Source organism: Brassica napus, chromosome C3 (genome assembly GCF_020379485.1).
Source record: "Brassica napus cultivar Da-Ae chromosome C3, Da-Ae, whole genome shotgun sequence".
NCBI lineage: Eukaryota > Viridiplantae > Streptophyta > Magnoliopsida > Brassicales > Brassicaceae > Brassica > Brassica napus.
In genome coordinates this window covers 14,726,258-14,846,598 of record NC_063446.1, presented here as the reverse complement: position 1 = coordinate 14,846,598, position 120,341 = coordinate 14,726,258, and the positions used below count along the sequence as shown (strand labels likewise).

The 120,341-nt window shown below is 36.7% G+C and overlaps 16 protein-coding genes and 1 pseudogene across 28 annotated transcripts; 9 read left to right on the top strand and 8 right to left on the bottom strand.

The window, feature by feature from the left end:
• The first annotated feature begins 11,595 nt into the window (after window positions 1-11,595).
• Window positions 11,596-14,148, top strand: LOC106352800 (annotated as a pseudogene).
• LOC106352801 (S-formylglutathione hydrolase) lies at window positions 14,075-15,977 on the bottom strand. The gene is made up of 7 exons (XM_013792432.3): window positions 15,744-15,977; window positions 15,410-15,527; window positions 15,278-15,325; window positions 14,933-15,129; window positions 14,672-14,770; window positions 14,519-14,584; window positions 14,075-14,406 (listed from the first exon to the last, which is right to left on the bottom strand). The coding sequence occupies exons 1-7, from the start codon at window positions 15,888-15,890 to the stop codon at window positions 14,227-14,229; spliced, it is 855 nt and encodes a 284-aa protein (XP_013647886.1). The 5' UTR covers window positions 15,891-15,977; the 3' UTR covers window positions 14,075-14,226.
• Window positions 15,978-17,903: 1,926 nt separating this feature from the next.
• On the top strand, window positions 17,904-18,593 carry LOC106355512. Its single transcript, XM_048749408.1, has one exon. The coding sequence runs from the start codon at window positions 17,904-17,906 to the stop codon at window positions 18,591-18,593; it is 690 nt and encodes a 229-aa protein (XP_048605365.1).
• Window positions 18,594-27,871: 9,278 nt separating this feature from the next.
• On the top strand, window positions 27,872-30,928 carry LOC106352802 (glycerol-3-phosphate dehydrogenase [NAD(+)] GPDHC1, cytosolic-like). Of its 7 annotated transcripts, none has more exons than XM_048749310.1 (7): window positions 27,878-28,148; window positions 28,325-28,429; window positions 28,548-29,212; window positions 29,731-29,952; window positions 30,031-30,278; window positions 30,373-30,512; window positions 30,599-30,928. In XM_048749310.1, exons 3-7 carry the CDS (start codon window positions 28,558-28,560, stop codon window positions 30,720-30,722), a joined length of 1,389 nt encoding a protein of 462 aa, XP_048605267.1. In that variant the 5' UTR covers window positions 27,878-28,148; window positions 28,325-28,429; window positions 28,548-28,557; the 3' UTR covers window positions 30,723-30,928.
• A 183-nt stretch (window positions 30,929-31,111) lies between these two features.
• LOC106352803 (transcription initiation factor IIB-1) lies at window positions 31,112-33,389 on the bottom strand. Its single transcript, XM_013792437.3, has 7 exons — window positions 32,907-33,389; window positions 32,378-32,402; window positions 32,111-32,240; window positions 31,883-32,013; window positions 31,710-31,798; window positions 31,549-31,625; window positions 31,112-31,450 (listed from the first exon to the last, which is right to left on the bottom strand). The coding sequence occupies exons 1-7, from the start codon at window positions 33,257-33,259 to the stop codon at window positions 31,317-31,319; spliced, it is 939 nt and encodes a 312-aa protein (XP_013647891.1). The 5' UTR covers window positions 33,260-33,389; the 3' UTR covers window positions 31,112-31,316.
• Window positions 33,390-41,041: 7,652 nt separating this feature from the next.
• LOC106356708 (protein MIZU-KUSSEI 1) lies at window positions 41,042-42,819 on the top strand. Its single transcript, XM_013796438.3, has one exon. It carries the CDS (start codon window positions 41,681-41,683, stop codon window positions 42,545-42,547), a length of 867 nt encoding a protein of 288 aa, XP_013651892.1. The 5' UTR covers window positions 41,042-41,680; the 3' UTR covers window positions 42,548-42,819.
• Window positions 42,820-45,313: 2,494 nt separating this feature from the next.
• Window positions 45,314-48,170, bottom strand: LOC106352804 (NADPH-dependent thioredoxin reductase 3). The gene is made up of 10 exons (XM_013792438.3): window positions 47,910-48,170; window positions 47,627-47,834; window positions 47,442-47,547; window positions 46,900-47,165; window positions 46,381-46,660; window positions 46,169-46,276; window positions 45,991-46,077; window positions 45,789-45,893; window positions 45,581-45,711; window positions 45,314-45,510 (listed from the first exon to the last, which is right to left on the bottom strand). The coding sequence occupies exons 1-10, from the start codon at window positions 48,091-48,093 to the stop codon at window positions 45,450-45,452; spliced, it is 1,536 nt and encodes a 511-aa protein (XP_013647892.1). The 5' UTR covers window positions 48,094-48,170; the 3' UTR covers window positions 45,314-45,449.
• Window positions 48,171-55,888: 7,718 nt separating this feature from the next.
• LOC106352806 (heat stress transcription factor B-3-like) lies at window positions 55,889-59,124 on the top strand. The gene is made up of 2 exons (XM_013792441.3): window positions 55,889-56,968; window positions 58,552-59,124. Exons 1-2 carry the CDS (start codon window positions 56,672-56,674, stop codon window positions 58,933-58,935), a joined length of 681 nt encoding a protein of 226 aa, XP_013647895.2. The 5' UTR covers window positions 55,889-56,671; the 3' UTR covers window positions 58,936-59,124.
• On the bottom strand, window positions 59,031-71,346 carry LOC106352805 (ABC transporter A family member 1). Of its 3 annotated transcripts, XM_048752659.1 has the most exons (41): window positions 71,230-71,346; window positions 71,024-71,163; window positions 70,777-70,856; window positions 70,526-70,694; window positions 70,360-70,442; window positions 69,695-69,911; window positions 69,399-69,607; window positions 69,256-69,316; window positions 69,051-69,137; window positions 68,598-68,830; window positions 68,363-68,477; window positions 68,188-68,277; window positions 67,734-67,924; window positions 67,536-67,648; window positions 66,967-67,073; window positions 66,719-66,781; window positions 66,373-66,459; window positions 66,018-66,116; window positions 65,754-65,938; window positions 65,289-65,343; window positions 65,081-65,200; window positions 64,141-64,842; window positions 63,603-63,781; window positions 63,218-63,428; window positions 62,930-63,013; window positions 62,783-62,824; window positions 62,597-62,693; window positions 62,377-62,504; window positions 62,165-62,269; window positions 61,935-62,081; window positions 61,481-61,744; window positions 61,272-61,407; window positions 61,070-61,149; window positions 60,872-60,979; window positions 60,575-60,725; window positions 60,308-60,444; window positions 60,148-60,222; window positions 59,760-60,063; window positions 59,544-59,677; window positions 59,403-59,464; window positions 59,031-59,315 (listed from the first exon to the last, which is right to left on the bottom strand). In XM_048752659.1, the coding sequence occupies exons 2-41, from the start codon at window positions 71,108-71,110 to the stop codon at window positions 59,234-59,236; spliced, it is 5,679 nt and encodes a 1,892-aa protein (XP_048608616.1). In that variant the 5' UTR covers window positions 71,111-71,163; window positions 71,230-71,346; the 3' UTR covers window positions 59,031-59,233. The 3 variants fall into 3 exon arrangements, with proteins under 3 accessions (XP_048608616.1, XP_048608617.1, XP_048608618.1); XM_048752660.1 differs by having other exon boundaries at window positions 59,031-59,337; window positions 71,024-71,316; XM_048752661.1 differs by having other exon boundaries at window positions 65,129-65,200; window positions 71,024-71,314.
• A 7,996-nt stretch (window positions 71,347-79,342) lies between these two features.
• LOC106355513 (AP2-like ethylene-responsive transcription factor At2g41710) lies at window positions 79,343-82,211 on the bottom strand. 3 transcript variants are annotated; one of them, XM_048752658.1, is made up of 9 exons: window positions 81,844-82,211; window positions 81,474-81,556; window positions 81,341-81,349; window positions 81,172-81,260; window positions 80,913-80,986; window positions 80,772-80,837; window positions 80,403-80,464; window positions 79,695-80,338; window positions 79,343-79,569 (listed from the first exon to the last, which is right to left on the bottom strand). In XM_048752658.1, the coding sequence occupies exons 1-9, from the start codon at window positions 82,059-82,061 to the stop codon at window positions 79,513-79,515; spliced, it is 1,302 nt and encodes a 433-aa protein (XP_048608615.1). In that variant the 5' UTR covers window positions 82,062-82,211; the 3' UTR covers window positions 79,343-79,512. The 3 variants fall into 3 exon arrangements, with proteins under 3 accessions (XP_048608615.1, XP_013650902.2, XP_048608614.1); XM_013795448.3 differs by having other exon boundaries at window positions 80,772-80,822; XM_048752657.1 differs by having other exon boundaries at window positions 80,772-80,986.
• Window positions 82,212-83,395: 1,184 nt separating this feature from the next.
• LOC106352808 (villin-2) lies at window positions 83,396-89,851 on the bottom strand. 2 transcript variants are annotated; one of them, XM_013792442.3, is made up of 24 exons: window positions 89,605-89,851; window positions 88,991-89,114; window positions 88,794-88,893; window positions 88,637-88,705; window positions 88,315-88,551; window positions 88,054-88,231; window positions 87,852-87,984; window positions 87,606-87,765; window positions 87,384-87,534; window positions 87,186-87,289; window positions 86,935-87,093; window positions 86,733-86,801; window positions 86,588-86,656; window positions 86,368-86,505; window positions 86,111-86,239; window positions 85,873-86,020; window positions 85,751-85,761; window positions 85,540-85,680; window positions 85,342-85,467; window positions 84,910-84,972; window positions 84,702-84,797; window positions 84,182-84,443; window positions 83,909-84,108; window positions 83,396-83,815 (listed from the first exon to the last, which is right to left on the bottom strand). In XM_013792442.3, exons 2-24 carry the CDS (start codon window positions 89,044-89,046, stop codon window positions 83,702-83,704), a joined length of 2,913 nt encoding a protein of 970 aa, XP_013647896.2. In that variant the 5' UTR covers window positions 89,047-89,114; window positions 89,605-89,851; the 3' UTR covers window positions 83,396-83,701. The 2 variants fall into 2 exon arrangements, with proteins under 2 accessions (XP_013647896.2, XP_048608613.1); XM_048752656.1 differs by having other exon boundaries at window positions 86,733-86,807; window positions 86,941-87,093.
• Window positions 89,852-91,444: 1,593 nt separating this feature from the next.
• Window positions 91,445-93,403, top strand: LOC106352810 (protein N-terminal glutamine amidohydrolase). The gene is made up of 6 exons (XM_013792444.3): window positions 91,445-92,079; window positions 92,256-92,361; window positions 92,476-92,553; window positions 92,637-92,767; window positions 92,904-93,028; window positions 93,098-93,403. Exons 1-6 carry the CDS (start codon window positions 92,009-92,011, stop codon window positions 93,253-93,255), a joined length of 669 nt encoding a protein of 222 aa, XP_013647898.1. The 5' UTR covers window positions 91,445-92,008; the 3' UTR covers window positions 93,256-93,403.
• On the bottom strand, window positions 93,305-96,226 carry BNAC03G23500D (probable glycosyltransferase STELLO1). The gene is made up of 3 exons (XM_013792443.2): window positions 94,247-96,226; window positions 94,051-94,177; window positions 93,305-93,988 (listed from the first exon to the last, which is right to left on the bottom strand). The coding sequence occupies exons 1-3, from the start codon at window positions 95,941-95,943 to the stop codon at window positions 93,512-93,514; spliced, it is 2,301 nt and encodes a 766-aa protein (XP_013647897.1). The 5' UTR covers window positions 95,944-96,226; the 3' UTR covers window positions 93,305-93,511.
• A 1,603-nt stretch (window positions 96,227-97,829) lies between these two features.
• LOC106355514 lies at window positions 97,830-99,853 on the top strand. Its single transcript, XM_013795449.3, has 5 exons — window positions 97,830-98,522; window positions 98,605-98,767; window positions 98,901-99,232; window positions 99,360-99,426; window positions 99,515-99,853. Exons 1-5 carry the CDS (start codon window positions 98,434-98,436, stop codon window positions 99,521-99,523), a joined length of 660 nt encoding a protein of 219 aa, XP_013650903.1. The 5' UTR covers window positions 97,830-98,433; the 3' UTR covers window positions 99,524-99,853.
• A 1,631-nt stretch (window positions 99,854-101,484) lies between these two features.
• LOC106388267 (40S ribosomal protein S2-2) lies at window positions 101,485-102,905 on the bottom strand. The gene is made up of 2 exons (XM_013828297.3): window positions 102,158-102,905; window positions 101,485-101,861 (listed from the first exon to the last, which is right to left on the bottom strand). Exons 1-2 carry the CDS (start codon window positions 102,839-102,841, stop codon window positions 101,697-101,699), a joined length of 849 nt encoding a protein of 282 aa, XP_013683751.1. The 5' UTR covers window positions 102,842-102,905; the 3' UTR covers window positions 101,485-101,696.
• A 1,654-nt stretch (window positions 102,906-104,559) lies between these two features.
• LOC106388264 (zinc finger CCCH domain-containing protein 30) lies at window positions 104,560-107,308 on the top strand. 2 transcript variants are annotated; one of them, XM_013828294.3, is made up of 2 exons: window positions 104,560-104,828; window positions 105,216-107,308. In XM_013828294.3, exon 2 carries the CDS (start codon window positions 105,311-105,313, stop codon window positions 107,093-107,095), a length of 1,785 nt encoding a protein of 594 aa, XP_013683748.2. In that variant the 5' UTR covers window positions 104,560-104,828; window positions 105,216-105,310; the 3' UTR covers window positions 107,096-107,308. The 2 variants fall into 2 exon arrangements, with proteins under 2 accessions (XP_013683748.2, XP_013683749.2); XM_013828295.3 differs by having other exon boundaries at window positions 105,213-107,308.
• Window positions 107,309-109,492: 2,184 nt separating this feature from the next.
• On the top strand, window positions 109,493-109,936 carry LOC106385707 (arabinogalactan protein 23). Its single transcript, XM_013825605.3, has one exon. It carries the CDS (start codon window positions 109,582-109,584, stop codon window positions 109,765-109,767), a length of 186 nt encoding a protein of 61 aa, XP_013681059.1. The 5' UTR covers window positions 109,493-109,581; the 3' UTR covers window positions 109,768-109,936.
• Window positions 109,937-120,341: the final 10,405 nt, after the last annotated feature.

The following is a 120,341-nucleotide window of genomic DNA, read 5'->3' as shown; positions in this document are numbered from 1 at the left end:
TTCGGGTCCATATCGGGTCCGGGTCGGGTTCGGGTATTTATGATTTGAAAAAGACATGACATACCCAATTCCATCAAATTTAGTTGATATTTGTCATATATATCTAAAATTTTACAAAATAACTTAAATGAAACTATTAATAATTAAAATAAAACATTTTTAAACTCTAAATTTTACATTTTAAAGCTTCATATTACTTAAAAAATATTACAAAATAATAACAAATATTCTTAACAAAAGATATTTCAACTAAATCATAAAATAATATATATAAAATAGAACACAAAAACATCATAGTTTTAGATATACATGTTTTTAAGTTGGGTACAAATCGGTTTTTATCGGGTCGGATCTATTCGGGTCTGTTCTTTTCGGGTCTGGTCTTTTCGGGTCTGGGTCTATTCGGATCGGTTATTTTCGGTTCCGGGTCTATTCGGGTAAAAAAAAATTAGACCCAAAAGGTACTTGTAAAATCCGGATCCGGGTCGGGTATTTTTTGTTCCGTTCCAGTTCGGGTTTTCGGGTCCAGGTTAAAATGCCCAGGCCTATGATTTAGGAAGGAATTATGCCAAATTTACATTGAAATTTTACCTCTTCGGATCCAAATACAGTTTCCAACGGGAGAAAAAAAAAACATAATATGATGAAGAATGGGGTTTATTTTAATCATGCTTTTGACAAGCCAGCCATCTTTCTCTTCCATGCATATCTAGTTAGAAAAGAAACATATGGAACACTATTCTACAACTAAATATTTTATGGGCACTTAGATTTTAAACAAAGTTAAGAGATTTTAAGCGAATTACTTTTATTAAAAACATTGACTTTTTATTTATAAATAAGAACTTAACCATATGTTTTTTTTTTTTTTTTTTTTGATAACTCTGGTATCTGGGCAGCCACAGTCCCAACTATCCCCCCGTAGGGGGTCCAGCGCCCCAGCGGAAGGGATGTTAAATCCGCTGTGGCCGGGGTTCGAAGTCGTGATGGCGGGCACCTCAGCCGAGGTTCCTTTACCACCAGACCACGAGGCCCGGTTATATGTTATGTGTATATATATATGAGATAACGATTAACATTTGCACTTATGAATTTCTTGATAGGTTAACTGTTTAATATTTTAGTATGTGATGAATGAAGATGTAACATACAAGAAATAATCATGTATATATAAAACTCGAAAAAGAAAGAGAAAATCACATTAAAACTCTTCAAAATAGTATTCACTAACATTTTAAACCTTAAGAAGTTTTTGACGACCACTTTAAATTCTAAATTTGACATTTGTATCACAAAAAACTTTCAACTTGACTTACTTGTTCATCAAGTTAAAATATGACCAATTTTTTTTTATTTTTTTTTGTCATCAACCAAAATTATTCATTTATAGGAAAAAGTGATGATGTGCCAATTTATTAATAAATAAGAAGAATATATAATAATTAAAACTAAATAAAATAAGAAAAGTTAAATACAAAATAAAACTAAAATTTCGATTTTTTTTTTCAAAAAGTCAAATAAATTAATTCATAATTTTTTGAAAAAAAGGTCTATCATGTTCAAATAATTTTAAAGTTTCTAAAACTAAAATAAATTATATATAACTTTTATAAGTTGTATAAAATTAAAGAAAACTAAAATTTTAATTTTTTTTTTAAAAATCAAGTAAATTATTAAACTTATAATACACATAAATAAAAATTCAAACCTTAAGAAATTTAAAATTTTCAAAAACTTATAAACTTTGAATTTTTAAAATTGATATTTTCTTAAGGTTTGAATGTACTTATTGATAAGTTTAAAAGTTTTACTTGATTTTGTTTAAACGACATTTTAATTTTCTTAAATTTTAACCAATTTTAAAATTATTTTAATATTCTTTTAGTTTTATAAAAACTAAAATTTAATTATTTGAATATGTAAAAACATTTTAAAAATTACGATTATTTATAAAAATATTTATTTCTCTATTTTTTATTTATTTTTCTGATATTATTTATTTTTATGTATTTATTTATTTATTAAAAACTGGTACATCATCATTTTTTACCGTAAATGAATAGTCTTGTTCACATAGTGAAGTTGAAGTTTTTGTGATACAAATGTCAAGTTGAAAGTTTAAAGTGCTAACCGAAATCTTTGAAAGTTTAAAGTGCTGTGAATGCTAATTTAAAAAAAATGCATTTTCCGAAAAAGAGAAAAGTAGATTAAAAAATAGCTAACTGACTGTATAACAAAAGCTTATGAAATATCTACTTGATATTTAGGCTGTTTAGAAAGTTAATTTGTGCAGACATGCAATAGTATTCCTTAATTTCTATTCTATTTCTCAAGAAAAAATATTGTAATTCTCTGCTTATGTAATATCATTTCATTTTTGTGTGCTTGTGATTCCCGGCCCTTCCATTAGTTTTTTGTTTGATTTTTACTTTTCCACTTTTCTAATTCTTTTTAACTTGACAAAACTAATTTGTTTCCGTTCCACTCATTTAGTATATAATACATAATAGACTAGAATAAAATAGTATTTTATTTTGAAAATCAAAAATATATATCACTAAAAAATTAATTATACCCCAAACCCAAAAACTTATAGACAAAAAAAAACAATAGAATATATTTTTATTTTTATGTTTCATATAAAAAAATTAATGGTATATAAATATATTTTAATTAAATTATGGTTTATAAAAGGAATACTTACGTCTTAACAAGTGATTATTAATTTTGAAGATTTTAAATCTGTTTTAAAAATATTAAAATATGGTATATGTGAAACATATTTTTCACAAAATCGTGATTTTTGTATCTTTTTTTTTCTTATAAATTGGATGTAAGTAAAATGAAAGGGAGTAAACTAGAATTAAAAGTAAAAAGAAGAATGTATATATTTTTTTTTATATGTCAAAGGCAACCTTGTAATTAGTATATATTATACACAAAATGTTCTAACCTATTTTTATGATTGCTTGTTTAATTTTGGTAAGTTTCTTGGCTATTCAACTTAATTCCCCATAAAGAAAAAGTTCTAATTAAGTAAAATAATTTTGAGTAGATAGTTGATATTTTTAAGTCTTAACTAGTAATTATTTAAGATTATTTTGGTATATTATTATTTTTATAAATGGTTACCCTATTTTATATATAACTGTATAGTGATATTTGAAGCTTATCCCCCTTGTGTTTAGACATGATTGTTAAACTAGCTACATGAATTTTAAGTATAGGTTGTACCATGAGATTCTAGTTGATTAATTACGCGTGGAGTTATTTCATGATATTGCAATAGATATTTTTTTTGCAAAAAAAAATAAAATAAATTAAGAAACAATACATTTGATTATGTTTTTTTCTTATATAAGCTTTTAATACAAAGCACCAACAAATAGCCCGTAACTCCGTATATAAAATTCTTTGATACATCTTTTATTTCATGTGGATGTACGCTTATACGAAGATATGTATTTTCATATAAACATAATACAATAGCTAGCTAATCATCCTCCACAAGAAAAGAGAAAAAGGTGATTAGATGTATAATATGGTGCTTTGGACATAAACCACAAAATTTATTATTAATATATGAAAGCTTTTTTTTTGTTCACTGAATTGGTCTTCTTTTGGTTTCCTGATCCTCCAACAAAACAATCGAATGATATAGCTTGTTTGCCTTGAATATATTATTAAGAAGACAAGAACATGAGTGCTACGTTTATATAACAATTTAAATAAATGATCGTTAACAAATCTTAATGAATAGTTCTCGCTCTAAGGAAAAGGTTATGTGCAATATAGTTGTTGTTGATTACTCCTATGGGGGGCTAAATACAATGCCTAAATAGCACCCAAAAAACTAATCATACCTATCACTTATGTGTTAATACACACCTAAGTCGCAAATCGTGGATCATGATAATATATTTATATACCATTAATTTTACTGGGAATAAATAATAATAATAATAATAATAATAATAATAATAATAATAATAATAATAATAATAATAGTTATTAGTGTTTTCTTAGTGCAATTATAATAATTTTCTTTGTAAAATCGTTATAATATGTTATATGATCAATAGAAATAGCTTTGTATCTACATGTAACATAAAATACAGCGATAACACATACCCCAAAAAAGGTTAGAGCTTAGATTCTTAACTTAAATGTGATTTCAAACTTATTAGTTGTGAACAAAACTTATTTGTTGTGAGCCTAAGAGAACGATTGTTTGCTAGCATTTACGTTTGCAGTTTAGTGTATACTAGTATATTGCCTCCGTGCTCCACACGGGCAGTTTCAGCTGGCATTTAAATTTATCCCTAACTGTTTAAATTTATTATGTTTTAATTTTTATAAAACCTAAACATTGGATAAAACGAACACCTAAAATTAGAACGGACACCTGAAATTAGAACTTCTGCATTAAAACAAAACGTTTAGAAGCAATTTTTGTGTTGGTGTTTTTTCTATAGTTTATGTGTTAGTTTTTAAATGTAGCACTTCTAATTTTTTTACTAAGTGTTAGTTTTAGTGCTATTGTTCGTGTTTAAATGCAGCACTTCCGGTGTTTAAATGCATCAATTTCTAATATGTCATAAGAAAACATATTTGTTAAATAGTTAAACCATAACAAACAGATTTATAAATACCCAGTTTGTATTTATTAGATTCATGTATACTTGAAATACTTACTGTTACCTTTGAATATTTCCATGTTAAAGAGCTAAACTTTGAAACATGAGTATACTTGAGTATATCTTCAACCTGAATCATGCAAAAAGAGCTTTGAAATTGTCAAAATGAGAATAAAAATGAATCTGAATAAATTTAAGTTCAGAAAAAATTATTGTATGCATTTCTTTCTTTCATTCAAAACAGAAAATAAGTTGAAGAAGAAGAAACAATAGGAGATTCTTTTTTCTGGTTGACGATCTGATTGTTGCTCATCCACATTCTTTTGTTCCAAGTTATATAAAAAAGCTTAAACCGATTGAGATAGTGGAATGAGAAAATCTAGGAATGTAAGGTTTTGCTTAATTTCTTTTATTTTTGATTTTTTTTGCAAAATATAGAAATATGTGTCAGATTTTTATTGGTTTTTATTGGTTTAGTGACTTGTGATTTAGTATATAAAAGATATATTTATCATAAATTTGTTTCAAAAAAAAAAATTATTAATAGAAGCCAAATCTTAAAGAAAGTGAAGCAAGTTTCATCTTGTTCCTTATTCTTTTTCCACTCGTTTGTAAATAGGGAAATTGCCTGACCACCATAAAAATTATAATTCAATCCATTGCCAAAACCCTATTCTTTCACTGTATCTCGTGTCTTTTATGTAATGTTATCATATTAGCCTCTATTATTACCGGCAAAACCTGTAAAAAATAAAAATAAACAAATAAATATTATATTCTAAAAATAACTCGTGTCCATTGAAGAATCACACACCCTTTCATAATAACTTTTCTTTTTCTTTTTTGTTTCTTAATCTCCATTTTAGATCTCTGCTTTTTTTTGATACGACGAACATATAAACCTACGTCACATAGCTTCAATCACTTATACATGTACAACCAGCACAACCATCATCATCATCATTTGTCGCCACCGTATCTACTTACATCCTCGCCGTCATATGTTTTCTTCTCACCTCTTTCCATTGTTTCTTATTCTCTATCACCTACTATACCAACACAAAAAAAACTTACTCCTCATCTATTATCACACACTTCTCCTCCGCCATCGTAAGTTAGTAAAAGTTAATTGGAATAAATGATTTTTTTTTATTTAATACTATTATGTACATATAAAATATAAATGAAATTCAATATATATTATGTTTATTATTATTCCGTATGTAAAATTAGCACCACAACCAGTTGTTTCATCGCTGCCACCATCTTCTCTCCATCACCATCTCCATCCATGTGTCCTCACTTCCTCTCACGGTCTCTTCTTCTCCTCCATTTTCCATGGTGGTTTATTCTCCTCCATCATCAACTCGAGCACTAGTTCTTCTACAAACCAGATCATCTCATTTGCCTCCTATTCTTCTCTTTAATTACTTCATCAACTCCACATCCGGTCATTTCGTTGCAATATACTATTTGTATTGTACTATTCTATTTGGTGAAAGTAGAATATAAATATGGGTGTACAATAAATAAATATTTGTTATATTTTGTTGTTGTATCATTTTTATAAAACGATTGGTTTATACATATTAATCAAAACTAAGTATTTACGAATAATAATATATTATGGTTATATTATTGAAAGTCAAATATGGGTAACAGGTGTTGAACACGGTAAACTAGTAAAAACTATATAGTGGACTAGTGGAGATTATTCTATTTATAAGAGTTTATATTATTTATCTATCAATTCGGTATTCCATATTATTTTTTATACGACGTGCGATGTTATTAATTTACGTATACAAATGAAATGGACCTAGAGAGTCCATACTATATATCTTATAAAGGAAGTATGCGGTAAATAACTGTGTGACGTTGGCATCTTTGGTGATTTGATAGGAAACAGTGAATCTTTAATTATGTCCATATATGCAATTGTCAACTTCATCTGTTGCCTCTCTTTCAATGTTTCCATTGTCTTCTCTTCCATAAATTTGATTATTTGACAAATCTATTCTTACCAATTTTGAGTTTAATTCTTTTCTATAATTTATATTTATATAGTATAGTTTAACATTACTAAATATTATGCATTATTTTCAAATTTTGATATTTGGATTTGAGATTTAATATTTGGGTTTAAGATTTAGTGATTGTGATTTAGAGTTTAGTATTTAGAGAGTGGGGTGAAGTTATAAGGTCTAAAGTTTAGTATTTAAGGTTGAGTTGAATTTAGTATGTAGAAAGTTTGGGTGGAGTCTATAAATTGAATAGCAACTTACTCAATTTGTAGTGGCAGATCATTTTTATTTCGTATACAAAATTCAATACTATTCTAATTTTATTAAATAGAATATAACAATGTTTTTCATATTACAAAATAAAATAAGAATTTCAAACTCAATTTGATCTTCTTCTTAGTCACCCACAGACTTGTAGATTATATATTGTCTTTTATTATTCTATTTATAATAAATATGTTTTTGGTAAATAAATGTATAATGTGTCTTCATTACAAGATTTGATAGTAAATAGTAGTTACTAACTTATGTCTATAGCAAAAAGCATCGACGTCATCGGTCATCCACTCTATCTTTTTATGACCGGGTACTTGCTACTAGTAAGGGTATAATCGGACAAAATGTGAGCTGAATGTTAGTTTGTTAATAATGTCAAAATCAATGTCATATGATAATTCAATTTCAAAATTTGGTTAGATAGCAAATAAACCCTTGTAAATAAACTCTCAGTTTTTTAATAAAGTATACATTACAAATAAAATAAAATACATTTAGACCAATCGATGCATAGAAAAGCAAAACACAATCTTATAAATATGTCCTAGGGTTAATGCAAGGTTTAACCAGGGCCGGCTCAACAAGACGAAGGGTCCTTGGGCCAAAAAATATTCTTAGACCCTATAATTAATTAATTTTAATAATGTTGTCAAGTTATCATTAGAAGAATATATAATTTTAAAACAATTTAATTAAAGTTATTAGGTTTTAAAAAAATTTAACCATGTCGTTTAAATATTTTTCTAAATTCAACATCATAAATATAACAAAAAAAATTGGACCCTTGTTATGAGAGAAAAATGGATATTTGAACCCTTTTTGTTATCAAATATTCTAACATTGCAGGTGGTGCACTGTTTGCCCTCTCCATTAAGCCGGCTTGGGTTTGGCCGATGAGACTCATTCCTGAGAGCAAATCTTTGATATTAAAATCAAACTATTATAAGGTTTTTTTCTCTTTAGTGAACTATGGCAAACATTTGAATGTATATTCTATACAACTTGAGAAAGAAAGTTTAAATGAAAAGTTATACAGTGAATGTCAGGAACATTTTGAGCTAAACTTTAGTAGGCTAAAACACATTCATTAATAGACAAACTGATTTGTTTTCTTCCCCTAAATAGACACATAATTTGTTTACTTACCCTAAATAGTAAATAGATAACTTTATACAAGTAAAAAGCATATATTAATTGAAGATTTGCTTGGAGGATCTCTTTGCATTAATTAACCCCCAAAACAATTTGATATCAGAAATAAAAGGAGCTAATATGGTCTAGAAACTACATACGAGTATATAGGCGATTGGTAAGTAAATTTCGAACTTAAAAATGAAAACTGGAGGAGAAAGAAGACATAGTTTTCTGAAACAAAAGAATGAAAATAACCCATCACTGCAGAAAAAGGTATCTCTATAATAATTGAAGACAAGAGAAACCTAATGTCAACGAACTAGCCAATGAGCCCAACTCCACAATCACCACCTCAACATTCTATCTTGGGACCATTTCTCTCTTTTTCTAGTATCAACAAGTTGAAACTGAAATATCTATTTATCTATTATAATGTAATGCTTATGGATCTTAGACGGTAATTTGGCATATTTCGACTTTATATCCAATTTATGCCATAATGTTTTTTAGAATGGCAAAAAAAAAACGAGATGGAAATTGAGATTCATGTATCACATAGAGTAATGATTAAATACGTTTGTGGAGTCTAACCTTATTTTTTTGCGGCAATGGTGGTGGTTTAATATCATATTGGGCGCATCATGATGCCATTTAAACAGTCTTAATGCCCCAACTATCTTTTTATTGCAATCTTCACGGCGATTTACCTGTGGAATTATTATAAATGATACTTTTGAGTGGAAAGTGACACTACGTTGAGACCTGCAAAAACTCGACAAGGCCTAAATAAACAACTAAAAAGAATTCACCCACAGAACAATAAACCTTTACAAAGAAAAAAACAACAGCTTAGTGCCACTAAGTTGATTAAATGTTCAATAATGTTGCTGTACGGAAATGGACTCACTTGGGGTCTACTGAATTGCATGCTGTTCTTTGATAATGCATTGATCCTCTAGAACAAGAAATAGGAGAATATAGCACTCATATATAAATAAAAACAGCTTGATGTATTCATGATACTGACCGGTTAAGCTTAGCATGAAGAGAGGCTTGTGCCACTAGACTACGACGCTCTGATATGCATACGTCTAAACATAGAAAAATGAGTTTCTTACATGTGCAGTAAAAAAAGTTTCTGTTGGAGGCGGGCGCGGATGCAGAAAAATATTTTGTAGGGGAAAAATTATTTTTATTTAAAGTACTAAGGGTAAATTGCTATAAACATAGGGGCATAATTGAAATTATTCTATGTTTTATATAGAATTTTGAAAAAAATATTAGAAGCAGTTTCTCCCATCTTAAATAACCAGTGGCTCCGCAGAACCACTGGTTGAAGTTGAGTTTGCTCTCTTGAAGCGTACAATAGTAATGTAGGCGCGATGCTGACACGAGCAAGACCACTTGCGCAAAGGCATATCTGATAATCCACAAACAGAGCCGGTCCTACAAATTTAAGAGCTACAAGCAAAAACCAAAAAATGTGGCATGTAATGCAGGAGAAGGGATTAGAACCCACCATAAGGTGTTGAGAAAATATGCATGTAGACCACTAGACCAACACGGAGTTTTAAAAACTGTGGCCGATATTTTACTTATTACAAAGGCGGCCGCAAGCACATGTTTCCTCTGCTTTCGGCCAGGGCCGCCTCTGCCTACAAAGTATGAATGATACAGTCTGCAAGCATTAAATATCTTCGGGACGGGGCCTGGAGCATCCGCTTCACATCGAATATATATGATCTCATCGAAATCAGAAATAAATATATGACGCCATCAACAAGGAAGGCAAATTTTCTTCTCGGTCGTATTTGGAGTGTCATTTCATCTATAAAAGGAAGCCTCCTCATTCAACGATGTGAGAATCCATCTTTTCTCCCAAAGCACTTAGAGAGATTCTATAAATATAAATACTCGAATTCAAAATTCTCCTACTAGTCTTTATATTTCGAGTCTGATTCGTTAGCGAGCTCGCTACATTGTTAACCTTCTTTCATTTATGTAATCAAACCGATTTACTTCTGATAAATGAGATTTCTTACATACTTTATTTCTAATTAACTCATTAAACACTTAGAAGAATTCATCTTCAGCTGTTTCTTTTGTATAATTGTCCACTACATAGACCATTGTATTGTGAGCTACGTAAAAAAACAAAGATGAATTAGCCAATGCCCCCAGGACAGTGTAATCATGAATATATAAAAGAATATAATAAATCAAATAGAATGTAACACTGCACCATGAAGAAAAAAAAGAGATTCAAAAAGAAGTAATAATGCTTAGACCACTGCTTTTAATTGCACACAAGTCACATAAGACAGATACACGACGAAGGGTAGTTATTCACTGCAAATCTATTGACATAATTGGCTACTGTAAACTTTTTGTCTCATAGACTCGTTTAGTCATTATATCCTACGACTATATTTGTTTGATGCCACTTGATATTACTATAAAGAAAGTTAAAAAGATGAACCTATCAGTGTACAACACTCCTGTTCAAATGAGCAAACAAAATCAATTGATAAATTTATTCGCGGTGCCTCCTTTGTTCAAACTGTCACTCGACTACCAGCATTACAGTATTGTTCAGCCTTTGCCTCCGACTGTGTATGCAAGGCCATCTTTCAATCACACAACAAAAAGAACATGACGTATACGATTTGAAGACACAACATATGCCCACAAAGTCAACACTATACATATCTTTGTTGCAAGTACCACACTAGTATTGGTTTTTCAACTTATCTCTCTATAAACCATCTTTGTCCAAAAAAAAAAAAAAAAAAAAAAAAAAAAAAAAAAAAATCTCTATAAACCAGCCTTTTAATATGATAACTTTGAGTAAAGAGCACATATCACAACTAAGATTTAATTACTCTTGAAGAAATATCATGACAAGGCCTTACTTGGTATGTGAGGACCACCATTAACAACAGAAGACTAGAATCTTTTATATGCCCACTTCAATATGTCATGCTGAAACTTATGGCAAGCGAAGGTACACATGAAATGCACCATGGAAACATTGATATGCAACAAGATTATTATTTTCTACTAATAATCTGGAACAAAAAAATTCTTGGTCACATAATGTGTTTCAAACAGCTCTGCTGCATCCATCCTGAAAGGAATGGTAGCCAATGTTGATGTTTGGTCCTAAGGGGTAACTTAGTTCCAAACTTAATAGTCAAACACAAAAACTGCAAGAGCTGACAAGATAAACTGATGCAAAAATGGTCCAATATGCATGATCCAATGAGGTCACTAGAGTGAGTGTAGAGGGAGGTGGGCAAGATTCTCATCCCACAAACTGAGCTCAAGTACCATGAGAGACCCAAGTAGGGGCCCTACTGTACATGCTCTGACGCTAAGTGTAGCCAAGAGACAAAGTAAAATAACAAGAAGAAAAAACTATGCAGTAAAACAAAATATATTTTAGTAACTTTCATATGTAAAGTATGCAACACAAAATAAAACGTCATAAAGATGCCTTAATTAAGAGAAAGAGACAAAAAGTAATGGCATTACAGCTATATAGTGAACATGTACAAGTATATGACTGTACCGCCCAAAACTTTCCTTTAAATTCTCTTCTCTACTCTCTCTTTTTTTCTTGAGAGTTCTCTAAACCTCAAGTTTACCTCTACTTCCTCCATATCATCCTCCCTATCAGTCTTTTCAGTTATTCTCAAGAAAGTAAAAATGGGATTGACCTCATCCTTAAGAAGAAATAACAAGAGTTTCCTCAGAATCTTCATGATCTTGGTTCTAAGCTGTATACCAGGTAGAACCAATCTTTGTTCCAATCATTCTGTTACCACCCCAATAGATTTACCTCCAGATATTCGTTCCTCATTAGACTCACTAGATTTGGAGGGGTACATAAGCTTCAATGATGTCCACAACGCGTCCAAGGACTTTGGCAACAGATACCAGTTACCACCTCTGGCAATTCTCCATCCAAGGTCAGTTTCTGATATCTCAACAATGGTGAGGCGTATAGTACATCTTGGCTCCACCTCAAATCTTACAGTAGCAGCCAGAGGCCATGGTCACTCCCTTCAAGGACAAGCTTTAGCTCATCAAGGTGTTGTCATCAACATGGAGTCACTTAGAAGTCCTGATATCAAGATTCACAAGGGGAAACAGCCGTATGTTGATGTCTCAGGTGGTGAATCATGGATCAACATTCTAAGGGAGACACTAAAATACGGTCTTTCACCAAAGTCATGGACTGACTACCTTCATCTCACTGTTGGAGGTACTCTATCTAACGCTGGAATCAGTGGTCAAGCCTTCAAGTATGGACCCCAAATTAACAACGTCTGCCAGCTAGAAATCGTCACAGGTATTCCATTCATGGTTAATATCTTATGCACCTGTAAAGTATATGCATATCTTCAAAAATACTTTACTCAAATAGTTTTTGAAACTACTCAATGAGGGCATTAATGTGCAAAACATGCAATGCACACAAGAGCAGTAGATAAAAAATATTATTCCACATATTGAATCAGGGAAAGGAGAAGTCATGACATGTTCTGAGAAGCAAAACTCTGAACTTTTCTACAGTGTTCTTGGAGGGCTTGGACAGTTTGGCATAATCACCAGGGCAAGGATAGCTCTTGGACCAGCACCACATATGGTAAAAGTTTCATCTTGAGCATGGTTAATAGGATATGATATAAAGCACCAGTTTCTTGACACATGGGTATGGGTTTTTAATAGGTGAAGTGGATCAGGGTACTCTATTCAGACTTCTCTGCCTTTTCAAGAGACCAAGAACATTTAATTACCAAGAAGAATGGTTTTGACTATGTTGAAGGGTTTGTGACAGTGAATCGAACTGACCTACTCGATAACTGGAGGTCATCATTTAGTCCCAATGATTCCATAGGAGCAAGCCAGTTCAAGTCAGAAGGAAAAACTCTTTATTGTCTAGAAATTGTGAAATACTTCAACACAGAAGAAGTTAACTCTGTGCCTCAGGTGAGATGTGAAAGCAATACGGAGACAATCAATATACTCTCTAGATATGCTAACATCGCAGGAACGGTTTCCCCTGCAGGAAACTGAGAAGTTACTTTCAGAGTTGAGTTATATTCCATCTACTTTGTTCTCATCTGAAGTGCCCTACATTGAGTTTCTGGACCGTGTGCATATAGCTGAGATAAAACTGAGAGCAAAGGGGTTATGGGAGGTTCCACATCCCTGGCTGAATCTCCTGATTCCCAAGAGCAGCATTTTTGAATTTGCCACAGAAGTTTTCAACAACATTCTCACAAGCAACAACAACGGTCCTATCCTTATCTATCCAGTGAATCAATCTAAGTAAGTGAGCATATTCTTCCAATGATTCTGGAAAATAAATAAATTTACCAACACTTTTCTTGTGTGTTGCAGATGGAATAAGCATACATCTTTGATAACTCCAGATGAAGATATCTTCTACCTCGTGGCCTTTCTACCCTCTGCAGTGCCAAATCCTAACTCAGGGACAAGTAACTTGAGTACCTTTTGAGACAAAACCAAAGAGTGCTTAACTTCTGCTCAGCAACAAACATCAACGTGAAGCAGTACTTGCCCCATTACGAGACACAAAGAGAGTGGAGATCACACTTTGGAAACAGATGGGAAACGTTTGCAAAGAGGAAACATACGTATGACCCTCTGGCAATTCTAGCACCTGGTCACAGAATTTTCCAAAAGGCAACACAGTTATCTCCCATCCAACTTTTCTAAGCCAAAGAGGCTATCATGCAGAGGCCACCAACCTGTAAATCACAAACGTAAAAGTTTCCAGTGTTCATTCTAAACGGCTCAGCTAGACAGCAAGAGAGTGATAAATTCTTATTTTTTGTTTCTTTCTTTTGTAAAGCAATCAGCTAGGTATGATGCTCTAGTAACTAAGTAGGGTTATACATATCTATCTCTGTTTTGTGCCATTGTAAATGAGGAAGGCTATGTATGATGTTCGACTCTTATAATGGTCCAATATCATGGAACTGAAGATCTTTTTATTATAGAAGACAAACACACCTCACAAAACAGTTATTGAACACAAAACATAACAAGTCCACTTCCTTTTATTGATATTAATATGTGGACAAAGCCAATGCTGGATGATGATATCGAGCAACTGGAGTGAGCTACAGCTTAAGAGCTTGAGAATGGTGAGTGATGTGGTCTTCGATGAAGGTTGCAATAAAGTAGTAGGAGTGGTCGTATCCTGGGTGCAGACGCAGTAAGAGCGGCGCATTCACTTTCTTGCAAGCCTCTTCAAACTTGTTTGGCAATAACTGATCAGGGAAGAACTGGTCGTTTTCTCCCTGCATTTAACAAAACAGTGTTTTAGGACACATGGAGATGAATACACTACTCATGCGTGTTCATAAGCAGCAAGTGAAGACATAGAAGACCATGCTGTGATAGGGTATATACCTGATCAATAAGAATTGTGGCAGACAGATTGTTGAACTTTGAAATAAGACAAGTGGCATCGTATTCCTGAGATTCAGAGAAACGCAGAGAATGAAATCAATATAGTTTGGCGGCTATATGCATACAGAATCAAATCTAGTAAGGTTATATTACCTCCCAAGCAGCCTTGTTGTCACCTAGATAATTGGTGAATGCTTTCTGTCCCCACTGGCAGTTTATGGGATTGGCAATTGGTGCAAATGCTGACACAGACTGAAAAATGCCACACATACGCACATACACTTTTTAGTAAATGATCAACGAGTAAAAAAATCTTATGCTGAAACATATTATCCACACACCCATTCCAAATTTCCAAGTTCAAAGCATTGCATTCAACATTGGAGTGCCACAAGCAATACAGAAAAATAATACCTTATACTTATCGAGGTTCTTCAGGTAAATAGTAAGAGCTCCATGCCCACCCATGGAGTGTCCAGAGATAGATGCCCTTGTTGTGTCAAGCTGAGTAAAGTTACCACTCAGGAGTTTCGGCAACTCTTTGACAATATAGTCATACATACGCCAGTTCTTCCACTTCTCCTGAGTAGCATTGAGGTAAAATCCAGCTCCTAAACAGGTAAGGAAAGAAAAAAACTTCATTGCAAAACCTGAATACTAACTATCAAAATCCAACCAATAAGTTCAAAGCTACAACATAGTCAGAACAAAAACTGTGTCGGAATGTAAACTAGAGGCATGTAACGTTGCACAGCATACCTACACCGAAGTCGTAGCTGTCTGCTTCCCCTTCAATATTTAATCCTCCTACAAATATCAAAACCATCAGGGAAGATAGGTTATAATAAAAATCATGTACAAAACGCAAAGACATTATAGACAGTGGCTAACTTGGAGAAGTATCTGGGACAACAAGAGCAATGCCGCGAGTGGAAGCAGCACGTTGAGCTCCTGACTTGATGATGAAGTTCTCGTCAGTGCAGGTGAGGCCAGAGAGCCAGTAAAGCACCTGCCAATAAAAAAAAATGACTTTGGCATCACAGCGTGTTCAAACCAATGCAAAACTTAAAGTCTGCTTCTTTGATCGAAACACAGAGAACACAGACCATCGAGATGGATGCTGAAGATAAACCTTGTCTACTTTTACAAAAAAAGATCAGAGCTTTACAGAGGAAGATTGATCTAAATAACTAAAACTGAGATCAAAGTAGTGAAGATAGCATACAGGGGATCTACGGGAAGATGAAGCAGAAGGAGGGAAGTAGATGGAGAAAGTCATGGAACAGCCAAGTGTCTCACTGTAGTGTTTGTATCTTTTGTTGAAGCCATCGAACATCTTCGTGCTTCCGATCTCGCTTAGCCCAGACTCCATTTTCTCTCTCACTAACTCACTCTCTCACAAATGCAGCGGAGAAAAACGATCGAAGGAGGAGGAGAGAAGTCTATCGCTTTCTACGGTGGATGAGAGCCCATTACGGTTTTAGGCCTATTAAGAGAGGGTCTTCAAAGGCCCACTCGATTAATTAAGTCTATATGGTTTTAGTTGAGAGGCCTCTTTAAAGGTTTTGATTTGATTAATAGAAAAAAGCTGTAACACGGAGACGATAGTCGGACATTAACCCCCGACTTCGAATTACCAAAAAATCGAAGATTAAGTAAAGTATACGCAGAGACTAATTTAATTATTATTTTATTTTGTTATAGTATTTAAATTAAATATATTAGAATGTAATAGTTTTTCGTATGTTATCATTGAAATTTATATTTATTGGTCGAACAAAATTAATTGTTAACATATGTTGATACCATACAATTGAAAAACAAATTAATCTAGATTAGGATTTTAATTTTTATATATGTATATGTGTATATATATTAACCTCTGCTAACTCTACCAAAAATCTGTTGTTTCTGTTATGAACAATATGGATTGCTAGTAACCAAATGGCCAAACCGTGGCCCATGGAGAGAGAGAGAGTCGGCGGTCCAAAGGGAGAGAGAGTGGCCGACTTTAGTCTTAGAATGTTTCCATTTATCTCTTCATGTTTATCTTTAAGAAGTTTTCCTTTTTCCTTTAGGATAATGATTTGTACACTTTCCTTTTATCTATTCCTTGTAACCCCTATATAAGGGACCACTTTGATTGAGTAATAAGACAGAGAAAAACACACACGATTTTACCTTTGTTCACAACACATTATCAGCACGATAGCCTCTGAACCCTGAGACCAAAATCGAAACCTAAAAGCCTAAACCGGCGACTAAAAACTTAAACCCTAATCCTAATCTTGTTCATCTAAGAACTCAGGAGATCAATCTTGAAACCTAAAGCTTCTCAGATCATGTTCCAGATCAGAAGAACCGCCATCCAGCTCGCGATCGAACCCGAAGTCCGCGACCGACCCGAGACGATCCGATCCCCGAACAGCTCGCAGCCTAGACGCCTCCAGCCCGCGATCGACCTCATCCGCGACCCGATAGGAGGCAGCAAGCGTCCGATCATCTCAGCTCGAAGTTTCATCCATTCTCAGGTGGTCCGGTTCTAAATCCCCTACGAAACAAAGGTATAAACATAATCTGAGAACCTAGAACAATAAGAACCCTAATTCCATCATTATGGAAACAATGTCTTGATGAAACCCTAAAAGAAACCATAAGATTAAAATCGACAAGTCTTAAAACTAGAAACATAAATCGATTCCAATTAGAACCTGATTGTATGTTGATTGATTAAATCTGAAACATGGCAAACCCTAATCAAGGAATCGAAAACCCTAAAAGAAGCTAGTGTCCGATTTTAAGATTGATCTTGATTGTTTGATTTCTTATTTGATTTGAGGTTTAGGAATGATTAGATTGCTTGAATTAAATACAAATACTTAAGGCCTTGAAACCTTAAACATAAGTTGATAGAATTTAAAGATTGAAAACCCTAGGGATCATAAGAATGTTTAAATCGTTTTGCATGAATCCGAACATGATATTGCATTTACAATGGGTTAAAACAAGATCGGCCAGCATATAGATCACACGAGCTTAGGTTGATTGCATTAGTAAACCTATAGGGCCGTGTGGCTCATGATTGATAGCACCATGGTCGATTAGTATTGTTTGAACATCATAAATGCATAAGACGTGTTGTGGCCGAGCTTGCTTATATCCTGCGGCCACGTGATCACATTGTGAATCTAAAATCTTATATGATAATGTGAATCAGATGTCGAAAATAGCAAACAGAGACTACGCAGCCCTTAATCTCTCCGGAGACAATTACTTGCAGTGGGCGCTAGATACAAGGATTAGTCTAAAGTCCAAGGGACTCGGTGATACTATCATCGAGGACAACAATGAGAATGAAAAGAATAGATACAGGGCCATAAGCTTTATGCGCCATCATCTCATTGAAGGTCTTAAAGATCAGTACATGACGATTGAGAATCCATTGGATCTTTGGAATGCTTTAAAGCACAGATATGATCACCAAAAGATGGTGTTGCTTCCAAAGGCAAGGCACGACTGGATGCATCTCAAATTCATGGACTATAAGTCGGTGGATGAGTATAATTCAGCCTTGTTCAAGATAGTTTCAATACTAAGGCTTTGTGGTGAAGAAGTCTCCGATGTGATGATGCTTGAAAAGACCTACACGACTTTTAATCAGTCGAATTCTGTGTTGCAACAGCAATATAGAACAAAAGGTTTTGCCACATATACTGATCTGATCTCATGTCTACTCTTGGACGAAGCAAACAATGAGCTTCTTATGAAGAATAGTGGAGCTAGACCGGCCGGGACAGCACCATTACCCGAAGCCCATGAGGTTGAAAAGAAAGATCCCAAAGAGACCTACTACACCCAAGACAACAGGAAACCATACGGCAATAGCCGTGGTGGGTACAGGGGGCGTAGGCGTGACAATCATAACGGTCGAGACAACTACTCAACCGGCCGAAAAGGAAACCACAATAACCGTGGTCGTGGTTCCAATTACGGTCGGGGCCGAGGGAGTTATGGCCGTGGACGAGGTGGCATATCCAAACCATCTTACACGTCCAAGTCATTATGTCACAGATGAGGGATGGACAACCATTGGGCCGAGAACTGCAGAACTCCGAAACACTTGTGCGAACTCTATCAAGAGAGCCTCAAGAACAAGAACCCAGAGGCAAACATGATCCAAGAAAACGGTCATGATGACAAAGGATATGGATATGATGCTGACAATGAATCCGACAGGGACAACAAAGATGACCAAATGGATTTTGAGACATCCGACTGTCTAAAGGACTAGTTTTTCGAATCACATTGTCTTATTGCTTTATGTCTTTGATTTGGTGTTTTTATTTTATGTAATGAAATTTATAATAATAAAAGTTTTAAAGATCTTATAAAGTCTCTAAATTTTATTTATAGAAATGAATGATGAGATGAGTATACTTGTGGTGGATAGTGGCACAAGTCATACAATCCTTAGAGACAAAAGGTACTTTATGAATCTCACAATGCAAAGTGCAAAGGTACAAACCATTGCGGGTGAGGCTAGCCTGATTAAAGGTCACGGCCAGGCCTATGTGATGATGCCCAAGGGCACTCACCTAGAGATCAAAACCGCCTTGTATTCCCCAAGCTCTAGAAGAAGCTTATTGAGTTTCAAGGATATAAGATTGAATGGTTTCCACCTTGAAACATGGGAAGAAGGAAACAAAGAAATCCTTAACATAACTTTGATCACCAAAGGCAATAAAAAGATCCTAGAGACTATGCCCGCAATGTCTACTGGTCTATAATATGCAAGGATCAGCATGGTCGAGGCAAACACCTCCGAGCTATTCACTTTATGGCATAACCGGCTTGGCCATCCCGGAACAGGAATGATGCGAAATTGATGATGAATTCACAAGGGCACACATTTAAAGGAGTGATCCCACGAAATCTCACATGTGTAGCATGTGCACAAGGGAAACTCATAACTAGGCCATCACCAGCCAAGGTTAATAAAGAAACCTTAAACTTTCTGGAAAGGATCCAAGGAGATATATGTGGACCAATACACCCACCTTGTGGGACGTTTAGATACTTCATGGTCCTCATTGATGCATCGACCAGATGGTCGCATGTATGTCTGCTATCCACTCGGAACCTAGCCTTTGCACGGCTGCTTGCTCAGATGATGAATTCACAAGGGCATCCCGGCTTGGCCATCCCGGAACAGGAATGATGCGAAAATTGATGATGAATTCACAAGGGCACACATTTAAAGGAGTGATCCCACGAAATCTCACATGTGTAGCATGTGCACAAGGGAAACTCATAACTAGGCCATCACCAGCCAAGGTTAATAAAGAAACCTTAAACTTTCTGGAAAGGATCCAAAGAGATATATGTGGACCAATACACCCACCTTGTGGGACGTTTAGATACTTCATGCTCCTCATTGATGCATCGACCAGATGGTCGCATGTATGTCTGCTATCCACTCGGAACCTAGCCTTTGCACGGCTGCTTGCTCAGATGATAAGGCTGAGAGCACATTTTCCAGATTTTCCTCTTAAGACTATACGTCTAGACAATGCTGGTGAATTCATGTCCCAGGCATTTAATGAATATTGTATGTCCATGGGGGTAAAAGTAGAACACTCCGTGGCACATGTCCATACACAGAACGGCTTGGCCGAATCCATCATTAAACGTATCCAGCTGATAGCCCGTCCATTACTTATGAAGTCTCAACTTCCGGTATCAGCATGGGGAAATGCAGTTTTACATGCAACGGAACTGATTCGCATCAGACCATCTAGTGAGCATAGATATTCACCACCCAATTACTTACGGGTCATGAGCCAGACGTGTCCCACATCAAAACATTTGGATGTGCCGTCTACGTTCCAATTGCTCCACCACAGAGAACTAAGATGGGACCGCAGGGGAGGATGGGAATATACGTAGGATATGAATCCCCAAGCATTATAAAGTATCTTGAGCCAACAACCGATGATTTGTTTAAGGCCAGATACGAAGACTCACAGTTTGATGAGTCCAAATATCCGCCCTTAGGGGGAGATAACAGCCGGTTGATAACAAAAGATTTAGAATGGTTTAGACCATCAACATCTTGGCAAGATCCTCGGACTAAAGATTGTGATTTAGAAGTCCAAAAGATAATACATCTTCAAGAGCTAGCCAATAGACTGCCAGATACATTTGCTGACCCAAATAGAGTGACAATATCACACATCCTGGCTTGTAATGCACCTATAAGATTAGACGTCCAAGATGGACAGTGTCAAGTGGCTACAGAGTCTAAGCAACGTTTAAAACGTGGTAGACCAATTGGTTCCAAAGACAAACAGCCTCGGAAATCCAAGAAAGGTGCTGGATCCGAGAGCATCAAGGAAACCGTCCAGGACATAGATGGATCGGTCGAGCCGACCATGACGGTTCAGCCGAGTGTACCGACCACACCCGATGATCCGGCCGTCCCTCAAAGTGAGGTCCGGGACGCTGGACTTCACGGGACACAAGAGCCGGACAACCAAGAGATCTCTATAGACCATGTAATGTCTGGAAAACAATGGAACAGAAAAGATATCAACGTTGATGATTTATTTGCATACAAGGTAGCACTTGAGATCATGGATAAAGATGAGGATCTAGAACCCACGTCCATACAAGAATGCATGCTAAGATCAGATTGGATCAAATGGAAACAAGCTATAAACGTGGAGTTAGAATCATTGAGAAAGAGATGCGTTTTTGGCCCTATAATCTTGACACCTAGAGATGTCAAACCAGTGGGATACAAATGGGTCTTTGTAAGGAAGAGAAATGAGAAAGGAGAAGTAGTGAGATACAAAGCACGGCTTGTAGCACAAGGATTCTCACAAAGACTAGAAATAGACTATGAGGAAACTTATTCCCCTGTGGTGGATGCGACTACACTAAGATATCTGATCAGTCTGGCCGTGAAAGAAAACATTGATTTACGCCTAATGGATGTAGTGACTGCATACCTGTACGGACCACTGGATAATGAAATACATATGAGAGTTCCAGAGGGTATTGAGCTCAAAGATAAGAAAGGTTCTCGAGAACAACATTGCATTAAGCTGAATAAAGCCTTTTATGGTTTAAAGCAATCAGGTCGAATGTGGTATAACCGATTATCCGAGTACCTAACCAAAGAGGGTTATAAGAATGATCCAATAAGTCCATGTATATTCATAAAGAAATTCGACAGCAAGGGCTATGTTATAATGTCTGTTTATGTGGACGACCTGAACATAATAGGAACCTCTGGAGAGATTTCCCAAACGGTCGAGTGTCTAAAGAAAGAATTCGAGATGAAAAACTTAGGGAAAACTAAGTTCTGTTTGGGATTACAGTTTGAGTATAAAGCAAATGGCATCCTTGTGCATCAAGAAACTTATACAGAAAAGATACGCAAGCAATTTAATATGGACCAGGCACACCCCTTGCCGTGTCCTATGGTCGTGAGGTCCTTAGACCTAGAAAAGGATCCATTCGGACCTAAGAAACCGGACAAGGAAGCACTCGGATCGGAAGTGCCTTACTTAAGTGCCATTGGGGCCTTAATGTACTTAGCTAGTCATACTAGACCGGACATAAGCTTTGCCGTGAGCTTACTATCTAGATTTGGTTCATGTCCGACTTTAAGGCATTGGAACGGAGTGAAACATCTGTTCAGGTATCTGCAAGGAACAAAGGATCTCAGTTTGTTCTACACCAACCGGCCAGAAGAGAACATGGTCGGATATGCAGATGCTGGGTACTTATCTGACCCACACCAGGCTAGATCTCAAACAGGATATGTGTTTACACATAGTGGAGCCGCAATATGCTGGCGTTCAACAAAGCAATCCTTAGTTGCTACATCATCTAATCACGCCGAGATCATAGCCATGTATGAGGCAAGCCGTGAGCTTGTTTGGTTGAGGAACATGACCGGCCATGTCTTAAGAGAGAGTGGTCTGGCCGTGGGACAAGAGAAGGAGGAGCCAATGATCATCTACGAGGACAATGCAGCGTGTATCGCTCAGCTCAAGGAAGGATACATCAAAGGAGACAGGACCAAGCACATCCTGCCCAAGTTTTTTTTCACCCACGACTTGCGGAAGGCAAAGGAGGTTCAAGTAGTTCAAGTCCGATCCAGCGACAACTCAGCCGACCTCTTCACCAAGTCTCTGCCAACCTCAACGTTCAGGAAGCTGGTTCATCAGATAGGTATGCGCCGGCTGAAGGATCTTCAGTGATGCCTTCATCAGGGGGAGTGTCATGTGTTGTACTCTTTTTCCTGTCTACGGTTTCCATTTTTTCCCACCTTGGGTTTTTGGTTTTCCTAGAGAGGTTTTAACGAGGCAACATCGTGCATGATACGAGCCCATATGGTTATAGCATCCAAGGGTGAGTGTTATGAACAATATGGATTGCTAGTAACCAAATGGCCAAACCGTGGCCCATGGAGAGAGAGAGAGTCGGCGGCCCAAAGGGAGAGAGAGTGGCCGACTTTAGTCTTAGGATGTTTCCATTTATCTCTTCATGTTTATCTTTAAGAAGTTTTCCTTTTTCCTTTAGGATAATGATTTGTACACTTTCCTTTTATCTATTCCTTGTAACCCCTATATAAGGGAACACTTTGATTGAGTAATAAGACAGAGAAAAACACACACGATTTTACCTTTGTTCACAACAGTTTCCCAATTGCTAAGTCACATGTTCTAACGCCGGGGATTGATGCTCTGACTGCAATTTAATCTTTTTTCACATTGTTAGTATTGATTTACAAAAGTCCTACCTCTGTTATAGAGAAAAAGAGAGGCAAAATCTTACTCTATATATAGAGTTCACATGCTAAAAAATGTAAGGCATTTGAGCTTCGAAATTTCTCCAAAGCCCAATATATATTTTCACAGTTTATAATTTAGGCTTACATAATCGGATCATTAGTTGAAAATTGGGCTGATTATTCGGTAAATGGACTAATTAGTTGTTTAACGGGGTGACTAATTGGTTAAATGGGTTGAGTAATTGGTGTCCGGTTTTGTTGGGTGATTATACCAAAATCGCTGCGGAAGATGTCCAAGCAGCGCCTACTCGGGCAGCTAGGCAGTCACGGTTTTGAACTGGACATACATGTGTGTTTTGTGTGTCAGTAGTGTAGCTGGCCTTTTGTATGTGAAAGAGGATGTGCTGCCCAACTGTTCTCAGAACAATGATTTATTGATGTTTTTTTTTATTTTTCATTTGTAAAGAAACAATGAACTATGTTGTGCGAAATTGATTGATTATAAAGTATGTTCATTTTGTTAGGTGATCAAATCATTTATATATGACATATAACAAGATAATGTACGTGTTTTTGACGAAGGTCCCATTTATTTATTAGTACTAGGATCGGCCGGGCTACGCCGGGGTTTTTTGTTTGAATTTTAATTTTAATTATATATTTAGTATGTTTATTTTAATATATAAATATTATAATCTATTACACAAATATAAGTAGCTCGATAATTATAAAATAATTTTAAATTATTCATTGTTTTTTTTTCTTATGCAAATCCAAATTTTGTATTCAATTTTTTATTGGAAATTATATATAAAATGATGAGTAGAATGAAAAAAATTAATTAAATTTTAGTTATGGTGTTTAATTGGCTGAATTGTAGACATGTATCATTTATAACTTTTTTTTCCAATTTGTCTCTGAGTAATTTAATGGACCCTCTTCTTAAATCTACAATATATATTTTTGTGATTTTTTTCTTAAATCATATGTTTAAAATTTTTAATATTATCTTGATCAAAAAACTTACAACTACTTAAAAATTATAGACTAAATTCTTACAATAAAATTTTTTCATTTACAACGCACTTAATTAGACTCGTTATCTAAATATTATTTATCTTACTTTATAAGTTTTGTTGTAAAATATTGTTAAATGTACAACTAATTAAATATTATTTTTCTCAAGTTACTGCCTTATGCTTTTCAGTTGTTCCATTTGTTCAAAAGTCAAAAAGCAAATCATATTTCTAGACAAAAATATGTCTGGTGGGTACCAAACGCAGCTTGGCTCAAGACTTGTCTCGAGGTTAGACTCACTGCCGAGACAGTAACGGAGGAGTATTATGATATAGAAAGAAACAAATGAAAAGTTCCTAACTCATGCCTGGACTTAGGTTCTAGTGAAAACGCATGATATCAAATGTGTATAGCTCATTCACAAACAAATCCTAGGTGAGATATACTTTTACTTTGCTACTACTGAAGCAAAAAGTTCTTGTATGAAATTTGGTTGAAGATGTAAATAAGCGCATAAGGTACTTGTCTTTACTGCATAGAGTTAGAGGAATGTGTATAATATTTATTCTGAAGGCTATTTTAATTATCAACTTAGTAGTTCAGTTAAATTTTATATAATAGAATCATAGGGGAAGCTTTACGTATTTGGATTGGTAGTAAAAGTAAAACAAAGATGGTGGCAATCCCTTTATTATTTTGAATTATCAAGTTAACGCATTCTGAAATACCAAGTCAAAAATTAAAACTGCACTTGGGGGGTGTCCATACCATGTCATCATCAAGATCCTCTTCGTCATCAGAAACTTGAGGTGGACTTAAAAAGGTGAAGAAACTCTCACAGTCCTCAGTCTTAGTGATCGGCTTTGTGTTTTTGGATCCCTTATTTGGCTTCTTTTTAAGGATCCTCCGAGTCAAACACTTTCCAGGAAACCACTCAATCTCCGTCCTGGATAATACTTAAAAGATCAATAAGACTTCTAGAGAACCATAAAACAGTAAATGCATGATAAAATCAAAAGATCATATCCAATGGCCTTCTCGAGGATAGGCTCATCTTCATATCATGTGATATGTCTTGGTCAAGACTGTGTTCTTGAAGTAAGGGTTCTCATCAAAGAAAAACTCGAGCTTAAAAACCCTTTTGGTTCTTCAACGCTGTTCCACTTGATATCCTTAAGATACTTAAGAGCACCTTCATCTCAGGTATCTAGAATCATTGGGGAAAAAGTACATCAAGATAAAGAGAATCGAATTTTAATAAACAAAAACAATATAAGAGTATCCTAATAATGGACCTCTTCAGCAGTAATTTCATTGTTTTTAATGCAATAAGCCATAAATCAGGTACTTCTTTCGCTGCAGGAAACAAAAAAGAAAAACAGATGCTCGTATCAATTGAAACAATATTTCACGATCATCAGAAACTAAAAACATAATCAGGTTTTAGTGTGCGCAATAGATAGCATACCTTCAGCAGTTTTGTCTTCTCATTTTTCTGTTTTCACTTCTTCTGGTGCACCTTCAACTTCAACCACACCAGTGACAATCTCATATCGCTGTTTTATGTGAACAATGCGATAGGAAAGCAGAAAACCATTAGTGTCAGTTACTTATAATCATACGACAGAGAGAAGTCTTGTTAAACTTGTATTAGTCATCTTAGGAAAGCAGAAAAACATCAATATATCAGTTATAAGCATGTGGGAATACAAAAAGAAGTAAAGAACACTCAACACTATTAACATATAAGTAAGTAGCAACACATAGAAGTATTTTTAATCAAATTTTATTAGTTGAGGTTTCATGTGATGATAGAATCAAAGACCATTTGCATTACCTTGGTATAGAAAGGCTGATACAATTTCTGATATTTAGCTTCTAGTGCTGCTCTCTGACTCTCCTCGAAGAACTTTGCTTCGATTTCATCACGTTGGTTCTACAGTGCAAAACTGAATTAAGGAATCAGATATAACTCTGGACTCCCCCAAAATGTAATCAGAGCCAACGATTTCAAACCAAATGCAAAATGAGATTGTGTTAGAAAACAGAGAAAACAAAAAAACTTTAATGTTTTACTGCCCAAAAGAGATGAAGTAATGCACGTGAAAACAACTCCAATCTCTGGGATTATTCCACACTTCGTCTCCTCCAACAGTTTTCTCTTCCTTCCATCCAATCAAATTTTAACGGAAAAAATCGATCTACCGGTGGAGTTTAAGGAGATGGTGTCACCCGAAAACGCTAATTGGATATTCGACCTGATCGATACCGACTATGGAAGCTTCACCATCCAAGGTCCTGGTTTCTCTTGGCCCACTCACCAACCTCTTGGCGTTTCTTCTAACTCCAGGACTGCGTGTTGGACTGCGTGTGTACGCCGGAGATTCACCGGGAAGGATGTCTCCGATTTTTAAATCGGCGGTTTTGGCGAAGTATTACGGCGAGAAGAAAAGACCACAGAAAGTGAAAAAAGAAGAGAGAACACAGGCGAAGTGCAGCGTTTTGGAAGAGGGACAGGTGTCGCGACGTCAGACTTCGAATTAGTGATGTGGAAGCTGAGGTGGCTTCACCAGGAGGGAGTAAACCCTCTTTTATATATAAAGATTACCCCATAAAAGATAATGTATGTTCTCTCTTTTACAACATAAATTGTTCATTGTTAGATGATCAAATCATTTATATTTAATACTATCTCCGTTTCCGGAAGTAAAATTTTGTAGAATTTTTTCTTGTTCCAAAAAGATAGATTTTCTATATTATTAATGTATTTTTTTTTATTTTTAAGAAACATTAATTGAGAATATTTGAATTGATTAAATTTCATTGGTGGAAAGTTATTAGAAAGTGTATAATAAAGTAACAAATAAGTTAAATTATAAATATTTATTGAATTCTTAATAAACGTGAATACTATAGAAAATCTTATTTTCGGGAACAGAGGGAGTATATCGCAAGATAATGTATGTTCTCTCTTTTTGTAACATAAATGGTTTCATAAAACCAATAATTAAACAAAAAGTATTTTTTAGTATAAAATGCTTCAATAAGAAAATACAAAATTAATCAATTAAAAAAATTCTGATAAATACTTCCTCCATTTTCTAATAGATGATGTTTTGGAGATTTTTTTTATTTCAAGTTATATGGCATTTTCAATTTTCAAAAAACCTAATTATTGATTTTAATGCTACACGACTCTTTATATTATGGATTTTGTTTTTTTTATTGGTTGAATTTGGGTTTGGTGGATAATTAATTATGTTTTTGTTTACAAAATGTAAAAAATATCTAACTATTTTTAAAAAAATATGTGCATAATTCTAAACAACATCTAATATCAACGAAGGAAATATAAAATTTGTATAACAATATGAAAACAATTTATATTTTTAAACATAATAAGAATATTATAAAAAAAATGGTTGTAATAGTAAATGCTGTATTTCTTTTGTGCCATTAAAGATCGTGTCCGAAGTTAGGCACCTTCCCTTAAATGTACACCGATAACCAAAATTAAATAAAAAGAGTCTGTTCCTTTCCTCGACTGTACCCATCAATGCTTATGCCCATTCCTCTCCCTTGCTCTGTAGTATTAATTCTAACTCACTACTTTGCCTTTCTCATGAAAGTTTTATGATTTTCTGCCAGTAGATAAATCTTCTCATGCGTTTTTGTCTTTCCTTCTTGATTTGGATTTGTTATTTCTTTTATGGTTGCCGACACGAAAGGTTTGTTCTTCTTGACTTTGTGTTTTGTTTACCGAACTTTCTCATTGTGTTAGATGAACAACTCAAAGACGGAGCTAACAAGGTATTGTCTATTTCTATTTTATTTCATAATCTTTCATTCTCTCTTGATTTGCTTTGTTTCTCTGTATTTTTTTTTTTTGGTAAGATGTTATTCTCTGTAGTTTTCTCAGGTTGTAGCATTACTATTTATTGCATTAGTGTCTTGTTTTTGATCTCCCTTTTGTTACATGGCAGAAGAAAGCTAGAACACACAAAGACAAAACTCAGGTCCTGTTTGGTGAGAATAGCTGAGTTATTGAACCAAGAAAGTCTACTTATTCTTTTGGAGCAAGAAGCTGACTGGTAAAATGCCCATTTGATTTCTTTGTATTCTTGATTGAACTCAATATATAAAAGCTGAGATAGTCATTGATTGCTCTTTGGCATTGCCTTTTGTTTGGTGTTGAATATCTTGGTGTAGACTAAAAAAAATGGTGGGAAGCATCGAGGCCAAGAGCCTGTTATCAAAATGTTCTGCTCAACACAATGGTCTCAACTTGGAGGATAAGCTTGATGAGTTTCGTCGTCTTCTTGGAAAATCAGACAAAGATCCGTTAAGGATTGTAAGCGTTGGAGCTGGTGCTTGGGGAAGTGTCTTTGCAGCTCTTCTCCAAGAAAGCTACGGAGGTTTCAGGGAGAAGTTTCAGATCAGGATATGGAGAAGACCCGGTAGAGCTGTTAGTAGATCAACAGCTGAGCATTTGTTCGAAGTGATCAATTCTCGGGAAGATGTCCTGAGGAGACTGATAAGACGCTGCGCTTATCTGAAATACGTCGAGGCAAGACTCGGTGATAGGACGCTCTATGCAGATGAGATATTGAAAGACGGGTTTTGTCTTAACATGGTTGACACGCCGCTTTGCCCTCTCAAGGTTGTGACAAACCTGCAAGAAGCTGCGTGGGATGCTGATATTGTTGTTAATGGATTACCTTCGACTGAGACACGACAAGTGTTTGAAGAGATTAGCAAGTATTGGAAAGAGAGGATCACAGTTCCTATTATTATCTCTCTGTCTAAGGGTATTGAAACTGCTCTCGAGCCAGTTCCACATATCATTACTCCAACAAAGATGATCCATCAAGCAAGTAAGCTTCTTCTTCTTTCTACTATTGAGTCTATTAGGCATGGTGGTTAGGTATCCCGTTCAGGTTTGTTTTGTTGATTTGGATTTTCGGATTTTTGATTCGGATCGGGTTATAACCAGTGTGTGAAATCTCCCAAAATTATAAAAAAAATTGACCAAAAAATACTAGAATTATTTAAATTATTCAAAAAAGTTTAATTAAAAACTAATTAAGCTACCTAAACTAACTAAAAATTACTCAAAATAACAAATAAGACAAACTAAAAATCTTTAAAATATTCTAAAATTTCTAAAATTTCTGTTTGCTTTGTGTTGAACCCAAACCCAAAAGTAACTGTTCTTAAGTCTCATTCGGATATTTTTATACGGTTTTGGTTTTTTTGGTTCGGGTTAAAGTTTGGACTTCGGTTTAGGGTAAAAACGTCCAGGCATAGAGTCTATCGACATATCTAAGCTTAGTTGTCTGTAATTTTAACTCTTTCTTGGATTGGTTCTTGTCTTTGGTGTTTGTGGATATAGCTGGTGTGCCGATTGAGAATGTACTCTATCTTGGTGGACCAAACATTGCTGCTGAAATTTACAACAAGGAATATGCTAATGCTAGAATCTGTGGAGCTGAGAAATGGAGGAAACCACTAGCAAAGTTCTTAAGACAACCTCATTTCATTGTTTGGGACAATAGTGATCTTGTGACACATGAAGTAATGGGAGGTCTCAAGAATGTGTACGCCATTGGAGCTGGTAAGTGTCTGCATGTACACAAGGACTCGAGGGATTTTACCTTGGCTTTGATCCTTCTCCTCTTGTTCTTTTTTTCAGGAATGGTGGCAGCGCTTACTAACGAGAGCGCTACAAGCAAATCAGTGTACTTTGCTCATTGTACATCTGAGATGATATTCATAACTCATTTACTAGCAGAAGAACCTGAGAAACTTGCAGGACCTTTGCTAGCTGACACTTATGTGACCTTGTTGAAAGGGCGTAACGCCTGGTATGGTCAGATGCTTGCTAAAGGAGAAATAAATAGAGACATGGGTGATAGTATAAGCGGAAAGGGAATGATTCAGGTATCTCAATTCTAAGTGAGAGAACAAAGAAGTTTGAAATTTTTGGTGTCTATCAAGGCTTAATGTGAATGAATGTTTGGTTGTGTTTGAATAGGGTGTTTCTGCAGTGGGAGCGTTTTATCAACTGCTTAGTCAGTCCAGCCTAAGTATATTGCATTCTGAAGAGAAGAAACCTGTGGCTCCGGTTGAATCATGTCCTATTTTGAAAACACTCTACAAGATACTCATCACAAGGTAAGAACATTGAATCTCTCTTGGAACTTGCTTCGTTCATTCTGTAATGAACTATGTTTGCTCAATTTTGTGTCTGGATTTTGCAGAGAACAATCAACACAAGCGATTCTGCAAGCATTAAGGGATGAAACACTGAATGACCCAAGAGACAGGATTGAGATTGCACAGAGCCATGCATTCTACAGGCCTTCCCTTCTAGATCAGCCTTGATTAGTCTGTCATGGCTCATAATCCGAACTTCTAAGATCTTACTTGTGCAAACTGCAGATTCTGCTATGTTAAACATCATGTCTTAAAATTGATTGTTGTTCAGTTTCTTGAGTCGTCATAATCTTTGTACTGTATCTTTCTCTTTATGGCTTTTTTTTTACTAAGAAAATATCAACTTCAATATACCAATAAGCAATTCTACTTTAGACTATCCTGAAATGCATTCTAAAAGCCAAGCAAGCCCTGTGTAATTTATAAAAGCTAATGGTAGTTGCATCGGTTGTTCTGTAAAGTCTGATGTTAACTATACCAGGTAAGATCAGTTATGACTCCATTACCTGCTCCTAACAATCAGTTAGCTGCAGTTTTAACTGCTGGTGTAGATTGGATAAATAAATATTCTTTCTTACTATGAAAACTTTTAAAATCTGTTTTTCAAGTTGTTAACACATTACAATAATCTTAACAAAAGGACTCACAAGGGAAAAGAATTTTCAGAAAGAACCAAAGCCTCTCTACTCGAGAGAAACACTTGTTTTGTATCCTCCTCGATAGAGAGATATATATAAGACAGGTCTGTTGCAAAGAAGAAGTTTAAGGACTAGAGAGATTCTTAAGATCCTCCTCCTTAGCATACCAACTTGGGATTATCTTTGGAAGATGAGGATACAAGTCTTTGTATGAGTTCCTTATTGTCCCTTCTGCTACTCCTGTCGCTACTGCTATATCTGCACTCAACCCCAAAATATTATTCAGTCTTACGATTTCTTTATAACTCTTTGAGAGGCTTCTTGTCAAAAATAAACAAATAAACAAACAAACAAACCTTTAAGAGGCTTCTTGTCATCAGAAAGCTGGGTTATGATATAGATAACCACTGCTGCTATTGATATAGGACTCCTCCTGCAAGGCGCCAGATCAAGCATCTGTAAAGGTTCTGCTGTGTCTATCTATAGGCACTGAATCTTCGAATAAGATGAAATGTACCTTATATCAAATTCCTCAGATTTTTTAACAGCTTCCTCAGCAGCTCTAACCGCTTGATGAGACATTCCAAGGTTAGAGCAGAACCTTTTCTGCAATTCCCAGCGACATGACCGCAAATGTCAATACAAAGCCCAATACCAATATCAATTTTAAGGTACTTGTAAGGACTTTACCATGAAATCACCAGCGTGTATGGCGCCCAGCTCCACAGAGTGACCAGTCTCCAGCCCCAACGTCTTAACTATAAAGTCTTTTGCTCGTCCAATCTCCTTCTTTGTCGCCCCATTGGCAACAGAGCAGATTTCTATTCACAAGGTTGAGGAATTGGATTTGACTTATGATGGCAAAGCTTTTAATATCAAGAGGGGAACCAGACTCTCTCTCAAAAGAGAAATCTTTACCCTTAATAGTTCGTGGCTTGTCCTCTTGTCTGCATGAAATGTACAAGCAGGCTGCCAAAAGTGCATCCTGGTTCCTTCCTCTGGTTGACTTTTGATCCTCCAGCCTCTTAAATATCTCATTAGCCCGATCCTACATTTCATAAACAAACCGTTAAATGATAGGCTCCAATAGCACATACTAAACCAGCGACATTAGCTTTCTAGCAACATATCCGCATGCTATGAATTTAGCAAACCAGATTAACAGAAACAGACGAGGAACGTTACCTTGATAGTTCCAACAAGCCCCAACCTGTGAAAACAAAAATCAATCAACGAGTAAGTACTCTCACAATGAACACACACAGCAAGACATGAATCAGGGAACATAAACAAATACTCCACACAACACAGCAGCAACAAGCATCATCACAAAGGACAAAACTTTCAATGCACATAAAAAAAGAACCTCACCACGTGATCTCTCAAACGAGTAAATACTTGCAAAGAGGCGTCAACTAAGCAAGTAAGCACCCTCACACGTAATCACAATGAACACACAGAACAGGACATGAAGCTGCAACATAAACAAACACTCCACACAAACAACAATGCCAACCAAAAGAAACCTCCTTTAGTTACGTTACTTGACAATGTTCTCTCTGTAAATACTTGCAAAGAGGCATCAAGCGTATACTTAACTCTCAAAAATTTCAATTCAGATAATAAAGGAACCTCCTTTAGTTATGCTAATTGACAATCTAATCTGCCAACACTTGCAAAGATCCGATAAAATAAAAAAAAAAACGAGCACTACCTGTCAGACATGGTAGCAATGGTCTTAAACGCCTGGATCAACCCACGCTCAGCACTGCCGTTACGATTCTGCCACCTCCCGAGAGAATTCGACAAGAAATCCCCCGAGGAGCCGTTCGTCTTCGCGATGACCGTGGTGAGAGCACTATCCGCTAGAAGCGGGTTGGTGGGGCCACCTACACGGTTCGGATCGCTGTTGGAAGACTCGTTGGCGAAGGTACGCCACTCGGAGGTCTCATCAATCGAGTGAGACTCCAGAACCAAGCCGCACTCGGAGCAGAGCGTGTCTCCGGCGGAGTGATCCACCACCAGCTCCGTCTCCCTCTTGCAATCCGTGCAGTACGCGTCCGACATGGCTGCGAGGAAAACCCTAATTGGATCTTTGATCGGTTGCAGATTTGAGATGGTGCTTGCGTCGGGAGAGACAAAACGCGATCGGTGTGTGGGGGAGACAAGGTGAGGAACCGGTAGGTTTTGTTTTCAGTTCTTATAGACGGAGGAGAGACAGGGGAATATATTGAGGTGCACGTAAACGAGATGATCTGGATCGTTGATTTTCGCGGGACCCATTAATAATTAATCGGACGGTGAATTGACGTTTTTTTCTTTTTGGGCCTTTTTGGAGCTTGCTTGTCTGTTAGAGGAAAAAGAAATACTAAGTGACTTGTTAAGGGAAGTCATACCGGTCGCATGGGTTGGATTTTAGTTGGCATTTCTTACGAGCGTTTGGGTATAGGAACAAACATAAATACACTTGTCTACTGTTTGGATTTGAGATTAGAGCAATGTTTTTATAATCAGACCAGATACCGGTTCAGATGGTTAAAAACCGGATTTGCTAGTTTAAAAAAAATCAAATATATAATCAATTATATAGACCTAGAAGTAGTTCTATGTTCTATGTTCTCTTTTATTAATTAGAAAAATAAACATTAACCACAAATTTAACTATATATATAGAGTAAATAATTAGATATTATGTAAATTGATATAAACAAAATGATTGACCGTTCAAATTACCGTATTTATTTATTTATTTATTCTTACAACTTAGTCTCAAATTTTATGAATATTTCACGATAAAAATAATATATGAGAGCTAAATATATATTTTAACATTTAAAAAATAGAATTAAATAGAAAATCAATTAAATAGTGATAGAAAAAAATATTGATTGTGAGATATTAAATTTTAATAATAATTGAAAACACATTAATTATATGTTGATTATTTAGCTTCGGGTTTTGAAAACTAGATCACCAGTTTTACCAGATTTTTTCATATCCAGATTTTAGACTGAACTGGACTCGGTTTCTTCAACAAATCATGGTTAGACCGATTCGATCCGGTCCAGTTTTCAAAACACTAGATTAGAGGAATAATCACCACATTCTGCTCGATATACATTCAAGATAAATAAACCATACTATACTAATTAGGTAAAAAGATATTCCTGAAATAGCCACGCATTAGTACGTGAGACAAATTGACCACTTCGCTCCGAAGTCGACATGTCACCCCTTTTGATTTATGTCCATGTTATGCGACTTCATAACTTTTTTGTAGAAAAAATCTAATACTGATAATTTACCAAAAAAAAAAAAATCTAACACTCAGGAAAGATTTTACATTTATGACTACAATATTTTGTATTAAAGATATTACTTAATGAATTTAAAGGGATAAACTATATAGTAGAACCTCTATAAATTAATAATGTTAAAATTTTGAAATTTTATTAATTTATAGAGATATTAATTTACAAAAGTTTCTTTATTTAGATTTTTTATTTTAAAATATATTTATTCTAAGATAAAAAATATATTTGATTTTAATGTATAGACATTAATTGTTATTTTTTGAAATTTGACATTTATATTAATTTTATTGTATATAATATATAGAGAAAAGGACAAAAATAGCACTAAATCAAGTTTTTGTTCTCAAACTAGCACTCAAGGTCAAAAGTCACAAAAATAACACTTAATGTTTTATCAAAAGTCATAAACTTAGGGTTTATAGTTAAAGGGTGGGGTTTAGGATTTAGGGTTTAGGGTTTAGGGTTTAGAGTTTAGGATTTAGAGTTTAGGGTTTAGGGTTTAGGGTTTAGGGTTTAGGGTTTAGAGTTTAGGGTTTAGGGTTTAGGGTGTAGGGTTTAGAGTTTAGGGTTTAGGGTTTAGAGTTGAGAAATGAGGTTTTGGGGATAAGATTTCAAATTTTGAAAAATAAAAAAATTAAAATTTTCAAAGGATAAACTTAGAAAGGTGCTATTTTGGTCATTTTAGTTTTTGAGTGCTATTTTTGTGATATAAACTTAGAAATGTGCTATTTTGGAGATTTGCCCTAATATATATTGCATAGAAATTAAATGTGGTTTTAGATATAATATTACTAAATCTCATTAAAAATATATTAAGTGTTAAGAAAATATAAAGATAATTTCACTGTGAATATAAAACAAACAATATAATAATAAATTCTTACTTATATAAAATATGTATACATATAAAATATTAATTTATAATTTCAATGGGACCATATATTTACATAGATTTTTTTTAAAAAATTATTATCTTATTATTTTATCGATTTGTGTCTAATTTTGAACCGGTCCAAGTTGGAACCAGCGAAATTTATTAATTTATAGAGATTATTAATTTATAGAGGTTTTACTGTATATGATTTCTATCTTGTTTTTTTTTATACTTTTTGCTCGTAAACATTGTGTCTCAGATTCTGATTTTATTAGTTGTAAATATGTGCCGTGTGAGTTACATAAGATAACTTTGTAAAAAAATTGTTTCAATTTGTTGACTTATCATGAAAGTTTCTTAGGTTTGAGATTATCTTATCACGCAATGTGTTTCATGCAAATTTTACCCAACTAGACTATATATATGGTGTTATCTTATAAACGGTTATGTTATTTTAATTTGAAAGCTTTTAGTAAAAAAAAAAAAGAGAGTAACAAAACAATTGGTTACATATATTGTAAATCTCGAAGTAAGTGGCTTTGGGCATTTCTATTTCCATTTTAAAATTTATTACGGAAATAGAATAAAAAATGGAGTATGAACAAAAAATAAAAATTCACTCCATAAATGAAATAATCACTTTTTTTGTTTCTTTATTATTTCATTTCTCCTTCCATTTTACGGTAAATTATGGAATAGGGTTGGAGTTGCTCTTAGAAAAGTCAACCTACTATAAAAACAGTGCATAACATCATTCTTATAACATTTGATACGTATTTCTTGTCTATACAGCTATATACAACAATAATTCTCCGACAACATTCATGCCAAGAAAAATATTATAAATGGAGCAGAAGAAGAGAACAAATCAATCTATAGTCTGAGTTTTTCGAAAATCGTTGGAATTTGAAAGGGATGAGATTTCGCGCCTTGTATCCTTATAATTAATGCTCCCTCTCTTTCGATTTAATTGTCGTTGTAGGAAAAAAAATTTGTTTCAAAATAAGTGTCGTTTTAGAGTTTCAATGCAAAATTTATTAATAAGATTTTTCATTTTATTTTTCTATTGGTTAAAATATGGTTAGATATATAGGTAATTGTGTTTTTGTTTTGAAAATATACAAAATCATATGTTTTCTTAATTTGGGTGCATAAAGCTAAAACGACAATTAAAATGAAACGGAGGGATTATTCATTTTAATGGCTGTATTTGCTCAATTGTTCTTCATTCAAAAAAAAAAAATTATTTGCTCTAATAATCGGCAAAGAGACACAACTCATTCACTTTTGTAAAGTAGCTTATATTATGCGAATGTAATTGCTAAAGCAAATGGTCGGCGGCGTGCACATGCACACATGCGCAACAAGAATGTATATGAAGTTATGAACCATTATAGTTTCGCCGTTTTAGACACACGCGACCAAATGCTGTGCCGTTTCTGTTCGTCTGGATAACCTGTAAGCATCAGCATCGGGGTCCCTTAAGGCAGGGCCCTTAAGAAATTTGGGTCGAAAATAAATCCAAAAGAAAAGAAAATGAGTGGAACGGGCCTAAAATAAGGGATGATGGGCTCGTCCCGTGAGGCTACGTGTCGGGTCGGGATTGGGAGATGAAATCGTCGCGTTTGTCTGTGTCTTCGCGTCAATCTCATTCTGAAACACAAATGCGAAATACGAAATGAAGAAGGCGATAAGCTGATCTCCTCAGATCGATCTCTTTTTCACCTGAGTTTCTGTCGGCGTGTCTCCTCAATCGAAAGCCCAACTCACCACCACGAGAGATCGCAGCTTCCGTTGGCGTTTGATCCGCAGATCGAGATCCCGAGCTCCATCGACTTCCGTTCGATTCCGGTCTTGTATGAAGGGTCTCATCTTCCCCAAATCGTCTGAAACTCTACCCGAGCTCAATCCTTAGCCGTTACCGAGGTATTTTCTTTAACTCCCATCTGAAATTGAAAATTATAGGGTTTAGGAATAGTGCATGCTGAGTAGTGGTATAGATTCTATGTTGTTCGAGAACAATTGTACAGATTCTAGGGTTCGCAAATGTTTCCTACTTTCGTATAGATTTTTAAAAATTTAAATGGTTGGATTGTGTGATTATTTTCGATGTAGCTTGATTGATTGTTTTGTATAGATTGAACTATTGTAGTCGTTGTAACTCGTTTGATTGTTTCGTATTGTAGCTTGTTTGATTGTCTCGTTTAGATTGAACCGTTGAGTCCCTAAGCAAAAAATAATAATAAAGATTAGTTAAGGACCCTAAAATAAGTCCCACCTATAAAGATGCTCTTACGTAACTTAGATTCCGATTCCAAACGAAGAATCAGCCTATTATGGCGAACCAACAAAGATACTAGAATTGAAATACATTGGATACAAGATTATATATGCCGGAAGAAAGCTCTTAATTTATACTATGAATATAGCAAAGATGATCATATTCCTATAATTGAGAGCTCCGGATAGTCTGAACGATCAAACCCGGGTCAAAGTATATCTGGGCCATGTGCATAATTAAAATATGAGAAATACTCAAAAATAGCAATAAAAAAGTTTTTGTCACAAATATAGATTTTAAGGATCAAAATAGCCAAAATATTTCATTAAATAGATAAATATACATTTATACTCATAGGGTTAACTAATCCAAATCTTAGGGTTTAGAGTTAAGGGGTGGAGATTTAAGATTGAAGTTTAAAATTTTATAAAATAAAAAAATAAATATTAAAAATTTGAAAATAAAAATTTTAAAAATATTTTCAAAAAGTATTTTCGAATTACAAAAAGAATTTTTTTTAAAAAAAAATTCCAAAAAAAATAAAAAAAAAATTTATAAAAAGTTTAAATTTGAAAACATATAATCTAAAACTATAATTTTTTTAAAATATATATATATCTAGGGTATTAGTGTCATTTTACCTATTAAATAAAACATTTTGGTCATTTTCCTCCTTGTAGTCTATTTTTGTGACCAAAACTTCAAAATAGTCTATTTAGGAGAAATGCCCTTAAAATTTTATGACCTTTTCTTATAAAAATCAAAGTTTTAAGACTTTTTCTTATGAAAAATCAAAGTTTAAAGACTTTTTCTTATAAAAAAAAGGATTTTTTATAACATCTTTACTTTATTGATTTCAAATCAAGGTAACAGATTACATGGAACATAAATTATAATAAACATATTGTTAAAAATAAATTTTAATAGAAATAATAGTGAGAGTAAACGCCTTTAAAAATTTAGGAATTAGAATACAAAAACATGTTACTAAGATGGGATCATATTTCTTTATAAATGCAAATATAAATTAATATAGAATATGAAATGTATGTACCCAGATACTCAGTCATAATCCTGATGTCTGTGCAAATACGAAGGATGGCAGTATATTTCAACAAAAAAGGATGGCAGTATACGAAGAAAATTATCTTAAGGGAACGTGAAGCTTGACTTGAGAAGATTCATAGGAACGAGTTTTCAACAAAAGGATGGCAGTATATACAAAGAAAATTTATCTACAAGGGTGAAACGTGAAGCTTGACTTGAGAAGATTCATAGAAACGTTAACTCGTTCCTATGATTTCTCCAACAGAAAAAAGATTTAGAGATGAGGATTCTCGTTTGGTTGTTACATAAAAAGAATAGGAAGAAAGAGTAGCATTCTTATGTAACGTATTTGAGTGACATGCAAATTCTTGAATGTCTATGGTGTATTCAATATTCATCATATAGTTTGATCACGTCCAAGCAATAAGTCAAATATGAAATGCTATAAAGCTTATATAAGTTTATGAATTTAGCATGTACTACTTTGGTTTCATGTATGTTTTAAGAAGAGATCGATGAGGATTTGGCTTTCGATTGTGTCCATATTAATTTCAAAACCTTGCCAGTACATTCTCTACTTAGTTATAGTTTTCGGAAAAAGTACATGGGCCACAATTTTTAAGGTTTGGCCCTAATAAATAAGGCTGGTTCTGATTGTACGTAGAGATTAAAGGGCTTCTTTGGGTGACCGATCACAACATGTTGTATAGTCGGAGGAGATAGTTTCCTTGATAGAATTTGTTAAAACTTAAAACCAATGATATTAATACATAACATATGAGCACAATTAAGCAAGGATAGCCAAAATCCACGTTTTAGCTTCTATTTTCTCCCATTGCAAATGGATTAATAGGTTTAAGTGCTTGTAACTGAAGACTGAAGTAGAACCAAAAAAAAGATTGCAGGCTGCAACTTGCCTGCATGAAAGTGTTTCAAAAAAAAAAGAAGTAGAACAAAAAATGTGTCGAACCAGTGAACCAAAGAAACCATGTGTCTCATGATATGCCGTATGCGGTTTGTGATATTGGTAATTAGGTCACCAGTATATTACATCATGAACGAGGAGCCACATCTTATGTTTGGAACCGCCCAAATGTCGTAACTAATCTCCCAGTACAATTCTCTATTTTATATTATCGGATTCAACTATAATCACTTTTAGGTTTTAGCTTAAGATGATTATGGTCGTACATTTATTTGATTTTAATAACGAAAGCAAGGCTACGTGGCCATTTGCGGGAGCATTGTGACCTCACACAGTCACACTTGTACACACATGCAACATAAAGACAAAAATATACACTATATGTGTGTTTGCCACTAATTTGTCAGTATGCGTTTGATATGGATCGTTGCAAACTTACATTTCTAACAGTTACTCTAAAACGAATTCATCATGTTATTTTTCTTGTGGGTATGTAAACTTGCAAAAACGTACATTATTATTAGTAAGGCTTTCTGCCAAATAAACTCTTCAACCTTTTTTCAAACAATTTGACCTTTCAAATATAAAAAGAATTATTCTTGGATTCACCCATAGGATAGGATGAACCTCTAGGTTCACCAACCAATAGGATTGTGTTATTTCATATTTGATATCTTTTAAAAAAGTAAATAAAATATTGTCAAATTATATTATCTTTTTAAAACTAATAGGTAAAAAAAAATAAATAAAAAATAGTAGTAATTACAAAAAAAAAAAATTTAACGTCATCAGCAAAACATTAAACCTTAAATCCTAATCCCTAAACCCTAAATCCTAAACCCTAAACCTTTGGGTAAACCCTAAACTCTAGGATAAATCTTAAACTCTAAATCAAAATCATTAAACACTAAAACACTCAAAGGTTTAAGGTTTAGGGTTTAGAGTTTTAGAGTTTTAGGGTTTAGTGTTTTTATTTAGAGTTTACGATTTATCCAAAGGTTTAGGATTTATCCAAAGATTTAGAGTTTACCTAAGGGTTTAGGGTTTGCCCAAGGGTTTAGAGTTAGGATTTATGGTTTAGAGATTAGGGTTTAGTGTTTAGTGTTTTGTTGACGACGTTAAAAAGATTTTTTTTAATTCTTTTTTTTGTAACTAGTTTTTTTTTTACATTTTATTTTAAAAGTATAATATAACTTGACAATATTTTGTTTCTTTTTTTTAAAAGATATCGAATTTGAAATAATGAAATCCTATTGGTTGGTGAACCTAAAGGTTCACCCTAGGGGGTGAATCCAAGAATAACTCATATAAAAATTGCAGGTCAAATTCTCCAATTTTGAAGTCATATAGAATTTTTTTGTTACGGGTTGATATAACTGAATATAAATTTGTAAATTTGACTTGCATCTTATATATTTAGAAGATAAAATTGAAAAATCACTTTAAAAGTTTCTTTTGTAGATAACCGTTATTATAAAGCAAAGTACAAAGTCGTAGTCGTATTAATCATGAAAACCTGTACTCCTATATACATACCTTGGCGAGTTTAGCCTTTAAAGAACGTATACTATAGCAGTCCTGTACTATATCAATACAAAATATGCTAAGAGCGAACATTGGTTAAACCACATACACCAAACTGATTCAGTCACATACGAGTATCGATGAGTACTGTACCTAAAAACAAGCAATAGACTAATTGTGTAATACTGATATTGTTAAAACTAGCTCTATGTTTTCTGATATCCTCAACCCCAATAAAAAAAATGCAATATATAATTTTATTGAGGGGGCTTTCAAGTGATAGGGAATAAATAACATTATCACACATGTGCTCTTTACAAAATATAGATTTAAAATGTGTATAAATAGTTAAATACACACACTAATCGGCCACACCTCTTCCAACACTCATAATCACTTTGGTCGCCAGCTTTCTTCACATACACTCAAATAAAAAAACATCTCTTTCTCCAAACAAATAATAAGTATATCAACACCTCTCTTAATTTCTCAGTCGATCAATATCAAGACATACCATATAATAATGGTGCCGTACCAAGAGCTCGCTCTGCAGAGAAGCTTCAGCTGTTACACAAGAAATATCAATCCAGAGACCTCTCCGGCGCGTGGCTCTCATCCCCGTTCTCCTTCCTCCTTCGCTTTGATCCCAACCAACCCTGAGCATCATGAACTCTTCCTCGTACCAAGCCGGAGACTCTCCTCCTCGTCTTCTTCTTCCTCTAGCAGCATCGTGAAAGTCAACTTGAGGCTTTCTTACTTCTTACGTTATCTCATCAACCTCATTAACCTACCCGTTTGCAACTTCCTCTCGTTTCCTTCTTCCTCCAGCGTTTCTAACCAGATGATCTCATTCGTCACCGGTGGCTCCTCTTCCCTCGGGAAAAGAGTCACAGGGACGTTGTATGGACAGAGAAGAGGCCACGTCACGTTTTCAGTCCAGTACGGTCCGAGTTCCAACCCAGTGTTTCTCTTGGACCTAGCCATGTCAACGGCAACTCTAGTCAAAGAGATGTCGTCTGGACTCGTCAGGATCGCGTTGGAGTGCGAGAAACGTCACCGGTCGGGTACTAAGCTTTTCCACGAGCCTAAGTGGACCATGTATTGTAACGGGAGGAAGTTCGGTTACGCGGTGTCGCGTGGCGGCGCGTGTAAAGAGTCGGATTGGCGCGTGTTGAACACGGTATCTAGGGTTACGGTTGGAGCTGGAGTTATTCCGACGGCGAAGAGTATTGATTACGCGTCAGGTGGTGGAAAGGAGCTTGGGGAGTTGTTGTATATGAGAGGTAGATTTGAACGAGTCGTGGGGACTCGTGACTCGGAGGCGTTTTACATGATGAACCCTGACAAAAACGGAGGTCCTGAACTCAGTATTTTTCTTCTTAGAATATAAGTAAAACAAATATGTTTTTAACTTATTACACAATGTGAAAATGTCCTTGGTGACGTTTTAAAACATTAGTGATGAATGTAATGTTGTTTCATGAAGTATATGTAATCGATAGTGAGAATGCCTAGGAGGGTGTGTTAGGTTTTTCTAATTGTTTATTTGATGTGGTATATTTGTTCTTCTTTTTCTTTTTCTTTTTCTTTTTACTTTCTACAGAAATTTTATGTATAATTGCTTTGGTTAAGTATCAAGAATATGATTAGTATTTGGTTGTCTATCACATTCCTAAAGTGTATCTTTGGATAGGTTAAAGAAATCAAATGGTTCAAGGCTTTATGACTTCTTGATGTGTTTAATAATGGGAAGGTTGTAGCCTCTGTTTATGACTTCTTGATGTGTTTAGTGGTCACGATGTTAGTATTTTCTTTGGATTTGGTGGTCTACTACTCTACCGGTTGATCAAAACAATCCATTTTGGTTTCCAAATTTTTACCTTTTAATATATATATAGATTATATGGTCTCTAAACTGACAAAAGAATGTAAATATATGTATGGATCATCCAGTTTTTACACCGTGATTGTTTCATGTCATAAATTTAACAGTCGGTTGATGTTTTGGTGTAGTAGGTTTTTGTTAATATTAAGTGGAGGTATAGAGTCCTTCTGTATAGTTTGGGCAGGAGTAGGTGGTTTTGAGTTAAAAGGGTCTTGGCACTCATGCGGGTCGGGTCGTATTGGCCCTGCGAGGGACTCTCCTTTGGGTTACTTTATTACAAAATTCAGCAGTTGTCCAAAAAAGATTAGTGTTTACATTGGTTGCTTATATGCAAGGCATGAAGACCCGCACATGGTCCGCCATGATTAATGCCAAAATTAATATTCTTGTTGTCTTCATTATAAACTATTTACTGTATTTAATTTAAGCAAAGGCAAATTCGCTTTTACGTGTAATGCAGCGAGCAACTTAATTTTAAACTAAACAATACTTTATTATTATAGAAAGTTGTAACGTAACAGTCAATTCGTAACCACCTTTTGTATTTCCTAATTCAAGATATATATGGTACAATCTAATTAACGATTTAAAGTTGTAGGTTTAACAAGATATAGCATAAGGTACCCGGTTGATTGCAACCACATATATAAAAATATTCACATCTGGTAATTTTTGTTTGTTTAGTTGATCTACACAATTGATCAATTTATAGTGGATATATATTTTATTAGTTTAGATTTTACATGATGATTTGCTATAAAACTAAATCCGATTTTATTGATTTGCAAAAGAAAAAAAAAACAATGCCCCTACAACTTTAGAACAATTTGTACTATAAACTCGATACAAAGCAATAATTAGCGAGGCTCGTAGATATAAGTGCATACATACCCTTCATATGAACTACTAAAATGGATAAGTTATTAACAGATTTAGAAATACGTACGTACATGTGGTCCTCTATACATATAGGCATCATAGCTAGATTAGATAAAGAAGATGAGATCATATAGAGACAGAAATGTAGAGGATAACGAGGATACATGTGGATAGGCTGGTAGTTTCCAGAGTTAACTACAAAATGCTAGCATGATCCACAAAATGCATGTGTTAACAGTTAACAAAACTGATTCAGTATGCATGTGTGTGCTAACCCTTTTTTTAATAGTGGCAGTTCAATTTCGACCCGTATTTTTCAATTTCAAAACAAAATTAACATTGATGTATTCCAAAAGTAATACAGAATCAGCTTCGTGTCTCCGACTCTCCGTGGACCGATTCGAAAATTCTTAGCCGTGATCAAGTTTGTCGTTCTAACGTTCTACTTAACAACTACGCAAGCATATAACTTGTGTGAACCGAAACAATAATTTTTAATGTCTCAAAAAAATGAAAAACTATGTAGTAGAAAATTTAGTAATATCTACCCATTAATAACTCGTGTACCTAGTTACATAAAAAAAAACTCCTGTACTTAGATTTGGTAATTAACGAACGGCAAAACTATATATAAGGTAGAATTAAAGAATAACTCGTTCATTTTAGCAGCGTCGCGTTAATCACATTTTAAGAAGTGGGACACAAAAGTCAAATATGTCGAAATAAACATTTCTTAATATCTATAATTATCAATCGAGACTAAAGTGCATACAAACATTTATTCTAACAGGATTTTAAACTGAACCAGATTCGTTTTTTTCAACAAAACACGGCCAGACCGGTTTGATCTGGTGGTCCAGTTTTTTTCAACAAAACTGAACCATACTATACTAATTGTTTGAAAAAAACATTTATTCTAACATTTTACCAAAAAAACATTTATTCTAAAATCATTGTATCATATATGCCTAGTTGACCTTATTATATATCTTTATAGGTTAGAATAAACAAAACACAGTTCTGAATTATGCTCTCTAGTCTATACTCCTATCATCGGTGTTATGTACTTTGTATATTCGTTATCGTATAACACACAACAGACTTCCACCTAATGTGCAGAATTATTTATAATATTATAAAAAAAGGAACATTATCCTTAATTAGGATCAGAGTTAAACAAAAATAAACGTAAAAGATATATTTCCGTGGATGAGATGAGATATCCAGCTCGAGAATGAAAACTGTGTTGGATCTTGTCATCTACAAGTGCAACGATCACTCACACAACTCTCTCAGAAGTCGATGGGGACAAAGCGGATAGCCTGTCTAGTCCGAAACGTGTAGTAGCTTAGTAGCTTTGTAGAAACAAAAGCAAATTGTAACACACTATTATAAGATAAAAGAAGATTCAATTGTTTTCATTTGGGATTCAATGGCGTTAACTCCAAAGTATCTGAATGAAACAAAACTGAATCATCATGATACAATTTGGCTTCTGCCAGAAACAATCAAATCAATCTGCTGATCCTCATATATTAGCCTCGATGAATTCCCGGTACTCTTTCTTCATCTTCACACCCGATATAGTCCTGCACACACTCGTCATCTTTAGCCAAACCTGATCACAATAATCCTATTAATGAAAGAACGCATCCCAACCTGAGCATTTCCTTGTTCTTGAAGAACTGCACACATGGCGTTCCCATGATTCCGGCTGCTTCAGCAATTTCTTGATCTTCCTCTATATCAATCTCAACAAAATGCACATCATTGTTATGCTCATCGACCACCTGCAACAGCAATAAGACTAATGTACCGATGGTTGGAAAATCAGGAAAGAAGCAAATGCTTAGTCAGGAAGAGTCACCTTGTTCAAGATTGGCTTCAGAGTCCTACAGGGGCCACATGTTGGCGACGTGTATAATACACATATAACTCTTGAACTCTCATGGTATAACTTTCTAAGAGCATACTAAAAGCAGGGAAAGTGGGAAACAAAACACAAGACGTAAGATGTGAGGCAGAGAAAATGCTTGTAATAAAAAGTTAATAAGGTTCATATAGATCACCTGTCCCCGATGCTTTGTAAGAGTAACGTCGAACTTTTCTTGGACATCCCGCTGTGTGAACTCTTTCTTGGTCTCTTCAGTTTGTGGCTGCCACATGGCAAAACATGAACATTGAAAGAGTGCAAGCCTTGTGAAGTATGCAAATGAATACATTAATTTTTGACAATATCATTCATACCTGGTGAAATTCAACAAGAAGATTGTTACTTGTGAGGTATCTCTCAGCTGACAAAGCGGCTATGCATCCTGATCCAGCAGCAGTTACAGCTTGTCTCCATTCATGGTCCTAGAATGAGAAATGGGATAGTAGCTCACACAATTATCGAACCAATATGACTTCAAAGAGTTAATAGCAATACCGAAATATAACTAAAAGTTCCAAAGCATAACCTGCACATCTCCTGCAGCAAATACACCTTCAACTGATGTATTAGATGTTCCTTCGCGAACCAACACGTACCCCGAGCTGTCGAGTTCCACTTGGCCTTCCAGTAACTGACTATTCGGCGAATGTCCAATTCCATAAAACAATCCTTTTGCCTCGAGCTCGGTTTCTTCTCCGGTATCAACTCTTCTGAGTAGAAGGCCAGACATCTGTCCCTTGGTGTTGCTCAATACGTCCACCGTTTCCGTGTTGTAATGCACTGTGATGTTTGGATTGTTGTTCACTCTGAAACATTCGCCATAACCAACCTGTTAAAAAAACACTCAGGGTGTTGAAAAGACTCAACTTACAGTGTGCTCATTAGTCTATAATCCCAAATCCCAACAACGACGGAGATAAGCGTTTTACTGGTTGGTTATAGAATGTTCTGATTTGGTTTTCTAACTCCACAGCCTGACAAATTACATTTCCTAGAGTAAAGTATGACTCCGAAGCTAATAATACAATAACCAGTAAACACTCACCTATCTTGCATGGCCTTGGAGGCTCTCAACTGGTCTCTACGAACAAGCAAATGAACATGACCAGCATATTTCGTGAGGTACAAAGCTTCCTCTGTCGCCGTATCTCCTCCTCCAACCACAGCGAGTACTTGCCCCTTAAACAAAGGCGAAGCGCCATCACAAATCGCACAAGCACTAATTCCCCTACTCCAGAACTCTTCCTCTCGCGGTAGTCTCAGCCTCTTTGCTGTAGCTCCGGTGGCATAAATGATACTATGGCACTTGACCTACAAAACCAAACCCAAATAATAACAACTCCGTCAGTATAAACACAACACTGGTTGATATACAAAGAGATTTATCAATGTGTATAGAACCTCACAAACTAATCCTAAGAGCTTATGTTCATCAGATCAACGAAAAAGCATCTGCACTAGAAGAACTAATGAAATCTCCAAGACTATCAACACTAGTCTCTACCTTCAATAGTGTTAAACACACATCTTGAATCTCTACCTACTTTGAACTAACAAAAGGAGTGACATGCAGAGAAAAATAATCACCTTACGTTCACTACTCTGCACAGTAAAAGGAGCAGTTCCTACACTAAGAGACTCAACATCCTCTGGATACAACTCTGCTCCCCACCGCTCAGCCTGCTTCCTCATACTACACAAAATCAAAAAGACTGACTCAGAAACTGATCAGTGAATCAAAATGCTTATATTGATCATATCCAATTCCTCACTTCTCCATTAAATCAGGACCAGTAATCCCCTCAGGGAACCCCGGAAAATTCTCAACCTCGGTGGTCGTCATCAACTGTCCGCCGGGAACTCCGCCCATCTGATACCCTTCGAAAACCACCGGCTTCAAATTGGCTCTCGCGGCGTATATAGCCGCCGTGTAGCCGGCGGGACCGGAGCCTATAATCACTACGTTCTCGATCACCTCGCCTGCCAAAATTAGGAGCTCGATTACTCGTGCGGCACTGCAAAGTACACAGTCGAAAGAGTAAGTAATAAGATTACCTGAAGAAGACGGTGAATCGGCGGAAGCGGAGACGCTGAGGCGAGGGAGGGAATCTGAGCGAGTTCGGCGGAGGATGAACGGGGAACCGCGGCGTGAAGTAGTGAGAGAGAAGAGATGAGGCGGAGGAGAGAGGGCGGCGACTCGGTGAGTCGACACGGAGCCGAGTCCGATGCCTGCAGCCATTTGTTTTTTGCCCTTCTTCACCTTACGCGCCAAAGCATATTATCTCTTTGCTCTTTTAGTCCTCATGTTTAAGAGCTTCTCAGCCGTTGGATCTAAGAGTTCTCTCTTTTGGTGACACGTGTCGATTGTAGAGATGTGTGTTGTTGACGGAGGATAATCCAATTGCATTTTAATAAGTGGACGGACGCTTTAGCCTTTTTCTTTATCTATTAGGCGGTCAATGGGCTGGATATTGGGTTTCACCTTTGGAGAGCTATTTTGTTTTTTGTTTTTCTTGGCTACTTGTTGTGATCATCATGATTCATGAATACAAAAATGTTGAGAGATTATATAAACATGAAATGGCCTCTAGCTCGAAAAGACACACTTTCTCTATCGAGTTGAACTTGTTACAGAACATGACTCAAGTCCAATATAGTGTCTCATGAGTCATGATCGAAGTCCATTAATCCATCTTATTAGGCTTCAGAGGGCCGACTATAAAGAAATTAGAACAATACTTTCTCTTTCGTCACCAAATTTTAAATAGTTAAGAATATGTATAGATCATTCTACTAACAAACCATCCAAAAATGTTGATATATATATATATTTCATTTGACCTCTATACCATAATTGTTTTAAGTGTCCGGATGGTCCTGGATCTGTAGGAGATATATGTGTATAATGACAATGGGTGAAGTAACTCTGGGAGTTGCCTCTTTGTGACACTCTCTTATTCACCATTATGAAGTCAAACACATGATCTTTGTGTTCTTCAATTAGTACGTAACTCCTCAACCGTTTACGGTTAATGGGCCTTTTATGTACGCTCTTTTCGGTCAGTGGGCATTCTTGCAACGGACGGCACATTAATTTTTCCAAGGTTCGAAAGTCATGTTTATTGATTCTGCAATCACCACATGACCTTGTTCTGGTCTCACTCGCACAACGAATCACTTATCTTACCGATAGTTCACCCATCCTTCCAGTACTCCAATTCAAGCAAACTTAACTCTAGAGTTCTGAATATATAAGTGTCCGAAAAAATAAGTACATTTTATTGACATCGATACTTAAATCAATTCTCTTGTATCTTTTCACATATAATAGAAATCGGATGTTTCATTGTACTTCAGTTTCCTTTGTTTTCTTGCAGGAAGTAACAAAGCTCCGATGCGCTAATTCATTTTAATCTCGTTATCTATTTTATTAGAGCTCTTTTGAGCATGAATGAACTTCTCTTGGGTTTACTCACATGACAGATACAATATATTAAGAGGGAATAAAATAATATACAGTACTTTCTCACACTAGACTAATACATATGTTACATGTCAGTTATAGACAAAGCCTAATGAAAATTTCAGTTTTTAATCTTTAAATTTTAAAGATTTAATATATATTATCCAACCTCAGATTTTATTTTTAGGAAAACATGATATTGAAATCTACCTGAAAATATTTGTGATCTTCAAAATGTCATTATATATCTTACAAATTTGCAAATAAAGAGCAAAAATGTTTAACAAATAGTACATTTTGTTATATTTATTTCAGTGATGAATGAGGTTGAAGTGAAAATCAAACTAAGAGTTGGTGAGGGAAGTGATCGACTCTTGCTAATGCCATACAAAAGTAAAGAACTTGTTTTTCTTCTGTGTCGTTTCAAGAAGAAAAAGGTGACACATGCAAATAAAGAATGCTATAATATGTCAAGAAAGCTAGGCTGACCAAAAATAGCGGCCCAATTAAAGCAAAGAAACTTTGTCTTCAGTCTAGTGCAGTGTCTGAATTCCATGAACTTCCATTTTTATTAGTCAACGAATTGTACTTTCATTTAACTCTTGTCTAGAAGATTTGTTATGACGCTATTCCAATAAACGTTACAGCTACTTTATGGTAAGAATAAAAAGTCGTTCGTACTTGGCGTCTAAGTTTGATGGTTTGTCGTTTGAAGTATCTCACCATCTATCTATATAAGTAAAATACGCATTTAACATGTAAACTATCACTACAAGAAAACAACGGTATTCTGACGGACATTCCGGCGGAAAATGAAATCCTTGGAATATCCCGAAGAATTTCCGAGGATATTCCGACGAAACACAAAATTTGGTTTCCTCGGAATATACCAACAGAATTCCGAGAAAATATCAATCCGTCGGAATATTCTTATGGAATACCGAGGAGAAATGTATTCCTCGGAAAAAACCGATGAATTCCGAGGATATATTATAGCCGTTTGAGAGCCGTTGGGGGATTTTAAAAATTCAGAGGAAATTCCGACGAACTAGCCGTTGGCGTCGGAATTCCGTCGGAATTTCCTCGGTCTGTCGGCAGGATTTCAACTATAAATACAAGCACCCCTCTTTGTCTTCATTCACTCCATATCTTCATCCTCACTCTTACTCTCTTTACACACGAATTTGATTCATAAAAAACATGTTTTCTTCAAATTATTTTCGTTCTTGGATCGATCGACCTCATTTGGATCCGAACACGAGATTGCTTACGGAAGAATACCAACGAGGTATAACCGAATTCATGGGGTTAGTTCACCGACAACCGGAAACAAAAACATGTATGTTAAGATGTCCTTGCTGGAGTTGGCCTTGTAGTCGATTTAACCGACATCGGAGAGGACGCCGTCGTTCACGTAGAGGATGAACCAGTCATTGGAGAGTTTCACCAAGATCCAGATTCAGATTCATCTGGTGATGTTGACTCGGAAACAGACAAGCATCAACTTTTTTTTATAATAGAAATACCGAGGAATTTCCGAAGGAAGATAGGTTTTCCTCGGAATTTCTTCGGAATAGACCTTCTCGATTTAGGGATTTTATTATAGAGTCTTTTTTCTCGGAATTTTCTCGGAATATTCCGACGGAATTCCAAGGAAGATAAGGGTTTCCTCGGAATTCCCTCGGAATATTCCGAGGAAATTCCGAGGAACTAGGGGTTTTTAAACCGAAAACAACGTTTTGCGGATTGAATAACACGTATATAACCTTCATTAAGTGTCTTAACCAGATTATGAAGTCAAACTTTGGTGTTTTACTCAATAAAAACACTTTTACGATTGCATGAACGAAAATCACACAACATAAGAGAAACACTTATACATTTTAATAAACGGTAAAGGGAATACTGACAATTATTTTTGAAATTTTATTATTTCATGGTTTATGATCATTTATACAAAGAATCCTCAATGATATGCATTACAATTGTATAAGAAATGAAATACGGCAAAAAAAATCGATGTTTTGAAACCCCAAACTCTTTTTCCTCGGAATTTTCTCGGAAATTACCGAGGGTATTCCGAGGAAACATGGTTCCTCGGAATATTTTCATTTAACAGGGTAAACCAAGCCGCCAAATATTTCTCGAAAATTGAATTAATGATTTCCGAGGAAATTCCGACGGAAATATATAATTTTTCCGAGGAAATTCCGACGGACATTTTCCGTCGGACGCCTCCTTTTATTAGGTCGAACAAGATCTTCTTCCCCATTTCTCTCTTCCTCTCTCCGCCGAGCTCTCCTTCTCTCTCGCGATTTCCGCACTAATCCTCCTCAATTTCACTCACTGATCATGTATGAACCCTATTCCACTCTCTTAGTTTAGATTTGTTAGGTTTTTAAGTAGATTTGATGATTTTGTAATGATATTTATAGATTTTTGTTAGGGTGAATGGTAGGATTGTGTAAAATCGAGTTTGATTATGGTATTCACTTGATTTGGAATTTTTTTTTTAGTTTTTGTTAATTTTGTGATTAAAAACTATTATTTGGGATTTAAAAAAAAATATATATGTATATATATATAATATAAATTTCTATATTTATTAAACATTTTTAATATTATTAAAACTATTTTTGTAATTATTAAACTATTTTTTATTTATTAAAACTATTTTTTGTTTATTACAACTATTTTTATATATTTATTAAATATTTTTAATATCTATAAAACTTTTTTTGTGATTAAGAACTATTATTTGGGATTTAAAAAAAAAAAATATATATATATATAATATAAATTTCTATATTTATTTAACATTTTTAATATTATTAAAACTATTTTTTATAATTATTAAACTATTTTTTATTTATTAAAACTATTTTTTCCTTATTAGAACTATTTTTATATATTTATTAAACATTTTTAATATATATAAATTTTTTTTTTATGATTAAAAACTGTTATTTGGGATTTATAAAAAAAATATATATATATATATATAATATAAATTTCTATATTTATTAAACTTTTTTAATATTGTTAAAACTATTTTTTGTAATTATTAAACTATTTTTTGTAATTATTAAACTATTTTTTATTTATTAAAACTATTTTTTTTATTAGAACTATTTTTATGTATTTATTAAACATTTTTAATATCTATAAAACTTTTTTTGTGATTAAAAACTATTATTTGGGATTTTAAAAAAAAATTATACATTTCTATATTTATTAAAAATTTTTTTTTTAATTTACAGGTCTAATGATGATCAGACCCGACCTCGACAGCGTCGTGGTCGTGGTGGTACGGGGAGCCAGTCTCGGGATTCCAGCCATTTTCAGGATTCGGCTTCGCCCCACAGCTCCTACCATACATCTCCCTCTGCTGCACCTGCTCATGCTCTTCTCGCTCCCGCTGCTGCACCCGCTCCTGCTCCTCCGGATCCTCCGGGAGTGATGAGTGTTGCGGAGTTGGTTCGACAGCCCGGTCGTGACCATCTTCCCTATCTCACTCCGTATCCACATGGACAGGGTCAAACATGGTAATTAAACATACTTTTTTTTCATTAAAATTTGATTCATTATTAATAATTTGTTTTTTTTATTAGGTTCAACAGATCCGGGAACGGGATCAGCGCATGGATCAACCGTATGATGTACTCGGCCCTCGACAAGGGATATCCGACTTTCACTGACTTCCCTACCGACAAGCAGCATCTGTGGTTTCGTCAGTTTGCGGTAAGTATTCTAATTTTTTACTTATATTTTTAATCTTTAATATAAATTTGCTACTAATTGTGTTTTTTTTTCAGCAAGAATTCAACTGGAATTCCGATTAGACGCTCTTTATCTATCACCACTTCGTCCATAAAGTTATGGACAACTATTGGAAGCAGATCCACGAGTGGAAGAAGAAGTGGGAAATCAACAAGGTTGTTTTTAATTTATTAAACAATTTTTTAACTTATTAAACAATTTTTTTATTTATTAAACTATTTTTCTTTTTTATTAAAAGGTCCCAAAGTCGATAAACAACACGGTCTGGACGGAGTTGTGTGCGCATTGGGATAAGGAAGAGACGAAAGAAACTTCTTCCACCAACTCCACCAACCGCAGGAGCGACCGTAAAGGGAAAGGCATCTTCAAGCATAACTTGAATGCTCAATTTATTGCCACTCTGGGGGATCGCATGGTAAGTTCAGCCGTTTTTTCTTCAGTTATTTAAGTTTTGAAATTTTATTTTTTGTGCATTTCTTCTAATTTCTATTGTTTGTTTAATTTATGTTTTTTTCAAGGCGGAAGAAAATGATGGCGAGCCGGTTGATGATCTCGCCCTAATGAAGAGGGCGTATACCAATAAGAAGACCGGCCAGATTGATGACGGTCTTGTGAGGGAAGTGGTCACCCTGGTCCAAACTCAGGTGCAAGACGAAGTGTCTCAGCTTCAAACCGAGGATGACGATTCGACGGCTTCGACCAACTTGTCCCGGTTTCGAATCAACGAAATCGTTGAATCGGTAAGTTCTTTTTTTAAAGTTCAATTCATTTATTTGTTGATTTTTATTTTATCATTTTTTATATTATTTAAATTTGGCTATTTTCTATTTCAGTCGGTTCCAAAGAAGAAGGGACGTTTGGTCGGTTTGGGTCGTCGCACCCGGTCGTTTCCTCCTTCTTCTGCACCACCGCCCTTTGTTGATCCAGAAGTACTTACGGCTCAGTTGAAGGATAAGGATGATCGCATATCTTTGTTGGAGTCCCAGATGGCGGCTCAACAGGCGGGCTATGAGGCACAGAAGAGGCTGAACCAGCAAATGATGGAGATGATGCAGAGGATGTACCCGAACGAGGTGTTCCCGAACGTGCAAGACCCGTAGTTTTTTTTTTTTTTCAAAAACTCGGAATGTTTTATTTTTATTTGTACAACTTTGAATATTATCTAATATGTTTTCAATTTTAATTTTAATTTTATATTTTCGAATTCAAATTTCAAAAAAATTATTTTTTAAAAAATTTTTTATTGTTTTTGAAATTCCGAGGAAATGAACCCTCGAAAATTTTCGACGAACATTTCCTCGGAATATACCGAGGGACTCCTTCCTCGGAATATACCGAGGGACTCATTCTTTGGAATTTTCCGAGGGCTCCGTTCTTCGGAAATTCCCGATGAAAATTCCGAAGAACATTTCGTCGGAACTTCCGAGGATTGGACCATCGGAAAGTCCATCGAAATATCCCAAGGAAGTTCTCCCTCGGTATATTCCGAGGACCTTTCCGACGAACTGGTGGTCCTCGGAGTTTCTTCGGAAATTCATTTCCTCGGAATTCCGTCGGAAATTTCCGAGGAAAAATGAATTTCCAAGGAGTTGTTTCGTCGGTATATCGTCGAAATAACGTTATTCCGACGACATACCGACGATTTTTTCTTTCAGTATGCCCATGTTTTCTTGTAGTGTATGTTTTCTTACAAACGGGCGAAAGTGTCTTGGACCTGAGCTCGAAAAGAGCTTTGCATATTATATATATTCAAGTAGCACACATGTTAGAGTTTTGTAATTCTTTATGGTTCAACAAATCATTTCTCAAGGACAATTATAGTTTGATCACTTTTATTTTACTACTCGTGTCAATGTTAAACCAAAACAATAAAACATGAGTTTTTGGAATTTGTATGGTTAAATATCTCTCCTCTCTTTTAATCTCAGCTGCTAGAGACGTGTGGATATAGTACGCGCCGCCAAGGGAAGATTGTCGGCAACCCCTTCAAAGTTGAAATGCATCAGTGGTACTTTGACAAACATATAGAAATTTGAAAGTGATTCTTTTATTTTCTTTCATTACTTTGACTAAAAGCGACATTAATTAACTTATTATTACTTAACCATGTCATGCAACAAAAGAAACTTAACTTTTTTATTACGTGTTCATAAATGTAATCATGAAACTGGATTCCCTAAGTTTGTTGTACGATCTGCTAGAGTGTATTCCCTAAGTTTGTGTAAGATCTGCTAAAAATACTTTTCTACTGCAATGGTGTTTTAAAAAAAAAGATTATGTTGGAAATCACATGAATTGTAGAACTGAATACAAAGAATAAGTTTTTTTTTCATTGAAAATACAAATAATAAGTTAAAGTGTAGAAAGTAGAAAAATACAAAGCATGAAATGTCAAAAAGATAGTCTTCAATTTTGAAGGAGAAAGAAAAGATAGATATCTAATACTTGATTTGTCATGAGACCAAACAAAATCTTACAAAAAGATGAACATGAAATAATAAATCACATGCATGATTTGCATTCATTGTTTTTTTTTTGTATACTGATAGTACTACCACACCTAAAGGGGGTCCAAAATAGTTGCTTCATATCACAAATATCCAATTTTACCAACTTGTATATATATAATATGTATAATCACACGTATATCTCGTGATTCTTATCATTTTCTGTCGTTTCCTATACGTCTTATACAACACACGTTACAACTTAAATTATATTGACAATAGAGATGGTTGGTAAATGCAACGACTAATGTTTTCCGGTAAATAAGAAAGGAATATTAATACTAAGAAACTCAATACAAATGTGAACCGGATAGAAAATGATTGTTTATGACATAGATGTTGAAAAAATCTGCTAATTAAACTTGAAGAAAAAAAAGAAGAAAACAAAAGAATTTAGTGTGAAAACTCGATTGAGTCAAATTCTCATTCTAGGGTTTGTTTATTGACTATATGAATAAATATATTACAAACTTAAAACTCATATTTTATTCATAATATCTGACATTCCCTAAAATTTACTAAAGTCGATTTTTCTAAACTTCAAAATACTGTATCTTCAGGGTTTTCGGCCCCCTGGACCCCTCATGTATTAACCTTGATAAAGAATCTATATGTTTAGTCTCACGTCCGATTGTGGAATCAACAATAACTATTATCGATGATTATTTCACATTTTTAGAAAGACTATGAAGAATTATATAGGATTCAAACATAAAATCAAATGGTTACGGCTGGAAATGCTCATATCTTTTTATATAAAAACGTTGAATTATAATCATTTCCATTAATATGATACATTCTAAGTTCTAACAGTCTCATAAAGTCACTCGCATAGAAAAAAGACACTCACAAAAATCTATATGTATATTTTTTTTAAGTAGTATTCTGCAATTCATGTGTATATAAGCTATGTTCCTTTGAAAATGGTTCAAAGTATTACTATTCTTGTCTCAACCACTTTATTAAACTAATTAACGTCTCTTTCTCCCTCTATGGAGTCGTGTTACGTCTCTCTAGATTAAGATCTTCTCCTGATTGTTCTTTTGAAGAAATAATACTTCTCGCTTATGGAAGATGATCATTTACGGTGTCACGATAACATCAACGACGAGGAACGTTTGCCATTGGAGTTTATGACCGGAAAACAAACATCCACGGCGGAATTACAGCCGTCGCAACGGCCGCCATTCTTGGTAAAGACATACAAGGTGGTTGAGGATCCGACCACGGACGAGGTTATATCTTGGAACGGAGATGGGACCGGATTCATCGTGTGGCAGCCGGCAGAGTTCGCTAGAGATCTCTTACCAACACTTTTCAAGCATTGCAACTTCTCTAGTTTCGTTCGCCAGCTCAATACTTATGTATGTGCTTGCTCCACATTGCTTTTACTTTTTATTTTATTTTTCGTTAATCGTATGTTCCATTGTTTCAATTAAGTTAACTAGTATGAATTTGTTCACTTGAGTGCATTTTCTTTATTTTTTATTTTAACATATGCGGGTATTTATCAAACTGAAAATTTCAAATTACAAAGATAATGCAAACAATTGTTTTTTACTTTGTAAATAGGAGTTTTCCTGCACCATGCGCATAAATAGTAATTTTTAACATAACAATTTTTATTTCAAAAAACAATTTTGATTTATATTTCAACATTATTAATTTATATTTTAACTTTAATTGTTATAAAAAATCATAAACGTATTTTTGTAATCTTATTTATTTTGATTTGGTATAACTATTTAAATTTGTTTTTTTTTTTAATTTTAATAAAGATAAAATTAGATTTTATAAAAATAGTTTTAATTATATAATTGTGTTTAATGATGATTTATTTTAAATATATATATGTATATATATATATATTTACATATAAATATAAATTCTAATAAATTTGAGACTTTGTTTGTTTTAATTAAACTGAAAAATCTTTTTTGTTAATTTAAACGATGAAGATGAACAGATAAATTTAAATAATGTTTAAATATTTAACTATCAAGTTTTTTTGGATTAGTGTTACTTTATTTAGTTTATTTTTATTAATGTGAGATACATATTTACATATATATTATTATTTTAATTGTGATATATGAATTATTAATATATTTAATAGTTTACCATAAATAAATATTTATATGGAAAATTGACATTAATGATAATATATGAGTTATTTTTATTACCATATTTAAAATCTCTGCAAAAAAATTTAAATTTTTATAAGGAAATTTTACATCTCACAATTAATATGATGCCATGTCACTATTTTCTAAAACCATGTCATCTATTTTAAGTGTCATGTCATCTTTTTTTCAGCGAGAATGATTGTACTGACGACATGTGCATAAATCACTTCGTAAATATAGTGTAGGGGATTTTTTTACAAAAAAATGAATTTTTTTAAGAGAAATTTTATACGATGGCCATTTTTAAGTTTTTGTCACAAAAATAACTCTCAATGAAGAAAATGATCAAAATAAGTTTTGTTAACTAATCTGGACTTATAGTTTAGAGTTAAGGGATGAGGTTTCGGGGATAAGGTTTCAAATTTATAAAAATAAAAAAATTCAAAATAAAAATGTGCTATTTTGGTCATTTTCTTTTTTTAGGGTTATTTTTGTAACAAAAACTTTAAAATAGTTATCTGAGAGAATTGACTATTTTTTAATTAAACAATTTAGAAATATCAGACGAGTTTTAGTTCCGTGTCCAGTTTGCATTTGTATTTGCAGTATCTAAACAATAATTGACAAAAACTCTAAAATATTTGTGAATATTCTTCAAATAGAACAATACACAATATAACACATAAACGTCAAAAGGAACACAAAGAAATGCATGGAGACATGAGTTTCATATTTGCATGATGCATTCTCACATGTGAAATGTGAAGTTCGTACGTAAAATTTGGTACATGGTATTAACAAGTGGGTACAAACTATTGTAGGGGTTTCGGAAAGTGTCTACGACAAGATGGGAGTTTGGTAATGAGATGTTTCGAAAAGGGCAAAGAGAGCTTATGTGCAATATCCGAAGAAGGAAGAGTTATCCACACTCCCACTCACATAACAAGTCTCATCAGGTTGTACCAACAACAACAACGGAGAATCTAGAAGATCATCACCTTCAGGATCAACGCTCTTCCTCCGTTGTATACTCTGCTCTACTCGACGAAAACAAATGCTTGAAGAATGAAAATGAGTTCCTGAGTTCAGAACTGGGGAAGACCAAGAAGAAATGCAAACAACTTATGGAGTTGGTTGAGAGATATAGAGGAGAAGAAGACGACGACGAGACGACGACGATCAGGGGCTTAAGTTGTTTGGAGTAAAACTGGAGTGAGAGAGATCGTTTGATAGATTTGCCTTGCCATCCTCTTCACATCCTTATAAGTTTGCATAGCTATACTCTTTAAGACATGCCAGATCAAAGATCAAAACATAGTATTGATAGTGTTCAAAACATGGTACATTGCAACATTGTGTATATATATGAACGTTAAGAACTCATGCTTTTTATATATGTGCCATATTTACAACTATTTTTTGGGTGAGTGATCAGATCTCTCTTTAAGCTGTGCTCATGAAGTGTTTTGGGTTATACAAAAGCCGCAGTAATGGTTTTACTGGTTATGAGTTAGCAGCAAAATGGTTGAATATGGTCTCAAGTGTGGACTGACTTATGCTGTATTCAGCTATTCCCAACCGATTCCTGCCATAGCAAGAATGAAAAACTATTTCCTAAGACGTACAAAGACTGTGATTTCAGTGTAAGAAAATAAAAATGTCAATGTCTTACCTGTTTCTTTCAAGGTGTCCAAAGGCATCTGCAAGTGACAATCCTCCTTCTCCAAATGGCAACTGCAACATAATCCATGTATAGATTTGAGCACAAGACCAAAGAGTGGAGTAGCACCAACTGCTTTTGTGTTCACTTTACCTGGTATTTAATGATCAATCCATTGCAGCTCTTAAATGTTGCACCTGGAAACGAAGATTGTATGAAAGAATCTAGTGCTGAAAACTTTTCTTTGGTAAGCCACCACTCGGCAAATATTGGCAACGGAATACCACCTGTTCAGCATCAAACAGACAAACAGATATTTTTGTGTTAGAAGTTGTGAAACAGGAACTTATGTAAGACATGTGTTCATACCATCTCGAAAGAGCTGTTCTGATAACTGTTCATCGAATCCAACATCTTCCTCAGGCATGGGAGGCACTAGAGCACTCACTCTCTGCTCATTACCCAGATACTTGGCAATGCTTTGTATCATATCTGGTGACAAACTGATTTCTGATGCTGAAGCCGTATCAGGAGTAATAGAGTCAGAGACACCGATACATACTTCGAGGTCACCAAGCAAACTTCTAGGCTGAGAAGGAACGTTAAACATCCACTGCTGAATCATCTGGCAAAGATTCTCCAAGTCCACATGGCTCACTTCGTTTGGTTTGACCTAATTTGTAAAACAGCCAACATTAAGCTTGACAAATGATCCTTCCTACCACTGTAACAAAACACTCTTGGAACTAAGGTTTACCTCTAACTCAAGGTGGTTTCCGAAGCGCGTCTTTAAATGTTGTGGACTACCTATGCATCTCAGGCGGCCTCCAACCTGTAATTTGAGGTTTTGGGTACTGTGAGGTGGATACATTTAAGGAGTATGGTCCTAGAGAGTACAAAATGAGTTTAACAGATACCATGATCCCGATCCTAGTGCAAAGCGCTTGAGCTTCATTCATGCTATGAGTAGTCAGAATAACCGCTGTCTTTCCACTCCTTGTCGACAGGCGAGATATCACATCCCACATGAATCTTTTGGCAACAGGATCCATACCTGAAAGCATTGAACAAGAAACACCAAAAACTTTACAGAGTAGCTAAAGAACACAGAGGAAGTCCACGTCAGTAACTCCAAAGTTAAAACTGGTCACGCAAGTCAACCAAACTTTTGGTTGGACTTATACCTGTAGATGGTTCATCAAGGATGACAATGGGAGGATCTCCAATCATTGCAATAGCAACGGATAGTTTGCGCTTGTTTCCGCCGCTAAGAGTGAACGATGGCTTGTGAGAATGTTTCAACAAGTCAAACTCCACTAACTTTTCCATTACCACCTGTTATTAGATAATACACATTTGACAATCTCCAGTTAGCAACTTCCAGTCTACATTAAAATACCTAATAGTATGGTTGTAATTTTGAATTCATCCAAGGCGTGTAAGAAAGCATCAAACGTCAATCCAGAGTAAATGCCACTTACATTATCAATTCTATAGTCAACCACTCCTTTGATCCTAGCATAAAGTTCAAGGTGCTCCTTCACAGTCAGATAGTCGAATAAAGCATCAAACTGGGGGCAGTAGCCAATCTGAGCAAGAAAGACAAAAATAGATTTTTTAACATTGCATGTTCATTCTATTGACTAAGTGAGATTGGTAAAGTTAATGATTTGACATACATGCTGACGGATAACTTTGGGACTCGCTACTATATCTTTGCCAAAGACAAAGGCAGTTCCACTAGTTGGTGTTTCTTCGCCTGTTACACCCACAGAAGTGAACATAGTAATATTATTTTATGCAGTTGTTTATTTAGCGTTTAAACGACTTCAAGATAACAGCTGCGCTAATAGTTTGAAAATACTAAGAAGCACAACATACCAGATAACATAGACAAGGTAGTAGTCTTCCCAGCTCCATTTGTCCCTAAAAAGCCAAAACATTCTCCTGCTTGGACCGAGAAAGTCAAAGACTGTACAGCTACTTTTGGGACGTGATGATTGGAACCAGGATAGACCTGAAATAGTTTTACACTTAGAAAGAGAGGAGAATCTATATTCACACTTTGGTGAAAGAGCAGGTTACAATACCTTCCTCAGGTTTTGTAAGTAGAATATAGTGTTGTCTGTCAACCCTGAAATCACCCTGTCTCTTTCCTCTTGCACGTCTATGTCATCCTCCATATCAGCGGAAATGGCTCCAGTCGAATCCTTGAGAAGCGGCTCTGTAGAACTAGAACCAGCACCTTGCTTGAAACCTTTAAAATTCTGCCACCACTCCCCAATCGAGAAAGACATCACTTTTTGAACAGGCAAGACCTCAAGACCAAGCGTCAAAAGGAAGTAGAATATACTCTGCCAAATATACGTCCAGTCAGATAAGAAATACCTCAATGATATAAATTCACTATATTTTGGTGTATATAATGAAAAAATAACAAGCAACATAAAAGCAACTACAATATTCGACCTTTTACATTTCAAAATAAATGAAATTATTGATACTTAATGATGTAAACAAGTTGAATAAAAGGGAAAATCTAACCTCCAAAGCTAGGTATGAGATGGAAGCTCCAGTGACATTCCAATCAAACACCCCATGACTGGATTTGTCTTTCATCCCCTGCCTTAGAAGAGCTAAAGAAGCCAATCCATCAGAGAAGCAAAATCCTGGTGATAGTCTAAAGAAGGTCTGTAAAAGCATAATGAATAAGGATCAGTTCGTAGTCTGCTTTTCAAGGCTCACAAAGATCAGGAAATCAGAAGAACCCACACCTTTAGATATGAGTTTGCATTAACTGTAGCTGGAATAAGGCCCATGACAAATGAGATAACCATTAAGATAAGACCAGAGAAGAAGTGAACCATAAGAATAACATTCTGCGATTACAGCAAAGACATCCATCCATCAGTCAAAATATGAAATAGCTACAGAGAGAGAAACAAAAAAATAATAGCGATAACAAGCAAAGAGAAGTTTAAGTTACCTGAGCCATGCTATGCTCGGTGAAGAAAAATGTAAGACAATACGTTGATGATGCAATTGCCAAGCCATACTCCAGGAGCATCAGGAAAGTCGGCAAAAACCGACCTATTCCGATAAACTGCTCCAGACCTAAGGAAAGAAATCAACCTTTTCAGTAAAATACTACCAAAGTACAGTGAAAGGGACGTTCAGATGCAAATGGAAATGAAAGACTAACTTACCAAAAGCGTAGAAGAGTATTACTGCAAATGTTGACGGAAATAAGAAACTGACGAAATCCCATACGTACGTTGACAACCAATATGAAAGAACAGAAACCTGCAAGCCGTGAAAATCGTAAGGCCAATATTATGTGACTGACGCTCTGCATGTTTTGGTATTACAGAATCGTCAAGAGAAAAGTTTACCCCACTAATAAGCTGTTGGTGCTTCGCTTTCACCTCTCGCTCCTGAAAAGATAACATATTTCAGAGCAAAATACTTGAAAAGGAGAAGAAAGATAGCATTAAACCAAAAAACCTTCTGCCAAAACTAAGGTGAGGTTACATACATACCTTAACAATTGGAACTGCAAAGGAGGCCGGGATGAATGAAAATGCAATGCTTACAATAATTGCAGCTGAAAAGGCATCCAAATCCTGCACAGAAAAGAAAAGAAGATCAAAGCTACTTCTCCTGCTACAGACTTTTACATTGTTTTAATTTTTGAATCCTAGTGTCTGACATTACTTGGAGGGATCCCAATAACTTTTAACTTATCGCTCAAACTGAACATGAGGTTCAATAAAATAATAAAATTGATACCAAAAAAAGTTGGAACTACTACTAATAGAAAGACATACATGACGCTGTAAGCGCTGACTTTTTGTTGGAGGCAAAGGATGGTTTCGAGTTTGAATTGTCATATTCTTGTTACCACTAGCAAGTCGGAGAAGGGCAGAATGCATAACATTGATGTAGATAGGACCAGCATGCTGGCAAGTACTGTTGTGTAACACGGTATATCCTACACTCCCATCTGGATGCTGACTATCCATTAAAACTGCCCCATACCTAAAGAAGACACCCACGGGTAGCATTTAGCCAAGTCAGTACACTGTAACATGGTCACCAAACAAGGGAGAACAGAAAACTTGAAGGCAGCAATTATCTAAAGCACATGAATTATTAAGCTTAACTTTCACATAGAGAATATCAACGCATGAATCTGCTGTGACCTATACATACCTTGACTCGTATGACTGATCAAAACTAGACATCAGAAATTCGCTCATGGAAAGTAGAGTGGGGCCCAACGTGGGACCTGCTGCATCAATTGCATCAGCCAATGCCTCTTTTGGATTAGGAAACTTATATGAACTATTCCTCAAGGGCTGAATCCAGCCTCCTTCAATATATTCTGCAACCTGAATGCATACGGAGAAACAACATTGAACACAACAAATTTTTGGTAATATGTGACTCAGCCATACTGCACTGTGACCAACACCGTGCAAGCATCAAATTTAACAAGTGAATGTGTAACAGAACTACTGTTTGATCTACTACTTGTAACGAAACCTTGGGTTAAGTTGACAGCTGTATAAAAGAAAACCACTTTAAATATAGTAACTAAAACGTGAAACGGATTGATCGCCATGGAGACTATCTCATGCATTTTATTAATGAAAAGAACAATTTCAAGCAATCAGTTTTCTTATGAAGAGAGTAAAATGAATTGGTTTTTGAATTACCAGGATTAGTATTATTTACGTTCAGTTAATACCTCTTTGGCAATTGGCTGAGATAGATCAAAAGGAATCGGACCACCACCTCCATAGCCACTCAGGAGAGGATTAAAATAGGCAGTTGTCAACGTAATGGATTTCTGATCAGGATGTGGCTTGAGCTGTAGTAAAAGAAGGCCAAAAAGTAAGAATACTGCTGGGATGATGAGCTGGAACGCCACTGTTTTGCGATCTCTGAAAGCAGATCTTGCTCTTTTTATGAACAACGCTTTGCAATGCCGCCAAAACATTGACCTTGAGATAACGGAACAACCACAACATTGCATGCTAATGAATCCAATGAAAGCCCAAACCGCAGCAACGATTAATCTGCAAGCTTTTGCAATTGAAGTAATAATAACTCCAACGCCCTCATTACAACTTGCGAGTAATTTGGGTTGGCTAGTGCTCTTCTGAACAGACTCAATGCACACCAAAGAAGCCTCGGTATCAGGAGAAGCAAATGTATCTTCCTGCTTGTCCTCGATATCTAAGTTACATCCAGCAACCCTCAGAAACACCTCTTCAAGTGTTGTGACAGATATACCATAACTCTGAATACCAGGATAATCTGAATCCTCAATCTCACTAATCCTAGATCTGTCAACAGAACTCTTCATGCAACTCTCAACTTCTCTGAACATATTTTCAAAGCAAGGCAAGGATGCCAAAGGAAGCTTGAAAGAGATTTCGTTTCCCACCTGGAAAAATCATAACATATATAGATAAGGCGAGAGATGGGCTTTAAACTTATCTAAAAGCAGTAACAAGTTGTTCTACGGCAAATATCTGCAGCCATTAACATGCTACCATATTGTTTAAGAACTTAAGTCACACTTGATAGATTCTCAATCATAAAATGCTCTACTCTAGAATCTTGGAACTCCGCAAAGTATCAAAGCATGCAGCAAGGCAAAACATTTTCATCATGAAACTTACTAGTAGCCCAGACGCTCTCAATCTCTTTAGAGAATGTAAGTAATATACCTCACTCACACAGGTTGCTGATGGAATGTGACGATGAACTATATTTGCGGCAACAGAGACAGCTGGAGAAGTCTAAAACATAAAGGACCCCAGTTAATTTGATATTCTAAGTAGAAACATTAACAAAATTGATCGGAAATGAAAAGAATACAAAACAAACCTTTACTAGCGTAAGAGTGTACCCAACCCCGTAGTGATGCTTCAGGAACATCGAGCTGCTTGGTCAGAAAAACACCAAAAATCATTGGTTAAATGTTTAATGGAGATGAACACGAATGATGCATTGGGTCAGAAAAAGAAAATAACTGCTTTCATGTGCTTGTCTAATAAGATAAGATAATTTTGGGAACCTCTTGTTTTCAATTTCTGATATCTCACCACCGACAACACCAAATTGAAACACCTTATACTAGTCATGAGCGGTATTTGAAAAATTCACGTCAATCATATCACTTTATAGTAACCAACTCAAATGAAACAGTCCCAAGTGTGAATGCTTGGTTCAGTTTGTGTTATTAGTATGCCTCCAACAAGTGCATCATTCTTCTTCCTAATTTTTTGAATCGAAAAACCGGAGCAAAGGACAAGGCAATAGAAAAAGCCAGAGTATTTAAAAACACTTAACCTGCCACAACACTTAAGAGACCCGTTAGCCATGATCCCTATCCGATCTCCAAGTTCTTCAGCTTCATCCATGGAATGGGTTGTTAGCAATATTATTCTGCCCTTTTTAATTTTCTTAATCAACTGCCATGTAAGACGCATTGAGTAGGGATCCATTCCACTGGTTGGTTCATCGAGAATAATCACCTGAAAAAATAAAGAATGTTCAATGACAACTAATCAAGAGAAACTTGCAAAGTAATATGCCTTTGCCTTTCCTTCTCACCTTACTGTTTCCTATCAATGCGATTCCAAGTGATAATTTCCTTTTCATGCCTCCGGAAAGTGCCCGCACTAGTGTACTAATTTTATCAGACAACCCCACCTGGAAAAAGATCAATAGCCAAGATCAGACAGCTGTGACCAATACCTAAACGGCAGTATCAAACAACACAAGGCATTCATTTACTGTCCTCCAAAACTATGTCACGAACTCCAACTTATGCAGTCTGAAGTTTTAATGCTCGCACCATAACAGAACTAGCTACCAGATGCTATGAAATCTATATGCTGTAATGTGCGTGAATGTAGTTTGTTGGAGAGAAAAATAAACAATAGCTTGTATTTCACTACATACTTACTTCCTCTGCCATATCAGTAACTGTGCTCTTTAAGGAATCTTCCTTAACACCTTTAAGAACCGCAAACATCTCCAAGTGTTCTCTAACCTACAGTAGATATAAATCATTCAGACGTTATTCCATATGAAAGAACCTAAAATATCATATTCGGGTGTGAAACACATCTAATCAGTCAGAACTCAGAAGACAGAAAGTCTTCTGTCTTCCATACTTCCATGTTCTCCTTCTTTGATAATTGCCTCTAAATTAAAGATTGTGTTACCATGTTGTTAAATTCGAACTGTAAGCATTGCTTCCTACACAAGAAAATAAGACCAGAAGAAATAGAAGAGATTTTTGAACTTACTGTCAGTTCCGGAAAGAGGATGTCATGCTGAGGGCAAACACCTAGTTCTTTTCGTATTTCATCCTACAGATAAGAGATATTAATAACACAAAAATCTAAATCGTAAGAAATCAGAGAGATGGTATTCAAGTGACGCTATATTCTAGCACTAGAAGAAGAAAGCCTATTTTACAACTAGTTAGAGGTCAGAGCTTTTCGGTTATGCAAAAGATTTCGAGATTCAAATAAAAATAAGAAAAAACATTTACCATATTTGAGACGATACTGTTTCCCAGTATCAGGGCATCTCCAGAAGTTGGAGGAAGAAGGCCGACAAGCATTGATATTGTTGTGCTTTTACCAGCCCCATTATGGCCTTCAAGCAAAGGAAGCAAGATTTAAAAAAAATATATCAAGCTTAGCAATATCGATTCTCAACTTGAATATCAGTGTTTCCATCCATATATTATCAGCGATAACATATGGATGGATGAAACAGCCAGGGAGCATAATATCAAAATTTTGAGTATCAGTGTTATAAGAAAGCTTTTGCAACATGATAGAGTTGAATTTCCAAACAACGAATACATAAAATGAAACTTGACCAAATTATCTTCACTGGCATGCACAAGAGAGCTCGGGAAAAAAGCTGGATTTTTGTTTACTAAAATGAAGATTCAGATGGAAATGCTCAACCACACAACAGGGAAAGCAACCAAAACAATAAACTCAAATCTATTAATTCTGAAACATTTTGATTTGGATATGGTAGTCTACCAAGAAAATGTTAACGAGGTTAGAGGAGACGAGAATATCTAATAAATAGGAATAAACGTACCCAGAAGTGAAAGTATCTGGTTCTCGTACAATGTTAGTCGCAATGAATTAACTGCACAGCAATTCCCCCTTCCTGAAGCAAACACCTTATGCAGATTTTTAATTTGTATGCACCTACAGAGCTAACATTCAATATGAATCCAACGTCCATCTTTGAAAAGAGGGATTTTTTGTTTCATCATATGGGATATGATTATACCTCCCATCAAGCTCTTGTTGCCTCATTTCCAGGCTTATTGATTCAATAACAGGATCAAAAGGCTCTCCCTGAGTACCCTCTATATTAGTGTTGAGACCTGGAATGCAATATTGGTTGTTTTTCTTCCTCCCAAAGCACTTGTTGAAGATAAAATTCCATGGGTACCGTACACCATTTTCCCTGGGAAGGACCTGAGGAAATCAAATCTTCGATTAAGCCCAAGGATGCAGGATATAAGTTACAACAGACAAAGAGGAAAGAGAAATGTCCTAGTTACAACTTTTCTACCAAGCAACAATGGCAAGAACAACAAAGCAGTTCACGAAATTGATCATGACAAAGCTTTAAAAATAAAGTCAGTACTAAAGAGTAGTATGCAATAACCGAGACACTAGAAGCAGAAATCTGTTTACAAGACATACAGTAAACAAAGACGAGTAGCAAAAGAAGGTACCTTGTCCAGATAAAGGCCAATAGCGCAGTACAGAATAGAGTCGAGCAGCATCATCAAGAGGCAGACAAAAAAACTTACTCCAGACGATGCCTACATGAAGATTGACCAGAAAAAAAAAAGTAAAGAACACAAGGAAAATCAACCATGGAATGTAGCCACAGAAATATCTACTTACCAGCCATATATTGCTCCAACGAAGTCCAACATGTGCACGCTCGTAATCAGCAAAGTTGATTGACCCAAGAGCAAATGCAGTAGGTGAAAGCAAAGAAGCAACAACTTTCAATACCCTACAAGTCCAACAGTAAGTTTTACATTAATGTATTCTAGACCAAATCTTTGTGGCCAAGACAAGCATAATTTTTCCTTATCCATAAAAAAGCCATCACCAAAAAAGAGGATAAACATACATGGACACAGATTCATCGTTAACAGTGTAATAAGGGAAGAAGGCTCCGAGAAAGGCCAAGGTCCCAACTGCGACAGCTGTCTTAGCTCGAGTGAAAAATGTTGATATTAGAAATGAGAGCATTATTGCGCTGACCCCAAACAAAAAGAAGTATGTGAAGACTAATGTCTTATCACTATACTTAAAGATACTTCCCATCGTACAAGCTGTAATAATCCCAGCGCACAATGCGAACTGCAGAACAGAGTCGAGTTAGGAAAGAAACAAAAAAAACGACAAACTAAAATCATTGCATAATATCGAAAGAAATGAAACATCAGTATGCTATTTCCAGTTGAATTCAACATTGTAAAACAACAGAAAACGCTAATGAACTCGAACTTGTGGTTTGATCGTAGCCAAGAGAAGAGGCAAACAAAAGTTCACTAATCAAAAATCAAGCCAGGAAACCTGCCTGCAATGCATATGTGATAAACCACGACAAATGGAAAATCTCATCTTTCAAGCCCATCATGTAAAGTCCTTCTCTTATTTTCTGCTCCTGCAAGCTCAGAAAAAATCTCAAGTTAATAATGATAGAAAACAACTTTTGGTGGAAAAGCAGCAACGCATATCAGCTCTGTTCTTAAGAATACGCAAAGTATAGAACCCGAAACAACCTTCTCAAAGGCAGAGTAGCTGATAAGCCGGGAGATTGGAAACAGAAATCCCAGAAGGTACCTGCTCAACAAGTATACAATCATTCGAATCATACAAATACTCAAATACCATACATATATGAACAAAGAGCGGTGATACATACAACAAGCCCATTACGCTTTTGACAATAGATTGGAACTCATCATCAGTGTATTCGCGGGTTGGAAATGGAACCATTCTTATCTTTGACGGGCTAAACATAGTCCATGGCATCTCAAGGGATAACGCTGAACCAAGAGATGCATGTGATGATGGCAAGTCTATGTTTTGCTGAGAGGCAAATATAATGAAAGAGTCTACCACCTGTTGAAGCTGTAAAAGGGTACACAACAAATCAAACCCAAGAACGCAAATTTGACGAGCTTCCAAAGAAAAAAAAAAGAGAGTAAATGGCCATACAGTCAAGAATCCGCTGAAGCTGTATTGCATTGTCGGTATGGTATTAATCCCCATTTCCAGATCATTGATATAAGGTCCATTTGTGTCCATGATCGACTTGACATTAGGGAATCCTGCCAACGCCCATGTGTGGTTCAAGCGGATGCTATAATCATATACATGAGGTCCTTGTTCATGGAAAACCACTGCTCCGTTTAGTTTTGGATTCGAACAGTTCCTAAGCAAGCATAACGAGGCTTAATCAGCTCAGCATAAAAGAAAGAAAAGCATAGACAGCTAGTTTAAGATCATGATAACCACCAACAGCTATAACTATAAGACTATGCTACTCGTCAAGACAAAATGCATACACAATTGGCGCGTGCCGATACATAATATTATGAACTGAATGCTGCACTATCCAAGACTACAAAAGCGAAGTCCCTTTTACCATCATAGTCCAACAGAGGAAAGACACTAGTCTTGTCTAATCAGTACAATCGTCAAAGTTGTAGCATATGGTAACGAGTAACTGTAAGAGATACTACCATAATTCAAAAAATGCCAACCAATCCAGTGACCAAACAGAGAGACATTCGGAAGACATATACAAAAATGTCTAAAGGGGACAAAGAGCCAGGGATGAAATTGCTTTCTTAGCAGCTCGAACAAAGAACAAAACATACCTCACATCGCTGCAGACAGCATAATGCGCAGAGGTTATATAGGTTTCAAGCTCAATGTCATCTTTAAAAATTCTAGTAACCAGCTGCAAACAAAAAAAGTCAAATAAAGCATGTGACATATAAAGAGTAAACAGAGCTCAAAGGTCAATACAAGAAGCTATGTTACCCGCAGATCAGGAAAATTTAGAGAGAGAATGTCGATCATGTTATTTGTTTCATCGGTGTCAGGTGCAAAAGCTAAATACTCCCCATCAGCAATCAAAAGCTCCAAAACTTGAGGGAAACTGGGAGAGATACCTTCGCCGACTTGGACCACCGTATCTTTCTCTATATTCCTGCAACAATCAAATCAACAAAATCACAATCCGATTACAGTAACGAGCTTACAAGGCAGGACCGTAGTGTTGTTAATCTTACGAGCGAGCGGGGTGAATTGTGGTGTCAACGCGTGTCCTCACGGCAATCAACAACAACATTACAACAGTCGGAAGCAAAATCTGCAACAACAACAACAACAACAAAAAAGAGAGAAACTTTTAGAACAAAACTCACACTGTTTCGATCATCATAGACCCAATATCGAAAAATTCAAAATTCAATTCAGAAAACAACGAGAAGCAGAACGATCAGTGAATATGCATGAAGAGTGTTGAGAGAGAGAGACCTCGGCAGCAGTAACGAAGGGATGGCGAGTTTTGAGGAGCCAATTCTTGCGGAGCATAGCCTTTAGCTGCCTCCTCCATGTTCCCATTTCGTTCGACGACCACCAAAGGTTCACACTTTTTCAGTTAATCAGAAGAAACCCTGGAGAGATTCCGATCGATAAGAAAGGGGAAAACCTTCGCTCGCATCAAGAAGAAGAAAGCATACCTTTTTTTTTTTCTGGGGAAAGAAAACGATGAAAAGAGAGAGGTGGCTAGGACCTGGGGGATCACCTCACTGACATTTGTGCTTCCTCTTTTTCTTTTTTCCTCTTGCTATTTACTCTTAATAATTTTTCTTTTTTTTTTCCCCAAATTGAGATATTATATATTCTAAAAGACTTTAACAGTCCACGTTTACAATACTAGCTACTGCTCCATACAAGAACCATACCAAAAAATCAGTTAGACCAGCTCCTTTACTTATACCCAAACACCCATCTAGAGCACCAAAAAATAATCCCACGACCTCTTCTTTAAGCATTAGATGTTACTCTTTCATTGCTGTAACAATGGTCCAACCAACGGGGGTGATCCAGCAGCAACATAGGACTGAGAAAATCCTAAGTTTCTTACACTCTGCTCTACACAATGAAAGAGACACATCTAACCGTCTCCAAATCTCCAAGTCTTAGTTCCCAAGTCTCGAAGGCTTGTAACTCTCTTTGGAGTTATGCTACCTCGAACTAAAGAGCCGGCCAACGATAAGGTTTCCCAATTGCCTCCACCAAGTCTCCAAAGATCGATACAAACCGCACCTTCTTTTTTTTTAGACTCCTCATGCTTTCTATAGCCCACAGCATTACCTGTAACTTCGCTTCACCAACGGTTTTAGACCCAGAAAAAGCAGATGTTGGAGTTAGCTTGAAGAAAACTTGAGGTGCAAGAAAGTATTTTACTAGTTGGACTTGGATTAGTTTAATAGATAATGATCATAATATTTTATGTTTATCAACTAGGATTAGGACTTTGTGGTGGCTATATATAAAGCCTATCGTGTGATGATGATTTGCTGAGACTTTGGTGATTGAACATTGTGATTGAATAAAATTTGGACTTGTTGATTGGAACTCAAGATTCTATATTTGGTATCAGAGCAATCAAGATCTTTGAAGACCTTTACACAAGAACGATGAGCGACGGTAAAGAAATCAAAGACGTAACCGTGAGCAACAAGGATGCAGGACCAATCCTGCTCAAATTTCCTATGCTCACGTCAACGAATTATACCGTCTGGGCTATGCGAATGAAAGTGGCTCTGAAAGTTGGTGAAGTTTGGGAAGCTATCGATCCAGGGTGCAAAGACGAGAAGAAGAATAATATGGCTATTAACTATGTGTTTCAATCCATACCAGAAGCTCTAATCTTACAAGTTGGAGACATTGACACAGCAAAGGCGGTGTGGGAAGCAATAAAGGCAAGGCACCTTGGAGCTGAAAGAGTGAAAGAAGCTAGGTTACAAACTTTAATGGCAGAATTTGATAGACTGCAGATGAAAGATGATGAAACAATTGATGTGTTTGCTGGAAAACTTTCTGAAATTACTTCAAAAGCGGCTTCATTGGGAGAAATAATAGAGGAATCAAAAGTTGTGAAAAAATTTCTTAAAAGTCTTCCATGGAATCGTTATATTCAGATTGTTGCCTCTCTTGAGCAAGTGTTGAATTTAAATACAGTTGCCTTTGAAGACATAGTTGGACGACTAAAAGCCTATGAGGAGAGAATCAATGTTGGAGGAGATAAAATACCTAATGAACAAGACAGGCTAATGTATGCTAATAGCGATGCAAGTCAAAGCAGATATGATACAAGTAATAAAGAGGGTCGAGGCAGAGGTCGCGGTGGTCGCTCTAACTGGAGAGAACGAGGGCGAGGCCGAACTGGAGCGTTTTACAGTCAACGAGAAGCATACAAACAACGTCAGAGTGGAGATCTATCTCACATTACATGTTTTTGCTGCGATAAACAAGGACATTACGCGTCTGAGTGTCCTGATAAGAAGCTTAAGCTCCAAGAAGCAGTCGAAAAGAAAGAAGATGACACTCAAGAGGCTGATGAACTAATGGTACACGAGATTGTCTATCTCAACGAGAAGAAAGTAAACCCTGCAATCTTTGAGTCGGATCTTGACACTGAAAAAACATGGTACCTAGATAATGGAGCTTCAAATCATATGTGTGGGGATCGAATGTTCTTCTTTCAACTTGATGAAGCAGTAGTAGGCAAAGTGAGGTTTGGTGACGATTCACGGATAGACATAAAAGGAAAAGGTTCCATCTGTTTTATCTTTGATGAAGGAGAGAAGAAGATACTAAACAATGTCTACTTTATTCCCAGATTAAGGAGTAATATTATCAGCTTGGGACAGGCAACTGAAGTAGGATGTGAGGTCAGAATGAAAGACAACAAGTTGATGCTATTTGACAAATATGGGGATCTTATGGTCCACACTACACGAACTCAAAATCGGCTCTACAAAGTAACCTTGAATGTTGATCGGATACAATACCTTCAACTAACTACAGCATCAGCATCTAGTATGTGGCATGCTCGTCTCGGGCATGTTAATATCGAGACATTAAAGCTAATGGCAAGAAAAGAACTCGTAGCCGGCCTACCTGAAGTTGTGATCAGAAAAGAAACCTGCGTCTCTTGTTTGCTTGGAAAACAAGCGAGAAAACCATTCCCGCATGCGACGTCTTTCCGAGCAGCGAGCTCACTTGAGCTGATACATTGCGACCTGTGTGGCCCAATCTCTCCACCTACACCGAGTCAGAAGAGATATGTTATGGTCCTTATTGATGATTATACAAGGTACATGTGGACCATATTGCTGAAAGGAAAGAGTGAGGCGTTCGAAAAATTTGTAACATTTAAGAACCTTGTCGAGCAAGAAACAAAGAACAAGATCACGATGCTGCGAACTGATAGAGGTGGTGAGTTTGTATCACAAGAGTTCGGTGCCTACTGTGAAAAGAATGGAATAAAACGACACCTAACAGCTCCATATTCGCCACAACAGAATGGAGTAGTTGAAAGACGAAACCGCACTCTTATGGAGATGACAAGGAGTATCTTGAAGCATATGCACGTGCCAAACGAGATGTGGGGAGAGGCTGTGAGGCACTCAACTTATTTGATTAACAGACTAGCAACTAGATCACTGGATGGGATGACGCCATACGAGATGTTAAGATCAAAAAAGCCAAACATTAGTCATCTAAAGGTGTTCGGCTGTGTATGCTTTGCAAGAACTGAGACAGCAGGTAGAAAAAAGCTTGATGACAGAACAAGGATGCTTGTCCATCTGGGAACTGAACCGGGATCAAAAGCATACAGGCTACTTGATCCGGTCACGAGACGTATAGTAGTAAGTCGTGATGTACACTTCACAGAAGAAAGAGAATGGAAGTGGAGCAACAAAGATAAAACAGAGCTCTCAAGTACGGGAGAGCTTGAGATGAACATACGGTTGCTCAATGATACGGATGATAAAATTGATGATGATCCGCAAGAAGTAGAAACACATGAAGAACCTGTCGTTGGTGAAGATAACTCGGAAGAGTATACTATTGAAGAAAACGATGGGTCGCAAGCCCCAAGAAGGTCGCAGAGAGTTGGTAGAACGCCTTCTTACCTTGATGATTACGTTTTGATAGCTGAGATTGAGAGTGAACGACTTTTGATGGTTATAAACGAGGAGCCATGGGACTTTGATGAAGCTAGGAAGATGAAAGTTTGGATAGAAGCCTGCAAAGATGAGATATTTTCAATCGAAAAAAACAAGACATGGGTACTAACTGATCTGCCTGCAGGGATGAAACCGATTGGTCTTAAATGGGTCTTTAAGGTGAAACGCAATGCTGATGGGAGCATAAACAAATTTAAAGCTAGACTGGTGGCAAAGGGGTACGTTCAAAGACACGGAGTAGATTACGATGAGGTATTCGCACCGGTAGCTCGAATCGAAACCATACGCTTGATCGTGGCTCTAGCTGCCTCAAGAGGATGGGACGTTCATCACTTGGATGTTAAAACCGCATTCCTTCATGGTGACCTGAAAGAAGAAGTGTATGTAAGTCAGCCAGAGGGTTTTGTTGTCAAGGGACAAGAGGATAAAGTTTATAAGCTCCACAAAGCTCTATACGGCTTGCGTCAAGCGCCGAGGGCGTGGAACGTGAAATTGAATCAGATTTTGCGCGGTTTAGGCTTCAGTCGATGCTCGAAGGAACCTTCTCTGTATCGTAAGGAGGTGAACAAAGATCTGCTTGTCATAGTTGTCTATGTAGACGATCTACTTATCACTGGTTCATCAAACCGGATGATAGACAGTTTCAAAAAGGATATGGCCACTGAGTTTGAGATGAGTGATCTAGGGAGATTGTCTTACTACCTGGGCATTGAAGTTCATCAACGAGAAGATGGTATTGTTCTTAGCCAGGACTGTTATGCACAAAAGATCCTTGAAGAAACAAAGATGGCTTCGTGTAATCCCACACATGTGCCCATGGAGATGAATGCGAAGTTTTCTAAAGCTTTGACTGAGACAAGTGTTGATGAAAAGGAATATCGACGGAGTATTGGTTGCTTGCGATATTTGCTGCACACACGCCCTGACCTCTCCTTTAGTGTTGGGGTGCTTAGCCGATATATGCAAGAGCCAAAAGTGTCACATGCTGCAGCCTTGAAGCAAGTACTAAGGTACCTACGAGGAACGTGCAGTCTTGGTCTTTTCTTTGAGCGTGGTGGTGATGTTGTACTCGAGGGATATAGTGATAGTTCACATAACGTGGATGAGGATGACGGTAAAAGCACAACGGGGCACGTGTTTTACTTTGGAAAGAGTCCGATAACTTGGTGCTCAACCAAGCAAGAGATCGTTGCGTTATCAAGCTGCGAGGCAGAGTTCATGGCTGCTACCGAAGCCGCCAAGCAGGCCATTTGGTTGCAGGAGTTGCTGAGTGAAGTCGTGAACAAGGAAAGTCGACGTGTAACTCTACATGTTGATAACAAGTCAGCGATACAGCTAGCCAAGAATCCTGTGTTTCATGGCCGGAGTAAACACATCCACAGAAGGTTCCACTTCATTCGTGAGTGCGTCGAGAATGAACAGATTGAAGTTGAGCATGTACCAGGAAACGAACAGAGAGCTGACATACTAACCAAACCACTTGGAAGGATCAAGTTTGTTGAAATGAGAAATCTGATTGGAGTTAAAGATGTGAATGAGTTCAAGCTTAAGGGGGAGAATGTTGGAGTTAGCTTGAAGAAAACTTGAGGTGCAAGAAAGTATTTTACTAGTTGGACTTGGATTAGTTTAATAGATAATGATCATAATATTTTATGTTTATCAACTAGGATTAGGACTTTGTGGTGGCTATATATAAAGCCTATCGTGTGATGATGATTTGCTGAGACTTTGGTGATTGAACATTGTGATTGAATAAAATTTGGACTTGTTGATTGGAACTCAAGATTCTATATCTGCTATGCTCCAGCACTTTCCCTCTGCTATTTTTAGTGATCCAAGCAGCACCCATGATGTCACCTGTTTTAGACCAGTCCATTCCAATCTCACACAACACCCATCCCTCTAGCATTCTTGGCTCATTGACCGTTGGTTTTCTCACCTCCGCTCTCTCAGTTAACTCCATCCGAGTCTGAACTTGCTGCGCCAGAAACCAAGAGCGCTTCGTCTTTCGCTTTTCTAACCACTTCTCTTGCATCAAAGCGCTTGCCTTCAAAGAGAAAACCGTTCATGTTCTTCCACATATACCAAAGTAACCAGGGCCAAACTCGAGAAAGTCCCACCTCCACCTTCTGGTTTTTACTCAAGTTGAGTAGATATGAAATGTTTTCATAGATGGAGACAACATTAAAGCCATTAGGAGGGGATGGTAAACCCGAGAGCGCCCAACATTGTCTTGCAAAGTGACAACTGAATAAAACATGGTTGATAGATTCCCCTTCGAAACCACAAAGCTGACACCTTTCATCACCCTTCAAACCACACCTTAATATTTTAAAATTAAATATTTTTAAATCCCTTTATCTTCCTAATAAAAAAAAGAATTTAGCAACTGGATGAGAATAACTAGCACAAGTGGTCGACAAAAATATTCTTTAAAAAAAACAGTTACTAATAATACAGTTTTGGAGTCCTGTATAAATATTAGTATCAAATATCTCATATATATTATTTGAGAAACATTACAAATTCTTTTGGTAGCCACGTGTCATCACTAAGATGATTCTTAGAATCATTAGAGAAATAAATGGGTCCATTTAATTATATAATAAGCTTTTTATTAAACTAACCATAATTCAGTATTAATGTTCTTTATTATTTTATTAAATAAAAGTTACGGAATTTCTTAATATGGCTAAAATATATATGGCAATTAATCATTTTGAATAATTAAAATTTAACAAAATTTAATGTATCTTCTATCATAATTGTTTAATTTTAAACTATTAAAATAAATTAAACAACCATATTAACGATATAATAAAAGTTTAGATTTTTCTGCATATGTTATAATTTAAAATTTTAAAAACGACTATAAATTACTAAAACTGTTAAAAGTTTCACATTCAAATTTTGTGATCCATGGTTTAAAATTTTTGTTATGAAAAAATACAAATGTTTACAGAATTATATAAGTAAAAAGTCTAATATAATTAATTATTAATATCAAAAGATATATATTTATATATCGTTTTAAAATTTTAAAATGTTAAATTTTTTTAAAACATAGTTTCAAAAAGAATTTTCGAATTTCAAAATAAAATTTGGAAAAAAAATTATAAAAAAGTTTAAATTAGAAAAAAATATAATTTGAAAACATAAAAAAAATATTTTTTTAAAAAAATTAATGTTTTTATATATTTAATTAATTATTTAAATGTATGTTAATGTCATTTAAATGTTAATTTGAAGACATACGTAAATGTATGTTAATATCATTTAAATGTAATTATATATCTTATAAAATAGAAAAAATATTGTTTGGATTAATAAAAATTGATTTATATGTTCGCACCAGTTTAATTATATATGTAATAGTTATTGATTTTTAATTAAATGTATATTTATTTCATTATATGTAAAAATATATAATACATAAATAATTTTTATATATAATGTTTATTCTGAGCAAGACGCGGATCTTAACCTAGTATCAGAAGAGAAAGAGATCAAAATATTAAACGAGTATATTAATGTCGTATTAGGAAGACTGTGATTATTTTTAAGTGATTAATATGACTCTCCATGACGTTGACCCACCTAAGCCTTTGCGTCCATGCCAAGTAGGGGGCGGGCTCCACCGTGAAAGCCATTTTTACACGTGGAGTTTCCTAACTGGTTTAGAGTCACATTGCTTGACCCAGCTGCCACTTGATGATTACGTACAAGAATGAAAAACGAGCGACGTTCCTAAAGTTTGACGGCTAATAGTAATACCGTCGTCGATGTTTTGCCAATCAAAGCCAGCCGCCATGGAATATTATTCTCTCCAACCAACTTGACCGTTATTTCTTTTCATTAGTATAACATTTAGGTTTCTTTTTTTCGAACTTGGAACATTGGTTCAGATTAGTCAGATAACGCAAGTTGAAGCCTTTCACATGTTGGTGTGTTTTGAAATATTATGTTTCTCCAACAATACACTTTATTGATTTTCAAACTCAGAATCGATGTTGGGTACAAGGGTGGTTTAAAAAATTTGGAAAAGAATGAAACAATTGCTAGCAAGACAGCACACACAAGCACTGTAGAAAGTTGAGTGTTTTGGCTACAAAAGCCTATGGATTCTGGTAAAGGGACCATCAAGAACTCTTTATGGAACCAAGTCTTTTAGTTAGGAGAACAGTGTAAGCTCTTCTTTAAGCTTATTCTAAATTTGCATCTCTTAATTAACATTAGTGTCCATAGTGATAGTAATTTTACCATAATGGCTGAGTTGGGATGTCTAAGCACAGTTTTCACCTTAATGGATGAGTAACGCAATGAGAGAAAATGATTACCATGAAGTTCATAGAGGGCCTATGTGCATGCATCTTTCACCATGAAACTTTCTTTTGCAATCGGAACTGTTATATACTAGTCCTTGTTTGGGTAGTGAGATTCAGTTAGTTGTATTAAACAAAATGAGTCTTGTGCAAAGATTAAGTTTTTTTTTTTTTTATCAAAAGTGCAAAGATTAAGTAAGGTTAAACAATATGAAGGTTATGTTTGTCAACATTTAGACCGGTGACAATCATGTTACCTTGTGCACAAGTTTTAAGAGCAAACCTTTATACTACTGTATAATCATAAATTTTGCATGTTTTACATTTAAGTATAATGATTCTATGTATATTCCACACTGAAAATACACATAAAACACTGACAAAAACCTGTACATTCCTGCTTCAGATCATTTTCACAAACAGTCTAAAGGGGAACGGCTCACTTCTCTTGTGGGAGGTAACTGTATGTGGAACAACTTGTCTCTGTCTTTGTCACCTATGCAGAAAGAGAGACAATAGTATAACTTATGTTTGATATGTTGTAGTAAACCATTGAAGTCTCTGGTTTCCATCAGATAAATATTCTTGCCTCTGTAGGAAGATAGATTAATGAATACGTACCTCTAAAGTATGAGAAGATCCTGGGGGAAGGAACGGTGTCCAGAGAATAGGCTCTCCAAGGGGATCCAATGTATTGTAATTGCTGAGCAGTGGAGCAGTTAAGAGAGACGCAAGTGGGTACATGCTTTTCTGAAGAGACAAAGCAGCAGCAGCAGGAGCAACACCACCACCACTGCCTAGAGAAACTCCATGACTAACGACCGGTGGTTTCTCTATTTCCTTACCGTGACTCTTCTCAGTACTATTGATGTTACGGTTTGCATTCTCATCGTTTTCTCTAGTGCTGCTACTTTCTTGGATCTTCATCACTTTCTCCTCCAGGCTCTTGTAAGCAGGTGACGCAGACAAAATGCTTAAAGCAGAAGAGGTGGAGGACGGCGATGTTATTTGTTTTCCTTTCCTCTGAGTGCCATGATGAACGCCAAAGTTTGGTGCTTTGTATGGCTCTGTTGCCTGGGAAGCGTGTTCCAGTGTCTTAAGCTCAGTACCTGCATCTTCTACCTTTGCATCCTCTGATGCCTTTGATGAAGATTCTGGTTGACGGGGTTTGTTGACTCCCCACCACTTTACGTATCCCGTTAGATCAATCTTTCTTTCCAGACAAAAGCTGCCAAGAAAGTCACCTTCTGCTCCTCGTTCATCACCTGTTGTTAAAGGAGAATAAGTTTTACGTCTTCAAAGATGGTGAAAATGTAATTTGAAACTCACCATAATGAAGGTTACCGAAGTATTCAGGTCCAGGCATCCGACTGGCTGATGCTTCCCATCGGCTGGTCAAGAATGCAGAATAGTTCGAAAAAACAGCAGAAATGAGTCAGGTATGAATGCTACTTATCACAAAGAAAGGTTTTAAAAAAAAAAATTAAAGAGTGTTACAATCAAAACACAGCAGGTTCAACAACTTTGAAGATAGCTTGTCCATATCCCTCATATTAAACACTTCTTATGAAACTAGCAAGGGATAGTCTACCATGTGTCGACCAATCAAACTGTGATGATCCATATGAAATACACTCTTGACTCAATTATTCTACAGACAATTTAGAGAAACAGGGGCCTAAAAACTTGAAGTTTTACCTTTGAAGGCCACGATATTTGGCTATTCCCCTTGAGAAACCGCTGCTTTTTCTGCCAAATGTATATCTAAAAAGTATCAGTAATAATAATAAATAGTTCCTAAAGTGGGAAAAAAAGTACTTATAAAAAATACATACGCACCTACGTAGAGTTGCAAGGTATTCTTCCCTTGAGAGACTTTGCATTTCTTCTAAATCCCTAGAGTAATCAGTCACCTACGAGGATGAAAAATACATAAAGTTCACACATGTATATAAAAACAATGAAAACAACTGAGGGTAGCCTTAAACAACATCTGTAATCATCCTTCTTTTTCACTTATGCCCTATAAATTGATCAGTACGACTAACTATTACGGTTGAAGAGCTTAAACCAAGAGCTTAAACCATAGCAACCTCACCGGAAAATTGATAAGTGTTCCAGGTCCCCAGTATTTCAAGGCAGCAAGGTCGTAGGCTCTAGCAGCAGCCTCTTCATCATCATATGCTCCTGCCCAAGAATATAAGTAGGGTTTTTTTTTTAGTCAAACTTAAAATACAATCCATACCTTTAAAGCTTATATAGCTTACCTAGATAAACTGGTGCGCCGAAATTTGCATCAAGGGTGAAAATATTTGAGGAAACAAGAAAAGAGATCAGCTTTTTTTTTTTTTGGATGTAGAGAGATATTTGGTCCCAAGTGGGGAGGAAAAAGAGAGAAACCTTGTTTGCCCTTCTTGTTCTGGTTTTGGTTCCAAGTACTCTTGTCCCAAAGGTGAGCTTCGTACCGACCTGTCCATCTATGTCTGTACTCAAAACAAAAACACAATTTAAGAAACAATATGCATCAGCATCTCCTACTGGCTATGTAAGACACTGCATTCAACTCTTGTCTCAATGGAACATGATCGGTAATAGGTGAATAAGTGTCAGAACAATTGACCCGATTAATCCAGAGAACTCAGCTCCGCTCCACACACCAAACATGAACCAAACAACAGTGACATGTTCACTTATATCTCGAAATTCAAAATAAAATTTCCACCATCTCATCAGGATCATAAACATCAATTCAGACACACAATCACAGCACCTGGTGACTCCACGGTAAATAGAACTCCTTTTGCCAGCTGTGCAGGGCGGCATTTTACTGATACGCTCCTTAGCTGTGCATCCTCTCTCCTTCTTCGCCTTCTTAAAACTTCTATACAGCAACATCTGATCACTCGCCGACACATTCTCCGAGCTCTCTCCTCCTCCTCCTCCCGCCTCTGTCTTAGGCCCCTGATCCGGCGACGACATCGACGCCATGATCAGAACCAAAAACACAAACCCTAGGAAAGAGAAAACAAAAGACGCACTGTGTGCAAGCTTGAAACCGAGCTCGTTACTGTAGAATCAAAGAGAGAGAGAGAGAGAGAAACAATGCGAGTGAGAGAAGGAAGAAAGTGATGGCTTCTAATGTAATAACAACGGTAATAAAATAAAAATTACGGACTTGAGATTCATTTACCATTACGGTCCCGATTTTGGATAACAAACGTAACGGCTATGGACGGGGACGAGGGTGTTTTCGTCATTTCGTAGAATATGTTTTTTTCTTTCTTTTGTCGTCGATGCTGACGTAATAATGGTATTCCACGTGTACGTGATCGGTTTCTTCTGTGTACTGACATATTGTAATGCGGGGTTGTTTCCCAAACATTAGCCTCGTTCAAGGAATATTCTATCTATGGGGTACGCTCAAAAACAATGTTAGATGTTTTTTTTTCTAACATATTTGATTCTTCATATTTTGTACCGTTGAAATGTAATGTTATTACACATCGAATATTCTCCATTATATAAATCATAGTTCAAAATTTGAAAATGACTGGTTGAATGTAGTGATGTATCATATACTGATAGAGAAGAAAACATAAGTTTACAAATAAATATAAATATATTCAATGGAACTTACAGTGTGCCTTCGTGTCTATGAGCCATGAGGTTTACACAAGGTCACCTTCCTTTGTTTCTCAGTGATTCTATGGGGATTACCAACAAAGGAAAATGAAATGTGATTCTTAAGTTAGAGACACCAGACTAACTTAATTTATGTAACTTTATTATTCAAATTCATATTCATCTCACCCACTTTAGTATTTCATTTCAGTTTCACCAATATAACAATGGAGATATTTTATAGGCTTTGACTGATGGAAATATCGATCACTATATGATGATTAACTTGAGTCACCTAAAAGTGAATAAGCTTGTTATATGCTGTAAAACTCGCAAGATTCAAAGTCTGCAAAAGCTTTTTTCTAATTTAAGATGATGGAAGATAGCCAGAATGGGAAATGCATCGGGTAAAGTTAACCATGAATCTATAACTTGTAAAAAGTCAACATCTCTAAAGCAATCTAATACAAAATCAATTTGATGGAAGAAAGCAACACTGGAAGATTCATCATAGGATAAAGAGTTCTTAGGATTATTTGGTATGAAGAACTAGTTCTAGTGGCTGAAGTACCAAGGAACGCATGAACCATGTCTTCACAGTCAAAAAGTCACAAGACTGATATACAAACAAACCTTACCAAACACTCATAAATATCCACTTACAATAAAGCATAATGTTCTTAAATAATCACAATAATGAATGATCCAAATAAAAGAATTTTTAACCCACATCCACAAATTTGTCTCTGGTAAAACAATCATTACAAACTATGACCATCATTACAAGACATCTGATTGTGTTGTAAGAAAATATTAAGAATCAAACCCAAACCAACCCATGAGAGAAAAGTAAATAAAATTGAAGATAAACCAAAAAAAAAACAGAACACTCTTCAAACCAACAACAAAAACTGACTGACCACATTCAGTGACTTTAGTATAAAATGAATTGCAGGACGGTACAAGAATGGTGTGTGATATGTTCTTTCAATTGGTATTTGAGTGTTCTAGAACAAGTCGAATTTCTTCTTAAGCAGATCTTGCTTCCAACGAGGTAAGTTGTTGAATGCCTCTTTCTCCATCCCAAACACACTTTGGAACTCTTCCTCAGATAGATAAGCCTTGTAAATTGATCACAACAATAAAGAAAAAACAGCAAATTAGGTGATAAGGAGAGTGATTCAACTCCTAATGCTAAACCATAACCAACTCACCTCTCTGCGCTTGTAATCTATTCCAGTCACTGCGTTCTCAGAATTGGCTTTCAGTTGTTCATAGGTGAAAGTTGCATCACTTGGTTCTATCACAGATTCATCTTGCTCTTCTGTTTCCTCCTGTTTTACTTCAGGCTCCTCTACTGCAGGTGGAACCTCCTCTTCTTCAGAAGCATCTGCTTGATCATCTTTGGCTTCAGCTGTAAAGGAAGATAGATATAGTCAATTTTGTTGTGGAAATTTCTAAAAGTGCAATAAAAGATAGAAACTTACTTAGAGGGGAGTCATCTGCTGGGTTGGAGCTAGTAGATCTTCTTGTGGGAGAGGTATCAGGTGTTTTCTTATTCTCAGCAACGAGAACTTGAGAGAGAGCAGCCACTGCTGCTGCTCTCTGTGAAGCCTGACTCGTCCCCACTGACCTTGGTGGTGGAGGCGCTTTAGTCGATGATGAAGAACTAAACGCGGACGTCAAAGCGGCTAAAGCTTCAGCTCTTTGTCTTGGCCCCTCTTGACTTTCGCTTGATCTGTCCTGGCTCTGCAGTTAAATTGGATGACTATCTTATTCGACTTGCTAAACATTCTTATGGTTACTTTTTGAACCATATTAATGTGTTCAAGCAGCTTGGTCTAGACCGCAACAAATTTGGAAGTCATTGTCTAGATGTAGTTTTACAAGACTCAAAACGACCATTATTATTCTCGATCAAAGATTTCATAATTATGCAATATCTTCAGTCAGTTCTCAAAATGCATATAGTACAAACATCAGATTCGTGTTTAGATAAATATTTACCGAATAGGCAGGTCTGCTAGTAGATGAATTAAAGGCAGAATTTAAAGCGGCTAGTGCTTCAGCCCTTTGCCTTGGTCCACCACCGCTAGACTTATCCTGCAGCAGGACAAGGATAACTATCATGAAGCCAAGAAGACGGAACAAGCAAACCTAAGCCAGTACAAAGCACAAGAATAAAGAGAAACAGAGAAAGGCAAAGGTCTAGTACCTCTACAACGTGGTGAGTGCCAAATAGCAAGGCTGCTTTTTTCTGGAATGAGTTTCCTTGCACCTATTTCACAAGGTTTATAACATTGAAGAAATGTAAAGTTAAAGAAGACGAGAAACTATAAAGGAACGAGGTACAGTTTAATCAGATACTTTCAATATTTAGTATCTATTGCCTCCTCTTTTTAACTAGTTGCAGAGACTTCCTCACTGCCTTTTTTTCAGGCGATCAGATACTTCAATCTAACTTAATCCAATTTATATTGAAGTCGCTGAAACCAGAATCATCATTTCTGTACACTATAACATACTCACTTCTACTGAACAATGATGCTATATTTTCCAAATCCCTCTTCAACGCTAAATCTCTAACTAGCATTTCACAGAAAACAAATACTTATTTTCCACTGAGCAAAAGATAAACTAAACTTACGATAGCTTTAGTGTGATCCCAAGAAAAGTAAGTGGTGAAGAAGCATGGTTCGTTCCCTTCATTGATTTTGTAGAGTGGAACTTTAGGAGACAAGCCTTCCAATGATCCAGCACGATCTATGTATTTCTGCAAAGAAAATGTCTCATTGAGCAAACAGTAGAGGAAAAAAAGAGAGGGAGAAGCAAAGTTGAGAGTTACTTGGCCAATCTCAAACACAGTTTGCTTTTCCTTGGGGTCCACACATTGACCAACCCAGACAAGAACTTCAGCATGAGTGTCAAGCAAATATATATCCTCAGTCAAGAGATCATCTTGAGCAAAGTTGTAGATCTCTTCAACCTGGAGCAGATCATATTATAAGAAACCATTTTACAAAATACACATCTTGGAAATATCGCCAATATCTCACCTGAAACTTTCCTGCAGGCAGACACATTTGAAAGATAAATGATACAGTTAGAATACAGTTAAATGCGGAAAAGTAAAGAGTAAAGAATCACAATGATCATCATCCTATTGTTATATATTCACCTCTGTTGATAGAAAATGAGAACAAGTGAGGATCCCTGACAGTCTCAGGTGAAGGCTTCTTGCTGGTGAAGTTCTGCTTTCCTCCAAGTGCAAACCAAAAGGTTGAGCTCTCTGTTCCTTCTTTGGCATGCTTGAGTGTAACCCCAGGCTGACATAGCAAAAAACAGAAGATGATTAACATATATCAAAGAAAAATTTCTATCCAAATAAAACAACACAGTATGAGCTAAAACCAAACCTTCAAGAACTCAGCAACTTTAGCAGCCAGTTCTAGCAGTTCATGCGCACTTTGATTTCCATGCCAAAGGAACATAGAAGTACCAGATTGCAGTAGGAAGCACTCATAAGAGTTCAAAGATGTTGCCACCTAAAGGAAGTACCACAAAAACAAATACGAGTTAAAACAATAAATCATCCATTGATACAAAGCTCTGACCAAATAACACACACACTTATTCACAAATAAGAAAACCAAAACCTAAGGTAGTCAAGTACCGGTTCAACTTGCAGCGCCTTGTTATTGTGAACTCCAGTTCCAGATACTTGAATTAGTGAAATTGATTCTGGTGTGTATGTTTCATCTGGTGAACCTTTCTCCTCCACGTTGCTTTTGTACCCAGAGCTCAAACCACCCTTAAAATCCCATTTAAACCATATTAATAAATCACTGTGCTTTCTCTTGCAACCAAGTTCAGTTTCATCGTCATACAAATACCTTTAGGATCACCATAGGTTGGAAAAGGGCAACAAACTGTGGAGGCTCTTTACCCTCGTATATACGGCCCTGCAAGAAGACCCCATCACTTATCCATCTTTCTAGCACCATTCATTTTGCTTTCAACAAGAAGAAAATTTTGTACCTGCACAGGTCTTCCCTTTAACGAGTTTGACATTGCATTCGCTAGTCTAAGTGCTGTATCTTGGTCCTCCTGGATAAAAACATTATGTTCATAGAGCTGAGCTAACAGTACAACTAGTAACATCAGGAAGAAACTTAGACATGCCAAATTAACCAACATATAGAAGCATCTTTGTATACTTTTGCCGTAACACTAAAGTTACCTGGGAGCTGCTCTTTCCAAACCAACAGCACAAGAAATAGTCTTCTTTCCTCTCTCCAGCATGATAAGTGTAGAGGACCAAATAACAGTCCCCAGAATAGAGCTTGCCAATATCTTCTTTAGGTAAAGGACTCTTGGCTTTACCATCAACAAGCCAAACCTAATACATAAGCATAACGACATATACATTAATTAAAATGGATAAAATTCACAGCAAATGCGTAAGTAACAAGTCAAAACAGACAAACAGACCTCCAACTTTCCACCAGCTTCAAGCAGATGTGGGACATCCTCATTCACTGGCGTTGCACTTTTCGAAATGCCCTTGAGCCCAACATTTTGTTGCTTCAGCATAGCTAGAGAAATGGTGCAGTGCCATTAGTAAGACAGTGCTAAAAATACCGTTAAATGTTTTTACTTATCAAATAGAGCTTCAAAGTGGTGTTTTACCAGCAACTTTTCCTCGTCCTTCTTCGTTACCAGGGGAAGCAGAGCCTGATGGCCAAGAGTCAAAGTTAGACTTGAAAGAGTGGGACTCGTAACCTTGGATAACACGTGTGACTCGTGTTGCCTTTGGCCTGTTTTCACTAGCAAGAAACTCCTGGAAACAAAAGGTAAAAAAAGTCAGAACACATGATTGATGATAGAGCCTTTTTTCCACTTTTTTTTTACCTCAGCAGATTGATTAGCAGCTTTCCTCTCATCCACTTGAGTTACACGACCAACCCAGACAAACACCTCCGCACCACAGTCCAAGAGGTAGCACTTAGTGTTCTCCAGCATAGATTTGGATAGGTCACCGTCCATAGGCTCCATCTGACCATCAGTGATGCTAAACAAAAGAGTAACATCATATCAAATACCTCCATCACACTGGAAACTAACAGGCCAGAGTATGATTAAATGGATGATAAGTACCAATAAAGCTTAGGTGGAGTTGACTCCGGGATAACATCATCATCGTTGGCAACTTTCCTTCCTATCGGAGCAAAACCACCAAAGAGGACCCAAAACTCACCAGAATCTGATTCTGTATCTAACTTTCCATCATCTGTTACACAAGGAGATACATAAGTTTCCACCATACCACACCCAAAAACTGAGGAAAGAGGATGCTTACCAACAATAGCAACATCGCAAGTTCCTTCGTGATACTTGTCTTTCAAGTACTGAACAACTTCCAAAGCTTTGGCTCTCTCCTGAATGTTTGAGTTCGCACCGTTGAACTGATAGATCTTTTCCTTGGTGTCCAAGATAAACACATCATCATGATTAAGCGATGAGCGGGCAAAAGGAACCTACAAACAAAAACAAAGAACAGAAGAGAAAGTTAATGTACACTGATAATCACTTTTCTGATGCAAAAGAGAGAGCAATAAACCTGCTTCAAACGGATTGCACGTTTCCCTTTGCAGGTGTATAACCGTGTCTCAAACACCTCTTCTTCAGGTGTTTTGAAACCAGACGCAACACCACCCTCTAACGGTATAATACATGGCTTGAAGTAAGACAAGAACTTGTCAGATTCATGACCTTGAATCTCCCGGTGTTGGACAGCACGCCCCCCAAGAACTGCATCGAGTTCAACTGTTTTAACAGCTGCTGTTCCAGATTCATCCTGAAACCATCAAACCATAAGTTGGAAATAACCAAAAAAAAGCATGTCAATCACCAAAAAAATAAGAGTCTACAAAAATAGGCACCTGACTTGTGTCTTTACCAATCCAGAAATGTATATCAAACAGATAAGCACCTCCTTTGTTCTGCGTTGTCTGCGCAAGTGGAAGATAAAACATAACACAAAGGTGAATGAACAAAAAGAGGGAAAACAAGTTGAACAAGCCAAAGACAATTCAAAACCTGCAAGACAATGTAAGTGTCTCCCATATAGAACTTTCCATGCTCGGTTTTGGGCACAGGAACCGCCTCGAAATTCTCGATTCTCCAGATCTCAGTTCCTCTGCAAGAATGTTAAGCTCAACATCCTCATCATACAATCCAAACATAAAAAAAATCTAATACTAATGAGAAAGTAGTTATGTTGCTGGAAAGCATACGGTTTCTGTCCAGCTCCTTGAAATGCAGGATCCAATACTTTTGCTGACCCAGACATTTTCAGTAAAGCTCAAATCCTTGTTTTGTGTGTGTGTGTGAGGTATAAAACAACACAGGCCAATGAACCTGTTCAGTCAAAACATACAGAACAAAGAGAAACATATGAGAAGATGATCAGCCAGATTCTATCAACTTGGCAAATATAAATGTGGACGGTGGATAATAATAATAATATATCTCAACAACACGACAACCATCTGCCTTTATTAAACAATGATCATGAAAAGTCCTGGCAGAGATTGATCACTGAGAGATAGACTCATCGTTCATCAGTGAAGCCTATAATCCCTTAGATATTCATTTCCAGATTAAAAAAAAATCAAAACTTTTGTGATTTCTAGACATTGATCATAGATAATTCAGAATACCCATTAAGAAAAATCGAGACTTTACATAATTAGACAAGCAAAATAGAAATTTTAAAACAATTTAATCAGATAAGGAATCGAAACAGAGAGGGATCTGCATCGTGAACAGAGCAACGTACGAACACAATCATATGGAAAATTTCAGATGATACGTCATTAGTCAAACCGATCCGGATCAAGAGAAGTACCTGTATAAAGATCTGTGTGTGGCACTAAGAGATGAAGACGACGAGCAGGAGATTAGAAAAGGAAATGGAAGACGATCATGAAAGCGAATTGAATTATTATTTGAAAGAAACAGAGGTGTGCGCTGTTTGATCACTTTTCTAATGCTTTTTCGTAAAGTTTTTAAATTTTTTTTCTTAGATTTATTACAGTAGAGAGATGAATAATGATTGTATGATAGAGGGAGAAGACAATGGTTTGAAAAAGACGTTCAATAGTTCTGTCTAATTTATTGCGAGAAAAAAGATCTACCGACCAATGTTGGCTTTTCAATTTCTCACTGCATTTAAATAAAAGATCTACATTAAGCGAAAAATATATGAAAATCCACATTAAACCCAAATTTAAGACATGTTTTTGAATTTTAGGGTTGAAAATGGACTTATTGGAAAAATATATTTAAAATTTTAGCTATTTTTCATAAATGTTTATTCTACAAAATTCGTAAAAATATTATTCATATATTAGTAACCTAGTTTTGTTTTTGGGAAAAGAATAACAAACTAGTTATATTAAAAAAAAAACACAACATTTACATTTCCAAAATGATATCACATATGTAGGATAAGATATTACTGATCATTCAACAGAAATAACTATTTAAATGCATTATGCATAGTTTTACTAATATAGAATGTTGGAATATGAAAAAGTCTTTTTTCAAAAAAATATGAAAAAGTCTTAGAAGAATGAATAAGATATATCATATGTTAATGGAAAAATTGTACTCATCATTTCACTATTTCAGAAGGACATGGTGTTCTGTTTTTAGCATGTGTATAAATGTATTTGCTCAACTGAACTCTTTAGAAAATTCAGCACTTTCCATATAATAAAAAGCATTCATAAAAATACAATAAACCAGATAAAAGAAAGTAAAACAGCCTTACTTTATACTTTTAAGCTTTTATCAGAGGCCATGGAGATATATATGATACTCTTCTTTTCTCTCAACTTTATTTTTCAACACTTTTTTTTCTCATTTTTTGGGTATATACCAAAAATATTAACAGGATATACAATCATAGTTATGTACTTTGAAAATGATATTTTCAGAATCAGCTATCCATCACATTTTGTTTGTATTTTTTGTTTTGTTGCTCAATAATTTGAAACATTTTATATACAAAGACTACTACTCTCATAAAATGAATGTTTAATTTTTAATTCTAGAAATCCAACATGTTATAAGTGTTAAGTAAACACTAAAAATAGGAGGATACGAGTTTGGATTTACATATTTACATATTTGGATTTACATATTTAGATCTCGAGCAGCTATACGTTTGCACCATATACCAAAGAAGTGACTCATTCAAAACAATGAATCGGACTAATGTTGATCTCTAGTTTGAATATGGAGGGACTTGATATGAATCTATAGCCTATACTATATAGGCCCTATAGGATACAGGTTCGATGATTGAATACTATGGTGCTTTTAGGAATTAGGCATATATTATAACATCTGGGCTTAAAAAGACGAAAACATGTCATGTGTAAAACTCAGTAAAAGTGTCACCCACCACATATCTTAACCGAAATTCTCAGAGCTATATATAATGCAAAACGGACGGTCCACGAACTTGCCTCAATTTCTCATATCACGTGGAAGGCCCCATGTTTTTCTTCTTTTTTTTTTTTTTGATTATTAATAATTTTGTCTACGTGATCGGTCTCGGTTCCACACAGAAAGATTACAGAACGGTTTGATTTGTTTTCGTCTCCTAATGTAAAAATAGATGTAGACGTTAAACTCTAGTTAATTGCCGGCCTTGACACCACCCCAAACAAGCACTCGCTTCCGGACGCCAATTTTATCATAGTTATTTAGGCCATAAAATTAATAATGCTCTCTTGATCTGGTGGCAAGTTACCTTGTACTAAGTTCGAAGCTCCAACATGTATTTTGTAAACTGATTTTTGTAAAAATATGCAAAGCAGCCCAAAAAAAAAAAGTCTTGCTTGCAGCCTAAGAATATCTAGGACCGGCTGTCAACAATGCATTAATGTAATCAAAATTGTATCATCAACTATCCAGATAAAAAATTTCGTTAAAGGACTAAACTAATTCTTCTTCTTCTTCATTTGGTAGCTAATCTCTTATTCAGTAGCTTAGGTATATATATGTGTTTCATCGTCTTCAAGTACTCTTTATCCGTGATACGAATATATGGTGCCGTTCTAACTTATCCATGATACGACGCCGTTATCGAGTATAGGACGCCGTAATATTATTCACGAAACGACGCCGTTATCACTTATCCGTGATACGACGTCGCAAGATCGATAATCTTGCAGAAGATGATCAAAGTTGGTGGAAGTTACGAAAATATAGAAGAACACTGATCAAATCCAAAGGAAAACATGTCCAGCGTCATCATCTCGGAGCTTCCGGCGATGGATGCTACTCGGTTCCAACAGACCCCTTACTACTGGTATTCTTCAACCCCTTACAAGAATTCCATTCGATTTAGGTTTCTTCAAATGATAGAGCTTCTTATAGTCTAACTTGTTTACATGATTTCGAAAACCCAGAAAACCCTTTTTGGGGTTTTAGTTGATTTCGTTCCTCTTTCGAACCTAAGAAAAAATGTTGACTTTTATTTTGTAGCGAAGAGAACGTGTATCTACTCTGCAAGACGTTATGCGAGAGTGGTGTAGCGGATGAGACGGGTTCTGATCTGTTTGTTGTTTTCATCTCCAATGAGAGGAAGCAGGCAAGAATGTTTGGTCTTTGTTTCGTGTTGCTGTTGCATCTCCATTACACACTGTTTCATGTGCTCGCTTGGTGGTAATCAGAGTGTCCATGTCCATTTATTGATGATTTGTAGGTTCCACTTTGGCATCAGAAAGCTAGTACCAGAGCTGATGGGATTGTTCTCTGGGATTATCATGTCATCTGTGTCCAGGTAAATATTCAAAGCCACCAGCTTTGTACCTTTGTTGGAATGAATCAGCCTTGATTTTGGTTTTATTCTATTGGTATGAATAGAGGAAGAAAGAAAGTGATTCTGAGCCTTTAGTGTGGGATCTCGATTCGACTTTGCCTTTCCCTTCTCCGTTAGCTTCTTACGTGACTGAGACTATCCAGCCATCTTTTCAGCTCTTTGCTGAATATAAGAGGTACATCCATCAAGTAACCTTTGTCAGGATGTCAAAGCAGTAGCCTTTTATTGCAATTACTGAGCTGGTTAATATAGATTTTTCTCCGGAGGATATAATGTAGCTCCATTTTTTTCTTTTGTTTGGTTGAGTTCAGGTTCTTTCGCGTTGTGCATGCTCCTCTCTTCTTTAAGCACTTTGCTTCCGATAGAAGACACATGAAAGGGCCTGATGGAAGCTGGATTGCTCAACCTCCACCCTATCAGCCCATTGTTGCCCAAGGTAAAACAACTTAAACACCCTTCCCCATTGACAAGAATCATTTCCTCATTTGTTGTTTTGCTTTTGAAGATGGAGTCTTGCACAATTTGAGTGAGTACACTGCCATGAGCGCTACGGATACATTGTCGAGCTTGGATCCTGAGACAGTGAGAGAAGCAATTTCACAGAAACTTGGCGTCTTGGTGAGCCATTCTCAACTTCAAGACCTCTTCACCAAGCTTCCTTAACCTTCCAATGTCTTAATCTCAACTTTTAGTTTCAAGCCTTGTTTCCAACTTTCTGAAACATTTTCTGAGATTGATTTTAGATGGGGGAAACATTATACACTTGCGAAATGTATGGTTACAATGGAAAATTACATGACTTTCTCCACAACCCCCCGAAGCAAAAAAATTTCTGAAAAGAGAACCAAAAAGACACAATCTTTGTATTAACTCTGTTTTTTTCTTTCTATCATGGCTCTATCCCCCGACTCTGTCATCATCATACCAATTCCATAAGTAACGGGTCACCTTCAGCCATTTGTCCAACCAATTTGATAAAATCTTGTTCACTCGATATGCTCCAAGGGTGAACAGCAGGTGCTTGAGCAGAATACAGACTCAAAGAAGAGTTAAACGAAGACGACTTCCTCTTATACACCATTGAACCAAGAACCGGGTCAAAGTTCTGAGGCGAATCCATCGACATGAAGAACATTGGCACAGCCACTTTGTAATGCAAGTCCATGTCCCCCACGAGCTCCACAAGCTCGGTAAAGTCGGTCACAAGTCGTTTAGGCACGTAGAATACCTCTGAGCTGCATACCGTTAACGTGTCTTGATTGTTCTTTGCTGCTTCCTTGTAGTTAACTTGGAAATGAGCCGGCATTGTACTGACCGTTCTCTTCACTAACTCAGCTTGTGTAGAGAACCAATCAGACTTCCCGGTCGGTTTAACTGATGTCCATGACTTTGACACCTAATAAGAAGTTTCCCTGTAAGAAACGCACAGAGATAGTGAAGGAAAAGACAATGTTATACCTTGTCTGTAGTCCAAATCTTAGTCTTGTCGGCTTGAAGTAGGTTCCAGTAGTTGAGGATTGTATCATCTTCAACAAACAAGAACCCTTCTGCGCTGCTATATCGATCGAAAATCTTCGGTAGATGCCTGAAACATACACACAAACGTACCATTAGAAAGCTAAAACTTCAGTACTTTGAGTAAGTTCTTACTTACTTGTAAATGTGATCGTGTTTGGCTTCTTCAACATAGAGATCAGAGTTCTTCTGAGAAGACAATATCACAACGGTCTTGAACACTCTTCCGTAAAGCAACCTCCACTCCAGAGCGGTTCGCTCAACGGGACCACTACAAAACATAACAAGAACAACGTTCCCAAAGTTCTTCCTCCACCTTATCAAGTTCCCTATCTCAGTGCTCACCGTACCCGTCTCCTCAACACCTAGATGAACCGAAGGCAACTTCCTCGGAACAAACTCTTTTCTATCCCCATGACCGATAGTAGCTCGTGGCCGGTCCAGTTCAAGTGACATCAGCCTAGGCTGTTGGTAGCCGACAGTGATCAAATCCTGAAGCCAAGCAGCTGTGAATTTCAAGTCCTGTTCTGTCCAAAACCCTTCCTCAGCCATAGCAAAGCTCAGATCAAGTATCGTCTCAAAGAAACTGTGCTTTTGAGATCTCCAAGCGAGTAAGAACTTGATCAAACGACCAACATTGACGTGAAGATCCTTCTCTTCAGCAAAAGGGTACGCTTCGATTCTATCGAAACGGTGAGCAGTTGGTGGATAAACAGCAACGTAGCCACCAAGCTCCCACAGTAACCTCTGTCCCCAGTACCCTCTCAGCACATCAGAAGCCATGGAACTAACCGAAACAGGAAGCATCAACCCCCAAAAAGCCGGCGAATGGTAAAGGGTATTAAACGAGTTAACCGGCACCATCACACCTTGAGGCAAAGCCACTTTGGGAGCATGCTCATCGAACCTAATATCAAAAGGTTCTAACGTTGTCTTCCTTGTGAAGTAAAACACCGAATCCACATCAGGTAAACCATTCGAAACCCCTTGCTGTATAAACTGCTTACCACCGAACACCTCAGTGTAATACTCCTCGTGATTAATCTCACCTACATTCTCTAACGGCAACCCTCTAGGCCAAACCGAACGCTGTCCGAAATGAATATAAGGATTCACCACAGTCCTGTTGGGATTCTCGTGACTATACTGCAGAACCGGCTCTTGCTTAGCATCTTCACCAACCAACTCCACATCGAAATGCTTCCCTAGATCTCCATCAATCACTTCCCCACGATCATCCGCGTCGTAGATCTTCTTAGCACCGTGCTGGATCGCGAACAAGTAACCGACACTCTTCCTCACGAAGGAATCATAAGGCAAGTGGTCTAAAACGCGGTAACCCAACTCAGCTTGAGCGTCTAGAGATAGAAAGATCGCACCTTTGAGATTCCAATCTTTAGGTGTCATCGAGTTTCCGACAGCTAAAACCTGCCAGCCTCGGATCTTCACCAGCCCCTTGAGCTCCTCGGTGGGGTACTTGGTCACCGACACGACGACCCATCTCTCGGTGAGGAAGCTGGCGTAAGGGGAGGTCTTGTCGGGGAGGACTTGGATCGAGCTCCATTTGATTTGAGGGCGAGTGAGGGGCTGGAGAGATTGAGTTGACTGTGACTGGAAACAGAGGAGGGAGGCAGTGTCGGTGGTGTTGTAGAGGAAGAGGAAAGATGCTGCGGTGACGATGAAGAGGAAGAAGACGACGATTCTCGAGACGTTCTCGGAGACCCAAGAGGTAAAGTCTAGGTTTTTCGGTTCGCTGAAGCGTCGGACCTGTTGTTGAGTTGGTAAGTCTCTGATCTGAGACTTGGGCGGCTTCGCCGCACGATCTTGAACCAACATCGGATCCAGAAAAGCCTGAAACTTTCTGAATTAGGACAAGTTTCAGATCCCACACACACTTTCTGAGATTTGTGAATTTTCCCAACAGAACAGAACAGAAAGGAACTGGTAGGTGACTTGTCTGAATCAGAACAACCGGTATGTAATGCGGTGGTTGGAAGTGACGTTGCTTAAGCTTGAATGCAAGTCGGGGTCTGTGAGCTGTAAGGGTCAATGGCACACTTGTGAGTTTCTTTCTTTATTTATCTTCTAATCCCAAAGAGACAATTAAACAGTAATTCTTGGTGTAATCTGTAGTAGGACCAGGCAAGGCAAGCCATCACATTTAAGCAAAAGCTATATATTATTAAAGTTATAATACGGAAATGTTTTTATACCGTACTTGCTAGATAAATACTAGTAATAAGAGATACGAGGATGAAAATTTTATCTTCGTATTTGATTTCCACATTTTTGTTTTATCAGTTTTTTTGAACCAATTATAAAAGCAAAAAAGTACTATAACTTTGAATATTTTAATATTAAATTTAGAGCTATTTGGTTGGAAATACAAGAAACAAAAGATATTTAGATAACCATCCAAACAACTTTTTAATTAGGTATGCGGGTATATGCATAAACGAGAACTTACCACTTTGTTCCTATAGCTGTAGCTCTGCGAAACCGAATATAGATAGGTGTGTTAGTAGATGGCAGAGGAAATAGACATTTTATCTTCTAATGTTCCACTTGCACTGATATAGAAAACACGAGTTAAGAACGCGTGGGGTACGTGAATGATTGTAGTAATAATACAAATAAATAAGACAAAATACTCATTTCTTTTTTTGTAACATTAAAATAATTATTTTCTAATGAAAATCAAATACGCTTGATTTTAGTTTTCTAAACCTTTTTGGCAAAAAAACAAAAGTACAAACATTAAGCTCAAACCATACACATGTTACAATCTAAACAAAATTAAAACAAATGAGAGAAAACACGTGTTGGTCATTCATGAAACTTCTTGAATTAGCGGTGGTTGCATGACGTCATCATCTCATCTCCACCACCGCCAGTAAAGCTTTTAAAACCACAGTGAAGCTTCTTTAATTTGATTTTGTACTTGCTGTATAGGGATGTCTTTCACCATCAGACTTCTTGAACGGAGCATCTATATTTCATCATAAATTACAACCTGAGGAAGTTGAGTCAAGTTGAAGAACGACTCTTTGTCAGACCAATTTTCATAAATCGCCAACTCTACTGAATCATCTTCAAGGATAACTCCAGAAATCCATCAAACCTTACCATCTTTTATTAGAGATACTTTACCCAATACGCCATGATAGCGGCTCATAAAGAGAGGTTAAGATTGAATTTATGGTGAAATAAGTTTCTGGTCAATAATCAAACGGGGTTGAGACAGAGCAAAGCTGTGAAAGGCTGGTGATGAAATACAACTAAAACTCGCACCCGGTATCAAGACCATGATTTATTATCTTCAATCAAACTGAGAGAAAGAGATGAACTTGAGGCTCTGCTCAGAACTGATGAAGAAGCACTTCAAAAGTGCAAAAGAGATGAATCTGGGAAAAAAAAAGAGAAAGCATGAGAGATGATTCTCTGAAAAAAATCAAAGGAAATGAGAAAAATAATGATCGCAAGAGAGAAAATCTTGGAAACAATTTTTAGATGGACAAGTGATGATTGAATACATATCCTCATGTTTAAGAAAAACAAATTATTATTTATGTCATATAGAGTAGACGGCATGTGTAGACACAGGGATATGGTAGGTATATTCGAAAGTGAAACAATACACATACCACATAACTAATTAATCTTTATTTTGTGTACAAGGAATGCAATTGCTCTTAAATTTAAGAGACAGTGTAAGGAAAAACTGCAATATAACAGTTTTTTACAGTACTAACTTTCTTATATTAGCAATTTTCTTTAAATATATTATTTTTTGTAAAAATATTTCAATCCATTTATATATTTCTTTTTTTTTTAACTCTAGAAGGTGAACTTTACTATAGTGTATTTTTATAATTAAAAATACATTAGACCGAATTTAAATTTTTAGAGTTTTTCTATTTTCGAAAAATATATAATTAAAAATGCTCTACTATTTTAAGAATTGAAAATTGAAGAACTCTTATTAGTAAATTTTTCTTCTTTTTAGTAGTTAGAGGAAGAAAAGAACCAGTAAAAAATCAATTTCCAAATTCATAATTATGCAAATGTAAGGCTATATATAGCATAAATAAAAATAAAACTATAATTCCGGTTCAATCAGCTTTGATCAAACAGCTTTCACCGGAGGCTATTAGTGGATTTAGTAATGGGCTCATTAGAAGGCGAGGCTTCAATATAGAAAAGCCCATCAAAAGGGAGAGATATTTCTCTCTCACACAAAATTCAAAAAATAAAAGAGAGCTCAGATCATACCGCCACTATAAGAAAAACGCAGAGAAAACTTGCTTCGGAAGTTCAAAATCGAAGATGACTGAGTTCCCTTCTTCGATCGAGAGCGAAGTCGCGTCGTCTCTCCTCCTCCTCTCCTCCGATCCAATCGTCTTCTCTTCACGAAGGTACGCTTATGAGTTTCGAATCGCCGAAACGCTTCAAAATCTAACTTACGTCGCTCGTTGATTCTCGAAATCGCATTCGCAGTAGCGACAGATCTGGATCTGAGGAGGGAAATCGCTCGCTGTGTGGTGAAATCGATGGTCAAGTAAGCATGAGCTTTGTGTCTAAGAGATCGTGCGATTCGGCTATCTCCAACAGTGGCTCGTCGTATCGGAAGCGCTCTGAGGATGACTTCATGAACTTCAAGGTGCGTTCATCATCATAAACCTCATTTCGATTTCGAAATTCGCTAGGTGATGGATTATTCTACGTTGGTTTGCGATGATGGATGTGTGCTGGGAACAGATTACGTTTAGGATTTTGATTCGATTGCTATGCAGATTGCTAGAAAACGCCGCACGAATGTGGTTTACAGCTCTGTTGATTCCAAGTTGGTAACTCATTCGAAGAATCGAGAGATTGATGATCTCTCCAAGGAGGAGTCTTGCTTGTCTACAGGCTCCAACGAGGTTTCAAGCACGGAGAGCAGGATCATAGCAGCGAGCTGTGAGAAACCGCACAGAGATTCAAAGAAGAAAGAGAGCCACAGGTCGAGTTCCATTAGACGTAAAGCTGGAAAGATCATGGAGTTTCTTGACACCAGCGCCTCTTCTGAACTTAAAATCCGTCAGGTGCTTGGAGATAATGCAGATACAAGTAAAGCTCTCAGAATGTAAACATACTCTGCCTCTCTCACTGTTTTCACGCTCAAACACAACACAAAAGCACGAACTTTTCACAGGATTCCATCAAACAAGTTCCTCTTTTTTTGGAAGCTAAGACATGGATTCTTGATGCAGGCTGGTGAAGATTGGTTATGTGAAGAGGTCTGGAGCAGGAGGAAAGCATCACCCCTTTATTTACAAGGTACAAATCTGGTGGATAACAAAATCGTTGGTGGAGAATGATGACTGGTACTATCTTCTAATGAAGCTCTTCCCTGTTTTCTATGTAGACTGCATGACGAAACTAAACTAGTGCTTGAGGCAGGTCACACTTTATCCTCCTCCTCCTCCGACCTTCTGTTTATACACGGTACGAGTTCATCCTGCTGAGACTGGTTACTAAACTAAAAGCTATAACGGACATAATACATATACTATATACATTTATATGGTCTAAACATACGTATGGAATACTTAAGCACTTCCATGAACTGAGAGAGGTGGCTTACTATAGTCATTACCTCTGCCATCATCCCATCTCAGTTCATGAACTTAAAGAATGTGCTTTCTTTCGTAATCATAAAGTCTCCATTGACAATATATAACACTACCGTCTTTGTTCTTCCTAATCTCTGCTTTTGTCGACAAAGGCTACGATCTTTAGTCATCAAAGTTTACTCTTGGCTTTTATGAAACTCTCTTTCTAGCAATTGATGTCAAATTAAGGTCTTACAACCAGACATGATAAAGGAAAAAAAAAAGGCAATAGTTTTCTTCTGTATAATGAAATGAGATTAAGTCCTCAGAGTCTGAGTTGTCCGCATCCCCTGAACGACCTGTGAAGAGGCTGGGAGTTTCTGAAACCCACAATGTCTTCGATTTCAACAGATGGTGAAGGGACTTCATTTTCATCGCTTGCCTTTTCTTTCAAATGCTGACTCCCATATACATACTCTTGTGCTCAACGATTTCTACCGTGCTGCTCCAATCTTGATGTATTCCTCGAAGAAATCTATTAACTCCTGCTTCTGAAGGTACCTTAGTGCCGCAACCTGTCCACACGTTTAACCCCATTCTCTCATCAATTAGTTACTCCCACACAACTTCATACTCACTTGAACTAATCCTACAAGTGATTTAGTTATTCAAGGCGGTTGTCTTAGTTTATAAGATAGGAGGAAGCTGGTTCTGTACCTCTGCCTCTTTACGGTTGAATTTCAGTATTCCACTTTGAATCTCTAGCTAGTAAAACCGAGATTCCTCCTTCAAGTTCTTTGGGTTTTCCAAGCTTCATGTCTATCAAAGCTGTTACATTTCTCTTGAGAAAGGGTAACTCATGTCAGTTTAAAAGGATCATATTGTATAGCTAGATTACTTGAACCAACTGGTTTACACATCTCACCTTGAATTCCTCATCACTTATCTCGCTAAGTTTACTCTCAAAGCTCTTCAATAAAGACTCCACCCTCCAATCAATATGTTCAGGACCCTGTTTAAAACCGAGGCAGTTACAGACAAGAGCATTACAGGTTATTACAGAAACTCGAACTGATAGAGATGGTTTGGTTACCTCGACTGATGACTGCATAATGAGCTGTACCCCATAAATGCTAGAGTCGTTCCTAAGTTGCAGAAAAGCGTGATTAGATGGAATATACTAGGAAATGAGAGAGCAAAAATATATACCTCTGAGTAAGTGCAGTGATGTAAAAGCACCAGCTGCATGCTGAATTTTGGCTATGTCCTGAATATAGCTCGACCGTTCTAAGTTGGTGAAACATGGCTAACGAGACCAAATATTGAAATATCTGAAGCTTAATATTCATGGCAAAGTCATCTCTATGAACCTATTCACAGTAACCGAAGTTTCAGTAAGCCAACAAAAGAATACTTCAAAAGGCCAATATAAATCTGGGACAAGAAGTACCAGAATATAGTGTACTAGAGCAGAGTTTTCATCACTGGGGTTTGAGCCATCTTGGAAGTAGAAATACTAAATTCCTTCTTCAAGCTTTACAACTCTATTAGTTAAGCTTCATTCCATCTATCTATGGCTAATGTCGTTACCGAGCCTGCTAATTCCTGCTTCCGCTGAAAATAGAAGATTAGACCATCTTGATAAATGTCGAACTTTGTTGCCTTGTTTTAGCTTCTTTTCCACTACTACTTCTTGTGTGTTTCGAACAATATATGATAAATATATAGAACCATTTGACAATCCTTTTGGATTATCAATAGAATAAACCTAAGAATGTACAGAAAGAAGCAAAATACTGGATTAGACTCGAGGCAAAAAAACTAGAACATTACAATCCATAATTTAAAAACTGAGCAGAAGTAAAAGTTTGAGAAGAGATGAAAACAGAAGATGCAATCCAGCAACATATACTAATAATAGCAAAGGTTCGAGCATAAGCATAATAAACTCATGAAAGTATAATCCAAAAAGAAAAGGGAGGACATTCTTGTTATTTAGGAGGCTTGGTCTTCGGCCTCGGTGATGGCTTTCGTAGTTGCAGTTCCCTTTTCGGCCAACAGATCTGTGTACTCTTGATACGGGGATTTTTTAAAACTCGTCTCTTTCCAGAACTCTGGTGTCAGGAATCCGTAAGTCTTCTGGAGGCAGTCGAATGTAGCCTGCAACGTCATAATGCACAGGATTAAACCATTGAATGCAAATATGTACAAACTGAGGTTCTATACTGTACTCAAATCTCTATCAGGATTGATCATGTTCAGACTGATCAAGTCTAAGTGCCTCTAAATCTTATGATTAAATATACACACAGACAAATCATGAGAAACAGACTAAACAGTTACAGAAAGAGTTCAACTTAAGCAATGTAAATGACATTTCAGAGCAATTCACAAGCAACAATCAAAAGGAAACAACTTTCATATCTACACTCTAACTAACAGAAGAAAGATCAAACCTTGACGAAGTTTCCAAGAGTCTTAGTAGATCCCCTGGAAGACGTGAAAACATCATCAATCCCAGCGAACTGAAGCACCTTCTTAGGAACCCTAGCGGCCACAATACCAGCACCTCTGGGAGCAGGAACCATCCTCACCGTAACGGAACCACACTTCCCCGTAACCTTACAAGGAACCGTATGAGGCTTCCCAATCTTGTTCCCCCAGTAACCTCTCCTCACCGGAATCACAGACAGCTTCGCCAATATAATCCCACCTCTGATAGCAGTAGCCACCTCCTTGGAGCATTTCACACCCAAACCCACGTGACCATTCGTGTCTCCGACAACAACAAAGGCCTTGAACCTCGTCCTCTGACCGGCTCTGGTCTGTTTCTGAACCGGCATGATCTTCATCACCTCGTCTTTGAGAGTCGGACCGACGAGGAGATCGATGATCTGGTACTCCTTGACTGGGAGCGAGTGGAGGTAGATCTGCTCTAGCTTCTGGATTTTACCGCTCTGAACGAGACGGCCGAGCTTGGTCACTGGCGTCCACTTCTCCTCCTCAGTGGGACGGCCTCCGCGTCTTCCACCACGTCCTCTTGGACCGCCTCTTCCACCGGCACGGCCTCCGAATCCACGTCCGAAACCGCCACGGTCTCCACCTCGCTCGGCGCCGCGTTCTCCTCCACGTTCAGCCATTTTCGAATCGGAGAGTGTTGCAAGAGTTTGGAGTAAGCTGCGATGAGAGGGAGAGGGAAGCCCTAGCTTGCGGCGAAAGTGTGATTATATATTGTTCAGATGGTAGAAAATGAGTTAGGGTTTCTGATAGGCCTTGTCAAGGTTTGTTTGGTAGCCCAAATAGCAGAGTTAAGTTTAATGGGCTTTATTAGCCCAATAAAGTCCTCGGCCTGGTTTCTAAAATATTCAAAACTTGGTGTCAGTTGAAAGTTGAAAAAGCAGCCAATGGAATTGAAAAGAGCTGCCTATGAAGAAAGACATAAGAAAAGAGAAAATAGCAAACAGTGTGATTGGATGTCATTTTTAGAGTGTGAAGAAAGCCAAAAAAAAAAACTACCAATGGAACATAATCTACGTCTCGTGTCTTTTCATCTTTGAAAAAGCTATTCACACATATTGAGTGTGAATGGATGTCATTTTTATAGTGAAAATTTAAAGAGAAAAACTATTTATCCTTGGTTACTCAAAAAATTTACAGTCAAATAAAACATGCTAAAAAAAAAAAACATGTTTTTGCTTATTTTTCTGATTATTATTCAAATGGAACATGTTTTACTTATTTTTCTAGTTACTATTCAAATGGAGAAAAATGAAAGCATATTTTTTTGTCAACAATGAAAACGCATCTTATTTTTACATATACATTAGAGTAAAAACATTTGCTCTCAATATTGCTCTTTCTCCTTTTTATTCTTTTTTTTCTTTTTCATCTATTTATTTCCTCTCATTTACTCTAAAAATAATCAATCACACTCATTATGCATAGATGAAAAAATATACTGAAACATTTTGTTTTGATTCCAAAATATTTTTTAAAATATATATAAATAGGTTGTACGTCTAAATCATTAAAAATTGTTGACAAAAAAAAAATCATCAAAAATTACTATTATCTTAAAATGTTTATAACCTCTTAAATTCTATTGCCAGTGTTATTATATGTCAGCAATTGCTTCTTCTCTCTTTACAGTAGGTTCAAGCACACTCTTGTAGGCTCAAAGCCGGTCATTTTGTAGTGAAAGGAAGGTTTCTGTGAACAAGTGGTTATGGTCCCAATCCAGGTCCTACTCCACCATTACTGACACTTGTACACACAAAAGGCTTAGTCTGTGCCAAAAACAAGTGGGGTTACGCTCATGAAGAGTAACTAGCAAAGCCTCACTAAATTCTCTCACTGGATCATCATGTATTCATGGTGCTAATGAGTAACCATAGTTCTCTAATTACTCCCATATAAGATGGGAAAGGTAACATCATTGTCTGCCTTATAAACCACACACCTGTTTATTAAATATCCGTTCGGACTCAAATAAACTTGAGATGCCGTGTAAATAAATTCGTTCAGGTATTTATGTCGAATCTAATTTATATTTTACTTTTGAGTCGGTTTGGTTTAGACTTTTGGTTTTGTTTTTGTATACCCCTTGCAAGTGTATAAAAATAGGCTTTAATACGATGTAACTCGACACAGCAGATTGCTAATTCCTTATACTTTAAGAAAAGGAATTACTGCAGATTTTGAGTAAATAAGAGACAAGGCCTGATACATGCGTATCCACTTCCAAATCTAGCCAATAATACTCTGCCAAGTCAGCATTTGGATTTTTAACTGACGAGTTTACCCTTTAAAGCAGTAGCTTTCCCGTATTAGATAGGGAAGTTTATAAATTAATGTCAAAAATGTTTTCTCAGGAAATAAATATTTTTATTTTTCTAGTGAGATCTAAGCTTTGGCAGAAGAACAAGCTCTATTCTTCGTCGTCTTCTTCTTCTTCTCTCTAAACACTTTCACCGATTCTTTCTTTTTTCCCCCGGGAAGATAATGTTTTCATCCTCTTTGTGCTCACTTGTACAGTAACACTCCCTTCTTCCTCTAGATCTACTTATAAACCGAAACCATCGAAAAGTCTCCGGCAAGATTGACTTTCATCTTCCAAGTAATCTCTGTGTACGTACATGCAACATAGATCCATTTATGTATTATTCTTCTTCTTCTGTATTTAGCCTATTTGACTTTTGTTCCGATGAAAATTCTGATTATATATGTTTCCTTGTTCTATTTTTGGAACTAGCGTTATTACAAAACCCTCTTACCTGATTCTTCTTTGAAACCTCTTTGACTTGCTGGTTTTAAGAAAGGAAAACAAAACGGTTTGCTTTTAGGAATCTCTTAGGACAGAACCTACCCTTCTTGTCTGAAACGACTTTACGCTGAGATTTGTCTAATTTCTGTAAATCAATAGAGAAAGATTCTCTCTTTATTAGTTTTTATAGATATATGAGTGATCTTTTCTGACTGAAAGTTTGATCCTTGTTGATGATGATGATGAAGCAGAATCAGATTCTCCAGATGGAACTATGTCCTGTGGATAAGACCCATTAAACCAGATCGTGCCATTCAACATCTTTTCAAAAGAGAATAATCTCGTTATGATGAACCACTTGAGAGTCGAAACAGAGGATACCTTCTCGAGCCTCCTCGAGCTAGCAGCAAACAACGATGTGGAAGGTGTAAGGCTATCTATCGACAGAGACCCTTCTTGTGTAGACGAGCCTGGTCTCTGGTACGGTCGTCAAAAAGGCTCTAAATCTGTCATGGTCAACGATCTGAGGACTCCGTTGATGGTCGCTGCTACTTACGGAAGCGTTGATGTGATCAAGGCTATTCTCCCTTTGACTAACGTGAACCGAGCTTGCGGGAACGATCAGACCACCGCGCTACACTGCGCCGCCTCTGGTGGAGCTGTTAACGCTGTGCAAGTGGTTAAGCTGCTTCTTGCAGCTGGAGCTGATTTGAATGCTTTGGATGGTGATGGTCAGCGAGCTGGTGATGTTATCGTTGTTCCACCTAAGCTTGAAGGTGTGAAGCTGATGCTTCAGGAGCTGCTTCTCTCCTCATCTGCTTCTCGTTCTTCTCCTACTGAGTTCAAGAAAGAGTATCCTGTTCTTGATTCGTCTTTGCCTGACATCAAGAACTGTATCTACGCTACTGATGAGTTCAGAATGTATTCTTTCAAAGTCAGGCCTTGCTCTCGTGCCTACTCTCATGATTGGACTGAGTGTCCTTTTGTCCACCCGGGTGAAAACGCGAGGAGGAGAGACCCGAGGAAGTTTCATTACAGCTGTGTCCCCTGTCCGGATTTCAAGAGAGGAGATTGTAGACGAGGAGACATGTGCGAGTACGCGCACGGCGTGTTTGAGTGCTGGCTTCATCCAGCTCAGTACCGTACGCGTCTTTGCAAAGATGGAACGGGATGCGCTCGTCGCGTTTGTTTCTTCGCCCATACGCCTGATGAGCTTCGACCGTTGTACTCATCCACCGGTTCGGCTGTTCATTCCCCTCGGTCGGGTGGTGATTTTGCAGCGGGGTTAAGTCCCATGTCTCCTCTCTCACCATCATCGTCAGCTATGTCTTGGCCGCATCCGAATGTTCCTGCTTTGCATTTGCCTGGAAGCAATCTACAGTCGAGCAGGCTGAGAGCTTCTCTCAATGCGAGAGATGTTCATCAGGATGTGTTGTCGGATTACGAGCAGGAGCAGCTCCTCAACGAGTTTTCAAACTCATTAAGTTGGTCTGGTCGGATGAAGTCATTGCCTCATTCGAATCTTGATGATCTTTTCTCACCTGAAGGCGGCTCTTCATCTCCTAGGTTTACTGACTCGGCTGTTTTCTCGCCGACACACAAGTCAGCTGTCTTCAACCAGTTCCAGCAACATCAGCAGCAGCAACAGAGCATGTTGTCTTCACCAAAGAGCGTGGATCACTCGTTGTTTTCAGGAGGAGGAGGAAGAATGTCGCCTCGGAACGTGGTTGAGCCAATCTCGCCAATGAGTTCTCGTGTTTCCATGTTGACTCAGCAGCAGCAACATCGGTTCCGTAGCCTTAGCTCCAGGGAGCTTAGAACAAACACAAGTCCTGTTGTTGGTTCACCGGTTAACAACAGCTCGTGGTGGGGTTCTTCAAATGGTGAACCGGATTGGGGGATGAGCTCAGAGGAGGCACTTGGTAAGTTGAGATCATCTTCATCGTTTGATGGAGATGATGATGAGCCTGATGTGTCATGGGTGCAGTCATTAGTGAAGGAGTCTACTCCAAATGAGGCCAAAGAGAACTCAAAGAAGCCAACAACGGTTGAAGTAGTAACTGACAATGCTGGGCTTGAAGCTTGGATTGAGCAAATGCAGCTCGATCAGCTCATACCTCAGCATAACTGAGAGGCTATAGACCAATGAAGCTCATTTTTTTTAATGGTCTTGGTCTGTCTCTCTTTGTGGTAGATGTAATAATCTCTTTTCTCAGGTGGTGGTTGTAAAAGGGTAACAAGGAAGAAAAGAGGTTGAAGTTTTCATTGTTTTTTGTTTTATTTGTTTTCATTTAAGTTAAAGGGAACAAAACAAGAAAAATGCTTATGAGTTTTTTTTCTCGTATTTTCATTTTTTTTTTGAATATCTTTCTCAAATTATCTATCATGATTATTATCATTGCATTTGTTATGATGGAACCCTGAAATGAACGGGTTTGATCGGTTAGAATTAGCGTAACTTGGAGTAAATAAATAATTAAAGAGGGAATGAGTGGAAAAACTAAAAAATAAATAGTGTAATAGAGAACAGGAAAAAGTCAAACACAGTGCAACGTTTCTATTACTCTACTTAGAGCAGGAGGAAAAAATAGAACATTTTTTAAACAGTAACGAGCGATAAAGAATTAAAACATTTTCACCTGATTGGATTAGTAATAGCTGAAGTCAGAGTGAATAACTTTTCCACCTAAAATATTATCGCTATAGCGCATACATACATACAGTCACAACCGAAATTCTGCAATCTTTAATCTTTAGCTTCTCTCTTTCCCTTTTGTATTTATTTAATCTTTAATCTTCTTTTTATAATAAATCTCTTTTAAGTAAGTTCTTGTCATCTGTTAGTACATTATCTAGACCGGATTAATTTTTAATCTATTTACCGAGCTCACGTGGCTTCTCTCTTTGAACGCTTTCTTATCATTAGTTATTTGATCAGAAACAAGTAAACCAAGTCTAGTATTAGTAGCACTAACGATCGTGTTTATTTTCTTTCTGTTCACCTTTCATTTTGACATTGCGCGTATTGTGATGTTTAAGAGAGCAAATAGATTTGGGAAGAGAATAAAATAGTTGATAGTCGGCACCTTTCAGTGATCGATTTTCGGTGCATATGTTTGTTCCTAAGTAATTTTCGTTATCACCTTTCATTTTTCCATCAATATTAGATTTACCGAAAGCTTTGCGGTGATGTGATCAAACACAAAGCACAAAACTTATACGGAGTATCTCATTCGAGATAACAGCAAAACTATTTTATATTTAATTTTTTTTTAACTATTTTATGCTTTTGAGAATGTATTCATCAAAAGAAGCTTAAACAGAAGCTAATTCATTCCTTCTTCCCTTTTTAACCATTTGAACATACAAAAACTATATTGCTTAGTGGGCTCTCTCTTTAGAGAGGTCATTAGATGAGAAAACGTAACGAAGACACTGGACCTTACAAGATCCATGCGATCCTTGTAAAACATTCAAACTAATTTAAAAGACCAAGATAAATTCCACTCAAACTTTTTTTTTTGAAAAATAAAAAGTTAAATCCAGATCTATTAATTACACCGACATAACCTCTGGGTGAGAAGTGCAGCTCCGACAGACGCTCTCCTAGGTATTCATGCAGAAATTTCCGCAGCCGTGATGAACAGAACAATGTGACTTAGTTTCCGTAGCAGGAAGATCGAACCCAAAACATCCAAAGCCTGGACACTACCCACAAGACCCGCTCTGTTCCACTCAAACTTTCCCACGTAAAACATGATTAGTTTTTCAAATCTTATGCGAATAAATTATGTGGATTAAGTGAAGTTCTTTTCCCACTATAGATTTTTTATATTTTAGTATAGAATTAGCATAAAGCGATTTCTATTTGGGAGCCATTAGTAACCAAAAAAAACATAGTTCTCCACATTCTATGCATGCCAAAAAAAAAACAGCCTGAGGAAGGACAACAACATAGCGAGATGGAATTGAAAATGCTCTCGGATATTTATATCCTATCAAAAAATATATAGTTATCCACATTCTATTACAAATACATACCTCTATTACATCACAATACCTCTATTACGATAACTGAAACAAGATATATAATCAGAACACAAATAAGTACATGTACATAAACTATATAAAATATTATAGCACAACGTTAAAATCCTAATTTACAACTTTTCAATTCTCAGTTGTCCAATATGATAATTTTGGTTAATAGTATGCTATATATATTATTTTATTTTTATTTAGTGCCGTTTTCAAAAATTAGAAGTATCCTTATTTTGGTTAAGAGTTCGTAAATAAACTAAATAGAGTTTCTAACTTAGAAATATACTTTTGACCCGGTAAAAATATCGATGTAAACGCTTAAATAACTCAAAAGCCACAAAATGGAACACAAATTCAACGGCTGTCAGTATACTTACATTACATTATTGATGTAATTTCTAAATAAGTTTGTTAGAAATGGGCACTTAAAATAAACATCCCGAAAAATAACTTAACTACCTCCCGTATAAATCCCCTTGATCAGCATCTAATTCTCTTCAGACCTGCAAGAAACAAAAAAAAGCAACAAAACTACCACTAAAAAAAGAAAAAAAACCTTTCAGGTCTCAACTAGAAATGGAGATGAAGACGATTGCCTGTGGAGTTCTTTTCGCTGCTGCTTCTATGACCACCGTCATGGCCACAGATGTTGGAGCTCCGGCACCAGGACCCGCCGCAAGTGGAGCCTCCGTAGCCGTACCGGCTCTTGGCTCTTTGGTTGGAGCTTCCCTTGTGTCTCTCTTCACCTACTACTTAAACTAAATAAGGTTATACAAAAAAAAACAATTGATGTTTCTATCAATTTATACTATCTCACGGTTTTGTACGTGTAGGCAAAGTGAATAAGACGGAAGACGAAATAATTTGATTATGATCAGACAATTTTTATGTAATACATGCTGATTATAAAAATATATAACGTGTTCTTCTCTTCCTTTTTAGCATTTCCATATATTTTCCTTATCTTCATTACCATAATCTGATTTGACTACATCTTATACGCCATATATAAGACCACCATTAACGGAGGCTTCTAAAGGGGTTTTTAGTATGTTTTAAAGGTGTAGGCTTCACAAATAGGAGAATAATCGGTCACATAAATGGTGAAATAAAAATCGCTTGTGGAGGGTTTTTTTACTGTTTGCGGGTCCCACTGACACGTGGTGATCAGCGATTGGTTCGTTTTTAATTTTTTTTTTCAGACTAAAAAAAAAAAGAAAAACAAAAAAAAAGTTTTTTTAAGAAACCCTACCGATAAGCATGCTCTTGGTACCATTATTTTTTCTTTCTTTCTAAAACTGTACGCAAACAAAACATCAACGGAACTACATTATTTCAAAAGAAAGGAAATTCATCATGGGTAATATGCCAATAATCAAGATTCAACACACATAGCTTAGCGTACTATTACAAAACCGGGTTTTAAAGTACCTAAAAATGCATATTTCTAGCAATAAAAGTGTTCATAAATGTATGTATACCTGGCTCATATTCGATGCACGAGGGTTATAATATATATATATTTAAAATCATTATAAGAGTTTGTGTTTCCTTCTTTGAATTTTGTTTGTTTCAAAAAGAAAGAAATTGACAAGAGGGCGGGGGACATATCACATAATGTAGAGAAAGTTCCCCACATTGTTAAACCATCATCTTAAAAGTTGCTTTCACTATATTTTATATTATACATTTATATGCGTATATAGGAATAATCATAACTGGTGGTCCATTTATAAGAAACACGACCCATATCAGTTTCAGACAATAATGATAATTACAAGCCACCAGAAGCTTAGACCTTCCAAAGGCTATATAATAATACACATTACACTTTGTATGTGTTTGTATTTTTACTGACATTTCACATACATACACAGAGTCGAGAGAGCCCATTCACTTCGTATGTTGTTGTTGTCACCGCCTAAATATAAATGTTACTCCCTGATTCATGTCTTTTTACTTCTCTTTGTATATAGTAGTACTCCTTTTATTTCCGAAAATAATTATTTAGATACTTTTTCTTGTTCTACAAAATACTTTTATTTTAATGAATTGTACAATTTTAAAATTTTATTAAAAATATTAAAACTGATTAAATTTTACTAGTTAATATTTATTGGAAACTGTGTAATAAAATAAATAAACTAATTAATTGTAAGTATTTTATAATATTTTTAATATACATGAAAACTCTAAAAAAAAAAATTCAACAAGAAATGAGTAATATATATTCATATTATTTGTTGTGACAAATCATATGTCCTCATGTGTCTGTCGTTCTACTAGAGCCAAATGTCTGTCAATAGATATCTAATTCTTAACTTTTTAACATTGGATATATCATTATACAATCTCATTACAAATGACGATAAACTAGCTGCAACATATGTGATATTGATGAATAACTTCACGACAATTTTACGACGGAGCTTTCCTCGTAACACCCGGATCCACAGACGGTTCTACATGTACAATATCTTCGATGGATATGCTCTCTCATAACACACAATTACAAAAACAACAGCTCTGCCTGCAGTACTCTAAAATCTCTGATAAGCTTGCATCCTATAATCTACAAAAATTACATCCTCTAAGAATCGAACCTCACATCTGGTGCAGAAGTCTTTAAACCTTGACTACTAGGCCATAGTGCTTCGATAGTATTCTAATTCTTCACTTAGTATGATATTATACGTTTTAGCCTAAGCACTCACCAATTCGTTTTTGAATCGGTTAGTTTCCAAAGACCTCATATTAAATGAAATTGTACCAGATATATATTAATTAGACTTTTATTTGGTCTTAGTTATTATCCGATGTAGAATTTAAATTATTATTTACTCTAATAATCCTTTCCTCAATTCAAAAACCATGGAACCTTGGTTTCTGATAATCATGTCCTCTTTGTAGTGTAATGAATGAAGATCATATATACCGTGAGATTGATATATGTTTGGTAACTTCGATAAAGTGATGGAGAGTAATACTGATCAAAGAGGACAGTGAGGTCTTCTGTTGTTTTAACTCCACTTGCATTTGTTATAAAGCTTTTAGTTTTGGGTTTCCTCTCATTTTTTTTTTTCTGTTTTCCTCGACATAAAATAAAATATCTTTCACCATGTATTACTTTGAAGTACGTGTAAAAATAAAGCAATAAGAAACAAGATGGTGGATTAAGGTCTCAAGACAATGGAGATACCACTACAAGGGACAAACATGCATGGTTGGTTAAGGTCTCAAGACAATGGAGATGCCACTACAAGGGACAAGCATGCATGGTGGGTTAAGGTCTCAAAACAATGGATTATTAATTTATCATATCTCATCTACCATTTACCATACTTGTAACCACTATATATATGGGATGTTCTCATAAGCAAATCAATCAAGTGAATAAGATTATCCTTCTTTACTCTCTCTCTCTCTCTCTCTCTTTCTTGTTCTTCACTATGTTCTTTAATTTCTAACATGGTATCAGAGCACCAAAGCTCTTGAACACCAAACTGCTTCCGCAAATCTATTCTATTCACTTTACTCTTTCACTTGTTTGGTTTACTTTCTTCAGAATCTCTTTCATTTTCTTTTACCCAGTGGGTAATAGAAACTGTTCTTGACAATTTTTTTTTTCTACCTCCCTCTGTTCTGTCCATCTTGCTCCATTTCTAGAGAACATATCTTGGCTTCTCTTGTTTTCTCTATTGTCTTGCCTCAGAAATTCAAATTTCTTCTTGGTGCATTTTTTTTTACCCGCTGAACAATAGCAAGCAAAGATGGAGCAACACCAGCTAGTGAGGATTCCAGTCACCCTGAAGGGTCCTAACTACATTACTTGGTCGAGATTGACCAGGATAGCTCTTGGAGGAAGAGGTCTATGGGAGCACATCGCCACAAGTGAGGCCCCAAGACAAATCTCCCAAGGAGAAGATGGCAAGGAGGTTGTAGTGGTAGATGAAGGCAAATGAGGTCAGGAGGATCTCATGGTGCTGTCTATCTTGCAAGGCTCACTTGATACTCCTATCATGGAGTCTTACTCACACTGTGAGACTGCAAAGAAGCTATGGGATACCTTATACAAGGTATATGGCAACACTTCAAACCTCACCATAATATTTGAGGTTAAGAGGGCAATCAACAACTTGCAGCAAGAGGAGATGGACTTCACCAAACACCTTGGAAAGTACAGCCAACTGTGGTCTGAACTTGAGATGTTGAGACCAAGTACCACTGATCCTAGTACACTAGAAGAGAGGCGTGAGCAAGACAAGGTCTTTGGATTGCTTCTCACACTCAACCCAAGCTTCAATGATGTACTTAAACACATATTGAGAGCTAAAGAGCTTCCAAGCTATGATGATGTGTGTGCTCAACTTTGGAAGGAGCTAGGCTCAGATGGTCTCTTTGGTGGAAAAGAGGAGCTGTCTATGGCAAACAAAGCTGAGAAGATGGAGAGTGCTTCTGGCAACAAAGCACACTTCAAATCAAGAAGAGGAGGAGATAAGTCTGTGACTTGTGAGCACTGCAAGAATCTAGGCCATTCCAAAACCAATTGTTGGATCCTCCATCCTCACCTCAGACCTGCTTCAACCAACAGATACAACCAGGCCAAAGCACATGAAGCAAGAGCTCATGAAACCACAGTATCAGGCTCCATGCACATAGGAGAAGATGGAAGAGCTATGATCTCAACCACACACACTGGTGGATCCACATCCCATGCCATGTCTCAGCCATCCCCTGATGATGCCTTCATCCGCAGGTCAGACATTGAAGCGCTTATCAAGGCTATCAATGCAAACTCTGGTAACATCAGTGTCAATGCTTTAAATTCTATTCACAGTGCTTCACATACTACTAGACCTTTGATCATTGATTCTGGAGCTTCTCAACATATGATTAGGGATGCTAGACTGATTAGTGATGTTAAACATGCTCTAGGGAGTGTAGTGATTGCTAATGGTGATAGAATTCCAATTGAAGGAGTAGGAAACTTGAAACTGTTTGATAAGGAGTCTCAAGCTTTTTATATGCCTACTTTCACATCCAACTTATTATCTGTCAAGAGAGCAACAAATGATTTAAATTGCAATGTTATTTTCAGTCCTAATGATGTGTGCTTTCAAGATATTAAGACCAGGAAGATGCTGGGAAAGGGTGTGAGCAAGGGAGAGCTTTACTTGCTTGAAAACACCAAGCTTTCAGATTTATCTTGTGCTTTCAATTCTGCTTCTGTATTAGCTAGTGATGTTTTATGGCATGCTAGATTAGGTCATCCTCATTCTCGTGCATTAGGATTGATGTTACCTAATCTATCTTTAAAGAATGAAAGTTGTGAGGCTTGTATTCTTAGTAAACATCAGAGATCTGTTTTCCCTAATTCTAAGACTATTTATGAAAATTGCTTTGATCTTGTGCACTCTGATGTTTGGACAGCACCTTGTGTGTCTAGGGAGAACCATAAATATTTTGTTACATTCATAGATGAAAAATCAAAATATACATGGATCACCTTGATTCAAACTAAAGATAGAGTTTTAGAAGCTTTTATTAACTTCCAAAACTATGTATCTAACCATTTCAATTCCAAGATCAAAATTTTTAGGTCTGATAATGGTGGAGAATACACAAGCACTGCTTTCAAACATCACTTAGCAGAACATGGCATAATCCATCAAACAAGTTGCCCATACACACCACAACAGAATGGAGTTGCTGAAAGGAAGAATCGCCATCTTATGGAGGTTGCAAGGAGCATGATGTTCCATACCAATGTTCCAAAGAGGTTCTGGGGAGATGCTGTGGTCTCAGCATGTTATTTGATCAACAGGATCCCCACCAAAGTCCTCCAAGATATCTCTCCCTTTCAGGTATTAAACAAAATAAAACCTCCAATTGATCACTTGCATGTTTTTAGGTGTGTGTGCTATGTCTTGATACCAGGGGAACAGAGAAACAAGCTTGAAGCCAAGAGTGCCAAAGGCATGTTCATAGGATATACTCATGCGCAGAAGGGGTACAAGTGCTACATACCTGAATCAAGAAGAGTTATGGTCTCAAGGGATGTTAAGTTTATGGAATCAAAGGGATACTATGATGAGAAGAATTGGGACAGCCTTCAGGATCTCTCACAAGGATCTTCAGATAGGGCAAACAACTTGAGAATCATTCTGGAAAACCTAGGCATCAGCCAGCCTCAAACAAGTGGCGTACCGAGCACTTCACTTATACTTCCAGTTGTGGATGAAGCTGCATCAGTTGAAGAAGCAGTCCATCCTGATCATGAGGGAGGGAAATCAACCTAATTTGCAAATCCATGAAGAAGCTATCATCCATGAGGAAGCTATCCATGAAGAAGCTATCCATGACGAAGCTATCCAAGAAGAAGCTATCCAAGAAGAAGTTGTTAATGATCAAGATGGAATGCAACAGTCATCCTATCCAAGCAACATGTTCTTTTGCGAGACTATTTAAAGAGCATGTAGTCTTCATCAGCAACCTGGATCAAGAGTATGTACCAAAGACTTATGAAGAAGCCATGAAGCATAAAGAATGGAGAGATTCAGTTGGGGATGAAGTTGGTGCCATGATCAAGAATGATACTTGGTATGAAACTGAGCTCCCCAAAGGAAAGAAAGCTGTTACAAGCCGTCTACTCTTCACCATCAAGTACCTTGCCAATGGGAAACCAGAAAGAAAGAAAACAAGGCTAGTTGCAAGAGGATACACCCAAGTCTATGGAGAAGACTATCTGGATACATTTGCACCAGTAGCTAAACTCCACACCATAAGGATTCTACTCTCATTGGCAGTGAACTTGGAATGGGATTTATGGCAGATGGATGTCAAGAATGCTTTTCTTCAAGGGGAGTTGGAGGATGAGGTTTACATGAGGCCACCTCCGGGTATGGAAGACATGGTCAAGCCAGGGAATGTCCTAAGGTTGAAGAAAGCAATCTATGGATTAAAACAGTCACCAAGGCTTGGTACCACAAACTGAGTACAACTCTCAATGGAAGAGGGTTTGTAAAATCAGAAGCTGATCATACACTCTTCACACTCACAAGCAAGCAAGAAATTGTGGTGATTCTTATTTATGTAGATGATATTATCATCACAGAAAGTGACAAGGAAGATATTATCTCAACCAAAGTATTTCTTAAGTCTACTTTTGATATTAAAGATTTGGGTGAGCTAAAGTACTTTCTAGGGATAGAAATATGCCGCTCTAAAGAGGGGCTTTTCTTATCTCAGAGGAAGTACACACTTGATCTTTTGAATGAGGCAGGAAAGCTTGGAGCGAGAGTAGCCAAGACTCCACTAGAAGATGGGTATAAGGTGCTGCGTGAGGGGGAGATTGAAGATAAGCCTTATGCTGACGTTAAACACTATAGAAGAATGGTAGGAAAACTGATATACCTCACCATCACCAGGCCTGATGTATGCTTTGCAGTTAACCAAGTAAGCCAGAATATGCAAGCTCCCAAGATACACCATTGGAACATGGTTGAAAGGATCCTAAGATACCTAAGAGAGACGCCAGGGCAAGGAGTGTGGATGGGATGCAACAAAAATACAGAGATAGTTGGGTATTGTGATGCTGATTGGGCAGGAGACAGAGTGGATAAGAGATTCACTACCGGTTATTGTACATTCATTGGAGGCAATCTTGTCACTTGGAAGAGCAAGAAACAGAAGATAGTGTCATGCTCAAGTGCTGAAGCTGAATATAGGGCAATGAGGAAGCTCACTAGTGAGTTGATTTGGATCAGAAACCTACTTCAAGACTTTGGTATAGAGACATCAACTCCGATCACCATGCATTGTGATAATCAAGCGGCAATACACATAGCCTCCAACAATGTGTTCCATGAGAGGACTAAACACATTGAGGTGGATTGTCATAAAGTTAGGCCAGCAGTGGAACAAAGGATCATCTTACCCTGCTACACAAGAAGTGAGGATCAACTAGCTGACATCTTCACCAAGGCTGCAAGCACCAAGGTTTGCGAGTTCATACATTCCAAGTTAGGACTCGTAGATTTTTCATCACACTGATCCTCTTAGTCATGAAGTGTTCTACTCTTTTTCCTTGGCTTGGTTTTTATCCCATGAGGTTTTTCCAAGCTAAAGGTTTTAATGAGGGAATGCTTCATGGTTTCCAAGCTTGACCAGTCCATATGGTCAAGCTTGAGGGGGAGTGTAAAAATGAAGCAATAAGAAACAAGATGGTGGGTTAAGGTCTCAAGACAATGGAGATACCACTACAAGGGACAAACATGCATGGTTGGTTAAGGTCTCAAGACAATGGAGATGCCACTACAAGGGACAAGCATGCATGGTGGGTTAAGGTCTCAAAACAATGGATTATAATTTATCATATCTCATCTACCATTTACCATACTTGTAACCAATATATATATGGGATGTTCTCATAAGCAAATCAATCAAGTGAATAAGATTATCCTTCTTTACTCTCTCTCTCTTTCTTGTTCTTGATTATGTTCTTTAATTTCTAACAGTACGGTCCTTCTGCATAGCTGAACATTGTAAAGTCACATACAACGAAAAGGAGAAGATATATATGCTTGTCTCTCAAAATCTAGACTATTTTTCTCATCTTATATATTTTATGACTACAATAAAAACTTTTTATAACCATTCGTAGCTATTTGACCAATAGCTACGTATAACTATATTTCTTTTGTAGCGTCTCGCTCGTGGCAATCACCATGTTGTTATGGCATAACTGTTTATGGTTACAAAAACTATAGCCACACAAATTTGTACTTAGTTTATGGTTATATAAAGTTTTTGTAGATGTTATCTTTATCTCATCTCGCAAGACAATTGACCAATTTTTTTGAGAAAAATAATAAAAGGGGAACTTCATATATCTGTATCAGAGTGGAGAAGTTTTTTTTTTGGGTGTAAAAAGTGGAGGAGTTGAATCCAAGAAATGGATGTGAAGGTAAGAAAGTGAGAGATAGGGCTGAATTGTTCAAAAAAAAGTGAGAGATATAGTCCCGTCAACAATAGCCATTAAAGGAGAAGGACGCGACTTTCTCTCTCCACCTTATCTCTTGAAGGCGACTTAGTGGAGATCCGATTCCCCCGGCTCGGACGGCGCGTGGCGGCGCGTTCCGGTGACCGGAGGTCCATCCTTTTAGATCCTTTCTCTCGCTTTGCTGCCGCTCCACCTATCTCGTTCCCCTTCGATATGTGCGTCGGTCTTTGCTAGGGTTTGGCTCCGGGGAGAGCTCCGCTGCAGAGGGGTTTAGATCCGGTGGTCTTTCAGCTACTCTGGAACGATGGCGAGAAGGTTGAGCGGTGGGTGGTGGTTGCAGTCGGCTTTTTGGGGCATGGTTGGAGATCGATTTTCTCTCTCAGATCTCGTCCTGCTTTCTCTGTCCGGGAGGAGGAGCGTCGCGGTGCTCTCCAAGGCCTCGACGGTCCACTGTTCTGGCTCAGGGGGTCACTTGGCTCCGGAGGGTGTCTCTCGTCGGTTCTTGGACCTGAGTGTTCTCCTCCTTAGCGTGGTGTGCGCTGGTGGGTTTCTCTACCACGGTGGCGAGTTTGTGAGCTTCAGCACGTAGGTGGTGGTGTCTGAGCTCTGTGGCCGGCTCGCGTAGGTCCTGTCGGAGGTTTAAAGAGCGGTCGTCTATGCCGCTTGAGTGGCCTCTCGCATTATTTCCTCACCATCGGCCTTCCTCTTCGCGGTCCCTGTTCCGGATGATTTGTGCCCTGTTTTCATATCCCGTTCTTGCTGTGGCAAGTTTGGCTCTAGCGTCTCCAAATTCGGTTCGTCGGTTCTCGGCGACGACGGGCGAGTGGTGGTTCCACTTCCTAACGCTCGGTCTTCGTTCACATCCCAACATCACTTGGGTTTGTTTGAGCTCTTGTGGTGGTGTGCGTGACATTTGTGTGCAGGTTGGGCTCGGTGTGGGGAGTACGGAAGATGCAGCCCTGTTTTGCTCGGAGCGGCATCGTGTACAGGCTGTCTTCGGGATAAATAAATGCTCAGTTTTGGTTACGGTGGGTGTGCTTGGCCTCTGCTGATGCTGCCTGTGGCTTGTGCTATAAAGCCTCGGCGAGCTGTTTTCGGATGGGCCATTATCTTTAACAGCGGATCACCGGGGAGACCAAAATTGCTGGGGTCCCGACTCTCGGTTGAACTTGGCTCATTCTTTTGCGGCAAGCTGTTGTGCGGACTTGGTCGAGCCTCGGGATAGCGGTTTTGGTTGTTGTGTATGTCTGTCCGCTTTTACTAGATTGAGTTTTTGTTTAGAATTTTATTTTCGTTTCTCTGTTTTTCGTTAACCTCTGTAATTCTGTCAAAAACTTAAAACTCGGTAATAATATCTTTACATTTTTACCAAAAAAAAAAAAACAATAGCCATTAAATCTCTGAGCATATGACTGACTTTAATGGTAGAGCAAAGAGGTTTGCGATTGCATGATTCAATGAAGAGTTACTGTTAGGGTTTGGGAGATCTGTGAGCTTTCAAGTGCATGTTTTTATGTGGGGTTCAAATACCATTCATGGGACCCAATTACATTTTCTCAGATTTTTTTCTTTCTTTCTGGTTACCCATTTTTTCTTTATTTTTCTCCCCATTTTTTTTTCTTTAATATTGATTTTATATGTATTTACTAAATAATTTTCTATTTCTTAAGCCTTCAAAATATAATATCTATCATAGACTGACTATATAATACGGTGGATACTATAGAAGATTTCAGTCAAACCAAGATGCTATAAAAATGTATAAAACCAAGTTTAGGAATATACAAACGATCCAGATCAAAAGATTAAGATTCTGCATATGACTTCGATCTTCTTTATAACACGTATTTAAAATATATATTCTTAGTTGTAAAAAAATTTGGTCATTATTTTATATTCACTACAAAAAAACAGCGGTATTCTGATGGACATTCCGACGGAAAATGAAATCCTCGGAATTTCCTCGGAATATACCGACGGAATTCCGAGGAAATTCCGACGAACTAGTGATCGATCGATGCGTTTTTGGACATAAATCCATCGATCGATCCGTTTATAAAAAAACATTCGAGATTTTGAAACCCCAAACACTAGTTCCTCGGAATTTCCTCGGAATATTCCGAGGAAATTCCGAGGAACACTTGATATCCTCGATCGATCGATGGGATAATCTCATCGATCGATCACATTGTTACGCTTTGGTCCATCTTAGTGATCGATCGATGCGTTTTTGGACATATATCTGTCGATCGATTCGTTTATAAAAAAACATTCGAGATTTTGAAACCCCAAACACTAGTTCCTCGGAATTTCCTCGGAATATTCCGAGGAAATT

Bases quoted from the DNA above. Each gene is read 5' to 3' on its own strand.
- LOC106352801 (XM_013792432.3), bottom strand. From the start codon at position 15,890: ATGGAGTCTGGGCTAAGCGAGATCGGAAGCACGAAGATGTTCGATGGC. The intron at 15,528-15,743 runs GTATGCTATCTT...TTTTATTGGCAG, and splicing joins CATCTTCCCGTAGATCCCCT to GTGCTTTACTGGCTCTCTGG. The intron at 15,326-15,409 runs GTTAGCCACTGT...TGATATTTGTAG, and splicing joins TGTCCCAGATACTTCTCCAA to GAGGATTAAATATTGAAGGG.
- LOC106355512 (XM_048749408.1), top strand. From the start codon at position 17,904: ATGCGCCATCATCTCATTGAAGGTCTTAAAGATCAGTACATGACGATT.
- LOC106352802 (XM_022697333.2), top strand. From the start codon at position 28,558: ATGGTGGGAAGCATCGAGGCCAAGAGCCTGTTATCAAAATGTTCTGCT. The intron at 29,213-29,730 runs GTAAGCTTCTTC...TTGTGGATATAG, and splicing joins AAAGATGATCCATCAAGCAA to CTGGTGTGCCGATTGAGAAT. The intron at 30,279-30,372 runs GTATCTCAATTC...GTGTTTGAATAG, and splicing joins GCGGAAAGGGAATGATTCAG to GGTGTTTCTGCAGTGGGAGC.
- LOC106352803 (XM_013792437.3), bottom strand. From the start codon at position 33,259: ATGTCGGACGCGTACTGCACGGATTGCAAGAGGGAGACGGAGCTGGTG. The intron at 32,014-32,110 runs GTAAAGATTTCT...CCTTGTGAATAG, and splicing joins CAAGCCACGAACTATTAAGG to AAATCTGCTCTGTTGCCAAT. The intron at 31,799-31,882 runs GTAAAGTCCTTA...TGGGAATTGCAG, and splicing joins TACACGCTGGTGATTTCATG to AAAAGGTTCTGCTCTAACCT.
- LOC106356708 (XM_013796438.3), top strand. From the start codon at position 41,681: ATGGTGCCGTACCAAGAGCTCGCTCTGCAGAGAAGCTTCAGCTGTTAC.
- LOC106352804 (XM_013792438.3), bottom strand. From the start codon at position 48,093: ATGGCTGCAGGCATCGGACTCGGCTCCGTGTCGACTCACCGAGTCGCC. The intron at 47,835-47,909 runs GTAATCTTATTA...TAATTTTGGCAG, and splicing joins CGATTCACCGTCTTCTTCAG to GCGAGGTGATCGAGAACGTA. The intron at 45,712-45,788 runs GTGACTCTTCCT...TTGCTGTTGCAG, and splicing joins TGAAGCCAATCTTGAACAAG to GTGGTCGATGAGCATAACAA.
- LOC106352806 (XM_013792441.3), top strand. From the start codon at position 56,672: ATGGAAGATGATCATTTACGGTGTCACGATAACATCAACGACGAGGAA. The intron at 56,969-58,551 runs GTATGTGCTTGC...AAACTATTGTAG, and splicing joins TTCGCCAGCTCAATACTTAT to GGGTTTCGGAAAGTGTCTAC.
- LOC106352805 (XM_048752659.1), bottom strand. From the start codon at position 71,110: ATGGGAACATGGAGGAGGCAGCTAAAGGCTATGCTCCGCAAGAATTGG. The intron at 70,443-70,525 runs GTAACATAGCTT...TTTTGTTTGCAG, and splicing joins TAAATTTTCCTGATCTGCGG to CTGGTTACTAGAATTTTTAA. The intron at 62,825-62,929 runs GTATGTATGTAA...TTATCTTTTCAG, and splicing joins TTGCAGTTCCAATTGTTAAG to GAGCGAGAGGTGAAAGCGAA.
- LOC106355513 (XM_048752657.1), bottom strand. From the start codon at position 82,061: ATGGCGTCGATGTCGTCGCCGGATCAGGGGCCTAAGACAGAGGCGGGA. The intron at 81,557-81,843 runs GTGCTGTGATTG...TTTTGAGTACAG, and splicing joins ATTTACCGTGGAGTCACCAG to ACATAGATGGACAGGTCGGT. The intron at 80,465-80,771 runs GTAAAACTTCAA...ATTCTTGACCAG, and splicing joins AAATATCGTGGCCTTCAAAG to CCGATGGGAAGCATCAGCCA.
- LOC106352808 (XM_013792442.3), bottom strand. From the start codon at position 89,046: ATGTCTGGGTCAGCAAAAGTATTGGATCCTGCATTTCAAGGAGCTGGA. The intron at 88,552-88,636 runs GTGCCTATTTTT...TGATGGTTTCAG, and splicing joins TTGGTAAAGACACAAGTCAG to GATGAATCTGGAACAGCAGC. The intron at 87,094-87,185 runs GTCTGTTTGTCT...CTTATGTATTAG, and splicing joins AAGCTGGTGGAAAGTTGGAG to GTTTGGCTTGTTGATGGTAA.
- LOC106352810 (XM_013792444.3), top strand. From the start codon at position 92,009: ATGTCCAGCGTCATCATCTCGGAGCTTCCGGCGATGGATGCTACTCGG. The intron at 92,362-92,475 runs GCAAGAATGTTT...GATGATTTGTAG, and splicing joins TCTCCAATGAGAGGAAGCAG to GTTCCACTTTGGCATCAGAA. The intron at 92,768-92,903 runs GTACATCCATCA...GGTTGAGTTCAG, and splicing joins CTCTTTGCTGAATATAAGAG to GTTCTTTCGCGTTGTGCATG.
- BNAC03G23500D (XM_013792443.2), bottom strand. From the start codon at position 95,943: ATGTTGGTTCAAGATCGTGCGGCGAAGCCGCCCAAGTCTCAGATCAGA. The intron at 94,178-94,246 runs GTAAGTAAGAAC...TGTATGTTTCAG, and splicing joins AAACACGATCACATTTACAA to GCATCTACCGAAGATTTTCG. The intron at 93,989-94,050 runs GTATAACATTGT...ACTTCTTATTAG, and splicing joins AGATTTGGACTACAGACAAG to GTGTCAAAGTCATGGACATC.
- LOC106355514 (XM_013795449.3), top strand. From the start codon at position 98,434: ATGACTGAGTTCCCTTCTTCGATCGAGAGCGAAGTCGCGTCGTCTCTC. The intron at 98,523-98,604 runs GTACGCTTATGA...TCGCATTCGCAG, and splicing joins ATCGTCTTCTCTTCACGAAG to TAGCGACAGATCTGGATCTG. The intron at 99,233-99,359 runs GTAAACATACTC...TTCTTGATGCAG, and splicing joins ACAAGTAAAGCTCTCAGAAT to GCTGGTGAAGATTGGTTATG.
- LOC106388267 (XM_013828297.3), bottom strand. From the start codon at position 102,841: ATGGCTGAACGTGGAGGAGAACGCGGCGCCGAGCGAGGTGGAGACCGT. The intron at 101,862-102,157 runs GTTTGATCTTTC...ATGACGTTGCAG, and splicing joins CTCTTGGAAACTTCGTCAAG to GCTACATTCGACTGCCTCCA.
- LOC106388264 (XM_013828294.3), top strand. From the start codon at position 105,311: ATGATGAACCACTTGAGAGTCGAAACAGAGGATACCTTCTCGAGCCTC.
- LOC106385707 (XM_013825605.3), top strand. From the start codon at position 109,582: ATGGAGATGAAGACGATTGCCTGTGGAGTTCTTTTCGCTGCTGCTTCT.